This window comes from Trachurus trachurus (genome assembly GCF_905171665.1).
Source record: "Trachurus trachurus genome assembly, chromosome: 8".
In the NCBI taxonomy this organism is placed as follows: domain Eukaryota; kingdom Metazoa; phylum Chordata; class Actinopteri; order Carangiformes; family Carangidae; genus Trachurus; species Trachurus trachurus.
The window spans coordinates 21,373,111-21,509,552 of NC_139905.1; the positions used below are offsets into that span (position 1 = coordinate 21,373,111).

At 41.4% G+C, this 136,442-nt stretch overlaps 4 protein-coding genes and 1 long non-coding RNA gene across 11 annotated transcripts; all 5 read right to left on the reverse strand.

Moving 5' to 3' along the window:
* Positions 1-76,846: 76,846 nt before the first annotated feature.
* LOC310990356 (NACHT, LRR and PYD domains-containing protein 3-like) lies at positions 76,847-82,208 on the reverse strand (the record flags this gene model as incomplete). Its single annotated transcript, XM_083977702.1, has 9 exons — positions 76,847-77,923; positions 78,257-78,306; positions 78,436-78,609; positions 78,841-79,014; positions 79,106-79,279; positions 79,470-79,634; positions 79,814-79,981; positions 80,114-81,998; positions 82,205-82,208. The coding sequence occupies 9 exons, from the start codon at positions 82,206-82,208 to the stop codon at positions 77,406-77,408; spliced, it is 3,312 nt and encodes a 1,103-aa protein (XP_083833828.1). The 3' UTR covers positions 76,847-77,405.
* Positions 82,209-82,252: 44 nt separating this feature from the next.
* On the reverse strand, positions 82,253-83,833 carry LOC310989532. The gene is made up of 5 exons (XR_014595541.1): positions 83,780-83,833; positions 83,572-83,661; positions 83,169-83,483; positions 82,643-82,695; positions 82,253-82,481 (listed from the first exon to the last, which is right to left on the reverse strand). It is a non-coding gene; the product is annotated as an uncharacterized lncRNA (long non-coding RNA).
* A 1,303-nt stretch (positions 83,834-85,136) lies between these two features.
* Positions 85,137-96,479, reverse strand: LOC310990358 (NACHT, LRR and PYD domains-containing protein 3-like; the record flags this gene model as incomplete). The annotated part of the gene is made up of 9 exons (XM_083977705.1): positions 85,137-85,660; positions 85,990-86,039; positions 86,162-86,335; positions 86,608-86,781; positions 86,873-87,046; positions 87,255-87,419; positions 87,578-87,745; positions 93,612-95,496; positions 96,347-96,479. The coding sequence occupies 9 exons, from the start codon at positions 96,477-96,479 to the stop codon at positions 85,137-85,139; spliced, it is 3,447 nt and encodes a 1,148-aa protein (XP_083833831.1).
* A 12,059-nt stretch (positions 96,480-108,538) lies between these two features.
* Positions 108,539-115,820, reverse strand: atf7ip2 (activating transcription factor 7 interacting protein 2). Of its 7 annotated transcripts, none has more exons than XM_083977084.1 (13): positions 115,770-115,820; positions 114,322-114,677; positions 112,559-112,631; positions 112,265-112,396; positions 112,077-112,145; positions 111,788-111,825; positions 111,632-111,672; positions 111,497-111,552; positions 110,938-110,983; positions 110,684-110,748; positions 110,068-110,226; positions 109,795-109,982; positions 108,539-108,865 (listed from the first exon to the last, which is right to left on the reverse strand). In XM_083977084.1, exons 2-13 carry the CDS (start codon positions 114,540-114,542, stop codon positions 108,655-108,657), a joined length of 1,299 nt encoding a protein of 432 aa, XP_083833210.1. In that variant the 5' UTR covers positions 114,543-114,677; positions 115,770-115,820; the 3' UTR covers positions 108,539-108,654. The 7 variants fall into 7 exon arrangements, with proteins under 7 accessions (XP_083833210.1, XP_083833211.1, XP_083833207.1 ...); XM_083977085.1 differs by having other exon boundaries at positions 111,497-111,549; positions 112,559-112,634; XM_083977081.1 differs by having other exon boundaries at positions 112,559-112,634.
* A 446-nt stretch (positions 115,821-116,266) lies between these two features.
* On the reverse strand, positions 116,267-120,901 carry emp2 (epithelial membrane protein 2). Its single transcript, XM_083978003.1, has 4 exons — positions 120,713-120,901; positions 120,521-120,629; positions 120,299-120,439; positions 116,267-119,399 (listed from the first exon to the last, which is right to left on the reverse strand). Exons 1-4 carry the CDS (start codon positions 120,788-120,790, stop codon positions 119,230-119,232), a joined length of 498 nt encoding a protein of 165 aa, XP_083834129.1. The 5' UTR covers positions 120,791-120,901; the 3' UTR covers positions 116,267-119,229.
* Between the last annotated feature and the right edge of the window lie 15,541 nt (positions 120,902-136,442).

The window sequence follows — 136,442 nt, forward strand, 5'->3', positions numbered from 1 at the left end:
CAGCACCAAATTTACATTCTCATTTATTTGACTGTCACAAAAAAAATATATAATGATATTTTGAACATTGAACTCTAATGATTCGTTAGGGTTCAATGACTGATTGTTGTGCTCCTACCAGTTGCATGAAGATATGATCTAATCACACACATTTGCATGCACACAAATCTTTCCTCACTGGTAGGCTCAGTCAGGACAACATCTGACATCGGAGACCCTCTTCAAAAACATGTTTCCTGAAGTGATTTGTGGTTGTTTTATAGAGCCGTGGTAGCAGATTGCTCTGATGTAGGGTGTAATGGTAATTTTCAGTGTGTACTTGTTTATTCCTTTCTACTGTTTTGTGCTCTCTGTTTGATACAATACAGAGACACACGTTGTGCATGTTCTCACGTAACATCGCCTGATTCTCGGATTTGACTTCTGTTGCTGACCTTGGTGTACATTGTAATCTGTTTCAGCTTGATAAAGTTCACTTGTGGGGGGTGTCACAGATTCCACAAAACTCCCCTGCTCAATGTATTTTTTGTTCCATTCCTTGCAGACTGCGTTGCACTCTGTTCGACTGAGAACCTTCTTTGCAAAGAATAAAACCCTTAAAAGACAGTCGATCTCAACATCTTTATTTCAGTTCTTGCCTAACAAATTTCCACAACAAACTTGGTGTCAGAAGTGGGATCCCTTGAGTGATTCGTCTGGAGCAACGGACGGACGGTGACTGATCATCCTGGTGAATAGAAATCTCCAGCCTCTACCTCACTGAATATGAGATGAGAGGACCGACCGTCGGGGCCCCGGACTGTCACCACTGGGATCTCCATGGGACTCTGTTGTCCTCCTCAAAACTAAAGACAAACGGTGAGACTGAATTAAAGACAAGTTTTCTGTGTTTTGAGTACTTTGTTAATGCTGCGGTTCACAGTCTGGGACTGTGTTTGCTTTTACCGAAATTGTAGCGAAAACAATTTGGATTAGTCCAGACTATTAAAGGGGATAGGTACTTCTCCTTATGTCAGTTTGAAACTGATTTGCTCCGATTGTAGCGTAAACAATCAGAATAGTCTGCGACTAATACGGGGGATAAGCGCTTCTCCCTATCTGCTCTTACCGAGATTGTAGCGGAAACAATCTGGATTGGTCGGGACTAAAACGGGGGATAGGTACTTCTCCTTATATCAGTTTGGAACTGATTTGCTTAGATTGTAGCGTAAACAATCAGTAGTTCGCGACTAATATTGCTTTTACCTAGGTTGTAGCGGAAACAATCGGGATTTGTGGTGACGATCACATTTAAGAGTTGTGCACAACAAGATAAACTGCAGCATTTATAATGGGGTCAAGACACAGTAAACAGAATTCACCTAGTGGACCAGCCATTGAATATATGAAAACACATCATGGCCAGTGGAGTATTGATCCAGTAGAAATTTGGGTTAAAAAATATGGTTTTCCAGATAAAGGATCTTTCAGTCTAAATCAATTAAAAATGGTAGAAAAAGGTCTTGAAGAAGTAGACAAGAAAAAGAAAACTAAAAGAAAAGTGTCTGTGAAATACTTAGAGGACATGGAAAAACATAAAAGAGCTTTGAAAGCATGGACAGATGAAGCAGAAAAAAGAGAAAGAAAACAAACTTTAAAAACCATGCCTTATCCAAGGGTTAATAAAAAGATTGAGAAAACTGATGACACACACACAAATGTAGGAACAGACAAATCTGCTCAGAAACTTTCCTCTCTCTGTTCCCCAGTGTCTACATGTGTCAAAGTGAACCCTGACCTCGACGCCTGTCCTCCAACTGCTCCAACACATCAAGATGCACAAGTATCCTCCAGCACTGGATCTCCCACACCAATGCCACTGCCTGCCACACCTCAACGACGACCAGAGGACGCAGATTTGGCCAGTGTGCCCAGCACCTCCACCACCTCCACTGCTGATGCACTGTTGTCTCCTCACCACACCAGATCAGGCCAGGTTTTCCAACCTTCTGCACCGCCACTTCCTACTGCACAGATGCCCATGGTTGAAGTATCAGGGCCGGAAGGTCCAATCCTAGTTCATCGTCCATGGTCAGAGAACGACATCAAAGAAGCAATGTCACATCTGCCTCAACCAGCCGACTCTGGTGCCAAGTTTGCAAAAGACCTGCTCGCGTTCTGTAAAGAGTTCAGTCCAACCACGGCTGAGCTCAGAAGACTACTGATCCTCAAAATGGGTCCAGGAGATTGGGAAAAGATCTCAGTTCATTTTCCTCGGCAGGATGTGAGACGAGGACACGTAAACTGGGATGATAGCTCAAACTTGGCGTACAGAGTGGCCATAACAACTCTGTGTGACACTTTCAAGTTACAATTCCCAGTGAAAATTGACACGTCTGTCATTAAGACCTGCAAACAGAAGGATGGTGAAGATGTTCGGGACTACTATGCCAGATTGGTTACAGTTTTCAATACCCACAGTGGTATGGAACAACCAGCTGATATGGGCAACACCATCGGACTCTGGGAAGCTCACGTGTCGAACTATTTTCTCAACGGACTGCGCCCTGAAATCGCAGCAGCAGTGAAATCTAGCTGCATTATGTGGGAAGAAGCCCGCATTGAAAAAATCAGACGTCATGCTTGTCATGCTGAGAAAGAGCTTGCTCAGCAGAAAATCAAACATGATGAGAAACAAAACAAAGACCTACACATGGCAGCCTTAACCATGTACCAAGCAGTGCAAGCTAACACTGTACGTGGACGTGGACGTGGACGCATGCACAACACCCGTGGACGCCACCACGGAGGCCGTGGAAGGGGAGGTGCCAGAAGCAGAATCAACTATGATCCAGATGTTTGTTTCAAATGCCAACAACGTGGACATTGGGCCAAAGACTGTCTCAACAACCCACAAACAGCTCAGCAGAGCACAGCAGCTGACTGAGAGCAGGAGGAGGGAGGCCGAAAGGGAGGGGCATCCCACTGCGACACAGAGGCACTGTCTGAGGAGGGAGGTAACACACCCACATCACACACACATCAACCTGCTTGCAATGAAGAACAGCTTACACCGCAACTCAGCAATGAAGAACAGCTTGCTAGCACACATCAACAACTTATAAACACAATTGATTATTTAGAACAACAAACAAAACAACCTACAAGTACATATGTGAAATATGATCTAGAAGCCTTTAAGAAAATGCCACAACACAAACTGGTTATTGCAGGGAAAGTTATCAGATTCCTGGTTGATTCAGGAGCAACACACTCTGTTTTAAAAGTAACCGAATTTTCATCACCTCCCAAACTTAGTGGTAACTATGTCTATTCTGTGGGTGCAGCAGGTGTCACTGTTAAAGAAACATTTACCCTGCCACTCCGTTGTGAGGATTCACCCCAAAATGTACTCAAACATGCATTTTTGCTCTCTGAACTGTGTCCAATTAACTTGATGGGACGTGATTTGATGTGCAGATTGGGAATTTGTCTCATTTCGACCCCTGAGGGTCTCAGAGTGGTTCGTGCGTCTGACATGATAGATTCCACTTTTGTGAAACACAGCCCTGAAAATCTTTTGCATGTATACGAGTGGAGAATTCCTCTATCACTGAGCATTGAATTGGCACAAACAGCTAAAGAATTGGTATGTCCCATACACACTGTTTTCATGAAGCCGTCTGCATTGCATTGTACTTCACATGTTTCATTGGGACCTGATTCCCTTTATGAAAAACATTGGTACGAGGATTTTAATGATGAACTCACTGTCACTCATTTGTTTTGGTCTCAGAATAGATGTGTGGCCTTAGTGCATTTAACATCCACTCAAGAGACACTGTTTGACGTGTGTAACTCCACCCCTCATGTGTCTCTGTCCAAAAAAGATTCAGAAGAGTGGAAGGATTTGGGTCTGTTCACTCACGCATGTGCAAACACACGTGATTGGCAGCCAACTCAAGACAAGAGTGTTTCATACTCTCCACAACTCAAAGCATTTCGAAAATCATTCAATGCAGTGACAAGCACATTGAGATCTGTACAACTGGTTTCTCTCTCACGCTCATCACACACTTTCCTGTCTGAAACTGAGGCTGCAGCCATTCCAGCTTTGCAAAACATTCCAACAACACTATGGGCTAACGACAAACATGATGTAGGTTTAATCAGGAATGTTGAACCAGTGGTGATCACCCCCAAATCTGATTTTCGCCCATGCAAACAACAATATCCATTGAAACAAGAGGCAGTTGAAGGCATTACACCCGTTTTTGAGTCTTTACGTAAAGCGGGCGTCATTGTTCCGTGTGATGACTCACCAGTGCGCACACCAATTTTTCCTGTTAAAAAAATCAGGGATGTTGATCAACCAACTGAATGGCGTTTCGTTCAAGACTTACAAGCTGTTAATGCAGCAGTCCAGCCTAGAGCACCTAATGTTCCAAACCCTTACACAATTTTGTCACAGGTTCCATCTGATGCACAATGGTTTTCTGTTGTTGATCTAGCTAATGCATTTTTCAGTGTCCCTGTGCATCCAAACAGTCAGTATTGGTTTGCTTTCAACTTTAACGGGAAAGGCTACACCTTTACCCGTTTGTGTCAAGGTTACTGTGAGTCGCCGACCATTTTTAATGACGCACTGAAAAACAGTTTGGAGCCTCTACAGTTGTCACAGGGAACAGCATTGTTACAGTATGTCGATGACCTAATGATTTGTAGTCCTTCTCGTGACCAATGTGAAAAAGATACTGTTGCATTGCTGAAACATTTAGCTGCAGAAGGTCACAAAGCCAGTCTCTCAAAATTGCAGTTTGTTCAACAAAAGGTAACATTTCTGGGTCATGTGATCACAGCTGAGGGCAAATCCCTCTCACCCAAACGTGTTGAAGCTATCCAGAACATTCCAAAACCTCGAACAAAGAAACAAATGTTGTCATTTCTAGGGATGTGCTCCTATTGTAGAACTTTCATTCCTAACTATGCTATTCTGGAGTCTCCTCTTAGTGCATTAGTCCATGGCAAAAGATTGCAATCTCATGACAGCCTTTCATGGACTCCTGATGCTGAACAAGCTTTTGTTGACTTGAAACTGACTTTACAGACAACACCAACCTTAGGGTTACCTGACCCAACCAGACCATTCACACAGACTGTTGACGAACGAGACGGATGCATGACCTCTGTTCTGCTCCAAGATCACGGTGGCAGATTACGGCCTGTAGCCTACTTTTCAGCCAAACTTGACCCCGTGGCAGCAGGTCTACCAAGATGCTTAAGAGCTGTGGCAGCAGCAGAAAAAGCTGTGATAGCCTCCAGAGAAATTGTTGGCTACAGTGATGTCACCCTCTTAGTTCCACATGCTGTTTCTATGATTTTGCTTGAACAGAAAACATCCCATCTATCCACTGCTAGGTGGCTAAGATACAACACTGTTTTGCTTGACATGCCAAACATCCATTTGAAACGTTGCACTGTTCTTAATCCTGCTACTCTTCTTCCTCTTCCAGGTGATGGAGAGGAACACAACTGTGTTGCAGTTCTGGACAATGTTTGTTCACCTAGGTCTGATTTGCAGGAAACTCCTCTGACTAACCCAGATTTGGTTTTGTTTGTAGATGGCTCTGCCTCACGTGATCAGACCACAGGCATAAACCGAGTGGGTTTTTCTGTTGTAACAGCACATGACGTTTTAACTTCTGGTTCTCTCCCTTCTCACTACTCAGCCCAGGTTGCTGAGCTTGTGGCTCTCACAGAAGCATGTAAACTTGCAGATGGAAAAACTGTCACAATTTACACTGATTCTCGCTATGCATTTGGTGTTGTTCATGACTTTGGTGCTTTGTGGAAACACAGAAAGTTTTTGAAATCTGATGGTAAACCTATTCTCCATCATGACAAAGTTGCTGATTTACTTGATGCCATTTTGCTTCCTAAGGCCATTGCTGTGTGTAAGTGTCAAGCTCACACAGGAGGCACTGACCTCATCTCCACAGGCAATGCACATGCTGATTTAGCTGCGAAGGCCGCAGCAAAACAGGGAGTATCACACACACACACACAGATGGTTTCTCTTCCTGAGTCTCTCCCATCATCTCTCACTGCTGTACAGTCTTTTGCTACTGCAGATGAAAAGACACTTTGGAAAAAATGTGGTTGTGTATTTTTGGATGATGTTTGGTGGGGACATGACAACAAACCTTGCCTTCCAAAACATTTCTTTCCCCATTTTGCTAAATTGACTCATGGGATGGACCATGTGTCAAAAGGTGGTATGTTGGACATGATAACTCAACACTGGTTCACAAAAGGATTTTCAAACTATGCTCAAACATTTTGTAAAGCTTGTGTAATCTGTGCAACACATAACGCAGGTAGAGGTGTCTCAGTAGCACAAGCTGCACACCCACCACCAACCAGACCTTTTGAACACTTAATGATGGATTTCATTGAGCTAACACCCAGTGAAGGGAAAAAGTACTGTTTGGTTATGGTGGACATGTGGTCAAAATGGGTTGAAGTTTTTCCATCATCAAAACAAACTAGTGCTACTGTAGCAAAAGCTATTCTCTCTGAAATTATTCCCAGGTGGGGAATCCCAGGTAAAATTAGCAGTGACAATGGTGCTCCATTTGTTAATGAAGCAATCACACAACTTGGCACATTTCTGGGGATTGATGTAAGACAACATTGTGCTTATCATCCAGCCAGTGGTGGTGCTGTTGAAAGAGAAAACGGGACTCTCAAAGCTAAACTTGCAAAATGTTGTGAGGAAACAGGTCTGTCTTGGACTAAAGCCCTACCCACGGTGTTAATGTACATGAGAATGAGACAAAGAACACGAGTGAAGCTTAGCCCATTTGAAATCTTGTTTGGCAGACCTCCAACTCTAGGTATAGGGCCACTACCCAGACCACTACCCTCAACAAATCTTTGTGAAGATGACATGTTGAAATATTGCACAAGCCTCTCTTCTGTTTTGTCTCAAATATCAAAACAGGTGAAGGACGCGCTTCCGAATGCAGCATCACAGCTTCTGCACAACATCAAACCAGGAGACTTTGTGGTGATTAAAGACCTGAGAAGAAAACACTGGAAGTCCAAGCGGTGGAATGGTCCATTCCAGGTTCTCCTTGTAACCCACACAGCGGTCAAGATCGCCGAAAGGGCAACGTGGGTACACGCCAGCCACTGCAAGAAGATCCCATCTCCACCAGAGCAACACACACCTGACCAGCAAGACTAACTGGCTACAGCTGGCAAACAGCTATCCAGTAGAAAGACATTCACTCACACAAAGTGAGGCTGCGTTGACCAACACAGTATAGAGTGTGAGCCAAGCGCCGCTCTACACTGCTCCGGTGAATTCACAAACACACATACACGTTCCAGAGAACACACATCTCACGACAAACAGCGATGGAATCTACGCAACACAGACCATGGCATCAACCTCAACGCAAAAGACTCTGTGGCTTCAGAGAGACCATGTGCCTGGTAACAATGATTGTTCTGATTATTCTTCTTCCACTGACCTGGTATGCTACTACACCTACACCCACTCACACACGAAAGTCTCGAGCAGTACAACATTTAGATCATGATTGGCTATCTATTGAAAACCCATATCACATTTACCACACAAATGATTGCCTTGCAATCTGAACGCCGGACATTACTGACTTCTAATAAATCTGACATTTTTCCTGACTTGTTTGACACTGACACTTCATCAGATGACGAGGACGAAGTATCCAATATGTAGATAACCTATTTTAGTTTCCTCCTCCCAGCTTGCTTGATAACCTAGGAATGTCTATGTTCCACAAAAACAGCCAAAGCTTTTCTCATTTCACAAGTGTGATGACTTAGATTAAATCATTCAGTGAATCTTTAAGTCTGATGTTTTATGTGAAATGATGTTCATACATTTTGTGATCAATTTATGATCAAAAGGGAGGAGTGTAATGGTAATTTTCAGTGTGTACTTGTTTATTCCTTTCTACTGTTTTGTGCTCTCTGTTTGATACAATACAGAGACACACGTTGTGCATGTTCTCACGTAACATCGCCTGATTCTCGGATTTGACTTCTGTTGCTGACCTTGGTGTACATTGTAATCTGTTTCAGCTTGATAAAGTTCACTTGTGGGGGGTGTCACAGATTCCACAAAACTCCCCTGCTCAATGTATTTTTTGTTCCATTCCTTGCAGACTGCGTTGCACTCTGTTCGACTGAGAACCTTCTTTGCAAAGAATAAAACCCTTAAAAGACAGTCGATCTCAACATCTTTATTTCAGTTCTTGCCTAACAAATTTCCACAACATAGGGCTCATTCATCAATGTCAACACACACACTCTCTCACACACAGGGAGTCAACACACATAAAACACACACAGCAGACGAAACACAACTGAGCCTCTCTGACTTTCTGCTCCTCTCCCATCACAGAGGTCAAAGGTCAGATGTGCAGCAGCGCTCCCTGAAGCTTGTTAGGTTCTAATTTGTTGCTCAAGGGCACTTCAGCAGTGTAGCTGCTTGCCAAAAAATAAATATTTCCTTCATTGCCTTTATTCATTCCCTTATGAGTGAAACACAAATTAGCTAGTTAGGCCCACCTCATATTACATATTCGTATGAAGTATTTTGACAAATAATAATAAAAATAATCTTTATTAATAAAGCCTATTTCTTTACAAAGTGCTCCACAAACAGATAAAAAATGATAAGACAGCAATGAAACTGTAACGGTATAATAAAAGTAAAAAATAAAATAAAATAAAAAAATCAACCAGAAATAAAAGCTTTTGTAAAAAAAAAAAAAAAAAGAATGTGTTAAGGTGTGATTTCAAAGCAGTAATAGATTCAGCTGACCTTATCTCAGCAGGTAAAATGTTCTTTAGTGTAGTTTGGAGGCTCAGACTACAAATGCCCAATGGCCCATAACAAAAATATCCCCTGGGAGCAAGCAGAAGACCACAGCCTACTGATATGAGAGGGGGGGCAGGCTCAAAAGAGGGTAAAAGGACTTTGATAGAATCAGGTTTAGATTATAAAAGTTAATAACTACATTCTTTATTCATATATATAGCTACCCTATATATGACTAATTATGTAGTAATTAAATTCTGTTTGCCAAATAGTGGCACTGGGTTTTGTATTATTTGTATGGTACCACTGTCTGACTTTGTATTAATCCAGAAATAGCGCTTTGGTTTGAAAGTTAACAGTTGACTTTGGGCCTGTTGTATGATGACACCAATAGAAAACAGACTGATGGTTGACAGTCAGCTTGACTTTTAAACCTTCAGGAGAGAGACATTATTTGATGTTAACTAGAAAATGCAGTTCTATGAGCACAACCACCTGTTCCAGCATATGGCATTATACCATTGCCATACCAACTCACTCTGTGTGAGTGTTTGTGGGTGCACATAGACTCTTATGTTTAACATGCTAAACAAAGAGATACAGTACAAATGTCTTGCTTTATCTTGCACTTTTTCTGGACAATCTGGTAAATAGAGTTCAGCTTATTTACTGTAATAACTTCTGTTACCACATACTTTAAACAAATAATTGAATATACACTCTCATCTGCAAATAAGCCATTGGAAACTTTACATTCTGAACTGAATTATAAAAAACGGAACTAAATTATAAGTGAGCTGAGAGCAGTGCGTGTTCAGTAGATAATAGAGGCCCAGACAGACTCTGCCTGACTCTGGCTCTGCTCTGATCCTCCCATCACATAATCTCTATCGACTGCAGAACATCATCATGTGCTTTTGTGCATACGCATGTGTGTACAGTTTTCATGTGCGTATATATGTTTGTTTTGTTTACTTTCTCCCAATGTCTTTAGGCAGAGCCAAACACAACACGTTCGCTCTCACTTGCTTACAAGCGTGCGCACACACACAAACACACACAGTCATCGGCACTGATTTGGTGTGACAGGGCTGTAATTTTAGCTGTGCTGACTCTCTGGGCTTTTTTCTCTCCCTCTTTCTCCCTCCTACCCCTTTTGGCTTACGATCACAGAGTGGTGTACATCAACCGCTGCCTCTAGCAATGTCTGATTGTGTGTGTGTGTCTGTGTGTGTGCGTGCATGTGTGTGTTTGCCATTTTACCATGCAGTTTCTCTCAGGGTTAGGTCATAGAGTCATGCTAAGGATAAGACTCCTTCACTAATACATTCCAAAATCTCCTCACAACACACACAAATCTGAACCCTGCACTAGTGTGTGCTCTGTGTAACAACACAGCCAAATCCCTCTTGACACAGCTGCACTCTCTGGATATATTTCCCTGAATTTCAACATTTTTTAAAAGGAAATTGATTACCAGGTCATTTGCCTCTAGCCTCTCATACAACCCATACAGACTGTAACAAGCTGCTTGCACAAACCACTTATGGGGCTGTTATTTATAGGAGGACGGTCTCTGCATATGTTCATGTAGCCAACAACTCTGTCTCCGAGAAATTACTTTTATTATTGCAATGTTTCCCCAATTATACTTTGGTAATCACTGGCAAATGTAGTCAGTAGCTCGATGAAAAAAAGTGTTGCATTTACTGCATCAGGTAGTGATTGTGGTGGATGGCAGGAATACAAAGGGTAGGAGGGTCACACCTGAGACCAGGGTTTGCATCCTGACCCCCATCTGTGGACACCAAAGATTATGTGAGGTTAAAAATGTAGGTTGGTTAGGACTTTGATCCTTCACTTCTTTTGTAAAGGCCTCAACTGTTTTGATATTTAATTACAACACATCCTCGTTACAGTATGTCATTCGGAATTACATCAAAAAGTAGCTGTAAAATGTAATTTCAAGCAGACAGGATTGGGAGCTAAGTGCATCTTAAAGGGCCAGTTTGCTTTATCAGAAATACTTGGTTGATGGTCTTAAACCTGTTCCCTGCACAACTTTCCAGTGTCAGATTTGACCAATATTGTCTGTAAATCTGATTGACCAGCTGTGGGAAGTTTTTCCATTCACTGTAGAACCGTTTCAATTGAGACCCTCTCTATGACAACTGTTGTTTTTCAGTTCACCATCAATCCTTTATTTCATGGTATTTCTGGATGTTTATAAATGTCTATGCAACACAAGGTACAGTATTGGAAATGACACCAAAGCAGCATTTTTTTTTTTTTTTGGTGGGCTCCTCAGTGAAGGTTTAAGAAGGAAAGGTCAGAGGAGCAGGTAGAAACCGATCAAGGATCACAGAAAGTGGCTGCTGTTCTGCTTCGTCCAGAGCAGAATTGCAGTGAGGTGATCTGAAGGAGAATGGATGACAGAGCAATGGTGGCCCCAGTCCTCTGCTGCTTTTGAGACTCTTAACAGCTGGGAGCGCATGTTGAAGGAGGTGTTTGGAGGAGACAACCAGAAGCCCTGCAGGACATCTGGAACCTCCTCCAACCAGCACCTCCTGTGGGCCCAGCAATTTGGAGCTGGGGGCCTCCTGCTGCTGCTCTGTCAGCCTCCTGGCATACATCTGAGCCTGGTTGATGAGCTTTCAAAGTTAGTTTTAAAACCACTTCAGAGCAGCGCTGAGACATCTGTACTCTAAATGATAATAAATGTGTGTCAAACATGACTCACTGAAAAAGAGGAGGGGTGGCCTCTGTTGACTTAACATCCCTCATCTTCATGCTGCTCCCACACCTGAAACATGAAATAAAATATAAGCTGTTACAAGGGGGATTAAATGTAATATAACAACAAATGAGGATTGTGGTCAAGAAGCAACCAGCTTCATCCTGTAGATCAGAGGAAACACAGGCTTCACTTTTACCCTCATTACACACAGATTAGTTTCACATGGATCAGAGGTTAGACTAAGGAACTGTCTTTTTTCTGCTAAGGCCCTAGTAGCTCAGTACAATCTAGACAACAGTGCAACATTTATTAATAATTAACTTAATTCATTATCAGTTAATAATGATAACAAGTTAAGAGGAGACTGGGAATTATATAGTATGTCTTATTTTTTAAAAAAAAGAATCTATCTGTCAGGGGTCAGCAGAGCCCATGCATTCACGTGTAAAACAACCCCCGTCATATGAATAGGATAATGATGTCCAATGTTCCCCATTTATACAGTAGTTGTACCATTATGTAAAAGTTTACAGTGTAGCAAACAAACAAACAAAACAACGCATACCCTAATGTTACAACAACAGATGCCTCTTCATGTACACACGCACATGCACGCACACGCACACACACACACACACACACACACACACACACACACACACACACACACACACACACCTTAAGTGTCTCCATCTCCATGTTTAATTACACTAAACTACCATCTTGAGTAATTCCCCACCACCAGGCTCCCTCATTTATTTCCAATAAAACTGAGGTCAATGTGTTACAAGAGTTTTTACATTTACATAATATTGCATTACTCAAGCCATTTTACTGTTTAGTCTTTCAAGTGTAGTTCTGACATTAGAGTGACTCAAAGTTAATGTAGCTGATCCATACTGCACTGGTTGGTGCAGCAAGATGCAGATCTACATTTTGATCACATGTCATCACATTGAGCAGCAGGAGCAGTCCATGACAGGTTAAATTATCCTGACTTTACAGTTTTTCAACAGGTTAAACTCCCAAAATACAATCTTACTTTCCATGAAATATAAATTATGTGATATCGTCGACTTTTCCTGCCTGGACAACCCACACCCACACCCACGGTATTTGTTTGTAATTTTCAAGCTCAAGCCAAGATATGGCAGACATGGCAACATTGTCAGAGTTATTTTCCCAGACTAGATAAAGCTTGGCAAAGCTTTTCACAGACTACACGACTGATTTAAATAAACAGAAAGGATGGGAAAGGGACAAAGAAACAGTCATCCAGAGGCAGTTTTCTTCACAATCAGAAATAACTCTAACATCAATAAAACACTGTGTTATTATCAAAAAACTTGTTGCAATACGTTCCCGGAAGAAAATGTTTTGTTTTTTTGTTTAGCTGACTCAGAAGGATAAATATGTCAGTGTTGCAGCAGTCACAAACAGGCAGACTCTCGGATTTGGTCTCACGTCTTGTCCTTTTATTCCCATACAACACTGACCGTCCTTTTCCTTAAGTTTAATGTTGCCTATACAGTACGTTAACAAACTGCTGCACTATATTGTCGCTCTGTCAGTGAAACAGGAACTACCGTAGCAATGAATGAATGAATGTAGAGCTTCTCTTTCTCAACTGCTTTTAACTCACAGTTTAACCATGTTTAAGAAAATAATATATATAAAAAAATGATGGGGTCCCTTCTAACATCAGTGGGTCTCTCACATCAGCAGTGTTTGTCCATTTCATTCATTTCACAAACTGTACTTCTAAGAAATGGCTGTGCAATGCTATGTAAATGGTTGTGATCACCATTAAATACTGCAATGTTTTTTCATTTCTTATTTTTACTTCACCAGGTTGTCAACTGTCTCTGAGGAGCTGTCCTATCAATGTTACACACATTATTACAGCTTTCATTCCCCACTGTTTTACCAATGTTCCTCTAGATTAAAAAGAACCTTTGACATAAGAAATTCTCAGCTGATTCTTGTTTAATTGTTCTGGACGCAGTGAAGTTATATATTCTTATGCTGAATTTATGGAGGAAGGGGAAAGCTATAACAATAGGAGGGGTGGCTCATGGATAATATTGCTGGCATACTAATGAGTTTCATTAACGGGAGGTTGCAGAGCCCTGAGAATAGTTCATAGTTACACCAATTTGGCACAAAAGTATAGAAAAGACTTTAAACATCAAAGAATGTCATTCTCATTCCAGTAGCATACTGGAAACACGACCTTGCCTCAGTGTATATCATCACCACTGGAGATTTAACAGGCTATTTGCCCCCATAACAATGTCTGTCAAGGGCATTGCAGGTATTTGTAATTTAATTTTGTGAAAAGATGTAACCTTTGTGTGGTCTTTGAACGATATCAATAATTAAATCATTTTATTTATATGCCACAGGTATATCTCACCCTTGGGATTTCTGCAGCTAATATTTTGGTCAGAGGTCAGTCTTTGTAAAAGTTTTTTACTGCGAATAGGACAAACAGAAGTAGCTTTTATTCAGATTCTGGTTTATGTAACACGTCTGGAATATACTGATGGTAATGGACAGCAGATGTAAAGCATCTAGCTTAAATGATTAGTCTGAAAGTAGCTGTGCTTGTGCTCATTCATAAGCAGAGAGCAAGTGAAGAGTGAGGCAAGAGCAACAGGTAACATTACTGATGTTTCTCGTTAAAATCCTGACACCTCGGGCCTTATGGATGTAACGTCTGTGTTAGTGTGTGTGTGCGTGTGTGTACATGCTTGTGTACAATTGCAGTCCCTGTTAAGGCCATGCCGTCGTCTGTGTGTCACTAAATAATGACTCTGTCTGAGCTGCGTGCCCTCTGGGCTCTCCTGTCTACTCACAAATACACACACGCACATACACACCGCTTCGCCTGGCCATGGCTGGCTGATTCTTAAATGTCAGATGACTTCACTCCTGGAACAATATTTATTGAGCCCAGTTTTTTTCTCCCTCTCCCTCTCCCTCTCTCTCTCTCTCTCTCTCTCTCTCTCTCTCTCTCTCTCTCTCTCTCTCTCTCTCTCTCTCTCTCTCTCTCTTTCTGGTGTAAGTTGCTAAAAGAATCGGAATTAATCAGTCAGTTAAAACCTCCTGTAATCTTCACTGCTTTTGAACTGATGTTTCTTTATCATCAGGTCTAATAACCAAATGCAGCTGTATCTTGCACTTTAAAGTTTGAACACTTTCTTCCTCTGTGCCCTTCATCACAGTAACACATACTGTATATTCACACCTGTGAGAGGACAGTGAACTCTGTGACCTAAAGGGCTGTACAGTTGCGAGCATCTTCCACACCCACAGTCTTCCAGCAGCTGGGAGATAACATTATGGACACTAGATTGCTTTCTTCATAGAGCCTCTCAGCCACTGTTGTACCTTCTGCTTTGCAGAGTCAGATAATAACTGTTGATAAATTTTATAGTAAAGCTGCGCTGGGATACTTCATATCTTGGTGCAGTCATCCTTATTTTGTACCATCTCAGCTGGCCACTGATGATTTATAACAACGAAGGGACAAAATAGAAAAAGGATATCATACCTTCAGAAGCCAAAATAGGGTTATTATTAAGATTTGAGTCAGTGATTATTTAGAAGTCGTCAAGTGACCTCTGAATAAAATGTCTGTAATATGAATGTTTGATGTGGACACACCAGGAAGAAGAAAGCAGTCCAGAACTGAGGACAATTCAACATTTAACAGTCTGTAATTATTCAGCAGAGATCTAGTTGTAAAACATTAGAAATCACCTGGGAGAGGAGTTTTCTATGTGATTTCTGTTTGTGTCTTTTGCCAAATTGCATCGCTTCCTTTCGCCAACACATACAAATGCATGTGTTTCTGCGCGCGCGCCACACACACACACACACACACACACACACAGTCATTAATAATAATCATACTTGTTCTGCTTGGTGATACGCTCATTTCCATCTAAAATGGGACGGATGAAAGGAGTGGAGGAAAGATTGGTAGAGTGAAAGACAGACACATAAAGAGAGAGACTGGTTGATGAAGCAGTGAATGAGATAGACGGAGGACAGTTGGTATCAGTGTCTTCAAGCTCCCTATACAGGAGCAAAATTAACTTAAAGCAGAAGTAAGCGATCCGGTCGTTTTGGCTAACTTCTTGTCAGCCGATGGAGTTAGCAGTCCCCGCCCTCGTCATGGATCTATTGGTCCTCGTCCCTATACGTCACCACATTCACGCGCATCCCTTGGCTGCACACACAGAGAGGACCGCCCCTTTATGCCGTTCTCTCTCCTCATTGGATAAAGGTTGTAGGATACAAGGAAAGTTTTCTCCTCGGCTTACAGCAGAGCAGAGTGACTGACAGACCCGTGTTTCAGACCAAACACTCTATATAAGTGATTGCTGTCGGAAGATATAACTATTTAAAACGTATATTAACACAAACATTCCGCTTACTTCTGCTTTAATTTAATGAAAGTAAATAAGACAAAGTAAAGCGATACGTTCATCAATCACAGATTCGGTCTCTGATTCATAGAATCAGACCAAAGCCTTCACCAACTGCAGATATACACTGTAATAAACATTCCCATTGTGTCTGTTTGTAACAGAAAACAACAATGCATGCCCTACACCTCGGGATGCAGGAGCACATAACTCATGAAAACATCAGTGCCTGCTGAGTGCAGCCGAGCGGATCCTGCAGCTCAGGGACCAAAACAAAAAGGTCCAGAAAGTTTATAAAGTATTGATTTGATGTCTTTTTTTTAATATTCAGTGGTTGTTATCAAGAATTAAGAATTTTTGTGAGACACTGATAGATTTTGATATCTGTTTATGGACTATTTCTTGACAAAGTCAATGTAATGAGCAGGTACAAGCAATTAACATTTTCTCCATTTCCCCCATTCCATCATGATTAGCTCCTAACTGCATTGGCCTTTCTTGGAAATATTTCGGTAATTAGCTAAATATCAGCTCCTTTTTAAGAAATGTTGGTCGTTTCCAGTATTAGCAGCTATATACCTGACCCATAAAATAAAGTTGAACTCATTGTAATGGTCCAGAAGAAGAGAAAAGGTCAAGGGCGTTGTCAAGACATCAAAGAAAAAACAATGTAATTCATAGTAAATGATCTGGATCAGCTCCAAAATTCATTGGATTTTCCCACACCCATGATCCAACTCTCCACCAAGATCAGTGCAAATCAGTTCAGTACTTTCGCATAATCTGGCATCTTGTTTGACACACAAACAAATGAAAACATAACACATTAGCATAAATAATATGAAAAGAGCACTTTGATGCTACATCCAGTTTAAAAAAAACGAACATTTGTATGGTGTATTTTCATGTTTTTCTGGACAGTATTAACACTGCTATGAGCAGAAGCTCCACAGCCAGCAGGGCAAGCTCGCACCACTCCACCTACAGAACAAAACATTAATAAGTTTGGAGGGATCAGTTTAATAAAACAGTTTCCCCTTGTCTGCTCATATGTTTGTGTGTGTGTGTGTGGTGGAGAGGTATAGCATTAAATGTCATTCCTCTGTCTGTCTGGGCCGCCTCGGGTCATTACAACATCACACCGGAGGACAAGAGTGGAGTAAAAGTGACAAATGAATCTGTCTATCTGAACACACACACACATACACACAGATGGTGGGATGGTCTCGTACGTCAGTGACCTGATGGAGATCTGGCGCGGGCTAACCAGCTGGAAAAGTGACCCTCTGGTTAATGGAGTGGCCGAGGGAATGAGAGGATGAGAGGGAGAGAAGTAGAAGATGAGTGAGCGAAAGTTGCAGGAGCAGTGGGGGGGGGGGAGGTGGCGTATGTGGAGAGATAGAGATTAACGTTTGAGGAGACAAATGTTAAGTGTCTGAAAAATGTGACATAAAAAAAAAGAGTCCAAAGGTTGAAAGAAAATCAAACCAACTATGTCCAGATCATCTAAAGCATTTTATTTCGAGTTAAAGTGGTTCAAAGAGAAAAAAGTCTTTGCTTATCTATTTTGACAGGTGCGTTGGAGAGGGACCAGCAGATCCAAATTTATATGTAAAAAGAAAATCCTGCTTTATGTTGCAAAACAGACAGTTTGCCTGATGAAGGTCTAAAGGATCGAAACGTTGCCACCATTAAAACACCAATGCAAGTTGAACAGTGTGCAGGTTAAAGTGGTGAAATCTGCATGTGTGAGGCTTCTTGAACCAGCATAGCTGAATATGTAAGTTTCCAAGTTTTCCAATCACATCACAACTCACCAAAAATAGGACTAAAACCTAGTGTGTGACTAGTAGAAAGGAAGAGAAAAGAGGGAGGAACCTCCATTTAATAACAGCAATTATGAGAATATCTTTCAACAGCTGAGCATGAAATCCTGGTGTTTCTGGATAGGAAGACAGGAGTGGAGGTGGTGAGTGATCGAGGGATGAAGCTGTATGACAAAGAAGAACAAATAGAGACTATAGATAAATAATCATTGTTATGAGCAAATTTTTTCTCAGGGAAAACTTGGATTGCGTGCTGCCACTCACATTTACATAAACTGTGCATGCTGAAGTGCATTAAACACATGCAGGATGTCTGTACCATTGAAATAGCACATCAGCAGTAACAAGGCTCTGTTGTCAAATTGCCTACGCCGCGCTCATGCTGACAAGAGTCTTTTTTATCATGTTTGATTGCGCATAACAGAACTCTTGTCAGCCTTTGTGTCGAGTTATCTATGAGCCTGTGCCAGCTGTCATGGCTTCAGTTAAGTAGCAGAGCATGAGTGAGTCCCGCAGCTATCTGCATAACTTTGTGTATGTGTGCAAAGGGCACTGGTGCAACAGGAGCAAGGGAAACAGAGTAAAGAAAGGAGAGGTGAATTGTTTGTCTTGTCAGCAGCACTTCACCTGCCATCAGCCATCAGCTCATTTCACCTTGGACACATAAAATACAAACACACGCACACACACACACACACACACACACACACACACACACACACACACACACACACACACACACACTTACTCAGCTGTCACAGTAGCAAACCTGAACACAATACAATATTATTTGTTGAACAGAAATATGTGAGCTATATAATTTGTACAGTCAAAGAAAGTAAAATACTCTTCTGTCTCTCTCTCTAAAGTCTGTGGTGGAACTCTCACCTCTGAAAGAAAATCCCTGTGGAGAACTCCCAGGTGTTTACCTCTGTGCCCAAGGTCAGACTCTTCAATGAGCTCTTCTGCCATGTGGCGGATGGTATCGACAGCTGGGGAGAAAAATAGCCTCAATATGGGCAGTGACAGTGTTTTCCCAGGGCAGCTGACGTCGGAGAGCAAACTGTGACTTGTCCCCTGTGGACCTGTGTTTACAAAAAGTTCTGACAAAGGCATTTTTTTTTCAACAAAGGAAAATTCAAATCAGACACAAGATGTGTCATTTCTCAAAGTCTTTAAATCAAAGAACATGATCTTTATCCACATTTACACCGATTCATTGTTCTGCTGTCAAACGATTCCTTTGAGAGGGTAACAAACTTGTCAGTACAAGTACTTGACTGATGTAAGAGATGATTATATATTGTAGCTTTAAATTATTCTTTGGCTCCTTTAACACTTTCTATGGCATCACTGCAAAAAAAAAAAAAAAAAAAAAAAAAAACTCCCATTGTCTTGTGGTGCCTTCGTGTCACATAGGACGTATCAAAAATAAGTGTGTCGGACATTGCTTAATGTATCTTGGGCTCTTTATGTAAGCTCTGGCTGCAAGATGATCCAACACAGATACAAATATTAGGATCTATTTTACATTATACTTAATTCATTTGACAGGCACATGAACAGAAAATAAATAAAAATCAGGTTTTAAGAATGTGTGATTTACTTCCACACAAACAGCAGATGACAGTGATCCACAGGGAACCTTTCCATGTTGTCTGGAGAAGCATATTAGAGTTTTGCCCCAAAATGCAGCCAGGACCAGGATATAGTGCGTCGCTGTTCCATTCAGCTTTTGCAACACCATTAGACATGAGGACATCCCGGAAACACTTTGGCATCTATTTACCAGGCAAACACAAAAACCTTGCCCCTGCACAAACCCTCACATCCTCATCACATCCAATATCGACAGCCACTAGCTAATGTTTAAATACGGTTTCCTCCATGGGCCTTTAGCAGAGCATCCTCAAATCCTTCAGGAACACTGATTGGTGCAATCGGACTATAAAACACAGGGCTTCAGCTCACCTCATCTCATCCAAAATTGAAGTAGGGATATTTATGATAACAGATGTGAAAGGTGTAAATCGATCTGCAGCAATGAGAGTGGGGTTTTTCCACTGTTTAAATTACACTGAGAAAGAGACAAAGAGATATTTAGAGCAAGGATGAGAGGTAGAGAGGGAGTGAAGTAGAAAGTTTAATGGACGCTGAAGCAAAGGAAAGACAACCAGCTCCCTGCAAAAGAAAATTCATATGAAGAGAGATGCTTCTCCAGACGGGTCACATTTGATTTGATTTAAGCTTTTACTCCATCGTTTATAATTTTCTGCCTTCTTTGTCTCTGTGACTGCTTCCTTCCTTGTCTGTATGTTTTTTGCACCGTCTGCCAACTACACAGCTATACCCCTAAAATGACTGACGGAGGGAAGGACAGGAAGGTGGGAAGAGAGGCAGAGAGAAGAAAAGTCAGGGCAGATGGGAAGGAGGGAGCAAAGAAAGAGGCAGTATCATGTCTTTTTTTAATGGGGGGACAGGACAGTGAGTATAAATAGATGGTCACTGTGAACGCAGCTTGTTCCAGGCATACACCTAAATACTATTCTTACACACACATACTGCAGCAGACTGAGGTTACGGGTGAGGCACTGTACATGATGTGACCTAGTTGGTGGAAAGTAGGTTATAAAGAACAGAGAGAACACACACACACACACACACACACACACACACACACACACACACACACACACACACACACACACAGGTTTGTTCTCACCATTAACGTTACAGAGCTTGGTCATTGTGGAAAAACTTTAGATTACTAAAGAAAAATCAGCACTATTGGAGAGGCTTTCTAAAGTTTGACTAAATAACCCTGATAGTGTCAGCAGGGTTTGGGCTGGAGGATCCATTTTTTAACCTGCAGCCTGGTGTTACAGACTGGAGCTGTCGAGGGAGCCTGATAGAGGACACTATCCAGTCGCAGTAACTGTACAATCCAATGTATTGGAAGATTGACTCATGGTGGCCTGTGCTGCTTCAATTTGGCCCCTCCTTTGTTAAAATGTCTCTCTTGTGGATCTCTGAAAGTGCAATACTAACTTCCTGGAGTGTCCCTTTAAAGCTGTTTGTTCTTTAATTTTTCTGCATGTAGGGCTTTCACTTGAGGGAACAAGCCCTAAACAAGTTAAAGCTTTATCACTTTAGTTGCTTATTCATACATCCCACAGTTACAGAGGAACATCAGCATTCATTCATGGCCTCCTACTTAAAATATATGTTCAATATCCCCCTTCCTTATTACTTTTTTTTCCTTTATGCTAACTCCTGGGGGAAATATGTGGCACTTTTAGCTGCTAAACGTTTCGCTGTGTTGACCAGTTGCTAACTGTACTCTCTGCTGTGGCTGGAAACAGAGCTGATTATGCATTATACACTTAGGTATTATGTGCAGCTTTGATTAATCACACTAGCACAGTCTAAGCCTGAGACACTAACGCTGACCCTAACCCTGAATTAAAGGTTGTATGAGGTACAAGGTAGTATGATTTTCACCCGGCAATCCTGAAGCTATGGAAAAGAAATGTTCCCCTCTGTCCTGCAGTCTTTATCTCTCTCAGTGTTCCTTGTCTCTGTCTGACTGGTTGTCAAGTTGACTCGCCCTCCTCTCTTCTGCTGGATGGCCCACTGTTGATTTGTCAGTCCACCTGTGCATTTGCCTGCACGGTGAGCCGCTTGCCTTTCGGGCTGCCAATTTGACTGTCTAAATCACTTTGTCTTTCACTTTTTCAGCTAAAAAAAACAGACATGCTCGTGTTTGAGTGGGCACACACACACACACACACACACATCGCACATGCACACACACACTCATTGTTCTGATTTTATTTAGTCTCAATCAGTCTGGTTGGACAGCTGACCTTGAAGAAGCCCTTTGATTTTGACCACACCAGTATTTCTGCTCCGCTGGGGACACGCTGGGATTTAGTGGTTTTTTTTAACAACCCCCCTCCCCTTAAGATGCACTGTAGTCACTCTTTCCTCCCTCACTGCAGTGCTTCCCTCCTCCGCCTCAAAGAAAAAGTAACACTAGCTGCCATCTACTGTGCACACTGCAGTACTGCACGCCTGCGCTCGCCACCCCAGCATTCCTCAATCCTGGTGCGTCAACACATCACATTTATAGAAAAGGGTTATGGCTTATTTTATTTTTTCATCACACAGCTGCCTGTGAATCATTTAATTGACATATCTTTCTTTTTAAATACAGCCATAGCTACATGTCATACACAGGGAGATCAAACACCCCTTATGAATTCACCAATCCTCTCATAAGCACAAAAGCCTTTCTTGAGGAGGGGGGGTTGAGAAGAGAAGTTATGTGTAAAAGTGTTAACACAAAGAGAGAATGCAACCATTTAAGTGATTTGCAGATGTGCCACACTGGGCCTTAAGAGCGTCTGCCCACAGAGAACAGCTGTATTTGATGGCCACTTGAAAGTCTATGACTTCCTATGTCATTTTCTGACAGGGCATTGTCCACAGCAGGGCTATAAACCCTAATGAGTCCTCATGAATAGTAATGAGTATTATGATCTCTCTCCACAGATAGGTCAGAGTGGCTCAGCTGGACACCAGCACCCATCCATGAAGCTGATAGTGGTGCTGTGTCTTGCTCAAGGACACTTCAGCAGAGCAGATGTTTGCTCTCATGGGACTGAGCTGAACCCAAACCCCATCGGGTGAAAACATTCCACCCTGCTGCCTGATGAAGAGGAGTGGATTGCTGCCTGCAGCAAAAGAGAAGAGATACAGCTGTTTAGTTTGGGACTGAGTTGGTTTCCAAGGTTCAAGAGTGCAACATTCTGCCAAACTCATTCTTCTTTCAGACACGTCTGTCCTGTTTCTAATTCATGAGCCCGGTGGTGAATTGAAAGCGCAGCCATTAGCCGAATCAGAACGTGACAACTTTTACTTAAGCAGGTCAGGTAATGTAATTTTTTTGGGATATTTCATGGGCATTGATTGATTGGCTGATTTTTTTTTTGTCTCAAGTGCAAGAACCCCATGTGAAATGATAACAGGTTGTGCATTCCTGGATGAGTAACTATTTTGGTGATATTCAGACAGCTAGAAATATAGAAAGTATCAAATGAAATCTAAGCTTTGGTTCTAAGGAAGATCATCTTACAGAGTTGTTCATTGTCTGCCTTTGTTCAGTAGGCAATGTGACATGTAGACAATGCAGACAATACAATGTAACATTGAGATAAGGGATAAATACAGCAGTGCCTAGTTAGATAGATCTGATGTAAAGTGACCACCTATGGGTTACAGCTTTACTCCTTTGACCTCTGAATGCTCTGTTTTGATTTTAGCATAAAGAGCTGCAACATCAATCGCAACATCGTGTGTTGTGGTTAATAGATGCATGCATAATCATTTATTATATTCAAACAGCTGCCAAAAAGGTAAAGATTTCCATTATTCTGATGTTGTCCTGGAATAACCATCTGGTCCCAGCAGGGATATTTACCATAATCAGCAGGATTACCCGAATTGACTGAAGAAGACTCAGCCAGAGGAAACTACAGCAATTCAGATAGTAGAACTGAAAAATATAAATATTTACAAATGGAGAAAATCGCAGAAGAGATGAGCACATAAGGGCAAACATGCAGTACATTATTTGGGCTTTTAAGGTTGGAGAGAAGAGGAATAAGAACTAAATTGCACTGATCCATTATCTGTCGAGAAAAGTTTTGATTTTATTCACTCACTCTACAGTTGGAGTGGTTGTTGTGCATAGATATGTGTCAGTGCATATCCAACAGTTTTCTGCTGCTTCCAGTTGCCACTGCCCTGCATCAGGATCTGCCATGCCGATACATTAGTAAGAGGTTATATGGATGTTGTTACACTGCACCAGCACATCTGTGCATCCACTGAAACCACTACAAATATGTTTGCATTTTCACCTCTGTCTTTTCTCTTCTAAATAAGCAAAAGCAAAAGAATAATAATAAAAAAAAAAAAACCTTGGTACTTCCCTCAGCGATGTAATGCTTCACTTAAGCAGCAGAGGAAAACATCTAAACCAGTCAAATTTGGGAAGTGAAATGGAAGAGTCCTCTTTGCCTACCCCCTTTTCTCTTTGTATTTTACATTTATATTTCAGGTGTTCCAAAGATGCTCTTATCCGGTGAGATTTACACAGGCAAGCAGAGAAAAGGCTTCTGTCTGCACATGACTGACATGACAAGAATGAGTAAGAAATGCAAAGTCAAATTCTTCTAATGTGTTTGTGCACCTTGTGTCTCTACAATGATAATCTGAAATGGAGCAGTGCTGCTATAAACTACGCAGAAAAAGATAAGACATTTCAGCAGGGATAAATTTGATTCAGGGGAATGTGTTTAATCTGAATACTGATAGTTTGGAGGGACACAAAATGACAGCAAATATTCTAATATGCTTTCAATTTTTCCTGTGTTAAACTTGTTATACCAAAAAAACTTACTCTATAGACAATGCCACACTCCAGATAGGACACTGCAAGGCCTTTGGGCACTGACATCTGAAAATGCCCTGATGAAATTCTCTGGATTTTCAGATGAACATTGCTGCCTGAGGTGGGGGATGAGCAGGAATGACCAGGAGGGCTCTGCCTCAGGATCTGCCTGAGCTGAGACTTTACCTAAAGGCAAAGGGTAAACAGACAAAAAGGGGAGGCAGTGAGACTATATAAAGGTCTGGACACCAGAGGACAGAGAGAGAAACAGGTGTTAATTTTTCAGCATGATGTGAGAAGAACTTCTCACTCCCTCTCTGTCAATCTCTGGCTCTCTGGCTCTCTGAGATAAACACACACATAACACACACTCACACACTGTCCCAAATTCTTTTCTGCTTTGCAGAACAAACACGTTACACACACATCATGTCTCTGCTCACTGAAACCACTCACTGGTGCAGAAAGCCTTACGCTGACTAGTGTGTGTGTGTGTGTATGTCTTTCCATCTGGCAGAACTAGAAAACAAGACTTTTCCCCCCTCTTTACTGCAGTGAAACACTCTAAAAAGGCTGAGGAGGCATATAAGAAAAATAAGGAGCCATTATGGCCTTGTGGACGTTGTGAAATGCTTGATCAACTTCACTGCGAAGATGGCTGGGCAGTTTCTACCTTCAACTGATGCCTGAAACAACTAAACAACAGTACAACAACCATGAAACATCTTTGACCTTGTAAAACATTCATATAAGTGATGATCTACAGATCCCTGTCTTAGGTCACTAGCTGCCCAATAATGGAATCATCATCCTTCAGTCAGTCAGTCAGTCAGTCATAAATGGCTCCTCCCTCTCAAAGTCGTAGCATCACAAATTCAAACTTGACAAAACTGACCTAAACACTGACATATGAATCGTATACTGGAATTACGCAAGCAAATACATGACTGTGACAACCAGTTCAGAGTTTATTAGTGTGTATTATTCAAAGCAAATCAATTAATGTATGAGTATATGTGAAGGTATTCTCTTAAAGCATTCCTAAGACTGTGCTGAGCAGTCAGATAGACTTAATGAAAACTTACCAGCTATGTCTATCACCAAGGCTGACACATTAAAAAAACAGATCACAAAAATATTCACATCATCATAATTAGCATTGCCCGTTTTAGATTTGTTTCAAGGAACACATTTGACAGGTGTGTGGATGAGTTCATCTGATGTGGCTGTGGGGGAACGTCAGACAGAACAGCTTGGGACCACTGTTGTGAAGTTCCTGTAGGATTCCTTAACAAGCAATTATCAGTGTGTTTTTGATTGAGTTAAAGTTATATAAAGTAAAATAAATCAGCATGTCCATGTTGTGTTGGAAGTTCCCACGACCTAACACAGTTAAGTCAGTTCAAAATTCCACTGAGGCGTCTGAATCCAATTTCAAGCGACACTTTCCTATCAGCTCTGAGGCAACAGGGTGACAACGGACACCTGACTGAAATATCATCCTTGAACTTCTCACCTAAGAGCCTAAAGACATCAAGTGGAACACAAACAGGTTCACAAAGCTTTTTCAAGCCTGTATTGTAACAGAAGTAAAAAAAAAAATTGAATACTGTCTTTAAGATAAACTTTGACTGAGTTTTACACATTTTCTTAAACTGAGCTTTAAATACATCTTTTGTCAGACGGATTTAAAGCTGATCAGTGGGTTGAGCTTTAATGCTCTATTAGTATTACGTAAAAGTCCACATATACCTTTAATGACTCTGCATTAACCTAATACCCAAATCAATAACTCGGTTTTGTGACACACCAGGAAATATTAATTAAAAGGTGTTCCCTGATGTCCAAGGACTGATCAGTAAATGAGTTTCCTGTTGGCTCGATCAGCTTTCATCACATTTGACTTTCATCTCATCGCCTGTCTGTCTCTGCCCATCCAGTGTCAACTCTGTGTCACACTCTGAGGCTGAGAGAAAGAGACGAGCGAGCCCGAGACTGAGTCAAATAGAGAGCGACAAGTGGCCCCAGTTTGGAAGAGGAGGGAGTTTCAAAAGTAAGGTGAAATGATGAAAAGTCAGGAGGATGAATCTGTCTGTCTGTCTTCGAGCGGATCTCATCACCATTCAATAACCGGGAGCAGATTCACCATGGTGGTTCAACACTAAAAAGCCAAATTGAATCTAGTGTCTTTTCAGATGAAAAACCCTGACAGATAAGCAGACAGAGAGACAGACAAACGGACAGACAGACAGACAAAGAAAGAGACAAAATACAAGATGAGCTTGAAGTTACAAAGTAACACTTGCTGAAATATTAAAGTAGACCTTAGGGCAACTGGCATGATGATGCACAGAGGAAGAAATGTTTGTTTTATACACACACACACACTCACACTGACACTCACACACGCACGCACACACAAACAAACACAAACAAATGCCTAAGTGGCATCATTTGTATTGTAATAATTGTTATCATATTTGTGTTATTCACAATTTGGCCATTAGAATGACAGTGATCTAACTTGGTGTGTGTATGAGTCATTATATCTGAATCAGTTCTTATTGTTGTTTGTGTTTCTGACATTGCCCATTGGCGACTGTGTGAGTCTGTGTCCAAGAGGGAGAGCAGAGTTTGTCTGAGGGGAAAGTATATTTAGTTTGAAAGAAGGGGGATGAACAACAATGGGAAGGCAATACTGATGTTTTTCAGTATAATACTGTTGTCTTTGTTTCAATACATATGGGTAAAATGTTACGCTTTGGCTTAGGCTTCAACCCACACACCTTCATTTTTACATTGGTATACTAATGTGGTATTGCTCAACTACTTGCACCATCCAACAACACCAACACGTTTGTGGGTTGTTCTGGACAAATGGACGCAGTTGTCATCAACATGGATTAACAGTTACAAAGGAAACAAACAGTAGTTCATATAGCAAACAAATAAATAAATCATAAGCTTCCAACTCATGTAGCATTTGCCAGTGAACTGTTAAAGTACTACCTACTACTTTTTATCTGCAGTGAATGGGGCCACGTGTAAATGCTGTGGAGAAAACTGAAAACATGTTTGATTACACTATGTTTTGAGACATCTCACTTCTTTCAGTCAACTTGCACATGCAGCAACTTTTGACAACTTCACCACATAAACCCTTACTCGTAGATGGGTACGTCAAATAAAAAACTCTTAACTGAGAAGGATCAAGACGAATTTTGCCTAGAAGTCCGTTAAATAAAATGTTATGGATAAAATGAAAATAGGGGAGTGACAGCAGTGATTTCTGGTTCCTTCTTGGACGTGTATCAGCTTGCCTCAAAGCTGCTATGTTAAAATTATACGTTATACATTATCCTCCTCTGATTTGCCTTTTATGCTTCCTTGTGTCGGACATTTAGGTCAGTACAAATGGTCAGACATATTGTAAATAGGCTAATGATTATTGCAACTTGCCAAAAAACAGCACACTCTCACACCCCCACTCCTTCCCGCTGTCCATTCTCATCTCTTTACACCTTTGTTTAGGCAATTAGACATTTGTGCAGAAGTGCACTTTCCACTAAGTAAGGGCTTGACTCTAGTCTTGTTCTGCTTGTTCCCAGAGGTCAAACTTAGTGGAGGGAGGGAGAGAGAGAGAGAGAGAGAGAGAGAGAGAGAGAGAGAGAGAGAGAGAGAGAGAGAGAGAGAGAGAGAGAGAGAGAGAGAGAGAGAGAGTTTGTGAGGTAAACTTGTGCCCTCCTTTTAGAGTCGCAGTCTGAAAGTGCTGGCTCAGCTGTTCTGGAGGGAGGAGGAAAAGAGTTTAGAGGTGCAGAAGGAGCAAGAGGACAAAGAACAGCTTCGCCCAATTCTTGGAGAAGCAAGGGTCAGTCAATTATGACCACCCCCTCTGCCCTGCCCTTGTTATTACTTCCCCTGTCTCTGCCCGACTTTCTGTCTACGTCTGTTAGACTCTTTTAACCCTGCTGGACTAATAACATGACGTGAGCCTGAAGTTGAAGTATAGCTGACCATGTTCGAGCTCTATCCCCAGCAAGGCCACTGCAACAGCAGAAGTGATTAAGGATGGGAATAATAAAATGTCCACATGTGCACAGTTTGTATATTGTGAAGCAAAATGCGCACACAAACATGCAGGTACCTGAACACAGGCAATTAGGCCTACCCTCTGAGGACGAAAAGAGCTAGACCATGCAGAACAGGGAGTTATTACAGAAACACTTATTTAAACAAGGAGGAGGGGAGTGGTGGATGAAGAGAGGGACAGAGGGAGAGAGATTTTGTGAATGCAATAACGCTCTTAATGGTGAGGAGAATATTAACAGGGTGTGGAGACAGTCTCAAGGGCATATGCAAATTCAATCCAAAATGCAACTGTAGGTGGCATGATGTGTTCTGTGCGTCAGTGTTTACGTGCGAGTGTATTTACGACTGAAGACATGATGCACATTACTGAGCATGCTGGGTCAGAGGGTCATGAATCACCTTGAGAACAGTTTGTTGAGTATTTCCAATTACAATCTGTTGACTTTTCATAATAAGTCAAATGAAATAAAATGGACACCAAAGCATGAAGGGCTCTGCTAATGAGCTGTATTGTAAGAAATATTACAAGCACATCTCTTAAACTATGATTTGAGATTTAAAAGTAATGTGGTACTCATTTAGCTGATGGTAATGTACATACATGGGATATGTTATAGGATACCATAACAACATGCCACTACCAAGAACAGCATAGTGATTGTAACCTTGGCACTATAGTAACAGGTTGGGTTGGGTGTCCGTTAAAGTAAGTATTGCACTGAGATTTGGCAATCTTTGTCATCATGGTTACATGTGTAGTCAAAGCTCACTCCGTCCTGTGTTTTATTGACAAAATATTGTCATGATAACCTGCCGCACAACATCGACGTGCATTTTTGTTTTGATCATCATGAAACACAACTAAGAAGTGATTCAAATAATACGTTAACCTTCAACTCTGACCTAGATTCAGTCTGTCAATAATCCCTCTTATTTTCCCAGTACCATACTAAACATAACTTTAACAAAACCTTAAATAAAAGCTAGTTCAATCAGGACAGACTAATAATGATGAAGAGAGTCAGGCTGAATAAATGAAATAACATTTATTGTGCATGAAAATAAACATTGGCGCTGAGACGCCAGGGAGTAGATCAGCGTAGTGGACTGATCTACGGATGAGAAATTTGCACCTGAAGAAGATATTCCCACCCAGGCCTACTGGTGGTGGTAAGGAGCATGTTGTCGCCTGTCGAGGAAACTTCTGGTTGAAGATCCCGATGAAGGTCGGTATCTTGATGGAGGTGGTGGAGGGATGGAGGTGGGCTGAGAGTTTTGCTGGATGACAGCAGGAGCACGTTTTTAAATTTGACAGCTAATGACTGATTGGTAGGAGAGAGAGGAGATGTCTGTGATTGGATGAATTAGGTGAAGAGGGGCGGAGTGAGAAGATAGCGGAAGAACTAGGAAGAGGCTTGTCTTCCTGTCTGAACTTTCGCTGAGCTCCATTTCTCTTCCCAAAAAGTAACTTGTGGTTTAACAAATACATATAGTAAATGTGGGGATAATACATGCAGTTACTATTTAAGAAAAGGTGATATTTTGTGAAATTTGCCCCGTGTGCAAGGATATGGGGTAAGGCTGTGTGCTTCATTGAAAGATAATGGGACACTTCCTTCCTTTTTCTATCAAAGGGAAGATAAGACTCAGAACAGTTTTTGATTGGAAGATTAATCTTTCATCAGCCTTCACATGGAAGCCTCATTGCATTCTCTTGATGATCAATAAATATTGATGGAAGGATCATCAATCATTTATTAAAGCCATTAGATAGTGACAGACAACACAAAAAATCCCCTGGAGGTTAAAAAGAAATGCCACGATGTTCTGTTTTCCTACTTTAGGGGGAAACTTAGGCTAGGATATTCTCTGTTTGGGCAAGAAACTAAGGGATGAGTATGTTTCATCAAACGATACAACAAAATCAACAGAGTTAGAGTGTGTTCTTTAGTTAAGCCTTTCAGGTGGTATGCAGAGCTTTTTATCATAAAATTAGTGGCTGCAGTTTAATGTGAGAAGCATCAAGTCAGAGATGGTGGCAGCTCTACAAAGCCAGACGCTTGTATTTAATACTCTTTCATTTTGTGTTAAATTTATCGTGATTTTGCGTTGGACCCAATGCTCGACTCAGACTCAGAGGTATAAGTTCAGACAAGTTACTTTTATTGCAAACTGAAGAAGAGGTGAAATATCTTAATTATGGAGTGGAGAGTGTTCCAGTACATAGGTGAGCCAGGGGCAAGCAGGTTAGCTTAGGAGGTGTTGTGTGGGGCTTCTCTGTAGGACTGGGGTTAGCTGGGTTAATGTCAGGAAAATACCAAAAAGCAGTGAGAGCTCAGGGTGTGCAGAAACAACTAGTGCAGAACAATTAAATAAGTGAAAAATATAGTCCAGTGATTTTAATTCACTTAAGGTCAGCCAAACAACTAATACCAGAGCAATAAGGCACAGAGCAATCTTGCAAAGAGTGGAGAGGCATAAATACAGCTCTTATCCTGACTGTGACTCTTTTGTTTTTAAAATCAAATTAAACAATAACCAGAGTTCTGTCCGTGAGATACTGTCCGTGTGCTGGTCTCTACATACTCCTTTTGACACTCACTTCATGTTCCCTACAGCAGATGTTGTGTTTGTCATTGTCCATCATTTTGATGGACCAGGAAGCAAGGGCATCCGTGTGCTCTTTCTGCATACTGGCCACAGATGCTGAGACCCTCTGTTCATGACACACTGTTAACAAAAGGCTAGTCAGACACACCCCGGGGTAATGTAGTTACCTTCACACAGTTGTCCATGAACTAAATGGAAAAGGTTTCATTGTTGATCAGACAGGAAAGAAATAGTCTAGATGCCTTAAAACGGATCCTTTAGGAATACCAGAAGTTGTTTTCAGAGGTTATTTTGAAAATGGACATGGACTTACTGCAGTTCCAGACATGACAATGTACTGTATTCCCTAATATTCATATTTTGGTAATCTACTTTATCATTCATCATTATCATTTAGGAGCTTAGATCAAGTACTACCATCAGAACTAAAGTTTAATGTTTATTCTTATTAAATTAAATAGCCTACTTTAACTACTATAGAACTGTTTCAGTGAAATGTTTGTAATTTATTGTTTGAGTTGAAAATATTTAACATTTACTTTCTCTTATATTCTCAGATACTTGGTGAATTCATTTATGGCAACACACAGGACCTGGAAGACAATTTTAGTGAAATACGTAAGTTATCTAGACAGTTAATTACAGTTCCCAACAGCCATAGGTGAGACGATGGGAGGATTTGTGGGACATTAGGTCCTCTGCTATCAATGTCATAGTTTGAGGGCAACAACATATGGAAAGTTAAAACAGTGGTGCACATCAGTTTTGTCTGTCTTGTGGTTCCAGCATTAGAAGTGAGTTATGAAGTCATCTGCAGGGATATGATGAACTCCAGAGCCTTGTTTCATGGTGTTGACTAGTGGTGTGGCAATGCGGGGTGTTAGTTTACATCTGTGGTGACAAATTTATCATCCTGTTGTTGTCAGCACTATGTCACTGTCTTTACACCCATAAACCTGCAGCCACCCCAGGGACTTGACAGATTTGTGAGTATGAGAAAGGGAGTGAGGGAGAAAGATGGGTCCACCCAAGTCGTCTTCACCTCAAATGACCTCTTATCAAAGTGATGTAATGCTGCTTGATGCTGTGACAATGTGAACTCTTACCCCGTGTTTCCTTTTGCTCACACCATTGTGCCTATGCATGGATATATATGATAAGATGTATATGTTTTAGAACAGTTATATGTAGGCTAAAGAAGACTATAACAAAATGTAATTGTACTTTGTGATATTATGTGTATTCTCAATGACCTTGACTACCAAATTTTAAGTCTTTATGCAAATTTGAATGAAATTCCTCAAGTAGGGATAAAGGATAGGGTTGTTATTCTTTTTTTTCATATTTTAATTTTGTTTGCCTAATTATATTCCACAGCATCCAAATTCATCAGTTTCAATTCACTTAACTATCACAATTACTCTGGAGCTTTTTAATTAGGGTAAAAGATAGCCACAGGAAAATCCTGCATAGTTTCTCTTTGAGGTAGTGATTGGATAAAGACAACAGTAGAAAATGAGTGAGAATCTTTTCTTTCTAATATTTTACCATGGATATATTTAGTAGAGAGGTCTTTATTTGTGATGATGATGATGATGATGATGATGATGATGATGATGATGATGATGATGATGATGATGATGATGATGATGATGATACATGCACCATATTGAAAGGTGCTTTTTGTTGTTATTGTTGTTTTTGGATTCATAAATAATTTGGATTAATAAGCCAGCCACAGATTGTTGGTCTGCTACACACTGAACAATTACTTTTATTTTTCTTATCTCGATTACTAATCTGTGAATTTTACAGAAATTATTGGATAATTGTTGGATAATTTCAAATTAAAAACTGCTTACAAGGAGACGTTTCACAGCGGGTTGACATTTGTATTATATTGCTTTAAGGGTCCACAAGTGGAGGCCATTGGTGTAAAGTACTGCTCCTGTTGTAGTATTGCATAATCCTTCTTTTCCACTATAATTTAGATCCCACGCACGGTCACTAGTGCAGACCATGGAAGTGAATTCCATGGTCTGCACAGTGACATGTAGATCTTGCATTCCATGTGAGGATACAAGCAAGTTTCTTTCAGATTTTGGAGACTGATTATCATGAACTCTTATCCTGTTTAAAGTGGACTTCAACACTGAAGTACCAATTTTGACACAGAAAATAGTCCTGCCTATCAGAGTGCCTCCACAGCAGCTCAGCTGTACATGTACACCCACACCAGCATTTTTAGCCACATGTAGAATTTTGAGTGAATCATCCCATGTTTGTGTGTGTGTGTGTGTGTGTGTGTGTGTGTGTGTGTGTGTGTGTGTGTGTGTGTGTGTGTGTGTGTGTGTGTGTGTGTGTGTGTGTGTGTGTGTGTGTGTGTGTGTGTGTGTGTGCGAGTCTCTATCCATTCAATGTATGTCTCTCTCCGCCTGAGGTAGTGCAGGAGAAATGACAGTTTGGTTTGAAAATGAAATCAGTTTACTGTATTCGTCGACAGTTGAGTTATTCTGCATAATGGTCCAGAAATAGTTCACTATGAGCAATTTCAGTGGAGACAGAGAGTCTGGCAGGTCTACTCAATAAGCACTCAGTCTACAGTATAGTGACACATCTTGCACAGTGAAAATAGGGAGTTAATGAAACCACTCACGCAGAGAGAGGGAGAGTGATTCACACATTGCTGATAAATGTAATTGTAGGGAAGAGTTCAATTGCTGCCTCTAAAATATGTGATTTCGACAAAGGCCTTCAACACTTACGGACGTATTACACTTGACAAGTTATTAACACCCACCCTGTCCTCTCTGTCTGCAACCCTGCCTTTTCTCTCCCTCCCTCCCTCTTCTTTTTTTATCTGCCCTGCCCTTTCTCTCAGTGGTTCCCCACACCTGCCATTAGTCAATTAGATTGAGTGTAATCTACTACAGAAACTGTTAATTAAGTCTGCGTTGTTACTCACAGGGTTACAAAAACTGATGGTTGAGTGTCCAAACATTTTTTTAATCAGCAATCAGTGAGTAATTCATTTACAGACAGTGAGTAAAATGTGTCATTATTTCCTTTTCAAAGACAGACAGACACACGACCTTGGTAATCAAAGGGACAGACAGAGGAACAGAAACAGCCAGCCTCTCTGTCTGTCCCTCTGGCTTCGTCCCACCGTGTTCACCCCTGTCTTGCTTGGTTGTCATGGTGATTAATAGAGACCTTAGGTCCACAGTTGGGTTCAAAAGTGGTGATTAGAGGTCAGGGGCGGAGTGGGGCACCAAAATCTACCGGGAAAATTCTGACCGCACCGGCCCACCATCGGCCCCCCCCCCCCCCCCCCCCCACACACACACACCATTTACATATTTCTGTACCGCTCACCGCTCAAACAGAGCTATGTGTCATTCCATATGGCAAAATATATGAGTGCCAGAAGCAAAAAAAAAAAAATGTGGGTGAAACAACTTAATTGGGGGTCTGGGGGTCCTCCCCCAGAAATTTTTTTGTAAAGGCTACACCATTTCCCATATTCTGGTGCATTTTAACCAATACAGGGGCGGAGTGGCCATCGGGAGGACCGGGAGATTTCCCGGTCGGCCGGCGGCCAATAAACCCAAGTGAGCCGGCCCGCAAGCTGCTCTGCGTGGCCGTGTGGTGATCATGAGTTAAAAGTAACTATGTTCGCAAGTCCCCACGATAATCTCCAAGCTCTACCTCTATGCTACATTAAAAGTCCACCCTTTATTTATACCCCTTCATGTCTCTCTACCTCTCACTCATGGTTGCGATAGTGAATCAGACTCTCATCAATCCAGCCTACTAAATGATTTTTGTTTAGCCTCCTATCTTTATATAATTATTTTTACTTCAATGTTACAAAACCTCCATGACCACAAAATATAAAATAACCAGCAATTTAATTAGTTTGTTTGTTCTTAAAGTAATGTAGAATGGTGCAAAGCCTCATGGGAAATGCGTCAGCCTGTCACTGTTAAAGTTATCATTAAACTAGCGGCTGCGGCTAAAAACAGAACGACTCACGGAAGCTACCCAGCAAACCTTATCAGTCCTGTGTTACGTTATCTATAAGTTATATTAATTTAACAAGACAACAAAGTCCGTGCCCACCATCGGCCCGGGTTGGGCCGATGGTGGGCCGGTGCGGTCAGAATTTTCCCGGTAGATTTTGGTGCCCCACTCCGCCCCTGAACCAATACATCCATGATTTTAACACATTGTTACTTTTATCTAGCTAAAAAAAAGAAAGAAAGAAATTACAGAAATACAGAATGTGAAAGAGCTGCAATTAGTGCCTCCCAAGCAGATTTACTTAACACTGCTGACCATAACATTACATCCAGTCATGTTTACTCCTTTATTTCCCCCTTCTCAACTACTCTACAAATGGATTTTACTGACAGCGCGCTGCAAACGCCACGGTTTCGTTTCGGGTCTTGTCCTACTCACCAACATGCTTCGGTGCCCATGGAGAAGACAGAGCAGCTGCTGCTGTGATGTGAGAGGTTCCGGCTCGTAACGGTACCGCGGTCCGCGTACCGCCGCCCCCTGGCCCACTTACAGTAAAGCACGGACTTTGTTGTCTTGTTAAATTAATATAACTTATAGATAACGTAACACAGGACTGATAAGGTTTGCTGGGTAGCTTCCGTGAGTCGTTCTGTTTTTAGCCGCAGCCGCTAGTTTAATGATAACTTTAACAGTGACAGGCTGACGCATTTCCCATGAGGCTTTGCACCATTCTACATTACTTTAAGAACAAACAAACTAATTAAATTGCTGGTTATTTTATATTTTGTGGTCATGGAGGTTTTGTAACATTGAAGTAAAAATAATTATATAAAGATAGGAGGCTAAACAAAAATCATTTAGTAGGCTGGATTGATGAGAGTCTGATTCACTATCGCAACCATGAGTGAGAGGTAGAGAGACATGAAGGGGTATAAATAAAGGGTGGACTTTTAATGTAGCATAGAGGTAGAGCTTGGAGATTATCGTGGGGACTTGCGAACATAGTTACTTTTAACTCATGATCACCACACGGCCACGCAGAGCAGCTTGCGGGCCGGCTCACTTGGGTTTATTGGCCGCCGGCCGACCGGGAAATCTCCCGGTCCTCCCGATGGCCACTCCGCCCCTGTTAGAGGTGATTGCACCTGTCAAATACACACCCACACACACAAACGCAAAAACCAACAAGGGAGACAGAGGTGACCTGAACATGGGCCCAGCCATATGTCTTCTCAGATAAACACAGAGGCTGAGGTCGTCAATTCTGCATTGACAGCAGCAGCACTGAGGGGTCAGTGTCACAGTTACACAGAGGAGCTGTGCAAACTTTGCAGCGGGACTCCATGCTCCAAACACACTGTTTCTCAAGTAAAGCTTAGCTGAACTTTCCAAGGCCTTCAATTAGAACCACTGAACACCGTCTGTCATTAGAGAGACAATAGAAAATCTTTTTAAGACTCAAAGAGACCTTTTAATTGCTTTCTTAGGAGTAAGATTTTAAGATGAAATAATTAATATATATAAAAAAAAAGAAATCAGTAAGAAGCACATTTAAAGAAATGTAGAAATATAATATTGTAGCTGTGATTTTAAAAAAAAACATAAATGGGGAGGACTGTAAAGCCGCATTAATAACGCCGCATTATGTAATAATGTAATAAATCTTCAAGTAATTATGTAATAACGCCGCATTTTGTAATAATCTGCCACATTTTGTAATAAAAATCTTGAACGCAATGTAATAAACTTTGCCGCATTTTGTAATAAGTTGTTACATTTTGCGTCACTTATTACAAATTGTGGGTGTTGCAAGAAAATGTAATAATTTGGTGCATTATGTAATAAACCACCAACACTCGCCAATGTGTGGCACAATAGCTTATATGAATATATACATGGACTGCATGGACCATGGACTCCATTTAGAATTTTCTTTCTGACCGATAACCGACGCCCATTAACCGAATAAACCGATGAGATTACAATGTTTGCGGGGGCGATCGCTTTTTTTTTTTTTTTTTTTTTTTTTGCCGTTAAACATACACGTGCTCTGCAACAGCTGAAAAAAAATGAATAACCGGTCAAAGTTCTTGTTATCAGTTAAACGGTTAAACATGTGCATCATACTCCCAATTGATTTGATTGTTCCTCTTGTTCCTGCCTGTGGAATTGTGTGTGTACCGGTATGTTTGAGTGTGGAGCGCAAGGGGCATCGTTGGTTGACGCACATATACTTTAGTGTTGTTATGTTTAATGCCCTGCTCTCCTTGTGCTGCAGGTGAGAAAAGGGGGAGAGAAAAAAGCTTGAATGAGAATGAAAGTAGTACACAGGGGATATAGCCTATTATAATGAATAAAGTTATATTTGATTTAGTTTTGACAATCCTATGGCTTCAGAAATGAATTCATATATGATTCATGCTGGCAGTGTTGCTATGATGGTCCTAATGTTTTTTTTTCTTCTAATTAAGACACCCATTTTGGTGGTTTATTATATAATGCACCAAATTATTACATTTTCTTCAACTAACCCTAACCCTAACACCCGCAATTTGTAATAAGTGACGCAAAATGTAACAACTTATTACAAAATGTGGCAAAGTTTATTACATATTGCGTTCAAGATTTTTATTACAAAATGTGGCAGATTATTACAAAATGCGGCGTTATTACATAATGACGTGAAATTTTATTACATTATTACATAATGCGGCATTAGTTAAAGGAAACATTGGTACTGTAGATCCATAAGGAGGGTAACAACAAAGGGGTGGGGGTAAATAAATGGGGAGGGGAATTTGGAGAAAATAATCAGAAAAGGGGTTAAGGGTGTTGGGTGAGAAGATTGTAGACAGAGAGGGTTAGGAGTCACCTTGAAGAGTCAGCATGATGTCTGGTTCTTTTGTTTTTTCTACAGAGCTGGAGGAATCATTTCTACATGGATTTCCTCTTGTTCTTTATTTTGGGGAACCTCATTCAGCTGACTTTCTTGACTGCCCTACATTTTCATCTCTCTCCGTTCTTGCTGTCCAGAGCACTGCTTGATGCTCCTGAGAGACTCCAGGAGGCAGGATTGTTCCATTTGCCACTGGAGCCTTTCTTGTCCTGGTCTTCTTTTTCACCTGGATCATTGCTGCTCAGAGGCTGGACTTTACTTGGTATTATTCTCCCAGGAGACAGGATCTCTCTCCTTCTCACTGGCATTGTGATTTTTCCAGGTTGTCCTTGGCCTGGGCAAGTGCAGTGCTGACTGCAGAGGTTTCCTGAGACTGTCTGGCTTGACATCTATCAGCTTCCTTTCTGTTTTCAGCTGCTGCTTTAATAGCTTCTTCCAGTTGGGTGTATGATGTCATAGACCAGAAAGCATGGTTACTATGGTGCATACAATCTTATCCAATAACTTTCCTGATCCTTATTCCATTAACCTTAATATAGCAATTCCAATATAATTACCCACCAACCGTTATTATTCCACTTCACTTTTTACAGTAATTCTCAGAACAACCACATATTGGATTTATTCAGACTTAACTGGACTGTTATTGCTTGACAAGTTTCATCACATTACAACACAATTTCTACATAATTAAAAGCCCAATCAACTGTTATGTCTTGGTAATTTATTTACATCATTACTACATAATTACTTCATTATTAACAACCTGTAAATTAAAGGGTTAGACTGTTAGATTTGTGACATCAGACAATCTGAGGAGTGTAAATCATTCAAGACATTACTGAGCTAATTTAATGGTGAGTGACTTAACTGTCACTTACTGTGAAGTTTAGAAACAGGAGGGGCAGCAGGTAACATGTTATGGCCATTTGAATATTTCAGTTTTGTTACTAAGTAATGATGATTTACTATTTTGGCAGGTCCGTGTACGAAGTATAATTCAATTGCGTTGTTCACTTCGAACCATGAGAAATGTCATTTTTAGGGGTATTTCCTATTTCATTGACGTAAGACGTACAACGCAATTCAGCGCACCGAAGTGCCCGCTTGTTCCTTTCTCCAACTTGTACAATGAAAATTGAAAAAGGAAGTCGAGAGCCGGAACCAGCCTTCAAAATAAAAGCTCCGCGTTTTGAAGCATGTTGGCTACAGCGCCGGACAATTTAAAAGAGAAAAAAACCCCGAAACGAATTAAATACAAACTCACAACAAATCGCCTAAACGATTATCATTTCATAAATGTTATAAAGTGATATTTCGGCTACTTTCCCCACAACTGTCAGGATCCCTGGGGATTTTCACAATAAGGGCACTGGATCGCACTGAGATGCTGTCAACGACGTGAGGTGAGTGAGTCAAACTTTGTTGTGGTTGACGACTTCATCACTGCTTCACTCATGAAGTAGGTCACACGTTATGTTGTTTTTAATTTTTTCGACCTAACTTCTCCAACCAGTGTTTAAATTGTTGACCTGTAGCTGGTTAGCTCCAGAAGATAATCAATACTAGCAATGCTAATTGTTTACAGGTAAACTAGCTAGCGGTTGTAGCTAATAAACAGCTGTTGGATGCTAAAGTTACGTCTTTTGTTATTATCAGCTCTTTAACGCCACCTCATTTGAATATTTTCTTCTCTAAGTCTGTGAGAAATGTCCTCATTTATGGTAGAAGTGAATAAATACGCGTTTTTGATTTATTAAATGCTAGTTGTGTTCACAACTGTGTAACATAATTTATTACCAGCATCATGTTTGTCCACGCAGACTACAAAGCAGTCTAAACTACGTCTAAATGAAATATGAAATGTCATGTGTGTCTCTATTTGGCAGATGTGGGTCCACCGTGAGCTGATGCATGAACTCATCCTATGACAGCACCAGGATCAGCTTGAAAACAGCTGGTAAGTTGAGAGTAACCAGTGAGTAGAGTCCATCATTTAGACACATTTTTAGGGCATTTTGATCATCACATTTCCACGGACACGACTCCCTGTCATCATTTCATCAATTTATAATGTTTAAAGTTTGAATTCAGTGGGGAAGCTTTTAGTCTTCTTCTTTGATGTGGTGCATTTGTGTGGCAGCGTTATAGCGCCACGCCAGCTCCACACAGGCCTGGCACAATACTACAGTGTTTTGAGTCGTGTATACACAGTCTGAAAGACCTCATCATTCCTTACTGTGCTACCAGAGTACTCTGCTCCCAGAATGCAGGTCTGTTAGTGACTCCCAGTATCTCTAAAACAGACTGGGAGGTAGAGCCTTCAGTGACCAGGCTCCTTTACTGTGGAACCAGCTCTCTCCATGGGTCAAAGAGGCAGAGAGACACTCTAGCTACATTTAAGTCTAGGCTTAAGACCTTCCTTTATGACAGAGCTTGTAGTTAGAGCTGGTTCAGGTAGCTCTGAACCATTTTATAGCTACACAGTTACAGTATAGGCTTAGACTGCTGGGGCACACATCTGGTTACACAGAGCCCTCTCCTCTCCTCTCTTTTTGTGTTGTCATTATCTGTTGTACTTTGGCCTTGGTCTTACACCCTCTCTGTGTTTTCCACAGATTTCTCTAGAGCTCCACCTGCAGCGCCTGCTTTCCTCTGCCCCTACACCAACCAGCCTGCCCATCAGTACTCCTGCTCTCCTGTGGATGGAGTGTCACTCACCTCATATGCTTTTGAAGGAGCTTCAACATGTCTGCTTTCTGAGTCCCAAACTGTACCTACTAAGAATGGCTTTCACAGCAAAACACAGCCTGCTTTCTAGTGCAAAGGATAGTACTAAGACACAGACATGCTGGGTGCTAGGATTTTACAAATGTTGAACAATTAATAAATTAATTTGGAATTTATATTACCTCCAGAACTTCCATTGGCTCACAATTCCTTATCACATTCAGTTCAAAGTCCTTCTCCTCACCTTCAAAGCCCTCCAGAACCAGGCCCCATCCTACCTCACTGACCTTTTTGGACCATCACACCCCTCCCACTGCCTCCGCTCCTCCTCCCAGTACCAAGCACAAAACCTGGGGTTAAGCCTTCTCCATCGCTGCCCCCTCCCTTTTGAACTCTCCCCAACACATCTGTGACTGTACGGGCTGAAATGCTCTCAAATATTTGCTCAAAACCCACCTTTTCAAACTTGCTTTTTATTTTTAAGTGTAATAAGCTTCTGTGTTTCATTGTTCATGTGTTGATCATCTTCTTTGTTGTATTTATTTCATGTATTCTTTTATCTTGTTTGTTTTACTATGTAAAGGTGACTTTGAGTAAATAAATAAATATAATGTTTTTATTATTTTTATTAATCAGTGATTGACACAGTGCTTCAGACAAGAGGCTCATGAGGTCAGCAGAAACAATCATAGGGTCACACTACCCATCTACTTGGGTAGAGTTGGCACAACAATGCTGTTTGTCAAGTGCAGAAGCATCATTAGAGACTCCTCTGACGTTTTGAACAGCCTCTCCCAACTCCTTCCATCGGATCAGAGATATTGCAGTTGGAGACGCAGTACTGTAAGACTCAAGTCACAGTATGTAAAGTGTCTGATGACAATAAAGAGAACCTTCACTTTAACCATAACACATCATAACTTAATTCTTCTGTAGCAAAATAGTTCAAGACAGGCACCACACAGTTTAAAGCATGACAAGATATCTCATATGTGTGAACAATTGTAAAAAAAAAAAAAAAAAAAAAGAAGTAAGAAATCCAATGCATTTTGAGTGTACAGCAATATGAACAAAGGCTCCCGCACACTGTCTTCACTTGCATAGGTTTATTAAACAACGTTTTGGTCCTGAGACCTTCGTCAGGTTCACAAGGACGGTCTCAGGACCAAATGTTGTTTAATTAATCTATGTAAGTGAAGACAGTGTGCGGGAGCCTTTGTTCATGTTTCTCAACCACACAGGTCTTCTCCGACGCACCTGTCCGTCTGTGCCGGTGTGCATGAGTTTCAGCTCAGCTTTGAGTGTACAGCAATAGAAGTTATAGTTGTAGTAGGGTAGACCTACATTGATTCACTTTCATATGTAAAAAACACTGCCTTTTAATTTACTGGATGATGAGAAGAGAAGAGACTGTTATTCTTTGTCCAGTGCCCAGATGAAACATGCACAGTAGCTCATACGGGTCACAAAAATCAAAGTCATCATAAATCATTGTGGTATTTTTATTGTTTGTATTCATCAGTGATGGTGTACACAACATGGCCTAATTCTGTCAAGTAAAGCAATGCAACAGTTCTTGAAGATGAGATCATTTTACTTGTGCAATTGCCACACTCAAAAGCCTATCATAATGCTAAATGTCTCCAATAATTGGAGGGTGCTATAAAATATCCACTAACCTAAAGAAATGGTGTGTTGTAGGATGGGTACATACTGCTATGAATCATGGGTGGTAATTAAATGAAATACATTTACAGTAAATTGATGTATAAATGTATTACAATAAGTGACAAGATGCTAAGAAATTTGAATAATAAGTCTGTTATACAGCCTCTCCAGTGCAGGTCAGTGAGGTTAGGACTGAGCAAAGTTTCATGCTTCATACTGTAGTTGTAAAAAATAAAATGTCAGTACAGTGCAGTTAACAAACACATCAGAGTCAGGTTCTGAGTTCCAACTTACAACATTTAATTCATGAACACAATGCATCAAAACAATAGAAAGTAACTCATTTCCAAAAACAAGAAGAAGAAGAAGAAGAAAAAAAAGTTTGGGACTCAGAAAGCAGACATGTTGAAGCTCCTTCAAAAGCATCTGAGGTGAGTGACACTCCATCCACAGGAGAGCAGGAGTACTGATGGGCAGGCTGGTTGGTGTAGGGGCAGAGGAAAGCAGGCGCTGCAGGTGGAGCTCTAGAGAAATCTGTGGAAAACACAGAGAGGGTGTAAGACCAAGGCCAAAGTACAACAGATAATGACAACACAAAAAGAGAGGAGAGGAGAGGGCTCTGTGTAACCAGATGTGTCCCCCAGCAGTCTAAGCCTATACTGTAACTGTGTAGCTATAAAATGGTTCAGAGCTACCTGAACCAGCTCTAACTACAAGCTCTGTCATAGAGGAGGGTCTTAAGCCTAGACTTAAATGTAGTTAGAGTGTCTCTCTGCCTCTTTGACCCATGGAGAGAGCTGGTTCCACAGTAAAGGAGCCTGGTCACTGAAGGCTCTACCTCCCAGTCTGTTTTAGAGATACTGGGAGTCACTAACAGACCTGCATTCTGGGAGCAGAGTACTCTGGTAGCACAGTAAGGAATGATGAGGTCTTTCAGACTGTGTATACACGACTCAAAACACTGTAGTATTGTGCCAGGCCTGTGTGGAGCTGGTGTGGCGCTATAACGCTGCCACACAAATGCACCACATCAAAGAAGAAGACTAAAAGCTTCCCCACTGAATTCAAACTTTAAACATTATAAATTGATGAAATGATGACAGGGAGTCGTGTCCGTGGAAATGTGATGATCAAAATGCCCTAAAAATGTGTCTAAATGATGGACTCTACTCACTGGTTACTCTCAACTTACCAGCTGTTTTCAAGCTGATCCTGGTGCTGTCATAGGATGAGTTCATGCATCAGCTCACGGTGGACCCACATCTGCCAAATAGAGACACACATGACATTTCATATTTCATTTAGACGTAGTTTAGACTGCTTTGTAGTCTGCGTGGACAAACATGATGCTGGTAATAAATTATGTTACACAGTTGTGAACACAACTAGCATTTAATAAATCAAAAACGCGTATTTATTCACTTCTACCATAAATGAGGACATTTCTCACAGACTTAGAGAAGAAAATATTCAAATGAGGTGGCGTTAAAGAGCTGATAATAACAAAAGACGTAACTTTAGCATCCAACAGCTGTTTATTAGCTACAACCGCTAGCTAGTTTACCTGTAAACAATTAGCATTGCTAGTATTGATTATCTTCTGGAGCTAACCAGCTACAGGTCAACAATTTAAACACTGGTTGGAGAAGTTAGGTCGAAAAAATTAAAAACAACATAACGTGTGACCTACTTCATGAGTGAAGCAGTGATGAAGTCGTCAACCACAACAAAGTTTGACTCACTCACCTCACGTCGTTGACAGCATCTCAGTGCGATCCAGTGCCCTTATTGTGAAAATCCCCAGGGATCCTGACAGTTGTGGGGAAAGTAGCCGAAATATCACTTTATAACATTTATGAAATGATAATCGTTTAGGCGATTTGTTGTGAGTTTGTATTTAATTCGTTTCGGGGTTTTTTTCTCTTTTAAATTGTCCGGCGCTGTAGCCAACATGCTTCAAAACGCGGAGCTTTTATTTTGAAGGCTGGTTCCGGCTCTCGACTTCCTTTTTCAATTTTCATTGTACAAGTTGGAGAAAGGAACAAGCGGGCACTTCGGTGCGCTGAATTGCGTTGTACGTCTTACGTCAATGAAATAGGAAATACCCCTAAAAATGACATTTCTCATGGTTCGAAGTGAACAACGCAATTGAATTATACTTCGTACACGGACCTTGGCACAGGTTTAATTACTTGAACAAAGAAAAAGGCTCACGCACATCCAGAGTGTAGCCAGGTGCTGAGTCCAGGGAGGTAAAGGACATAAAGAAGAAGGGGACTCGCCACACTGTACATTATGCTCCCAAAGTATACAAAAATCTATTGGAGGACTACATAAAAATGAGACAATGACAACGTTTCGAGCAATAAGCTCTTCGTCAGGTCAGTAACATGTTTAATTACTACAATGTTAATGAAGCAATGATAACTATTCCAAATGTAATGCATATTGCATGGATATTTGATCATTTCAGTGGGTGTCTTTAAAAAGGTCTGTGCACAGAAACACATCGCTCTGCTTCTAGTAACTGGCAACATATACTGCAGGTATATGAGTATACAAGATTACTTCATACAAACCCCCAAACGTGTCAAACACTCAAACTATCCCTTTAAGCTCAGTGAGTGTCATGGCTGTTTCGTGTCAAACACTTTCTGTTACCAACTGGGACCAAAAAGGTTATTCCCACTTCACAACACTACAGAAAGGTTACACTTTGGGTCACACGCTAAATGAAATAAACCTGTACTTAACAGCCTAAGCTGTCAAGGCCCAGTGAGACAAAAAAAAAGTGTTGTAAAGTAAAAAAAATCCCACAAGGGATTGCAAAAATACCCTTATTTGGATAATTTCCAATGAGAATGAGAAGATCATGCCTTGTCTGTATAATAGATGTGCTAAGTCAGCAGCCAGATAGCGATAAAATACTCCAGTGCCTCTAACGCTCAGATAATAATGCATTATATATATAAAAAAAAATCTACAAAATAGCAAATTTAAACCCTTTTCCGCAGCATAATCCACTGCTCTCCATTGATGTACTATAGGTTCAAATTATTCTTAACTTTCACAGTTTATATACTGTAAATAAATTCACTACTGCTACTTTAGACATAGGATGGAGCACTAAGACAGAATAATGCATTTATCTGCTGTGGGAAAACATGTAGGGATGTTTCAAACATACTGAGCATGCAGAGTAGGTATTTTTCACATTTTCTGCCATGACTGCTGTGTCAGTTGGAATCCATAGCAGCTGACAACAGGTGCTGCCCTCCATTAAGATGCAGTTGCAAACATATTCAGAGCCTCCCACCAATTTACAGAGGGTGAGTATCATCAAAAAGTAGATTTACCGTAGTATTCTTTGACGCTTGTGTACTTTACACATTTGCTGGGTTGAACGCAAATCATTCACTCTCTGGTCACATGGCTATCTCTGCTAGGCTAATATTACTCTACTTGTTCATGTTGTTTTAATGGAATTCAATTGCTTTTTTTCAATTACTTTTAATGGTAGTATATGTGTGCATCCAAGTTTTCTTTTGTTTGTTTTTGATTCCATGTGTGTGCATGTGTGTATTATTGAGTGTGCATGTATCAAATGTGCAGCAATGCATTGAAGATTTTTAGAATAAAACATTCCAAGGTTAATCTCTAAGTGCCAAAGGATCCTATATATCTCCACCATAATGAGCCATCGCCACGCTCCACAGACAAGAGCTGGGGCATAGATTCAATGTCAGAGTCATGACGTGTGTGTGTGTGTGTGTGGGAGGGGGGGGGGTGTTCATTCTATATCTGTATCTTGTACTGGATCGATTGCACCATCTACTGGATGAAAATGGAACACATAACAACTACGTGAGGCGTTCATGTACGCGGACTGGTGTGCGTGATGCACATAAACTTCCGGTTGTCTATCAGAAAATGTGAACACGTGGGTTTGAACGCTTAACAACATTTGTCAAACAGTGACAGACGGACGTGCACACGCGTACAGTACACAGCTTCTTGTTACGCGTGACGTAGTTGGTGCACGTCATTTTCGCGTGCGTGTGAGGGCGTGACAAAAATGTTCAATTGTCTTCATGCGTGCGTTTATGCGTGCATTCTAAAAAAAAACATAAATTTGTAATGTAGTCACTCCGCGTCGTGTGATTACCAGTGTGCATCAGTCATCACGCATGAACATGTGCATGAATGGGGACCATTATAAATCAATGGGGAAACTACATGACACATCAGGCGCTGCTTTGCTGCACAGGCGTCAAAGCACGCGCGTGTGACACATTCAGTTAATAGTTGCACACAAATTTTGAGACGTACAGTATTGACCGCCATAGAATGTGTGTGTGTGCGTGCGCGTCTCTGTGTGTGTGCGTGCATGTGTGTTGTGTTCAAGTTATTCCTTTCTACATTGAAGACAGAATATCCTCACAAGTGTGCGATAAGGATCACACAGATAACTGTAAGGATTACATTTAGAAACTGCTATCAGTTAAGCTCAGTTTAGACACAAATGCAGAGGAGGCTAATTTAAAAAAAGCAGTTAGATAGTTAGAGAGCTGCTATGCCTCTCCGTCCTTCTGAGAGACAAATTGGATGACAGAGGGAACATAAGAGATGAAAAAACGGAAAGGGGTTAGAACCGATGAAAAAATTGTGATGGGAGCAAAAAGAAAATGTTTTTTAAAAGGGTAGAAGGCGGGTGGTGATGGGGGGGAGGGGGGTGTTCATGCTTTGGTTCTCCGAAAGAAGAGGGAGAGGCGGAAACTCTAATTAAGGATAAGAGATTCTTTCTGTCTCTCTCCTTTCTTTTGTGTGCCTCAGCAACTTTTACAGCACTTCTTTTTCTCACTCTCTTCTCTTTTTTTTCTCATTTACTGCAGTGGCAAGCACATTCCTGCACTCTCCACTCAATGCCTGCAGCATGGGAGAGTACTGTACAGCCTCCTCTCAGGGCACACACACACACACACACACACACACACACACTGCACAGGATTGTAACCCACACATTTGCATGTGTGGCCTCTGCATTTTGGGGTACAAATAAACGTGCACATGCTTAAAATGCACACAAATGCAAATGTACATTCAAATATTGTGCAGCAAAGTGCCCTGCTGGGCAGCAGTAGGGGGTGCAGGACTTAAAGATGATGTGATTCCCTCTCTGATCTCTGCTAATGTGTTTGTTTCTGGAGTGAGATAAAGAAAAGTGTGAGAGGCGCGGGAATAAGAGAGCAGATGAGGTAGATAAGAGGAGAGAGAGAAAAAATGGGTAGAATTTGGGCACAGTAAGAGGGAGAAAGAAGGGGAAAAGGGAAGAGAAGAAAAACCTGATAAGTTGAAGAGAGCGAGTAAGTGAAATGAAGGGAGAGAACAGAAAGGAGGAAAGGAGGGAGGGAGGAATAAGAGGAGTCAGGCAAGGTTAAGAGATGAGATGGAGAGATGCTGTGGATGTCTTCGCTAGGAGACTATTAGCATTCACACCCTGATGCTTCCCCCTCATTCTCCCATCGCTCCCGTTATCTTGTCCATCAGTTTCCATCTAAGCCTTTGGGGTGAAAGATTCACTTACACACGCGTGCGTGCACACACACACAAACTCACACAGCAAACACTTGTGTAGCTTAGCATGAGGAAATTGTATTCATTCAATTCCCGACATAATTTTTTCTTTACATAGTTTATTTTCGTTTGCTGATTGTCATTAATAGTACTGTAAGTTCTCAAATGATGTGAACCCTCAGAGTTGACCTCTTCCTTGTTTTCTCTTGTTTTGAGGGCATTTGCATCGTCAAAACATAAATCTCATAAGACTCGTTGATGAACTGTTATGTAGTTCTCTGTGTCTTCCGCATCCATTATTGTATTTTCTGTTGTCCTCTGAGACAAGATCTCTCATCGCTCCTAGAAGTAATTGTTTTGGAGAGCTCAGGATGCATGCACACACAATGAAATGAGAAGGCGGATAAAGTGAATGTTCAGAATTACAATGTGCTGCTCCCCTGTGGATTGAACACTTGTAGTAAATACGCAAACAGGCAGACGAACAGATACAAAGAAATTAATTTGGAACTGTAGACCTGCCCATTGGTGCAATTATCCAATCAGCCAATCACGTACCAGCAGTGCAGCGCATAAAATACTATACAAGCCAGGAGCTTCAGTTAATGTTCACATGAAACACATGATCTTTGTATCTGTGACTGAGGCATTGTTGGTGCCAGACAGGCTGGTTTGAGTTTTGACACTTCTGATCTTCAGGGATTTTTCTTACACACAACAGTCTCTAGAGTTCAGTCAGAGTCATGCCAAAAACAAAAAGACATCCAGTGAGCAGCAGCTCTGCAGTAAGAAATGCTTAATGAGTGCGGTGAGCATGAACAACATGTCCAACCTTAAGGTGGATGAACTACAACAACAGAAGACCATGTCAGGTTCCTCTGCTGTCAGTCAAGAACAGAAAGGCTGCGGTGGGCACAGACTCACCAAAACTGAACTGGTGAAGACTGGGAAAACATGGCCTGGTCTGATCAATCTTTTGCTGAGGAAGTAGATGGTATAGGGTCAGATATTAACAAATAAATCAAGTCCAGACTGCTGCTGCTGCTGGTATGAGGAGTGTTGTCTTGGCACACTAAATACCAATCAATCATCATTCAAATCCATTTTAATAGTTACTCTCAGGATGATAATGCATTATGACATGGCAAGACTCCTCCGGAATATCAAAGCAATGTTTCCAACGTCAATGAACTGAGGCGAAGGGAGGGCCTACCCAGTATTGGCATGAGCTTTCTGGTAAAGTGCTGGGTGGCGTTGCAGGAGGGAGTTAAAGGGACAACGAGGAGTTTTGGAAAGCGAAGTGTTCTCACACTACATTTACCGTGAGCCTCCACGCGCACGGTGAAATTCTTGGACCGGCGCAAGACGGACGTCTTGCCAAGAATGTTTTCATTCATCAAGAATGAAAGTCAGAGGTTCGAAGAAGATCAGATACCGTCCTATTTCAGACCATAAACGTAGCGTTATTACCATGACCCCGCCGGGCAGCGTCCGCGAAACCAAAAGTAAGGAAACGCTGGTCGGCTCGCCCAGCATTTCCGCCACCACTAATAATAACAAAATAACGATAGAGACAAAACGATATATTTATCGAAAATGGACCCATTACCAAGTGTGGGTAACGTAGATTCATCCACATTAATATGTTTTTTTTATTGTCACAGAATTTTTCGTTCTGCAGACGGAGAAACTCCTTGTTGTCCCTTTAAGGTAGTTAGGAAAGTAAGTCAGATTTCTCTGTAATATAAGTTCTTCAGCACAGTGTTGTTGTTTTTTTCTTAATAGTAATTTTGACGCCTGTTTTGTTTTCTCCTTTGCCACACTCACCGATTAGCTCTGCATGGATGGAAGCACCCGCCACTCAATCTAATTCAAAAACAGAAAGAAACCCAGACACTGTCTAGTGTCTCATTGATGGCCTGACTTGCTTAAGGTAGTTACAATATTATTTCTCTAGATGGAAGCAGTGATGACTGATTGATGTACATCCAACACATCTACACATCTCTACTATATTCTCATTCAATGAGCTTGACATGAAGAGATGATTAAACGGGCTTCCTGCCTAAACCAGCTTCAAGGAAATCCCTTCAGGCTGTCACTGTTCCAAATAGTCAGCTTTGAACAAATTTGAATTGACACATAATTCATTGCAACTAATTCCAGCCCATGCATCCTCTGATCCAACCTATGATCCGTTGTCATTGTGGAGAACAGAATCAGGCAATACTTTTTTTTTTTTTTTTTTTTTTACAAAATCTGTGTTATTTATAGCCAACTGTGCCGAAGAAATACTAATACAAAACTTCCCCAATTTATATGGGCTTTAATTGTTTTCCCTAATATTTGAGAACTACAGTTTTAGAACACTATGAAGCTTGATTAATTAAGTCTGCATGTTGTCAAAGTATGTGATCAGATAATAGTACAGTAGTAGTGGATCGATTGGCCAATAGAAAGTAGGACTTTGCCTATCTGTTTCCAATTTTGACAGTCAATGTCAGTTTCTCTTGATGATTGTTGCATTTTTAGCCCTAGCAATGTGATTTTTACTGTAATAGTGACAATAAACCACAATGCATTTTGTCATTTAAGTCTTCATGTCTAGATAAACGTTTATGTGTGGATGCTGTGAAGGTGGTCTGTCAGTGGATTATTTACAATCACAGGGAGGAGAATACATCAATCAAAATTCAGATTGCTCAGTTAGTTTATGTTATTTCCATTAAACAGACATTTACAGCATACCCTGAATGATCCAACTGATTGTTTCATAGCATTAGATTTATGACAGAATAGTGTCAGCTTATGGGAATGACTCTGTTTGAGCTGATTTTTCATTCTGGCTCCCTGATTAATTTTAATCATCTATGAAATGTGTCAACATGTATCATGGTGTTATTCCACTGCAATAAATTATCAATGGAGTATCACTGCATGCATACATAACCATACACACAAAGACACACACTTATCTGAAAAATAAAATTATGACCATTCAAACTGGGTGACACGTCCCCAAACACTGCACAAGATGTGTCTATAGTTCATGACCGTTAATTGAATGATCAAATCAGTTTAATTAAGAGGGAGTGATAACAGGGTTGCTTATGTATTTGACGGTGATTTTAATTAATGGCGCATTTACTGTCTGATAAACTCACAAACCCAGCTCTAAATATGAGGGTGAGAGGAAAGGAGAGGGGAGGAGAGGAGAGGAGAGGAGAGGAGAGGAGAGGAGAGGAGAGGAGAGGAGAGGAGAGGAGAGGAGAGGAGAGGAGAGGAGAGGAGAAGGATCAGACAAATACATGTGATGGAGCCTAAAAAGGATGTAAGTTAAAAGGTTACAGAGGGAGGGAGCCTGAGGAGAAATCAATAGACAGAATGTTGACATAACCTTCTACTCATCCTACATTAACCACACCCTTGTGGCTTATATTTGGGACAACATACACGCACACGCACACGCACACACACACACACACACACACACACAGAGAGAGTCTAGGTCGAGTGCACTTTGTAATGTATCATCTAAGAGTTCACAGGGGACTATCAGAGGGCAAGAAGGAACATGTGCTGTAGCTCAGTGACTGCATGCAGTGTGTGTGTGTGTATCACAGTTTCTTCCACCTTGCAGTCATTGTAAAACATAAATATTGCTGTAATTACAGTTCCCCCCCTTTATCATTTTTATCTTATTCGTTTAGTCTGTCTTCTTTCATCTATTTTCCTCTTTTTCACCTTTTCCATCTATCCCCATTCACAGTCTTTCTTTATGCTTCGTTCTTCTTTTCAGTCTTCGTTTATCTCTCTGAATCCCCAGCTACTCTCATGTCTTTTCCTTCTTTACGCGTATTCTCAAAATCACTTTAAAGCAGTTGTTGCATAAAATCTGGTTAACTATTTACACTTGGCCTTGCCTTAACCTGAATATCAAATGCTTTGCACATGTTGATATATTATTGAGCAGCAGGATCACATGTTGCATATTGCTTTTATAGTATGACATCACTCTTATGCATCAGTTTACCTTCAGCTTACATACATTAAATCATGCATGCAGCATTTGCCACCGTTCACAGTTGTAGTTACACAGACCATTCCCAAAACTCTTCAGTCACTCTACAACTGGATGTCACTACGCCACACTCCCACAATGTTAAAGGAAGTGTGTGAGTCTCATGGTGCACATCTAATTGCATTTGTGTGTGTGTGCCCATTTTATTATATGCATACTCATGAATTTAAGATTGGCATGGAAGCTGAAATCATAAGTGACAAAAGTGCAAAATGTTTCCTTATGGCAGGGGACCCAATGATCACATTGTTTTACAATATTTATACACACAACATTGGCTTCTAGCCAGCATATAGGCAAGTAGATGTAGATAGAAATGGTGCCACACGTTACAATTTTTTGTAGTTGAACAAGACGAATTGTGTAAATTAAGCTGTCATTATTTTGTCCAATGGTTTTGCTGATGTTTACTGGATGTCCACCATTCAATAAGGATGGATTTGCTTATTATGCAACAGCATCTTTTGTGCAATATTTGAAACAAGAACAACATCCCATTGTCAGCAGTGAGAGTTCAGTAAAAATCACACAGACTCAGGATTTTGCATTGCTTAAGGGGATTTGAGGCAAAATACTGTATATCTAAATATGGTACAAGCTGCTGTAGCAATTTGGAGACCAGGGCCTCACTATCTGCCAAGTATAATAAACACTCAGGAACATGTGTTGGTGGCATTGCTGCAGGAAAAATATGACAAGTCACAGCGAATGTCACTGACACATTGTACCAGAACAACAGCACTTAGTGTCCAGTGGATGAGGACAGCAGTCTATAAATATCAACCTGAATGTTTACATCTAATAATGTCTCAATATGTCCATTCATACAGTGTGGCACAGTTGGCACCTGCAGTAGATCCTAACAGATTGTTTTGACAAATGTGTTCAATTTTGATTACACTTAGCCCGTTGTCCTACAGCAGAAAAATTGAATTATCTTGGTCGCCTTGGATAAAAATATGAAATGAACATGAAGTAAAGGAAATATAAATCCTGGATATTTTATGAATGTCAGTTATGATGATCTGTCACTGACTGGTTAAAGTGAGCTATCCCTGCAATTCTCAAAAGTAAGCAACAAGAAGAATTCAGGAACATGATATGATGCATCAAACGACAATAAATGCACTGTTGCCTATAAAGTTACCTCTGGTTCAGTCTCTGCCAACCCCTGAGGGCAATCTGGTTCTGCTAAATACCCCCACAGTGTTCCTGGTTATTCGAGCTGGTCCAACCATAAAAGCACAACACAGTAAAAGTTGAGGGGAACTGCATTGATCATTCTCTGCAGCTTTAGTGATTCCTTTCACATTTCACGTGTCATTTGATCATTTTTTTATATGAAAAATATTTATTACAGCAGCTTAATAGATTTTTTAGATTAAAAGGATAATAATAATTAAAAAAAATACCTTCACAAGACAAAACAACATTGTATCATAAAAATATTCTTCTGCTGACTTGTCAGGGTAAGAAAAGTTAATAACATTAACAATGGCTCTGTTGCATTCAAGCATGAACGATATCAGGACCCTGAAAATGAGGCAGCTAAATGGAATTCAGCGATCATCAATTTTACAATTCACACCTGTGCTTTTCCTGCTGTGACATGTATAATGTTTTTTCAGAAAGTTATTGCAATGGTAACCTACCCCCCACACCGTTTGAATAATAAATGATCACCTGAGGGAGCAGAAACACCATTGTAATTAGCACCAGAAATATCACCCCAAATTGTTTTGCCATTTAAAGTGTGTCCTTTTTGTTGAGGAACGTGCTGATGGTGTGTGCGTGTGTGTGTGTGTGTGTGTGTGTGTGTGCGTGCGTGCGGTCTTTGGTGACAGTAATGTTAGATGGCATTCTCTGAAAGATCAAGGATGCTGTCCACTCGCTGCACTGCATCTGCATCTGAACTTTATATGTAGTGAGAGCCAGAGTTTGGTGACATTACTGTTGCACGGCACTTTCTGGAAGACCGCTGCTTTTAATTAACAACAGCTGCTGGAGCCTTTTATAATGAGGGGCTCTCTCAGACCTAATTACTTGGCTTTACTGTTGCACATGCAGGCTGGTACATGCACGCCACCACACATCTCCCTACTTCAGACCAATTAGGGATTCACCATTTAGGTCCCCCTTTCTATCCTTCTGACTCTCTTATTTCCTGCTCTCTCTAGTGTTTTCTTCTAATTGGCCGTCTTGGGTTCTGTCAGTGAAAACCTATTATTTACACTGGTTTCTAATTCTCAGTTATTAGCTTTTACTGTGTATTTACATAGTGTTTTATCCTGCGGGCTCTACCATTAAAACAGCCTCTGACACTCATAACTCACCCCAGTGTGTGTCAGACTTTTCCAAAAGCTCATTTTCCATCCTCAGACTAAACCAGTTTGATTTCATCCATCTAATTTGGTTTCTAAACCAATGAGATTAGCTGCCTCATTAGCCTAATTCAGTTTGGCTCAGTGCTCAGGTTTAAATAAATTGATGTGAAGTTGTGGACTCACTGTAAGCTGAAGTCGAGATGGATGTGTTCAAGTGTTGATGTGAATTCATATATCTCTGTTAGGGCCATCACACAATATTTGAGAGGGGCTATCTTTGTTACTATAATAATTGTTAAAGGCTCCTGGATAGTTTCATGAGGAAATTGAACCTTACTTTCTTTTGCTTAAAGGTGTTCAGAAATGGCCGTTTGTCCTGTTTGTCGCGCCGAGTTTCCACGAGTTGCCGGACGAGTTTACCCGAGTAAGGAAAACGAATTTGATTGGTTATCGATGGGATATTCAATGCTTGGGGCGAGACCGAGCTCGGTGTGCGTGTGTCTCAGACGTTTGATTGACGGATGACAGATCCAATATCAGTGGCTGATGAATCGTGAGCAACGTGACGCATAATTCATGTGCCTGCATTATCCAATGCGAAAAAAAAATACCCCACTTTCATCCCGGATTTACTTGAAAACAGAATTTTGCACAAAGTTTGGGCTACATCGTCTGATAGATGAGTTATTACACTAATGTTAGGACCCACAGTGGGCTCAAATTCAATTTTCATTTCTGTACAGCTTTAAAAAATAGAAATACACACATTACACAGCATAAGCTACAGTTAAAATGTCATAGAAACATTTATATAAGGCCTTAACAGAGTTAACATTTGGTCATTTCAACTGTATTTCAAAGGCTGGATAGTTTTGTGTTGCGTCTTCTATGACAGGTATTGACTCACTGATTTGTTTGCGCCCACTGAAGGTCATTTCATTCACGCTCATGCATAAATACGGCCCTCTAAATGCTTAGCCCTCTGATATTTAAGGCTCTAATGGACTGTTTGACTCTGGCATGGTAAGGATGAGCTTAGGCTTGGCTGTGCAGTAGTCTGCTGTGCTTGACCTCTTAACTTCCCTCACAATCATCAGAAATATAGAGACATGCAGGACATGATAAACTGCTGCAGAACAGACCATCCAAAAATAAGATCTATAAAATACAAGAGAAAAGGTGGGTGTTTTTTGTGAAAATAACAGCATCATATCTCTATGAATAGCAAATCTATTGGAAGATTCAATTTCCATTGTTTCAGTGAGCACAGAGTTTAGTTATGAGGGGAATATACATTAATTCCTGTGTGGGCGTGGTTTACAGTAACAGAGTGATACAGGGCTTAGCAGGACAATTGGCCTCCACCCAAACCTCCCCTCAGCAGTGTTGTTGGATCCAGAGGTGGAGGATGAGGCAGAAAAATATTACACTACAGCTCAGCCATGATATTTTGGAGCACTTTTGCACTTAGGACTCATATATAACTGATGAGTGGCAAGTGCAGTTCAATGTGATGTGTGACAGGGTCATCAGGTACAGTAACTTTGTATTGTCATTATATCCAAATCATGTGACAGTGCTTGTTCCTATGATGGTGATCTCCATGGTTTTGCATCTTCATCGTTACACTGCGGTACTTTTAAGAACTTACCCTTTATTCACTCTGGATCTCTCCCAGTCTCACCCCTACCACCTCCTTTCCACTATTGATTGTCTTTCATCTGCTCAACATTGCATTTAAGCCACATTTAAACGCTTCAGAAAGCTCACTTCTGTGGGTTGTGGTTTTTAAAATGAAAAAAAAAAAAAAAAAACTCTGACACTGCATTCTGCCATGGCCACAGGAGTGGGATGAGAAATATCCCAATTAATCAGTAAAGGGGCGAAAAAAGAAAAATAAACCCTTGAGTCAGGTCCACTACATGTCCCCTTTAATCAAATCCACCCTAACTTCCTTTTAATCACGGCACTTTTCTCTAATGCTAAATATTAAATAAAGCCTGGGGGGGTGTGAGGGGCCGCGGGGGCGAAAAAATCCCAGGGAGATGGTCTGTCATCAGTTAAGCTTGTTACTGGCGTGGAAAATTAACCTCTTTATAGACACCTGACAAAGATGGAGCAAGGACAAGTTGTGGGTCCATCAAGCAGAGACGCTTCATCGCCCTGTTATTTGTATGCACTGCAGCATCAGCCCTAGATAGAAATCACACATTTTGCAAGCTCTCTCTTTCCCACATTAAGCCTCCTCTACCAACATCCCATCCTGCTCTGCTCTCTTTTACTCTCCTTTTTTCCCCATGAACTGAATAAACAAAAACTGCTAACTAAACTGTATTTGTAGATTAGCCGACATCTTGTTCTGCCTGTATACATTTTGTTTCTATCATTACAAAGGTGTCCTCCTTCAAGGATTTTGAAAGCAAGACGGGAGCTCCAAAAATGATGTGTGTTGAGGCTTAAGATACTTAAGTCGTTGCTTTATTCCATCTCACTGATGAAAGCTAAGTAGCAAGAAGCAAGTCTCTCACTCTCTCTCTTACACACACGCACACACACTCACTCACACATGGACTCACTCTTGCCACCAGTGTCCTCATTAGGGCTTCCTGCCACTTTGCATCGTTTCTGGTTTTAGTAGACTTGCTTGTAAAAGACTTGCTTGTAGATTTGAATGATTTATGGGTGAAGTTTGGCATTTGTGAACCACTCCAGGATTTTACATGCAACTCAGTACCTACACGGACATGGTGAGGCTTTTATTTTTACATGGAGATGAATTACAATTCATACATCTGACTTGCCCTCTTCATCATGTGAGTATGAAAGGTGTAAATATGACACTAAAGGCCTATACTCTAGTCAGACTTTTCCATCTCTGTGGAATAGTAAAACTTACAAAAAGCAAAAGGGGGTGGAGGGGGTGCAAAACAGCAAAAAAGTGGCAAAACTTGTATAGTTCCCCTTTGAAGTGAGAGTCAAACTGTGGCCAGAAATGGGCCGCAAGATGTGGCTGATACAAACAGCAGAGACAATGGGTTCATTACAGCAAGTGACCCCTTTCATGAGGTCATGTGGTCAATTGTTAACTTAAAAAAATATTGATTGTAGCAGGTTAAATAGTATTACTACTATAGTAGTTGGACAACAAAAGCAAAACAGTCATTGTAATATAACCACCAAACAAACAGACACTTTATTCTCTCTCTGCATGTTATTTGAAACTCAAGTCTCTGCTGCCTGGTCTGTTCCTTCCTTTCTATTTATTGGGATATGAATCACTGCTTTGTTTAAGATGCTATCTAAGAGTACACTTAACCTCTGACCCACCCATCCATCAGTACTGCATCTCTTATTTCTCATACAAATCTGACTACATCATCTACAGAAATTTACATACAAGCAAACACTCATCTCTTTTTTTTACTTGTTACTCTACAAAATGTGTGGATCACACTGTGTCTTTTTGTGAACATGTATGATATTGTAATTTACAGGGCACAGCACCACCGTTATCATCCTATTGTGACTGTGTTGTTTCTGTTTCTCCTGATGTTGTTGGTGTTTATGTGAGTGTGGGTTAATTTAATCTGACGATCCAAATGATGTTTGACGTTAATGAAATATTTAATGAATCCATGGCCAGAGGGTAGTTGCAGGGAGCCACATGCACAAATGCACGCACACTTACCCACACACCTACATGCACAAATACAACACACATAAAGATGGATATGAGAACACGTACACAGACACGTCCTTGCATTCTTACGTGCATGTCCACATGCAAGCATACATATGCACATACATACACCATGCACACGCACAACAGCATCACAAAAGGTCCCTGTCACACTAACCAAAGGTGACAGAAAACCACCATCTCTGACATCCCTTCCACCATCCCTCCATTCTGAGACTGTCCCAAACAGAAAAACAAGAGCATTGGTTTGCTTTGAAACTTGCACGGCTGTGTTCATGTGTTTTCTGCCCTATTATTTCTTGTCAAAATGTCTAATTTCTAGTCTAAACTAATCTCTTTTCACTCAAAATAAGAACCATCACCTACAAATTTACTTGTTTCTAGATAATAGTTCACCCAGAATTCAAATTGCACTCATTATCTATACTCACCCTCATGTCGACTAAGGGCTGGGAGAAGTTTCAGAGTCCTCCGTGGCTTCTCTGAGTTACAGGGGGTCTCGGCGTAGCAGTGCATGTCAATATAACGGTTGCAAATGGATACCAACTGTCTTCGTAACAAAAAGACACACCAAAAAACATCCAAATACCTCCATGCTGCTCGTATGTAATGTCCGTCTTGTATTGAAGCCCCGAAATGTGAAACTGTTCCGAAAAAAATTAAATAAGTCTATATTTCAAGCTTGTTTGTAGCGGAAGCTCCTCTTCCTGGTCTGTCCAAATCTCGCTCGATTTGCACCGGCGTCAGTGCAAATCTCGCAAATCTGGTATCCATTTGCAACCGTTATATTGACATGCACTGCTACGCCGAGACCCCCTGTAACTCAGAGAAGCCATGGAGGACTCTGAAACTTCTCCCAGCCCTTAGTCGACATGAGGGTGAGTAGATAATGAGTGAAATTTCAATTTTGAGTGAACTATCCCTTTAAGTTTCATTGAATGTCATTTTCCAACATTTTGAGCTCCACAAATTAAAAATCTTGTCATGCCCCACCATAAAATTGATGCAGAGGTAGTGCATTTCTAAGGATTCACAAACCAAAACTATATTCACAAGTTCTACAAAACATTCTGAGCCTCTTCAATTTGAATGCTTTCTTTTAGCTTGCAGATAGGGCTGCATTTAGCCTTTCACACAGGGTTAGAGCTCTGTGGTTTGTGTAGAACCGCTGACACTCTGTGCTACCTCTGGTTTGTCTGAAGCACTGGTCTGCAAATCAGGTCCTTGAGACCACAGAGGGCTATTCTAATGTTAGTTTGTTTTTTTTACATTCTGACCATCTTAACAGAGACTGGCTTGTCAACCAACTCAAAATTTGAATTAAAATAGTAGCAATAGTTATCATGTAATTAAGTTTGATATAACATTATAATGACAATGACAACAGTAGACTAATAAACTAACCCTGAGCACCATATTTTAGGGGCAATATAGTCCACAACCTGAAGCAGGCTTTGATCATAATAACCCTCCAATACACACACTCACACACAGACTATGAAACCACTGAAATATCTCTCAGAAATCTTTTTGTGTTATATACACGCTCCTTAATGCAGATACAGTATGTTCTCTGTGTAGATGTTCTTTTATAATATTAATTTTATATTATATGACAACTCAGGCGAGTGATTGATGGGGCACATAAAAAAAACTTTGTTAATGCACAATAAATTGTTATCTTGGGTGATTCAGCTACTGTAGGCTAGGCTAATCACTACATGACCCAACAGGTTTTTCCTTTCCTAATATGCGATGCTGCCAAGTGAGAAGCATTACATCATATTGATAGAAAAGGATCTATTAAAAAAACAGAGGACATATAGATAAATTAGATAAAGAGTGATGAACCAACCCCGTTCATAGAGAATAATCATATAGTCTGTCTCAACCATCTGTGTTAAAAGCAACTGTTTTGTTTTCAAAACCCACAAAAGAAAAACACGTTATATATGAAATTAAATGTTCACACCTGAAACACGCCTTGTCAGATCTGACGCTGTTTCATTTTCCCACCTTGTTTCCTGTGCTCTTGGCTTCTATTTGTGTCCCATCACATGTTTCCATTCTTATTACTGAGTTATACATTTTGCACCTCTGGCTAATTCTCTTTCAGTGACACAGCAAAAACAGATTTCCTTTGATTAGGAAAAAGACTGAGAGGACTGTGTACAGAAGATTCTCAGGTAAAATCTGTACAGTCTTCACACATTGAGAAAGAAACCAGAAATCATTGCAACAATATCTCTCATCCAATCACAATGTGTGAAAATAAATAAAACCAACGGCTCCTAACTTCACTGTATTTCCAGATAAATGTCCTGTCCCTTCTCTCCCTGCCCCTATTTTGTTTAGGTCCTCTGAGTGAAGCACTTACTGAACTGCTCCAGCTGAGCAGCTTGTTATTAACAGTGAGGTGCAGGTCCCAGGTGTGAATGTGTGTCTATGAGTGTGAAAAACAGGCTACATGCTCAGCAAACCTTGCCCGAGTAAATCAAATTTTAGAAAAACAAAATCCATTGGGGAAATATGTAGGTAGTAGAAGATTAACGTCTTATTTTAACAAACCTGGCTGCTGGGATTAACGTCCTGCAGTCAGCGTCAGCAGCTTCACAGATGCAACCTTATAGCATATACCTCAGAGTAAATGCACTTACCATAAGACCAATACACACACACACACACACACACACACACACACACACACACACACACACACACACACACACACACACACACACACACACACACACACACACACACACACACACACACACACACACACACACACACACACACACACACACACACACACACACACACACACACACACACACACACACACACACACACACACACACACACACACACACACACACACAAAGCAGTTAAAATACACAAAAGACAATAGGGGAAAAAGCCAGTGAAAGCGCCGGAGGAGCACAAAAAGAGCGAGTGAGATAGCAAAGTGGAGCAGGTGGGAGGAAAGAGGAGAGATAAGAATGATAGAACAAAAAGTGGTAAAATGCATGCAGAGAGCAGTCATTAATCTTAGAGATGCCCCTTCCTCTCATGCTCTAAATTGCCTGCTATTTATAGGCTGTGGTTGGGTCTGCACCTAAGTGTCGAGAATGTTCTCATTGGTCCTGAGAGAGGTCAGAGGTCAAGTGATTTAACTCCAATTGCAGACTATGTGTCTCCTATGTGTGAGCACATGTATGTATGAGAAAGTGTGTGTGTGTGTGTGTGTGTGTGTGTGTGTGTGTGTGTGGTGTGTGTGTGTGAGTGTGAGAGAGAGAGAGAGAGAGAGAGAGAGAGAGAGAGAGAGAGAGAGAGAGAGAGAGAGAGAGAGAGAGAGAGAGAGAGAGAGAGAGAGAGAGAGAGAGAGAGAGAAATTATTTAACTCAGTTCTGAATGTGTGTCTCCTGTGGCTTCATTATCCAAGCTGGAGAAACACACACTAAGGCAGCAGAATCACCCTTTAATAGGACTGTTTTCAGTAAAATGGAAAGAAATGAGATAAGCCAACAGACACACACACACACAAGCATGTCTACTTTTCTCAATGTTGTGGAATTTACATAGTTTCTGCGACATGAGACCTAAACTTAACCACAAGCATTATCCAAAATCTAACCCTGCCTTTGCCCTAACCTTAGCCTTGACCTCACCTTAACCCTGACCTTAGCCACTCGTCTGCTTTTCCCATTTGGGGACATAGTTTTTATCCCCAGCTGCTTAAAGCAGAAGTAAGCGATATTTTTGTGTTAATATAAGTCTTAAATAGTTATATCTAACGACAGCAATCACTTACATAGAGTGTTTGGACCGAAACACGGGTCTGTCAGTCACTCTGCTCTGCTCTGAGCCGAGGAGAAAACTTTTCTCGTATCCTACAAGTTTTATCCAATGAGGAGAGAGAACGGCATGAAGGGCTGTGTGTGCAGCCAAGGGATGCGCGTGAATGTGGTGACGTAGGGACGAGGACTGTTATGGTGCGTTCAAGGCAGCCCGTAACTCGTGTTTTTCCGACCTGTGAAGTCGTACCAGTTCGATCTGGTACGAGTTCACGGGTCGGAACTTACGAGTGGCCGTTATAGTGCACTTTCACAGGTAAAACAGGTCGGAAAAACACGAGTGGGTTGCCTGGAACGCTACAAAGTCGTAAGTTGTGACTTGAAGCTGTAATTTACGGTTTCAAAAGCCTGCCTGGAACGCACCATTAGCCAAAACGACCGGATCGCTTACTTCTGCTTTAAACTATCCACAGTTAAGTGGTATTTTTCATATTTAAATCTCCAAAATTGAGTTACAAACAAGTAGCATCTTCAATCACAGGCAGTCAGTCAGTCAGTTAGTTACCAAAGAACGACAGCAAACAAGGAGGTGAGGAAAAGTGCTAAACATGACAAACAGAATTACATCGAGGCATTGGCACAAGAAGCAGAGGACGCAGCAGGAACATATGACCTACTAGCTGGAAAATTTAGACATTTTAAACAGGATTTAAGATGGTACCATGTATGGCCTGTCTACCTGTGCTCTGCTTTATCTGTTTCTTTGTTTGAGGTATTTACAGCCAAAAAACAGTTTCTACAGAGAAGGGATTTTTTTCGAGAGGTCACTTTCACCTGAGCGCTGTGGACTGCACAAGGCTATCTATGACAGCTTGGCATTATTCTGACTTCACTTGACCTCACAAGGCTATTCCTTCACATTACAACATAATTACTATATAATTGATGGCCTGTAAATAAGAGGGTTGCCTCATAGTTGTGTTGTCCCACCCACAGGTAGTAGTAGCAAAACTAACAGGAAGGTGGGGGAGCACTGATACCCATAATCCTCTGAGGAGGCAAGTGGAAAAAACTGCATCAGGCCTTTAACTTAATGACTCATCTCCATATCATACCACTCTAAGAACATTCAGTATTATATCCAAATTAATAATAGATTGGTAATGAGTCATGAATATCTGTTTCAGTACCACTGCAATTAAACTGCAATTTTTCACTGGGATTACCTTCTATTGAAGAAAAATCCCAATTATACTTCCTGGTGTGTTCTATCGACTGAAAAGACACTGACACTGCTTATCTATCATTTCTTTTAATGAACTGTTTCTTTGTTGTCAGTTAAATTTTAAAAGAATTAAACCAGTGTGTCTTCAACCTGCTAAATGTCTGTCTCATACGAAAGAAAGAAAGAAAGAAAGAAAGAAAGAAAGAAAGAAAGAAAGAAAGAAAGAAAGAAAGAAAGAAAGAAAGAAAGAAAGAAAGAAAGAAAAGCTACAGCTTTGGCTGCAGATGAATTTCAGTGAGTGAAATCCACGTGGAGGCTTAAAAAGTTTCCAACTCCCTCATCAGTGTCACAGCTCAGTCCCATGCCGAGCTCAGGCTGCCAATGTCCTGCAGGGACAGCCGTTGTCCCGACAACCAGAGCGCATGTGACGGCCAATCAGATGAAAACCCCCTGGCCCACGTCAGGTTCCATGATGTCTGCACTTTGCTTGCAATAAAGATTTTTTTTGTGAGTGTGTGCGTGCATGTGCGTGTGTGTGTGTGTCGGGTAACAACATGCCTGTTGGCTGTGGTGTCCATCTTGGCTGTGTCATCGTATGCTGACCTGTCTGCGGTGATGGTATGTGACACCCCTCTGTCCTCAGCCTATGTGTGTGCGTCTGTGTGTGTTTTATGTGAAATCAACACTGATTTAGGTTTCATGTGCATGTGATTGTGCACGGTAGGAAAAAAAAAGTTAATACGGAAGTATCAGTGTGGTCCGTGTGTGTCTTTGTGTCTGTGTGTTTTCCAGCCTGCAGGACCTTTGGTAACTGGCAGTCTGTTTGTTCTGTAGTTGTCATTGATTATGTGGACGATGATGTTGCTCTAATTGCATCTATGAAAATGTATCCTGACAGCATGACCAATCTGAATTTAGGGCTGAAACTGTGTATGCATGCGTGTGTGTGTGTGTGTGCGTGCAGTGCTTGCATGCCTGTGGATATGATTCTTCCTTACACAATGTGGAAAGTTTGCTCCTCATTTGACCTCAAAGACTGCAAGGCAAGAACTAGGACACCAGTGTAAGTACACATTAGTGCTCACACACAAAAAACCCCACACACACTCAGCAGATTCATATCAAGCTGGTTAAAGCCCAGAGAAACATGTTGAATGTATTTTGTATGTGAAAATAAGCACAGATTGGTGTTTGTTCAAAGATGCAGGGTGAACAATGAGCACCAACAAGGTCAAGAAATCCATCTGTGGAAGCTCATATTCCATTAAGCCTGTTTTTCTTGATGTTTCGACACACACACAAGTCTCAAATGTTTATTACCACAACACTGACTTGTAGCTAATGTGGAGAAACAAGCTGACCAATTTGCTCTGATTTAGTAGAATAAGCTGTCTGTAAACTGTAACCAATACCTACAACTTCACTGAAAAGCGGTCTTATATTTACAGAATGGGAGCGTGACAGCGTCACATTTGTCCACTTATCCAAATGAGACATTACCAGCTTCATCTGAGTAAAAATATCCTTTTGACAGCTCCTCTCTTGAGCAAGCTTGTTGGAGTAACACAAATCAATTTTAATCCTTGTTCAAATTTGTACAAGGAGATTGTTGAATGTTTACTGTTAAATGCACCATCAACTACTTGTTTGACTCGATTTCCATAAGCACACATGGCCAAAATCATGAGAACACCTAAAGATTAAGCTTATTACAATGTGAATGGTCAACATGTCATTCCAAAGTCATGGGAGGACCAACAGGGCCAACTCTCTCACATGAAGGCTCCCCACCAAATTTTGAAATCTGGTCTCTTTGATTTGCTCCCATTCAGCTACACGAGTGTTAGCCCCCAGGGAGTTGGATGGGGTTGAGGTCAGTTCAATCAGGACAGACTAATAAGGATGAAGAGAGTCAGGCTGAAAAAATTAAATAGCCTAACATGTATTGTGCACAAAAAATAAACTTTGGCGCTTAGACGCCGGGGAGTAGATAATAATAATGATAATAATGGATTACATTTATATAGCGCTTTTCTACCGTTACCCGATACCCAAAGCGCGTACAGTAACCATTATTCATTCATACACATTCACACCGGTGGTGGTAAACTACGTGTGTAGCCACAGCTGCCCTGGGGCAGACTGACGGAAGCGTGGCTGCCATTTCGCGCCAAACGGCCCCTCCGACCACCACCATGATCATTCATACGCATTCACACGAGGCAAGATGGGTTAGGTGTCTTGCCCAAGGACACTACGACAGAGACTGGGAGAGAGCGGGATTCGAACCGCCAACCCTCTGATTATTGGACGACCCGCTCTACCGCCTGAGCCACTGCCGCCCTTACCGTAGTGGACTGATCTACGGATGAAAAGCTTGCACCTGAAGAAGATATTCCCACCCAGGCCTACTGGTGGTGGTAAGGAGCATGGGGCCGCCTGTCGAGGAAACTTCTGGTTGAAGATCCCGATGAAGGTCGGTATCTTGATGGAGGTGGTGAAGAGGTGGAGGTGGGCTGAGAGTTTTGCTGGATGACAGCAGCAGGGTTTCCCGCAGCGCTTTCCTGTTAAGGCAGCCGCCTTAACAATAAAGAGCTGCCGCCTAAACTAACGTCTTAAAAAAAAAAAAATGTAGCGATATTCACCGCCGTGAAAGCAAAACTTAATACGGCGCGGCACATGCTTTTGAGAGGGACTGAAATTCAATGCATTTTATACACATAAAAGGTGAAAGTATTGTGAATTCAGTCTTCTTTAAAAAAAAAAAAAAAAAAACAGATACAGATTTGTAACTAAGTTAATGTATGCATTTACATATAGGCCTAGTGGATCTTATAGATGGATTTTGAGCTATGACGTGTTTACGATTTAGTTTATAAGAAAGATACAAAGTTTCAATTCTCTAGTAAATTGTTCTTTGCCAAATGTAAATTGCGCATTTTGTAGGTTGGCTGATTACAGCTGATGATATTCAGATCAGTTGTCACTTGGATGAACATGATGGTTGTTGGCTTGGGATGAGACCACAGTGAAAATGTCTGAAATGAGAATCCCTCCATCACTCCTTCCTTATGTCCTTCCTCGCTTCATTTCTGTATTTCCTACCACTCCTTCCCTCATCCTATATCTTCTTCAACATTTGCGAAGCCATTCTTGTCCACATCCTTGTGATCTATGCTCTGTATAGAGATTTTTACTGTAGGTCTCATCCTCACCAAGGACAGGAAACCTATAAACCAAGTTACACACATAGCTTGCACAAATAGCAGCTGAACATATATTCAAGCATGACTCCACATACTGAATTCACAGTGTCTCTTACACACCAACACGCATCATGCAGCTGTGCACCCACCCATGCACTACTATAGGAGGTACAGCACTGCCTCCTAATGACCATCTTTTTCCTTCTTTCTCCCTTTCATCTTTTGTCATTATCCAGCCTGCGCTCAACTCCCTCTTTTACTTCACTTTTCCTCTGTTTGCTGTTTGTTGTGTGTGTGTGTGTGTGTGTGTGTGTGTGTGTGTGTGTGTGTGTGTGTGTGTGTGTGTGTGTGTGTGTGTGTCCATGAAAACAGATCCTACTCTGGATTGATTAATTTAATTTATATTTCAGTATATGCATCTTTATCTCTCGAAGACATATATAATCCTGTCAATAACTTTATCTCGTGCTAAAGAAAAGGTGAGTGAAGGAGAAAGCAATGGAATCTACCAAACACACACATCAGCCATGTCAGGATATAGGTGATAGGCTGCATGTTCCCATAGTGGCTGCTGCTGTAGCAGCTTGTGTAGTTTTTGATGCTGTTATTTTAGCTTTCATTTGGATACAACCTTCTGGGGATGGTGAGCTGAATCAAATATTCATGATAGCAAAGAAAGGAAACATCAAACTCTACAAGCCCACTCCCAGCACAACAGTGCGCACACACACCAACTGTGTGGTGGGGAACGGAGAAAAGGAGGAATGAAATGTGCTTATACCACTGTATGATCCATGAGTTTAAGTCTCAGATATTGACTATGGTTTTTAAGTCTTAAATATCAATTTGTATGTGAGTTTAACTATTTGAAAATAAATATATTTTCTCCCTCTGTGCATAATGAAGTCAAGTGAAACTAAGGATAGTTTGGATTTATGATGCACGTGTTTTTACTTTCGGGTGTCAAGCTTTGTTTACTTAGTGAAACTACACAAGTCAATCATTGGTTTGTGTACTGTGTAAATTTCTGTCTACCTTCTGATTTCCACGCCCACGCCTCTCTGAACAGAGTAGCTGAAAAAAAATTAGGCTTTAACATTTTACTTTTGAAAGCACGCTTCTTGAATTATTAATGCTAAATCTTGTCAAACAAGGATGTTGCATTAACATTCTTAAGTGAGTCACCTTCATAGCCTGCTGCTGCCCGCTATCCTTCTCCCCCCCACCCGTGCTTGTGTTTTGTTTTTCCAACACAGCTACTGTATGGCAGAATTAAAATGGCATCTCAAGAGCTCCTTTTTAAAAAATACTGTACCGATACAGAAATGACACCCTAGCAGAGAGGATACCAACATTGATAAAGAACAAAACATGATAGTTAAATAAAGATATCAGGGCAAAAAAATCAATTTAGCTGATTTGAAGTGCAACTTATGAGCCATTGTTTTGTTTATTTCCGCACACAAGATTTACTTAAAGTTCAAAATTTTAAGCTACATTACAGTTTCTACAAGGAAATGATAAATCACTTTACCCTCTTGTGTGCACTTGGCAGTTGAAGGTCAGTCTACTGTAGCTAGTTAGCTCAGTTTCTCAGACATAACCTAGCTGTGAGGGACCAGAGCTAGCGAGTACAGGGATCAGGATCTGGATCTCGGTGATGGAGTGAAAAAAACACGAGCGCAGGAAGCATCCATTTTCCAAACAATGGACAGATATTTTACTTTGTAGAAAAATAAAACAATAGAGGAACCACTTCCAAAAATCGTCACTTTCAGAGGGAAACAGATAGAAAAGCGACAACAAAAGCAACTAGCCTTTAGCCTGGCATCGCATACAGCGTGGCCTCGCAACTCTCTCTATGGAGCTGAATGAGGTGTGCTTAAATAGGACCAAGAGTTAGGCCAAATCGGCCCAATCAGGGCTGGTTGGGTCAGTACATTACTACAGGGAAGCTCCAAAACACACACCTTCAAAAAAAACAAATTTGATCGATCCTGGAAAATCCTTTCATTCCATTGTTGTGATACAGTAGACACTTACAATATGTTTTGATAATGTATCATAAGCTGGAGAAAATTAGGGCTGTCCCGATTAATCGTTGTAATCGATTACGTTTATTTCGTAAATACATAAGTTAATCAGCGATCGTTTTCTCTCCGGGGATGAGGACGGACATTCGCCGGCCGACCAGCTCTGCAGCCTGGGAAAGGTGACTCGCTGCTCCCGGGTGGCTGCTCACACAGGCGGAGCTTCACTGATCCGAAAAAAGTCGGAGCAAATGTCCAAAAAGGCATCATTTGGATAAACTAACCGCACATTAAGGATCGAAACGGTTACTTTCTCTCATGAAAAAATATTAAAACTTAATAAAGTGACTAACAGTAACTTTTAGCTGCTTTGATTTAGCAGCTTTAGCTGCTTTGGCTTCACCGGCCGCAATGCATTCTGGGAACCACAAGCACTACACTAGTCTCACACACGCCCACAGCGTGAAAAAAGAAAAAAAAGGAAAAGGCGAATACTCGACTATGACTCACTGTTGATGGAAAGGGGCTTTTCTGAAATTTGTTTGTGGGCCGGCCTTCCTGAGAGCCTGCATGATGCTCGGGTCCTGAGACTGTCCACTCTGTGGGAGTTGGCCAGCTGTGGCAACCACTTTGTAGCATTCACAAGGAACATTGGTGGGGTGAATGTAGGCTATTTAATCCTGGGAGACTCTGCCTACCCCTTGCAGAATTGTTTTTTAAACCCATTCCCTGACACTGGACACCTGACAGCAGAACAGCAGATCTACAACATGAAAAAATGCAGAGCACAGGTAGTGGTTGAAAATGCCTTTGGTAGACTGAGGGGAAGGTGGCGTTGCCTCTTGAAAAAAAAATGACTGTGATATCAAACTGGTAAAATCTATGACACTGACCAACTGTGCTCTGCATAACCTCAAAACTTTGTATAATCTAGTGTAAATAAAGCACGTGTACAAAAGGCATATAGGGGGCAGATGGGACGGAGGACACGGGTCTAGTCCAGGGGTGGAGGAGCTGGGGTTGCGAGGCAACAAAAACACCGGCACTCAAGACACACTGTAAAGTTTTGTTTCTTTGTAGCGTCCTTCCTCTATGTCATCAGTGTCCCAACAGTTTTTAACTGTCGCCCTGGGTTACATACATTATTTTATGTTCCGTTAGCAGCTCTCTTTTCATACATGTCCACAAACATGTTTTTTTCTCTTTTTTGGTTACTGCCGTGGTAGTAATGCTATGTTTCAGGAAAAAAAACTCACCATCCTCCATCAGGGAATTTAATAAGGCAGTGGCGGAGTCTACGCCACCCTCCCTCCTGTTGTTCGCTGGTCAGTTTCAGTTCACACTTCTTAATATAAAGAATAAATGAATTAATAAATGTTAATGTTACTTGATAAATTAAATTAAATTAAACTTATTCAGATTTCAATCAAATCATTTCAAATCATTTCAAAAAGGTTAACAATTAAAGTAACAAGCTACACCAAAGGTCACTATTAGAGTACTAGAAACAAAGCACGAGTACCAAAGTACTTCTATAAAATCATAACAAAGTTTCCAATTTACTCAACTTAAATTTAACCATTGCAACCACAAACACACAATCAAAGCATTTGGGAAGCATGGCCTCCAGACTTAAACATTTACTGTACTGTACCAGTGGTGTCTTCAATGGTCGATCAGGAGCTGTGGCTGTGAGGTGTCTCCAGGAGCAGGCAAGAGAGCTGACTGAGCCAGCTCCAAACATTTCAAACCATGCTTCCTGTATGGGTGCGCAGGTGAATGTGCTCCCTCAGGCACTTCCTTCCTCTTACCTGGGGTTCCACCACTGATGTGGTTGCCCCCTGCAGGTTTGGAGTGTCTGGGATCTGAGACTGTGGCTCCTTTCTCAGTGAACCAGGTTTTGACACAACACCTCCCACTTGACCTCCTGGTTGCTCAACCCAAGGAGGTCACACCAGCTCTGCGATGGATTCAATTGTTCCATTGTTGCTGCTCTTCAACTGGAAGCAGGACGACTATCCGTCTGACATCTCTGTGAAGAACTGTTGCAGGTATTTTGGTTGATGTATTTCTCACCTTTTGAGTGGGCTTCACAGTTGAGACTGGGTAGCTGGGGAAGGTTCTGACATGCACATCCCTTACGATTCCTTTTTTGTCAGCGTTGACATCAATGACTCTGGCAAGAGTGGCCATATATGGAATCAATCATATCGTACCATTTCCACTTTTTTCTGTTCGACCCACTGCTGCCATTGTGGTCTTTTATGGAACTATAATTTCTTTTTAATTTCTTCAGCTTCTCCCGGCACTGCACAAAGTTCCTTTGGTAACCGTGTGCTATCATCTGTTCTGCTGATAAACTCTCTCATTGCGTGTTGCCCCATCTAACTCACGCTGTATGTTTTCATCTGCCACCAAAGATAGTAACCTCCTCGATCGACAACCTATCCTACCCACGCAGGGAAGTTACGTAGTGCTGTTTCTGATAACTGATAAACTCTGCAATGTTTCTTTAAAGGTACATTGTGTAAGAATTACTCCCATCTAGTGGTGCGATTGTAGATCGCAAGCAACTCAGTCGTATTTTTCATGCTGCATTCACGTGAAATTGGGCTAACAGCCGCTGCACGTAACTGCATAAACAAGCGTCTATACAAGTGGCCCGTCAGCACGAGGCTAAACAATACACGTGACAAAATGTTGTCATGGCGATGTCGTATTGTTGACCTGACCCACATGTTACCGGCTTTCTCTGGACTTCTGTGACTAAAATGACATCTGGTTTGTTACCGACGGCCGTTTTTCCGACTGTACCTGAATGCAGCATTCACGTGCAGTCCTCACAGTCCTCCCTGCACCGCAGTGACTTTTCACAGACGCCACCTCGACCTGAGCCGACAGCTTTCGGTGTCTCCGCCGAGTTCCCGTGGTTTCCGGGGGGGGGTTTCCGGGGAGCATACATCAGTCCGACTGCCCAAAAGTCCGACAGCTCATTTCTCCGACTACCCATTCTACAGTGTTAAAGTTAGGTTTAGGGTAAGGTTAAGGGTTAGGGCTACTTAAGTCGGAGAAACGGGAGGTTGGACTAATGGACGCGAAAATAAAGAAATGTATGGTCGGAGAAATGGTAGTCGGACAGACGTCATGCGCCCGTGGTTTCCTACCCTCAGCTGCCACTTAACGTAAAAACATGGCGAAACGACATGGCAGCTACCAACCGAGCTTGCCCGCTCGATGTGAATGATATGAACGGCAATTTCAGAGCTTTTCGGAACACTTCAGTTTGTTGATGGGGGTGATTATTGATGAATGAAAAACGTACTTTTGAACGAAATAATCAATTTTCGTGAATAGATAACAGGAGAACTTACACAATGTACCTTTAAGATATCCACTGGAAGAAAAAAAAATTCATGGACTGTTGAGTTACTGAGTTATTTTGTATCTACATAGAATATAGAATAGCAACTTCCTGTTGGGAGTTCCGGTATGGTGGAGCTATAGCGGGGGCCTTTATCCCTGCATACGCGTGTCCGATTTGTGTCACAGCCCCCCATCGAGGACAGCTCATTCCGACACACCTCCACTTCGACACCCCGCTGTTCCGAAACACCCCCACTTCGAAACACCGCTATTCCGACGCCCCCAGCAGTTAATTATGCACATGATCCGTTTGATCCCAAAAAGGAAAAAAGGATCAATGCGCACTGCGCACTGCACAGCCTACGTTTACGTTCGTCTGTCCGTTCGGAGTGGAGGGGTTTCCCCCAATAGCCTTTTCGGAGTAGCGGGGTCTTTAGAAAAAATAGAAAACCCCACTATTACGATGAATGGAAGTCTATTGTCAGAAAGGCGGGGTTTCGGAAAGGCGGGGTGTAACCCCCCCCACCATCTTGGACAGAGCTACTACGGCAACTCCACGTAGACAAACTTAGTTGAGTTGAGTTAGGATCACTGCACCATCTGGGATTGGATGACAATGGAACACAGAACAGCTAGAGGCGTTCGTGTACGCGGACTCGTGCGCGTGATGCACATAAACTTCCGGTTGCGTGGTGTTAGAAAATGCGTGCGCGTGTGTGAACGCAACATTTGTCAAACAGTGAAAGACAGATGTGCACATGCTTTAAGTACATAAGCAGCTTCTTGTTACGTGACGTAGTTTGCGCACACCATTTTCACATACATGTGAGCGCATGACAAAAATGTTCAATTACCTTTGTGTGCGTTTATGCTGCGTTCTCCAAAAAAACACTTAAAAGTGTTAAGTGTAGTCATTCCACGTTGTGTGAACTGATTACCATCGTGCAGCAGTCATCACACGTGAATGCGCGCGTGAACGGGGAACCATCTTAAGTCAATGGGGAAACTATGACACCATGCGCTGCTTTGCTGCACAGGCATCAAAGAACACGCATGTGACGCATTCAGTTAAACGTTGCGCACAAGTTTTGAGACATATTAACCGGCGTGCGTGCGTGTGTCAGTCAATGTCCATTTACCGCAATAGGCATTGAGAACTAGTATAAAAGGTACAGTGTGTAACTTATTTGGCTTTTTATTAGAATAAGTCAAATATTGCTTACGGAAGTCTAATCACAATCGCATACAAATCAAAGCTTCCTTGTAGCTTAGAATGAGTTGTTTACAAATACATAGGTGGCAGCTTTTTTTCTTGGTATCCTATGACGCCACATTTTTGGCAAACTACAAAGCAAGAATACAGTAACTGCAAAATAGGGGTAAAACATCAAATCAAATATGAGGATTAATATGTACAAAGAATAAGATAATATAAAGTAAGAAAACTGCCACATGTCCATTAAAGGATAATTACCATTTTTTACATTCTGGACCTTATTTCTAGCATAAAATACGATCATTTACTTACCTAGATAACTTTGGTGTCATTACAAGTCGTTCCGACGAAATTAGATCCAGCCGAGAGCCGCGTATATAATGCGGGGCACGCAATGCAGCCTCTAAATAACACATTATCTGCCGCAAAACTTGTCACATATTTTGTTATGATAAGCTATGTGCTATTCCCTCCAAGCCCGTGGTGGCATGTTATCAACATCCGTGGTCTGTATGTTGACCTACTAACCTCTGACCTGGATGATGTCATCTCCGACAGCGGCCCGGCGCGGCTTGTTGCTACCGCTAACAAAGACGGTCCGTTTCTGCGTGTTTCCGACTTGTCAAGAACAAAATGATCAGCTGGATGAAGTTCAGCTTCCACAGGCTTCCTCTCTGCAGCCTGGACTTACTAAAGCTCCGGCTAGTTGCGTTAAAAATGGACCCAAATGCCGAAGCGGAATGATTATTATCAGAATGAGCCAAGCAGCGGTCAGAGGTTAGTAGGTCAACCTACAGAGCACGGGTGTTGATAACATGCCACCACGGGCTCGGAGGGGAATAGCAGTAGTGTATCATAACAAAATATTGGTGAAATGAACGAGTTTTGCGGCAGATAATGTGTTATTTAGAGTCTGCATTGCTTGCCCCGCGTATTCGCATTATACGGATATACGCGGCTCTCGGCTGGATCTAATTTCGTCAGAACGACTTGTAATGACACCAAAGTTATCTGGGTGAGTAGGCTAAATGATTGTATTTTATGCTAGAAATAAGGTCCAGAATGTAAAAAATGGTAATTATCCTTTAATCTACCTGCTACTACTTAGGCTGGACAACAGGATAACTTTAAAGTCATTTTTCTCAGTTCTGCACTCTGCGTAGTTACTGCCTTTTTGCTTTGTAGGGCAGCTAGGCTATGTTATGAGCTGGAGTTATAAGTTGAATCTGTAACTGATGTAGCCTACATTTCAATAATGAATTAGAGGGTTTAGTCCTTTAACAAGCAATATTTCCACAGATATGGTGGTTTTATTCATGTCAATTCGCTTATTTTCTTATATTGAACTTTGTACCAAAATGCAGTTTCAAAATATCATGCTGTACTTTGGAAGTTTATGGACCATGCTTGACTGATTAGCCTAATCAATCATGAAAACAATCATTAGCTAATAGCCTGGCAGATGTTATAACATAGGTACAGAGCTAATTACTGTAAGCTAACAGTGAATTAGATCAGACTCCATGTTTTAATGTTTCCAGCTGCCAAAGTTGTCTCTCACACAGTGGGGAAACATTATAGTGCATGTGCTAATTGTGAATGTAACCTTAATTTGTTGATAATGTGTTCTTTGGCTTTGAAAGTAACACCCAGTTCGTAATAAGCTAGTTAGCCTGGCATGCTATCATTTGTAATTTACGTCATGGACAAATAGGCTACAGTTTAGTTCATTCCTTACACTTACTCTATTTGTTTTTAGTTGCTACAGCCTCATTCACACAGCTTTGACAAGTTAAGAAGTCCACAGGTTGACAGTCCTGATGTGTCCTGTTGCAGCAGCTAAGGTGTGCTTGGACAGTCACATCCTCTGAAGGCCATATACGATCCCCAGACAATCTGAATAACTTTGGTGATCCGCTAACTTTTCAGGCTTCTAAAACTGTTGTTATGCCCTGACCTTTACAACATATGGGTAAGTCAAGATGAGAATATGAATAAATAATAAGCATAAATAATCTCAAACAGAAGGTGACTCATGCGTGAAGGAGTCTGTCCTTTCTTTTCTAAAAGGGTGTTTAGGTTTTTTTTTGCCACTGTGTGTGTCCCTGTTTTCTACTAAATAAATAACATAAATAAATATATATACAAGAAGGCAGGGCATCACAAGTGCACATATTTCCTTATTATCGAGACGTATGCAAGACATGGATGCCTTAAAATATTTTTACACACACACTCACAGAGAGAGAGAGAGAGAGAGAGAGAGAGAGAAACAGATATATGCACACGCACACTCAATAAAACAACATGCCTGCACCATCAGCTGGTCTGGTTTGTCATATCCTGTCATGTATCCCCCTCTAGTGTTGAAATGCAGTGACAGCAATGCAGGTATGTGCAGTAGGTGCCATTTGCCATTCAGCTGTATCCTGGCTGTCTTGTCTGTTTGTCCATCCAACTAGATAGATGACATGACATCACTCTTACCTGGGTTGATACATGTGCTCTGGTGAATGTGCAAAGCTTGTAAATTGTCAGATAAGAAAGGAGTATGTGTGCGTTGCAGCCCCTCCACAGGTGTAAATTGTCAATAAAGATGAGGGTCATATCGATGCATTCCTATAATAATAATAATAATAATAATAATAATAATAATAATAATAATTAATAATTAATTCTGGGAGAGGTTTTTCCTCATGTTGTGAAAACCTGAGACACAGCAGGCAATCCTAAGATTGATATATTCTTTATAGGCTATATTTGTTTAATTAAGTAATGCAACTTCCTTTATCATTCTGTGACAAAAGGCTGTCACATTACATTGCTTGGTTACACCCCGCCTTTCCGACAATAGACTTCCATTCATCGTAATAGTGGGGTTTTCTATTTTTTCTAAAGACCCCGCTATTCCGAAAAGCTATATTGGGGGAAACCCCCAGTGCGCAGTGCGCATTGATCCTTTTTTCCTTTTTGGGGTCGAAACGGATCATGTGCATAATTAACTGCAAAACAATTTATACTTCATATTAATGACATATAACGTTCATTATGCTTCTAGCCTGTCTAGCCTCTACCTGGTCTTTTTACGAAACTTAACCAACTCCTTTCTTCATTGCCTAAACCTAACCAAAGCATCTCCCTCAGTCAGCTGTCAGCACGAGCGGCGGCTGCAGCAGCCTCGCGCCCGTGTGAGCTCAAGCCGGGTTGAGCCGCGCTCGAGCGGCGTGGGGGGGGGGAGTGTATTTATATTACTGTGTGGAGATCTCCAACAACGAAGTCGGGGAGAAAGCAAGTGGGACAGATCTGCCCAGTCCCTGAGTAGCGAACGTTTTACAGACAAGCCACAAAGCAGAATGTAAACAACGTCACGCGGTTCAGCACCTTGGACATTGGACAGCTGCGGGGGGGGAGGGTGTCGGAACAGCGGGGTGTCGTGTCGGAGTGGAGGTGTGTCGGAATGGAGAGCTGTCCCTAGAGGAATCACAAACATGTGCAACTCAGAGTTAAACTACCAAAGCTCCTACTTTGCTGAAAACTCAGACAACATTAGTGTCAAAGCACATCAACATCAAGATACAGATATTCTTTCATTCATTCATTCAGTCATTTTACGAGGTCACATCTATACCTTACTTTGGTACACTATGAGCAGTCAAGTCTCATTCTGTGAAAGTGACATATTTGAGCAACATTTTGTAGCATAGAGGCCTCTCCAAACACCAAAATAATGTTTGGCGCCAGACAGGAGAATGCTCAAAAACCTCACCCTCTCAAATGATTTAAAATATTCTATTGTAAATCAGTAGTAAGTAAACCCAGCAACTCGGTAGCCACAAAAAATACACAACAGGAAAACATAACCAATCAATGCAGTTAACTTTTCTTATATTCAATCAAAAAAATCATCAAAACATCTCAGGTCAATAATCAAAGTTAAACATATCTCAATTCAGAAACATACATTGATATAATTGAAATCAACTTAAAATTATTTGAGAGGAGAGAAATGCACAAGGAGGCCAGAATCATGAGAAACCAGGAGAGTTTCCAGTAAGGTAAATTTAAAAGAAAAAAATCACAGTAAAAAAAACAAACAAAAAAAAACTTACAGATAAACAAGTTCTGGCAGGTCAGTTTAAAAATGAAATGAAAGCACCCAACATAAATAAAATAAGACATACCTGTGGGAAAGAAAGAATTTAGACCTGCCCGTACAATCTGAGTTCAGTATGTGTCAGTGTATGACTCGGACTCAGTATCACTGACAAATATTTATGGAATAAAACTAGTATTCTCTATATACTGAAAAGAAAATCTAAAAGATCATATATGAATTGCATCACCAGGATGTCACAGAAGTTTACATGAACACATTTGCAACAGGATGTCAGTGCAGAAACTCCAGCACTTTAAAATACAATTTACATCACAGAAACACAATCTAAAAAAAGCCCAACGAATTTGAAGAATAAACTCACAAACTACAGAAAACTATGATAGTAATTATTAGAAAATGACTGCAAATTGTCTTTGCATGTAGTCATCAGAGGCAGGTTACCATATTTAACGGAGGTAAACTGATGATGGATAGACTCGGTCCAGCCTGAAACCAGGATAGAGTGGCTCAGTGAATGTTGTGCGGGCAGTGTACAGGTGAGTCATTCTATCAGGAAACACCTGAAAAAAGGACAAAATACCTGCTGGCCAGTCCAGGAACACTCCTATTGCACTTTGAGACGTACAACAGCCAATAAAATCTAGACAGGAATTGTTGTGATGAAATGAACCGTCGCTAACCCAGCACCAAGACTTTTCATTTTGTCCCAAACTAGTTTCACTTGAACAATCTGCCACCCTGTCAATACTTTTGTATGCCACTCCAACATCTGTTTCGATGCATTCAACCTCCCAGTAATGGCGACCTGTCAAACCTTCTTTACACAGCACCGCATTTCCCTCAAATCGCTCTGGATGATCAGGATATAGCTGTTTCTCCGTGACATATGATGCCTTTTTGTTATCTTCGGTCAAAATCACAGTTGCACTTACTGTGTTCACATCCAGAGTCAAATCACAGGCATCTATAATCAAGACAGGAAAATGTGTGAGTGAGGTTCTTGATCTCTGATTGTCTGTATTTTTTCTTTGTTTTTATCATTAAATTACGGATATATCAACATCCATGTAAAACTGTGAAAATGTTCTTTAAACAAACTTAAAACAGGACTGTTTAAATTAGTTTGTAACTATGATTATTGATGTGACATGCTGTTCAATCATTTGAAAATGTCATTAGCTCTTTCCATGGTGTAATACTTGTGAAAGGTTTAACTGTAGGACTCTTCGTGTCCTATCAAATAAAGTACCAAAAATACCCGCCCCCCACAAAAAAATAATAATCATATTCTTCTTACACTGTCTCAGGAGCTTCCAGTCAAACCAGTGTTCTTCATTTTGGTCCACACTAATGGCAAATAGAGAAAGAGAAGGTGAAGTAAAAAAAAAAAAAAAAAAAATACTGCAACAAATCTAGTGAATCTAGTTGATTATTCTTGGAATAGTGATTTTAAAAAATATGCCTGTCGGAGCATACTTGAGCTCCTCCAGACTGTAGCGTGAATCCCTCCGTATTTCAGTCAGCAGCTTGACTCCTTGATCTGTGAGGTGATTAAAGCTCAGGTCCAGCTCCCTGAGGCTGCAGTGGTCAGACCTCAGAGCTGAGGCCAGGGAGGCACATCCATCTCCTGTCACTTTACAGAATGACAGCCTAAAGAAATCAAATAACTGACATTTTAGGTGTGTGCTATACATGCCCTTATCATCAGAATTTGTATCCTGTTAACATGAGATTAGCCCCATTCGATCAGTCGTTGATCAGGATCTGCTGACTTGCTGAAATGAAGCACCGTATATCACACAAGTTAACATTTTGAGAGATGGAGGAAAAACCAAATGAAGCACACTGTCAAATATGTTTGGAGATCTTTGTGACACTGACCTCAGTGTTTTCAAACCACAGTGTGGGTTTCTCAGTGGATTACAGAGTGCCGTAACTCCTGAGTCGTGCAGGTCGTTGTAGCTCAGGTCCACCTCTCTCAAGTGTGATGAGTTGGAGCTGAGTGTTGAAGCCAGCGTCTGACAGCCTTTCTCACTGAGTCTGTTGTGACTGAGACTAAATGACAAATGTAGCAATATAACTCAATCATTTAACATAAAATAGAAATTTAGTTTTGCTTGTAAATATAAAGATATGATAACATTACCTCAATACCTCCAGTGTACAGTGCTTGCTCATTAACCCTTCTGAGAGGATGTCCATTTCTGAGTCTTCAAAACAGCAGTAACTTAGTTCCAGCTCTTTGAGGAAGCATGGGTCAGATGTAAATCTTGTCACTAACTCCTTACAGATGTTTGTAATCCCCAAATTTCGGTTCAGCCTTTTGCAAAAATGACAAGAAATAACATTTAAATAGAAATGTATGTGAAACAATGTGAAACAATGTCAGCTATAGTATGTATTATTGTAATAGTAATAAAGCTTTAATGATACATATATCTCTGAAAAACATACAATGTTATTTCATTTTTTCCATGCCTTAGTCAAGAAATCATCATACTGAGACTAACCTGAGCTTCTTCAGTTTTGGCTGGCAAAGCCCGACAGAAACCACAGAGCATAGTGAGCCATGCAGGATGTTGCCACTCAGCTCCAGTTCTCTCAGATTTGAGATGACTGATTTGACAGCTGAAGCCAAGTTTTCATGGTCTTCTGGACTGGTTTGACCTGAGAGACTACAAATACAGAAGACAAAAAGCAGCTCAAGAGACCTCACAATTGCAGTGATTTCAAGGAACTTGAATCAAAACTACCATTGATTGTATGAGTTGCAATGTTCATACTAAGGGTTAAACTACAGTAAGAGGTGCTTGACAGAAAAACAGAACATATTAGAAATAATAGTTTTACTAACGTAAGTGCCTCCAATTTAGCCTGAGTGTTCATAAGACCTTCAGTGAAGATGCTTGTATGATACCAAACACTATTCCTCAGGTGCAGTTCAGTTAAGACAGAGTTTGGCATTTGAAGAGCTGAGGCGATCGTTCCCAACATCCAATGACTGAGATGCACCCCTGAAATTCTGCAGATGATAAAAAAAGGACAATTTTACAGGATTAAATCAAGTTCTGGGTTGAATTAATCTATGCTAGAATAATACTGTGTATCTGTATATTTTACAATATTAAAAAAAGAAAGAAAGAAAACAAATTACCTTGCTTTTCTGCAGTTCCTCACAGCTGGGACAAGCCTAAACATTCCTTTCTCTGATGGTCTGTATTTCTTCAGGCTGAATTCATCGAGAGGTGTCCTTGACATCAGAATTGAGTCGGCCAAAGCTGAGCATTGAACAGGGGAGAGCTGTCTTTCTGGACAAGGATCTGGTACAACACAGTGCCGCACAGTGTCATGTAGAGAGTTGTCTTTCAGCTCCATCAGGCACTGTACATGGTTCAGGCATCTTTCAGCTGAGCAGTCACCTGCATCTATTTCTAGTAGACTTTTCCTAACTTCCTCAACAACTACAGAGTGTTCTTCTGTCTGCTGAATCAGGCCTTGAAGCAGCTCCTGTGTTGATTGGAGGGACATGCCAATGAGGAACCTTAGGAACATGTCCATTTCTCCTGACTCTCTCATAGTTGAGGCAGTTATTGTGATTTCTATCAGCTCATCCAAAGGTAGATCAACTGGATCTGCATCCAGGATGAACCTCAACTCTGGCTCAGAGTCTTTCAGCAGGAAATCCTTCAGGATTGGAGAATCTATTTTTTTATTTGCAAAACTGCGGTACACAAAGAGAGCAGCAAAATACTCCTGAACTGTCAGATGCACAAAGCAGTAGAGTTTCTTTCTGTTGAACGCACTTTCTTCTTTGAATACCTCTGTGCACAACCCACAATGCACTCCAGCTTTGTCTATGTTGATGCCATATTTTTCCAGATCATTGACAGTGAAAATGATTTTGCTGTCATGCAGACATTCAAATGCCATCCTGCCTAATTTGAAAAGGAATTCTTCATTTGATTTGAAGATCTCGTCTGTGTCTGACTCAACAAGGGTGTCATATTTTTCAGTGGCTATTCTCATCTGGATTGTAAGGAAGTGTGTGTACATCTCAGTCAGTGTAGCAGGTATCTTTATGCTCTCATCTTGAATGTCGCCTTCTTTTGGCACCAGATACTCAAAAACTGTTGCTGCAATCCAACAAAAGATGGGTATGTGACACATGATGTACAAGCTCCGGGACCTTGTGATGTAGTTGACAATTTTTTCAGCAACTGCTGCGTCATCAATTCTCTTCCTAAAGTACTCTTCTTTTTGTGAATCATTAAATCCTCTGACTTCAGTCCACTGGTATACGTACTGACGAGGGATACGATGAACTGCTCTTGGTCTTGACGTTATCCAGATAAGTGCAGAGGGAAGAAGATGTTCCCTAATGAGGTTGGTCACAAGTGCGTCCACCGTTGATTCCTCAGTTTCGCTTGTCAATCTTGTGGTTTTTTTGAAATCCAGTTTAAGTTGGCTTTCATCGAGACCATCGAAAATGAACAAAACTTTGTAATTAGCAAAAACTCTTACAATTGCTAGGTTTTTTAGTTCTGGGTGGAATTCTTTCACAAGTGTCACAAGGGTAAATGCCTTCTCTATGACCAGATTCAGCTCCCTGAATGGGAGTACAAAGATGAAGTCCAAGTCCTGATTGGCTATCCCATCTGCCCAGTCAAGGATAAACTTCTTCACAGAAACCGTTTTTCCAATGCCAGCAATTCCTTTTGTCATCACAGTTCTGAAATCTCTCACTTCTCCTTTGTTCTGCCCCGAAGAAACACTATCATCTGGTGTACTTTTAAAGATGTCATTGCAATTGATTTTTGTACACTCTGTTGTGTGAATCCTTGCCTTGTCTTCAATCTCCCAGATTTCATGTTCTGCATTGACACGTTCACTTTCTCCCTGTATAATGTGAAGCTCTGTGTAAATTTTGTCCAGTGGGTTTTTAATCGCATTGTCTTTTTGTGCCCCTTCGGACTCACAGTTAAGCTTTTTCCTCAGATATTTTTTGTGTTGTTTGATGACTTCTCTGATGATGTCTTCTGCTACAATTACCAAAAAAGAGTAAGAAAACAATGCCGTCAAAACTTAAAGTTCCTGATAAATACAACAACATGTTGAACTGTGTCCTGAATTGGCTAATGTGTTATGCTTATGTCAGTGTTTTATGGCTGGTTAGTATGTTCAATTTTACAGTAATCGTTATAAATGTTGCATTATGTTTTAAACAAAAACTCAAACATAGGTCAACACATCAAAAATCACCCTACTCACTACTCACGTACTTTCACATGTTGCTGGCTCAATTTCCTGGAGAATCCTGAAGAAGGTTGATTTGGCCTTTATTGTCCTGAGAGCGCCTAAGAGCACCCTCATCTGCTCCATACTGGTTCCAGCAGCACAGATGTTGGTGTACATCTCTTTATGGAGTACACCTTGTTTTTGCTTCCACATCCTATCTGCTATTGTCTTTACTAAGGTGACGTTCTGAATGAGGTCAGCCCAGTTGTCGTCCACCCAGTTAGCTTCTTAACAAAGACAATAACGCATTATGGCACATGGTTTTAACAGCATTTAATTTTGGAAATGAGTACCTAGTTCAAGTACAAAACATGCACTTCGTTTTCTTGCAATGTGTAATTTTACAATAGAATCATGTTTGCTTCTTAAATTGTTAACTTTCACTCACCTTTCTCCTCTGTGCTGACTGGATCAAGATCTTGTGTTTCAGAGCAGGACAGACTAACAAATGACAAAATCAGACTTGTTTTACAGTATGAATAGTTAACAATGTTAACTATCGGGGCGGTGCGTGGCGCATTGGTTAAGGCGGTCGCCCCATGTAGAGGCTACAGTCCTCAACGCAGGCGTCCCCGGTTCGATTCCCGCATCGGGCAGACCTTTCCCGCATGACATTACCCCTCTCTCTGCCTCCCCCTTTCCTGACTATCTCACTATGTGCTGTCAAATAAAGGCAAAAACGCCAAAAAGTATACTTAAAAAAACAGTGTTTACTATCCTCATCCTTTTATTTATTCATATATTTAAATAATTATTTACTGGTACTTGTTGGGGGAACAGTATTTAATTAATTTAATTTGCACATGAGAAATAAAGAAATCTTGTAGAGTTAACATTTTCATGATTGTTTTTATCAAATGTATATATAATATTGTATAGATACTTGTTTATGTAAAATCATAATGATGTCTCACCTTGCAGAGTTAACTTGAACAATAGTGTTTCCACAAGACTGTTTTTCAGCTGAAGTCTCTCCTTGTTGGCAGGAAGTCCCCTCCCTTATCGTTTCCTGTGAGGCTCTCAACTCCTCCTGCCAGGGTAATCTTTGGTGGAGAGGAGATATTTCTCCAATTTTTAAATTTGTGGAAATCTCATTTTTCTTTTTTTTGGGTTTGTTACACTCCTCTTTCCTTGTTTTAACCCTCCTTAGTGCAGAGAAATTGCACCCCATGATATTTCTTCAGTGTCAACTCAGGATGTCCAGGGTTTGTAGTTTTAATAGTGATCGCCTGCAGACACATGCACACATTAAACTTTCAAGTAAAGTGAGTCGCTGGCTCACCCTGTGGGACACATATCACTTAAGCTTGTCTTTACCGCAGTGGCCTATATGTGAATCCAACCCCTGTCCGTGGCTGCATGTCATCCTCTCTTCTTCTACCCAAACTTCCATGTCTTTCTCATTCTCTGTTACATTAAAGACCACAAAAATAAGTTTAAGTAATAAGGAAGTGATGCTTCTCTGTCTCTCTCTCTCTCTCTCACACACACACACACACACACACGTTCACACATGCTATTTTACCTTTGCGTCTGAGGTCCTGTGGTAAGCTGCAGCTGGGTGTATCAACTTGGAAAGTGAAAAAGTTTCTCATGACAGGAAGCAAGTATTTGGCAGGCAGCCTGAGAGAGAGAGAGAGAGAGAGAGAGAGAGAGAGAGAGAATGGGAGGAGGGGGCGCTCTGGGAACATTCATAGAAGAATCACAAAAATGCAACAAATCAGTGTAGTATGGTTACTCTTAAAGGGAAAGTTTTGGGAAAGTAGTGTGTGTGTGTGTGTCTGTGTGTGTGTTTAAAAAACATATATGTGTGTGTGTGTGTGTGTGTGTGTGTGTGTGTGTGTGTGTGTGTGTGTGTGTGTGTGTGTGTGTGTGTGTGTGTGTGTGTGTGTGTGTGTGTGTGTGTGTGTGTGTGTGTGCAACTCAACTCAAGGGGAGTTACACTAACAACGCCTTTGCTGATAACTGAATGGAACGGGAAGATAGGGTGACAAACTAACTTCTACTCCACAGAAAATTGAAAGGTACAGTTGACAGTTTATCTCAAGGAACTTTAGTGTTGAAGCACATCAACAACTACCAAATATACAGATATTCATTCTCATCCATTTTCAAGTATTTTCTGCAGTTCTATAATACATTGGCACACTGGATATATGAACAGTCCAGTCTCCTCATTCTGTGGAAGTGACATATACAGTATGAGCAACATCAACAGATTGTAAAAGCCCGCAGAGAGGCCTCCACAGCTTTAACCTAAGTGCCTATTATATAGTTTCAACAAGTTTTGTGCACATGCTTTATGGATTTCTTTGTTATTGATCTCTGGAAAGATTTTGCTCTCGCTCTAAAAAGTAAATTTAAAAAGAATCACACTAAAACAATAAACTTGCAGAAAAACAAGTTCTGGCAGGTCAGTTTACAAATGAAATGAAACCGCCTAGATACAGTAAGTAAGATAAATGAAACAAGACAGAACTGTTGGCCAGAAAGAATGGAGACCTGCCTGTACAATCTGAGTTCAGTATGTTTCATACAGTGTAGGAGTGTCACTGACAAATAATTATAGAATATACAGTATATTGAAAAGAAAATGTTAAAGATCATAGTATGAATTGCATCGCCATGATGGCACAGAAAAGTTCACATTTACACATTGCAACAGGATGCAAGTGCAGAAATTCCAGCACTTCAAAATACAATTTCCATTACAGCAACACAATCTAAAAAAAAGGCCAACAAGTAAAAATCCAAAGAATAAACTCCCAAACTACAAAAAAAAAAACTATGATAACAATGATTAGAAAATGGCAGCACACTGTTTTTGAATGTAGTCATAAGACATTATGTCAGAATGACTGTTTCATGAACATGTTAGGTTACTATATTTTACAGAGGTAAACTGATGATGGATCCGTTTGCTCCAGACTGAAACCAGGATAGAGTGGCTCAGTGAATGTTGTGCGGGCAGTGTACAGGTGAGTCATTCTATCAGGAAACACCTGAAAAAAGGACAAAATACCTGCTGGCCAGTCCAGGAACACTCCTATTGCACTTTGAGACGTACAACAGTCAATAAACTTTAGACAGGAATTGTTGTGATGAAATGAACCGTCACTAACCCAGCACCAAGACTTTTCATTTTCTCCCAAATTAGTTTCACTTGAACAGTCTGCCACCCTGTCAATACTTTTGTATGCCACTCCAACATCTGTTGAGATGCATTCAACCTCCCAGTAATGGCGACTTGTCAAAACTTCTTCACACAGCACGGTAATTTCCTCAAATCGTTCCGGATGATCGGGATATGGCTGTTTCTCCGTGACATATGATGCCTTTTTGTTATCTTCGCTCAAAATAATCTTCATACCTACTGTATTGACATCCAGAGTTAAATCACAGGCATCTGCAATCAAGACAGAGGAAAATGCGTGAGTGAGGTTTTTGACCTCTGACTGTCTTTGTCATTTTTTTATCATTACATTCAGGATACATCATATTCCTGTAAAAGTATGATGGACAATGTGAAAATGTTCTTTCACCTAACTTCAAACATGATGGTTTTAAGTAGTATTTGATTTTTTTTTTTTTTTACATTTCATTAGCTCTTTCTCTGGTGTAATACTTGTGAAAAGTTTAACTGTAGAACTCTTCACTGTCTTATCAAATAAAGTATCAAAAATGTAATAAATAAATAAATAACTTAAAAAATAATAATAATCATATTCTTCTTACACTGTCTCAGGAGCTTCCAGTCAAACCAGTGTTCTTCATTTTGGTCCACACTAATGGCAAATAGAGAAACAGAAGGTGAAGTAAAAAAAAAAAAATACTGTAACAAATCTAGTGAATCTAGTTGATTATTCTTGGAATAGTGATTTAAAAAAATATGCCTGTCGGAGCATACTTGAGCTCCTCCAGACTGTAGCGTGAATCCCTCCGTATTTCAGTCAGCAGCTTGACTCCTTGATCTGTGAGGTGATTAAAGCTCAGGTCCAGCTCCCTGAGGCTGCAGTGGTCAGACCTCAGAGCTGAGGCCAGGGAGGCACATCCATCTCCTGTCACTTTACAGAATGACAGCCTAAAGAAATCAAATAACTGACATTTTAGGTGTATGCTATACATGCCCTTATTTCTCTCTTATTAACATGACATGGTTCCTATTTTATTAGTCATTGATAAGGATGTCCCTTTGGACTTGCTGACATGAAGCACCATCACACAAGTTGACATTTTGAGAGATGGAGGCAGACCAAATGAAGTACACTGTGTGAAGCAATAGGCTGACTCCAAATGAACTTGTGATAACAATTAATGAAGTCAAATATGTTTGGAGATCTTTGTGACACTGACCTCAGTGTTTTCAAACCACAGTGTGGGTTTCTCAGTGGATTACAGAGTGCCGTAACTCCTGAGTCGTGCAGGTTGTTGTAGCTCAGGTCCACCTCTCTCAAGTGTGATGAGGTGGAGCTGAGTGTTGAAGCCAGCATCTGACAGCCTTTCTCACTGAGTCTGTTGTGACTGAGACTAAATGACAAATGTAGCAATATAACTCAATCATTTAACATAAAATAGAAATTTAGTTTTGCTTGTAAATATAAAGATATGATAACATTACCTCAATACCTCCAGTGTACAGTGCTTGCTCATTAACCCTGCTGAGAGGATGTCCATTTCTGAGTCTTCAAAACAGCAGTAACTTAGTTCCAACTCTTTGAGGAAGCATGGGTCAGATGTAAATCTTGTCACTAACTCCTTACAGATGTTTGTAATCCCCAAATTTCGGTTCAGCCTTTTGCAAAAATGACAAGAAATAACATTTAAATAGAAATGTGTACATGGACCGTGTTTTCCAGTTATCATATATGAAACAATGTCAGCTATAGTATGTATTATTGTAATAGTAATAAAGCTTTAATGATACATCTATCTCTGAAATACATACAATGTATTTCATTTTTTCCATGCCTTAGTCAAGAAATCATCATACTGAGACTAACCTGAGCTTCTTCAGTTTTGGCTGGCAAAGCCCGACAGAAACCACAGAGCATAGTGAGCCATGCAGGATGTTGCCACTCAGCTCCAGTTCTCTCAGATTTGAGATGACTGATTTGACAGCTGAAGCCAAGTTTTCACGGTCTTCTGGACTGGTTTGACCTGAGAGACTACAAATACAGAAGACAAAAAGCAGCTCAAGAGATCTCAAAATTTCAGTGATTTCAAGGAACTTGAATCAAAACTACCATTGATTGTATGAGTTGCAATGTTCATACTAAGGGTTAAAGAATAGACAGAATATATTAGAAATAATAGTTTTACTAACGTAAGTGCCTCCAATTTAGCCTGAGTGTTCATAAGACCTTCAGTGAAGATGCTTGTATGATACCAAACACTATTCCTCAGGTGCAGTTCAGTTAAGACAGAGTTTGGCATTTGAAGAGCTGAGGCGATCGTTCCCAACATCCAATGATTGAGATGCACCCCTGAAATTCTGCAGATGATTAAAAAAAAAGGACAATTTTACAAGATTAAATCAAGTTTTGGGTTGAATTAATCTATGCTAGAATAATACTGTGTATCTGTATATTTTACAATATAAAAAAAAGAAAGAAAACGAGAGTTACAGATGTAACTAAGGTTCTATGAATTCTGGATGACCGCCAGAGACGGTATGAAATACCTGGATAAGCATCACGCGCATGCGCAGATCGAGACATAATACCAACAAAGTCATGTGACCTGGGTGACGTAAGCGACCTGATAAAGGGGCAGGCACCCAGAAATCGTCTCCTACAGAATCTTCTCGTCAAGATTCCGAGTGACAACGAACTCTGGCGGTCATCCAGAATTCATAGAACCTTAGTTACATCTGTAACTCTCGTTCTATTTCATTCTTCCTGACCGCCAGAGACGGTATGAAATACCTGGATGACCCATACCAAAAAAGTCATGAGGAATCCGCACTCACCGAGATTCAGTTGCAGACCGAAGGAACAGACAGGACAGCTGCCGCCACAGGATGGGGAGCGGCAACATTGACTCTGTAGTAGCGGGCAAAGGTACAGGAAGAAGCCCACGCAGCTGCAGCACAGATGTCATTCAGTGGAACACCCTTCAAAGCAGCCCATGACGTGGAGACGCTCCTGGTTGAATGACACTTCACCGGGGGGATCCGAAGGCCCCCGAGCCTGTATGCATGAGCTATGGTATCAACAACCCAATGCGAGAGCCTCTGTTTGGACAAGGCACAACCCTTCCTGTGCCCTCCATGACAGACAAACAGAGCATCAGACTTACGAAAACCAGCAGAAACCTCAATGTACTGTTTCAGGGCGCGAACAGGACAAAGAAAGGTGACACCAGGAGGTAGTTCCTCCACACCTGACTCTGGGGCAAAAGCCACCAAACTGATAGGTTGATTAACATGAAAAGCAGAAAGCCTCTTTGGGAGGAAAGAGGGGTTAGGCCACATAGTAACCCCCAATCCATCAGGAGTCCACCGCAAACACTCACTGGCGATAGACAGGGCATGAAGCTCACCAACCCGCTTCGCAGATGTAACAGCGAGAAGAAAGGCAGTCTTGCAAGACAGCCACCTGAGGTCAGCGTGTTCCAGGGGCTCAAATGGAGGAGAACACAGGGCTTCCAGGACGACAGGCAAATCCCATGAAGGCACCCTAACAGCATGTGGAGGCCGCAATCGGAGAGCACCTTTGAGAAACCTGCCCACCAGAGCATGTGATCCCACAGATTGACCATCCACAAAGGCATGTCGAGCAGAGATGGCAGCAACATACACCTTCATAGTAGAGGCAGCGAGCCCTTTATCCAGCAACGTCTGCAGGTATCTGAGCAGTACAGGTACAGAGCAACGCTCTGGGTCCACATTCTGACCGCCACACCAACCAGCGAAGAGTTTCCAGCGGTTGGCATACAGCAGCCTAGTCGAGGGTGCACGAGCACTGACTACGGTCTGGACAACAGCCTGATCACAAAGATTCAGCAACGAGTCCGGCCCTTCAGGGGCCAGACATGCAACTGGAGGCGTTCCGGGTGAGGATGCCAAATGCTCCCCCCCAACTGTGACAGGAGATCCTGCCTCCGTGGGAGGGGCCAAGGTACCCCGTTGAGAAGCCGATGGAGAAGAGGAAACCATATTCTCCCGGGCCAGAAGGGAGCCACCAGCAACACTGAGTGATTGCTCCTGTCTATCCTGTGAAGCGTCAACATGAGCAGTGGGACTGGAGGAAAGGCATACAGGAGGCGGTCTGGCCAGGAGTGTGCCAGAGCATCCTGCCCCAACGGGCTGGTTGGTTCCGAGAGAGAGAACCACAGCAGACAGTGCGTTGACGCTGCTGAGGCGAATAGGTCGACCTCCGCTCTGCCGAACCTCTCCCATACCATCTGAACCACCGTGGGGTTCAGCCTCCACTCCCCCGGAGGAGGCTTTTGGCGGGAAAGCATGTCTGCGGCTGTGTTCAGCACACCCGGTAAGTGCATCGCCCTGAGACTCGCAAGGCGAGGTGAGGCCCAGTGAAGGAGCCACTGAGCCTCCCGTAGGGAATGTCTGGACCTGGTTCCCCCTTGGTGGTTTAAAATGATAAACCGTCGAGGTGTTGTCTGAGCGAACGAGTACATGCCTCCCTTCCAAAAAAGGAAGGAAGTGCCTGAGGGCTAAGTGTACCGCACGCAACTCCAACACATTTATGTGCTGGAGTCTCTGCTGAGGACTCCAGGTACCCCTGACCGTCCTGTGGTTCCAAACAGCGCCCCAGCCCAAGAGGGAGGCATCTGTTACCACCACCTCCCGACGGGAAGGAAGAGAACCCAAGGGAACACCGCTGGAGAGATAGGCCCTGCTCCTCCAGGGTTTGAGAGACTGGAGGCACTTGTCTGAGACCACCACCATCCTGCCTTGGTGCCTCTTGGGGTCGAGGCCCAAACCATTGACCCACACCTGCAAGGGGCGCAGTGAGAGGAGTCCCAGGGGGACGACCGCTAATGCAGCTGTCAATTTTCCCAGCAGCTGGAGAAACAGACCATATGTCAACCTTATACCTTTCCGAACACGTGAGACAAGGTTGAGGATGTCGTCCACCCTCTGTGGGGAAGGAAAGGCCTTCATCATTACCGAGTCGAGGACAACCCCGATGAACACGACCCGTTGACTGGGAACTAAACAGCTCTTTGCGAAATTCACAGTAAGACCCAACTGGTTCACATGGGTCAAAAGACACGTTGTGTCGCGAATGGCCTGCTCGCGAGTCGCGGAGCATATGAGCCAGTCGTCCAAGTATGGTAGAATACGAACGCCCTTGCTCTGCAGCGGCGAAAGTGCTGCCGCAATGCATCTGGTGAAGATGCGAGGGGCGAGTGAGAGTCCGAAGGGGAGAACACGGAACTGGTACGCCCGTCCCTTGAAGGCAAAACGAAGGAACTGTCTGTGGTGCGGTGCAACTGGCACATGAAAATAGGCATCCTTCAGATCGATGCTTGTGAACCAATCTCCCTCTGAGACCACCTGAAGAACGTCTGCTGTGCGAAGCATATGAAAACGAAGAACCTTTATGAACTGGTTCAGTCGTCTGAGATCGAGGATGGGGCGAAAACCCCCGTCCTTCTTCGGAACAAGGAAATAAGTCGAATAGAACCCTTTCATTCGATCTGAACTTTTTACACACTCGATGGCGCCTTTCTCCAGAAGCACCGAAATCTCCCGTTCGAGAGCCAGAGACCTTAGGGGGTCCTTGACCACAGTCATTCTGACCCCGCTGAACTTGGGGGGTCGACGCCTGAACTGAACACTGTAACCCTTGGAAAGAGTCAACAACACCCAAGGGTCTGAGGTCAGGGCCTCCCACTGGCCTAGATGTTGTGGGGAGAAACGGCTGGTGCCCGGATCTAGGCAGTCAGGTCCGACCCCCGCGGCCTCTGGGCAGCTTGGGGTTTCGGTCCGCAGGTGGTCCGTACCTGGGCGCCCTGTCTTTAGGCGCCCGAAAGGCAGGCTGCTGAGGGGCCCTATGGAAGCGGCCCTGCTGGAACGCGGGGCGGCCGGCTCTTGATTCACCCTGAACATTGGCCGTAGAGCGGGGAGCACTAGTGTGCCTTGGTCTAGGCAATGGTGCCTGGCGTAAGTCAGCAAACTGTTGCTTAACTTTATTCACCTGCACACTGCGCTCCAAAGCCTGCTGGGCCGCAGGTCCAAACATCTGGCCTGGAATGACAGGTAGCGTGCGGAGTGTCTTCCTACATGCTTCCAACAAGGGGGACTGGGCAAGCCACACTTGGCGCCGCGCCAAGGTCAAGGTGGACATCAGTCTCCCAAGCTCTCTGGTCATGAAGGCAAACGCCTGGAGTGAAGCATCACTGAGGCCTTGTGCCTGAGCATCTGCTCCAGCAGTCTGGAGAGTCTGTGACAGAGCCAGAACCAGGTGGGAAAGGGAGTTACCAATACGCCCCATCCGAGCCGCTATATCATAGCTCTTAGTAAGGAGGTCATCAGTTATCCTACACTGTGGGCGTGGACAACGGGCATCAGGTCTGAGGGCTTCATCAGGAGACACTATCAGAGAAGCGATTGAGGCATCAACGGTAGGCATCTGATCCAGACCATATTGGTCGGCGTCCCTCATGGCGGCCAGAGCTCTGCAGTCACTCGGCAGGTGAAGGAAAGTCTTGGGGTCTGGCCAACATCTCTGAAGTTCAGTGATGTATGGCTCAGAGGGTGGAACCCTGAAGGAAGATGGTTGAGGGGCATGTTTGAAGAAAGCATTAGAGGGAGCAGCCTCCACAGGGGCAGCATCTAACCCAAGCCGAGAGATGGCCAGTTGGATGGCCTGTTTAACTGTAGAAAGACTGGCCTCAGCATCCCTCAACGAGTCTGCACCCGACTCATGAGAGTCTGTCACCGAGGGAAGGGGGGATCCTCCCTCCAGTTCCCCCTGTCCCCCTGCTTCATCGTCAGTAAAAAGATTCCCAGAGGCCGCAATAGAGAGCATGTCCTCGTCTTGCTGGCTAGCCACCCGGGGCAAAGAAGCTAGGCTATCACCCTCAGCGTAGCTCCGTGATGGCCTTTCAAGTGGTGGTTCTGAGGCAGCGGTGCAAGCATCCGAGGGACCACCAGGCTGCAGACTAAGAAGGAGGGCCTTAATCTGGGCAAACTCAGAGGCCAAAGTGTCCACTTTAAGGGCCAAGGGTCCATCACCCGTCCGTTTCTTCTTAGTGACGGGGGCATCGTCATGTGTGTGTCCGCGGCGCTTGGGGCCGCCGGAAGGGGGTAACCCAGCCCCAGCAAAGCTTTTATCAAGTTTAGCCAACCTCGCAGTCCTTTCTGCTAATGGCATGCAGGTGCAATTAATGCAAGCGCCTTCAGTCAGTGCTTGCTTAAGGTGTTCAATGCCGAGACACGAAGGGCATTTGTCATGGCCATCCTCTGGGCTCAGAGGAGCCATGCAGGAGATGCAAACACACAACATAGCTACAGAGGCTGTAGTATGGCAGTTGAGCGGGAACACTCAATACAGTCCACAATAAATCAGCAAGTGACGCCGAAAGGTGAGCGGTGTAGCTGCAGGGCGAGAACACCCAGCTACAACCAGCCCAGCACTGTGTCTCAGTGAAAAAATAGCACCAGCGGGTAGCGACGCTGCAGCAGAGCGAGTAACACTCGGCTACGAGTCCGTCAACCCAGCACCTGTAGTGCGTGAAGCCGAAGTTGTAGCAACAGAGCGAGAAACACTCCGCTACAAACAAGCTAACGATGTAGCAACAGAGCGAAAACACTCCGCTAGCCCGACCGGAGCCAACAACCCTCTTTTCTTAAAATTATTTTTTAGCACCGTAGGTAGTGTTTGCTAACCACCGAAACAGCCGTTGGCGTTAGGGAGGCGAAAAACACCTCACGAGGGCAGCAGTAGCAGGAAGCTAGATGGCTAACAAACGAGGTAATCAACCCAGCTGAGCGGAGGCACTTAGCGGGGATGAAGCTCGCCCGCCGGCGATGAAAAACAAGCTACTTACCTGTCGCAGTCCGAGCAGTGGTCGGATATGCACAGCGGGGATGAGCGCCGGATACGCAGCCTCTGGAGGACGAAACCGTAGCTCCAACCGGTCGTGGTTACGAGGCTACTGGCGTATGCGGCAAGCTAACAACAACAACAACAACCTGTGTGTGCGCTAAGGCGAGAAGATGAAAAGGAGACGATTTCTGGGTGCCTGCCCCTTTATCAGGTCGCTTACGTCACCCAGGTCACATGACTTTGTTGGTATTATGTCTCGATCTGCGCATGCGCGTGATGCTTATCCAGGTATTTCATACCGTCTCTGGCGGTCAGGAAGAATGAAATAGAACAAATTACCTTGCTTTCCTGCAGTTCCTCACAGCTGGGACAAGCCGAAAAATTCCTTTCTCTGATGGTCTGTATTTCTTCAGGCTGAATTCATCGAGAGGTGTCCTTGACATCAGAATTGAGTCGGCCAAAGCTGAGCATTGAACAGGGGAGAGCTGTCTTTCTGGACAAGGATCTGGTACAACACAGTGCCGCACAGTGTCATGTAGAGAGTTGTCTTTCAGCTCCATCAGGCACTGTACATGGTTCAGACATCTTTCAGCTGAGCAGTCATCTACATCTACTTCTAGTAGACTTTTCCTAACTTCCTCAACAACTACAGAGTGTTCTTCTGTCTGCTGAATCAGGCCTTGAAGCAGCTCCTGTGTTGATTGGAGGGACATGCCAATGAGGAATCTTAGGAACATGTCCATTTCTCCTGACTCTCTCATAGTTGAGGCAGTTATTGTGATTTCTATCAGCTCATCCAAAGGTAGATCAACTGGATCTGCATCCAGAATGGACTTCAACTCTGGCTCAGACTCTTTCAGCAGGAAATCCTTCAGGATTGGAGAATCTATTTTTTTACTTGCAAAACTGCGGTACACAAAGAGAGCAGCAAAATACTCCTGAACTGTCAGATGCACAAAGCAGTAGAGTTTCTTTCTGTTGAACGCACTTTCTTCTTTGAATACCTCTGTGCACAACCCACAATGCACTCCAGCTTTGTCTATGTTGATGCCATATTTTTCCAGATCATTGACAGTGAAAATGATTTTGCTGTCATGCAGACATTCAAATGCCATCCTGCCTAATTTGAAAAGGAATTCTTCATTTGATTTGAAGATCTCATCTGTGTCTGACTCAACAAGGGTGTCATATTTTTCGGTGGCTACTTTCATCTGGATTGTAAGGAAGTGTGTGTACATCTCAGTCAGTGTAGCAGGTATCTTTATGCTCTCATCTTGAATGTCGCCTTCTTTTGGCACCAGATACTCAAAAACTGTTGCTGCAATCCAACAAAAGATGGGTATGTGACACATGATGTACAAGCTCCGGGACCTTGTGATGTAGTTGACAATTTTTTCAGCAACTGCTGCGTCATCAATTCTCTTCCTAAAGTACTCTTCTTTTTGTGAATCATTAAATCCTCTGACTTCAGTCCACTGGTATACGTACTGACGAGGGATACGATGAACTGCTCTTGGTCTTGACGTTATCCAGATAAGTGCAGAGGGAAGAAGATGTTCCCTAATGAGGTTGGTCACAAGTGCGTCCACCGATGATTCCTCAGTGTCTCTTGTCAATCTTGTGGTTTTTTTGAAATCCAGTTTAAGTTGGCTTTCATCGAGACCATCGAAAATGAACAAAACTTTGTAATTAGCAAAAACTCTTACAATTGCTAGGTTTTTTAGTTCTGGGTGGAATTCTTTCACAAGTGTCACAAGGGTAAATGTCTTCTCTATGACCAGATTCAGCTCCCTGAATGGGAGTACAAAGATGAAGTCCAAGTCCTGATTGGCTATCCCATCTGCCCAGTCAAGGATAAACTTCTTCACAGAGACCGTTTTTCCAATGCCAGCAATTCCTTTTGTCATCACAGTTCTGAAATCTCTCACTTCTCCTTTGTTCTGCCCCGAAGAAACACTATCGTCTGGTGTACTTTTAAAGATGTCATTGCAATTGATTTTTGTACACTTTGTTGTGTGAATCCTTGCCTTGTCTTCAATCTCCCAGATTTCATGTTGTGCATTGACACGTTCACTTTCTCCCTGTATAATGTGAAGCTCTGTGTAAATTTTGTCCAGTGGGTTTTTAATCGCATTGTCTTTTTGTGCCCCTTCAGACTCACAGTTAAGCTTTTTCCTCAGATATTTTTTGTGTTGTTCGATGACTTCTCTGATGACATCTTCTGCTACAATTACCAAAAAAGAGTAAGAAAACAATGCCGTCAAAACTGTAGGTTGTTTCCTGATAAATACAACAATATGTTGAACTGTGTCCTGCATTGGCAAATGTGTTAATGCTTATGTCAGTGTTTTATGGCTGGTTAGTACCGTATTTTCCGCACTATAAGGCGCACCGGATTATAAGACGTACCTTCAATGAATGGCCTATTTTAGAACTGTTTTCATATATAGGGCGCACCGGATTATAAGGTGCATAGAATAGAAGATACTGCAGTCAAACTGGGGTTACGTTATGCATCCGCTAGATGGAGCTGAGTATGAATCAACCAATTAACCAATTGATCCATATATAAGGCGCTTCGTATTATAAGGCGCACTGACGTTTTTTGAGAAAATTAAAGGCTTTTAAGTGCGCCTTATAGTGCGGAAAATACGGTATCTGAAATGATGTTGCATTATGTTTTAAATGAACACATATTCTGTAGAATAATGTATATTCTGTAGAATGAATGTATATACAAGTATGATGTATGATGTGTAATGATGTATACATATATGATATGTAGAAATGTGGGTAATATGATTAGTATGTGAACAATTAATATAACGAAGAATGAATGAATGAAGAATGAATGAAGCACAGTAACTCGTTTTGTTATGTTAAGCATATCGCTCACTTGTTTTTTTGTTTTTAATTTTTATAATGTTTATGTTTTGTGTTTTCAACTGTATATTTGATACTGTTGGACCCCATGAAGAATAGCTGTGGCTTTGCTGCAGCTAATGGGGATCTTAATAATAAACAATAATAATAAACAATAAACATCAAAAATCACATACTCACTACTCACGTACTTTCACATGTTGCTGGCTCAATGTCTTGGAGAATCCTGAAGAAGGTTGATTTGGCCTTTATTGTACTGAGAGCTCCTAAGAGCACCCTCATCTGCTCCATACTGGTTCCAGCAGCACGGATGTTGGCGTACATCTCTTTATGGAGTACATCTTGTTGGTGCATCCTATCTGCTATTAGCATTACCAAGGTGACGTTCTGAATAAGGTCAGCCCTGTTGTCGTCCACCCAGTTAGCATCTTAACAAAGACAATAACGCATAATGGCACATTTTAATGGCATCAAATTTTGGAGGTGAGTACCTACTACAATGTTTGAAACATGCACTTAATTTTCCTGCAACGTGTAATTTTACAATGTTTGTTTAACTCACTCACCTTTCTCCTCTGTGCTGACTGGATCAAGATCTTGTGTTTCAAAGCTGCACCGACTAACAAATGACAAAATCAGTCATGTTTCACAGTATGAACAGTTGACAATGCTTGTTACCATTAGTATTTTCATATTTTATTGTATTTATCAAATGTACACAGATAAAATAGGCTACTTGTTTATACAGAAATAATGTTTTAGTGTTAAAGTCAATATGTATGGAAGCCGAGAACGGCCACGTATAGATTGAGCAGCAAGTAATTACTAACATTACCTTAGCTGAAGCAGCCGGCTAGATTGGAGTTGGCCAACCTCTGTTTAGTAGCTCCTTAAAGGGGACCTTATGTTAATTTCAGGGGCTTTTAATGTGATATTAGGCCTCAGTGGATCATTATTGAGAGTTCCGGTCAATAAAAGAAACTCCTTACTTATTGCATACAAGCTGTCTGTGTACTCCTCCACTGTTGACTGCTCAGTGCAGCGGAAATAAGGACAACATGAACCAGCTTGCAATTGTCTGAGATCTACACATGGTTCTGGATAATTATCCCACAAAAACAAAAGTCTTCTGTTATATCCGTAGATGCGGTTAGTTGAGTTAACTTGCACTAGACCTGCTTGCTACTGTACCAACATACAGAGGCTAACCCAGGGGTTCCCAAAGTGGGGCATTGTGTCACGAGGCACCACGAGTGGGGTCGCAAGATGATTTCCAGAAATCAAATAATGTTTGAAAATTATTAGAAATACTGCATTTTAGCTGTAATTGTAAAAAACAAACAAAAAAAAAGGCTACTAAGTAGGCTAGTTAAAATCAAAAATAAAACGATGCAACAAATTTTTCTTCTAATCTTTAGATGCCTATTGTGCGAAACATTGATGATCTCCAAGTGACCATCTTCAAAGTTAAACCATCTCATTAGGTGAGATTTAACGCTGAAACAAAGTAATTCCCAAAATGTAAATTTGCACAACAACAATGTTCACATGTTTACTCAGTACTATGGTTTGTGGATATTACTTTGACTGAGATATTCTTCTTCTTAATGTGTCAAAATTAAGTTTGCAACTTTGCACATGACAGCAATGATACAGGCTACTCATAAATTACATGGATTAGATAACTGAGGTATTCTGCTTTTATCTTAGAGTAAATAGCTATATGTAAAATCACATCCTTGTTGTAAGGCTGTTCTGTTTTTTGTGTAGTCATTATGCCCTCCAGGGATAGTGGGGGTCACAGTCTATGGCACCATTATTTTGGGGGTCGCGGGCTGAAAGGTTTGGGAACCCCTGGGCAACTGTTAACTTCCTGTAAAGTTGCGTTCACACCGGACCTTTTATTTTTGTCGCTATCGCTTGTCTCACTCGCTCTGTCACTCAGCTGCAGTCGCTTGTCATTCAAGCGATTCCAGTGAATTTCACCTCGCTCAGAGTCACTCTTTTCTATTGGTCCAGCATGGCTGACATTGTACCTGCCGCCGTTTACCAGTTGTGGAAGTCCCACAAGCGCCATACAACGTCAAGCTGGCTTTGCTCTGCTGGAGTTGTACCTATTACGTTTCCATGATTTCAGTAGTTGTCATAGTTACACATAGATTACGGCAGCCAATCAGCGCTGAGCTACAAGCGACTGACAGCCAGAGACATGGGACTTCTCATCTCGCCTGAGCGATTAATCGCTCAGTTGCTCATTTGCATTGATTTAATATGTAAACTTGTCGCCAGCGACACAAATAAAAGGTCCGGTGTGAACACACCTAACTCTTTCGCGACCATTGACGAGTTAACTCGTCACAGCCTGCCGAACGTTCAGGACCATTGACGAGTTAACTCGTCAAAACCGTTTTTTTTTTTTACAGATTATGTAAATTATTTTTATGTTTTTTTTACAGATTATGTAATAGACACTCTCAGCTTTACATATCAGAGGACTACCAACCTGTGTGTGAACATGGTAGTCCTCTGATATATAAAACTGTTTTAAACTACAATCAAAACATAATGGTTTTTATAAACTGTGTGATCTTGGTTTTGTTTTGAGTAATCGGTCTCCTTGAATGCTGCTCTGGGGACACAGTGTAGCGTGCTGTACGGCTGTCGCTACACCATGCTGCCAACTTGGCGAATCTGGCGACTTTCCAAACCCTCTTGGCGACTTTTTTTTGTCAAAAGCGACTAGCGACAAATCTAGCGACAAATCCCGGTGCTGTCACAAACGTATCTGGTTTGGAGATTCGGACCTGAAAGCCCGTTATCACTGCTGTTTTCACCGTACAGCGGGCGCTGTGAGCCGGCCGCCCCGTCCCAAAGCACTCAGCGGCGGTCAGTCACACAGTAGTGTCACGGAGCTGCTCCGCTGCGGCTAGAGACCCGCACCGCTGCACTCCACGCCGCCGCATGCACCTCCCAGATTTGCCTACAAAAACACTTATTTATGGGAGACATGCCACACTGCAGAGAACCGGTAAAATGAGCGGATTGCCACTTGACACAAAAGTGCATTTTTATCTGAAACTAGAGCAGGAGCTCCGTTTTTGGAGACTGAGCTCTCTTCTTCTCCTTCCTACTCACGAACGAAACGGCGGAAAAACTCGCCGTTTTTCGAGGAGCACGTTGGACAGTCACTCTTCAACCACATGAAAACCGTTTGTTTCTAGGTGATGTACAGAATTTGCTTCGACGTGAGAAAAAAGGTAAACAAATAGCCAAAAACATGCGGTCCGGAGCGGATGTGCTGAGCAATTAGTGTGGTCGCGAAAGAGTTAAGCAGAAGTGATTCCACCTGTGAACCCTGTTGCTAGGTAACCATGTCCACACATTCTACAATAGATTATTTCGTTATCACTAGAAAACGGTCTTTGTCTTATGGAGATAACAAAATAATAAAACAATAAACAAATAAAAAAAATACATGAAGGCTTATACATGGCCATTCTCTGCTTCCATAATTATGAGGTTTCACCTTGCTGAGTCAAGTTGAACGATTGTGTAACCACAAGCTTGTTTTTCAGTGGAAGACTCTTCCGGCTGGAAAGCATCCTCCCCTTTTGTCTGCTCTGTGGCTCCCAGCTCCTGGTGGAGAGGAGACGTTTCTCCACTTTTCACAGATGTGGAAATCTCATTTTTCTTTTTCTTAGGTTTCTTACGCTCCTCTTCCTTTTCTTTAATCCTTCTTTGTGCAGATAATTTGCACCCCATGGTATTTCTTCAGGGTCACCCAAGGATTTCCAGGATTCCCAGTTAGGCTAATCTCCTACAGACACATGCACACATTAAAATTTTAAGTAAACTTTCAAGTTAAGTGTTTCTTGTTCTTTTTCCGTAATGGTATCATTTCAAGAAATGTCAATGTACACGAAATCACAGAAAACGAAACGCAAAAATGCTGTGAAAAAAACAAACCAAAAAAACTTGCAGATAGCCTACTCCTTACCACAGTGACCTGTGTGTGAATCCAGTCCCTGTCGTTGGCTGCATGTCATCCTCTCAAACTTCTATGTCTTTCTCATTCTCTGTTACATTGATTGAAGGCCAAAAGGTTTAGAGAAGTGATGTTACACACACACACACACACAATATTATTTTTACCTTCGCGTCTGAGGTCCTGTGGTAAACTGCAGGTGTCATATACCAAATAGGTGTCAACTTGTAAAGTGAAAGAGAACAAACCGAAAGCAAGTTTTTGGCAGACAGAGAGAGAGAGAGAGGTAGAATGGGTGTGTCTTGCGTGCGTGTGCAGGGGGCTCTGTAGCTGCCGCCTCTGGGCTCTGTAGCCTACGTACAGAAATCACCACATTTACATCAATAAATAATTTTTTTTACAATGAACCGATCTGTCTGCATTGCATTTCATTCTATTTAACTCTTTGACTGCCAGCCATTCTCACAGCAGCTTCCTCCAGCTTGCCAGGCATTTTCCAGCTTTTTGACTGATTTCCGTAGACCCACCATATATTATGTACTGTTACTACATACACATTCAACCCATCAAAGGAAAGATTAGGGTCTCTACCTTCCAGCAAAAAAACCTGTTTGTTTCTATCTTGTTCCAGTCTTGTGAAATTGGCGGTTGAATATAGGTTAGTTTAGCCCAAAATGCCATTTTGGCACTAAAATCTTGAGAAAAAGAGGTTTTTGTGTCGGCTGTCATTTTCAGGTGTACCAGTACAATTGGCTCCTTTATATTTTGCTTTAGTGATGCCTCAGCATCTGTACAGTTGTTCTCTTGTAAACAACAACTAAATCAACACTGACAAATGACTTTTGATGACAACAGACAAAACATTTAGCTACTGACACACACTACTGCAGCCTTTTTCTTTCTTTTCTTTGAGTTACAACTTTTTCTTTCCTTTTTTTTAGTGTGTGTGCGTACGTGACGTGTGCGTGTGCATGTACGTGTGCGTGTGTGTGTGCGTGCGTGTGTGTCTGTGTGTGTGTGCGCGCGCGTGTGCGCGGATCAGTTCGACAGGTTTTTGTAGCCGAAACACGGCGCTTTAGATCAGATCAGCTTCCTCTGGTCAGCAGGCAGCGGTCTCACTCTCTCTGTCTCACACACACATCTACACACACACAGCAGCTCTGGCTGACGTGCCCCCTGAACGCAGCCACAGACAGTCTGCTCACAACAGACACTCCCACCATCTTTAGCTCTCGTCACGTCGCCGGCGCCGTCCGCTCCTCATCCACACTAGATCGCGGGATTTTCAAGCTGCTATCTGAGTGATTTCTCGCAAAATCTGGCGACTTTCCAAACGCTCTTGACGACTAACGACGAGCGATCAACGGGGATGTTGTTACTAACGTTTGTGCTTTGTATCACGGAGCTGCACGGAGCTGCCGAGCCGCCATGAGCCCCGCCGCCGCCCCCGAAGCTCTCACCGGCGGCCAGAGTGTCACGGAGCGGCGCCGCTGCAGTCAGACACCCGCACCGCTCCGTGAGGGGGAAAAACACGCTGTATTTTTTATATCTCTCAATCCAAATGTGTTTTTCTACACTTTATTTTGATGATACAAGTCTGATCTTCACAGAGGAGTAGGGCAAGACATTCAACATGGCGTTGCCATTAAAAAAACGCTAAGACGAGTTATCTCGTCTTTGGCAGACTACGCTTGGATTCGCTAAGACGAGATAACTCGTCTTTGGCAGTGAAAGAGTTAATTAGGTACATGGCAAAAATACTTCACTAGTCTAAACCAAGGGGGCAGTTGTCGGTCTGAGAAGTGAAGCTCACTTCCGCATTCAAAAAACTGCAATCCCCTCGGCTGTCGCTGGGGGCTGGCTCCAGAAGGGAGCAACTCCAACTGAGCCCCATGTTAAAATAGCCGATTTTACAGCTTAAAAAAACATATTTACAGCCTGGTACATTTTATTTTTTTGGTCTCAATCGATAGTTTCTACCCCCGCACACACTCTGAGGGGGGTGAATTTTTTTTAAACTCTACCGTTTTACTATTATTAGGTTTAAAGTTCTGGCCAATTAGGGCGCAGAACCGTTGAGTGACAGGTCCGGGGACCGCTGCTACGAGGCCAGTGGGCGGGCTCTCGGCCGGCCAACGGCCGCACCGCTCCAAATATGGCAAGTAGAATCCAACATGGCGCGGCTCAAACCCCCGTAGTAGCGGCACAAAACAGACTCCCCCAAACCAATGGGTGACGTCACGGACGCTACGTCCATTCTTTTTACAGTCTATGGTCTAAACCGTCTTTGGTTAGGGTTAGAGGTCATGGGCACATTGCATTGTGGGATACAGTACACAATGTACACAATGGTCAGATGCATACTGGAGATATTTTGCATTTAACGGGCACTGAAACCGACCATTTTGCACAGGGCTATTTGATGTTTGATCCTTGGGGTATTTTGACCGAAGCATGTCACAGACATGTCTTTAAGACACTCAAGAGGAAGTATTTTAATTTGTGGGAAAGGAGCATAATATGTCCCCTTTAAGTGTTAATCAACCCCAGGCTGCACTTTTAGCTGACTTTGGATGGTGATATTGACAGATTAGAAAAATTAAAGTTTATAGTCAGCCCATTGTCTGATAGAAATAAACCTGAGCCTAAGCCTGCAATAAAAGTAGCTGACAGCTCTCCTTTGATAATAATTAGACTGAAGTTCACTGACCCTTGCAGTGCAAAGAGTTCTGCAACAATGTGGTGTATGATCTCAAAATATAAACTTCTCTTGGCAAAAAGTGGGTTAATACAAAATAATGGGGAAATGGACCAATCACAATTTACTTCTGGTGGCATTTGGTTGAATCAGTAACACCTCCTGACAGGCAGGACCTTCAGTAGCTGTAACGAAGGTCTGTGTAATTTAAGCATGGATGTACAAGGACCTTTTTGTAATACATCCATGAACCCAAGTGAATGTGGATATGAAATTGATTTTGACAGGTTTCTTAGCCAGTCATATTTTGGTAAATTGTGGGCGAGTGTAGGCACTGCTGAGAGAGGCAAATAGTGAATAATACCATGAAAGATTTGTGGAGATGTTATCTAATCCAGCAATGGCTTGTATGTAACAATTATGTAAAAGTAACACACTACAACTTAAATACTCATTTTTGCTGACTTACTAATTGCATGCTTTCACAGCGATCAGGATGTTTCAGATAAGGCCCACAACCAACTTGTTGTAATTAAAGCAGAAGTAAGCGATCCGGTCGTTTTGGCTAACTTCGTTAGTTAGCAGTCCCCGCCCTCATCATGGATCTATTGGTCCTCGTCCCTACGTCACCACATTCACGCGCATCCCTTGGCTGCACACACAGCCCTTCATGCCGTTCTCTCTCCTCATTGGATAAAACTTGTAGGATACAAGGAAGTATACAAGACGTTTTCTCCTCGGCTTACAGCAGAGCAGAGTGACTGACAGACCCATGTTTCGGACCAAACACTCTATGTAAGTGATTGCCGTCGGAAGATATAACTATTTAAGACTTATATTAAAGCAGAAGTAAGTGATATATTTGTGTTAATATAAGTCTTAAATAGTTCTATCTTCCGACAGCAATCACTTACATAGAGTGTTTGGACCGAAACACGGGTTTCCCAGTCCCTCTGCTCTGCTCTGAGCCGAGGAGAAAACATTTATCGTGTCCTACAGTTTTTATCCAATGAGGAGAGAGAACGGCATGCAGGGCTGTGTGTGCAGCCAAGGGACGCCGTGAATGTGGTGACGTAGGGACGAGGACTGTTATGGTGCGTTCAAGGAAACTCGTAACTCGTGTTTTTCCGACCTGTGAAGTCGTACCAGTTTGATCTGGTACGAGTTCACGGGTCGGAAGTTACGAGTGGCAGTTATAGTGACTTTCACAGGTAAAACAGGTCGGAAAAACACGAGTGGGTTGCCTGGAACGCTACAAAATCGTAAGTTGTGACTTGAAGCTGTAATTTACGGTTTCAAAAGCCTGCCTGGAACGCAGCATTAGCCAAAACGACCGGATCGCTTACTTCTGCTTTAACACAAATATTCCGCTTACTTCTGCTTTAAAACAGCAAATAATTTTTCCAGTGTAACCTGAAAACTACTCAAGAGATTAGAGGTACAAACTCAAATTTCAAAGAGTACCCGTGTTTTCAAGAGAACACTTACGACAGGTATGATGTTCCATACACGTCATGCATTTTAAAGGTGGAAAGGGACCAAAGAAGCAGGTCACCATTCTGCCAACACTTCACTTTAAAAGTTTAAAGGATGAATTCTTTGATCACTCTCCGTTCTCCACCTCGGCTTTTTCTTTTTCATAGGCTCCCTCTCCACTGCTGTCAGCTCTAATTAGGCCTCCATGTGTCATCAGTGTGGATCATGTGTGTGTGTGATTTTAAGTTGTCTTTGGAGGTCTATCACTCTGCTGTGATTCCCCACTAGATGAGGGGAGACACTTTACACAGACTATTGCTGATGCTAGGAGCAGATGAGGGTCTAATAACTCCCTCTGCAGTTACACTCCCACTCATTCATTCATACAAGGCATTATGTCACTATGCCCGACCAGCAGCACAAGCACTAAAGCAGGCTTTGAAACTCCTGAGCCTAAATACCGTAGTAACAAATTGTAGCATCTATTCTTACATCATACCCCATCATACATGAGAGACACCAGCAAGAAGGGCATTACAATAATCCGGTCTTCTGGAGACAAATGCATGGATAAACCTCTCAAAATCATTAAAAGAAATGAAGGGCATAACCTTTGATAAAGTCCTTACCTGGGAAAAAAAAGGATTTTACAACAGAATTATCTGCTGATCCATTTTGAGATTGTTGTCAATCTTAACCCCAAGATTTGACACGGTAGTTTTGATATACGGAGCAAGAGAAACCAAATCAAGAGGGGCTTTAGATGTCTTGCTTTTGTTAAAATTTAGAAAATTAAGGGCTATCCATGCTTTAATGTTGATTAGACATTTTAACATATGGCACACAACAAAATGTAAAAATGGCTAATGTTAGTTTACAGGCAGGTAGGGGAGACCGGGGATGGTTGTAACACTTTTTGTCTCAGCTCCCATAACTTACAGAGGGTTCATGGTAGGGCTCCCAGATTTTGACACAGAGTACCCTCATTGTTCTCTACAAACAGCAGTGCCTTAAAGGGATAGTTCAACATTTTTGAAAATTGGCCCATCGCCATGATCCCCCTAGTAATAGCAGTAGGTTCGTTACCTTTAATTGTTGGTCCAAGCTGCTTTTAGATCGGGGGAGAAGAATACCGAGCGGCGCAGCTACACTACGGAGGCTAATGGAATTTCTTGGTTTTGCTCATCAAACTCAGCAAATACACAACCAAAAAACTCAAAAACGCTGTGGTGGACAAGTTGTGACCTGCACATTTACCACGCTATGAGATAATAGCGGAAAGTTAAGAGAAGTGAAGCAAATACTCGGAACTACTTTCTTCAGTGAACCACTGGTCGGAGGGACACAGTGTGCGCACCTCAGCCAGTGCCGTAGTATACGGACGTATCTGCAGTAAACAGGCGCTTTTGAAATCACTCCGCCGAGCAGCCGTCTAGAGTGTAAAGTCCGACTTTGCCTCTAAAACAACTCCATCTCACAACTTTCCGCTATTATCTCATAGCGTGGTGAATGTGCAGGTCACAACTTGTCCACCACAGCGTTTTTGAGTTTTTTGGTTGTGTATTTGCTGAGTTTGATGAGCAAAACCAAGAAATTCCATTAGCCTCCGTAGTGTAGCTGCGCCGCTCGGTATTCTTCTCCCCCGATCTAAAAGCAGCTTGGACCAACAATTAAAGGTAACGAACCTACTGCTATTACTAGGGGGATCATGGCGATGGGCCAATTTTCAAAAATGTTGAACTATCCCTTTAAACTTCTCAAACTATGTCACAGAATTCCCTATTTGATATCAAATGCAAGGAGTGCCACTGTTACAGGGGTAGGTTGTAACACAACCTGGGGTAAATTGTAACAGTGAGATTAAAAACAAAAAACTGAGACCAAACCAAAAAAACTTGCATGTAAGTTTATTGTGTATGTTCCAACACTAAAGCATCTTTCTGTGGTTCAGTATGAACAAAAAGAACTCATCACTGATGGTTAAATGAAGAACAGTGACAGTGGTGTTTATCCTAACATTAGAAAGCTGTATTAAAGAACATTTTCTGATAATACTAGTGAATGTTGTACGTGTATGAATGGAAACCTTCAGCAGGAGGTCAGAAGCAGCTCATAGTCCATGTAAAATTCCAGGAAAGTTGGTTGACACTTAAAGGGATAGTTCACCCTAGAATGATATTTCGCTCATTATCTACTCACCCTCATGTTGACTAAGGGCTGGAAGAATTATCAGAGTCCACCGTCCCTTCTCTGAGTTACAGGGGGTCTTGGCGTAGCAGTGCATTTCAATTCAACGGTTGCAAAGGGACACCAGAGCTCTTCGTAAAAAAACACACACAAAAAAACATCCAAATACCTCCATGATGCTCGTATGTAATGTCCGTCTTGTGCTGAAGCCCCAAATTGCGTAATTGTCCCGAAAAAAATTAAATAAGTCTATATTTTAAGCTTGTTTGTAGCGGAAGCTTCTCGAAGCTCCTCTTCCTGGTCCGTCCAAATCTCGCGTGATTCGCAGTAACCGCACTGACGCCGGCGCAAATCACGCGAGATTTGGACGGACCAGGAAGAGGAGCTTCGAGAAGCTTCCGCTACAAACAAGCTTAAAATATAGACTTATTTAATTTTTTTCGGGACAATTACGCAATTTGGGGCTTCAGCACAAGACGGACATTACATACGAGCATCATGGAGGCATTTGGATGTTTTTTTGTGTGTGTTTTTTTACGAAGAGCTCTGGTGTCCCTTTGCAACCGTTGCATTGAAATGCACTGCTACGCCGAGACCCCCTGTAACTCAGAGAAGGGACGGTGGACTCTGATAATTCTTCCAGCCCTTAGTCAACATGAGGGTGAGTAGATAATGAGCGAAATATCATTCTAGGGTGAACTATCCCTTTAATGACACTTTGTTTCATGGTTCATGGTTTTACATGTTGCTTAGTGTTGGTGATGTTTCTGTTTTTGGTTATGTATTCATGTGGCTCAGTGTTGGATGTTGATCAGTGACAGAGTGTGAAGATGAATTTTCCTATGGGAAAATAAAGGCATTCTATTCTATTCTATTCTATTCTATTCTATTCTATTCTAATAAAACAACAAAGATAAAAGGTATTACAACCATCCCCACCCCTGTCAGCCATTGTTTGACTAGCTATACCAGCATGGTGGATTGAAATAAACATTGATGAAATGACTCATATTTTACCTAAGAACCTGCTCTTTCATCTTATACAAGTTACCTAATTCAAACTTCAACGGTATAGATACTAGTCAAACTGTAAAACCTACACACTTATTGACACAGCCATGCAAATTTACATGCAATGTCAGGGAGTGAGTGGGTACACATGATATTGATCACATAACTCTAATGTTATCCCTTATTGGTGAAAGTGATGCTGTTACAACCACCCCAGGTGTACCCTCTTGGCTTTCTTTGTAGCTTTGTCTTGGAAACTCTTCCTGGTAATTAGTTTCGTCACTTTTATGACAGTTGGACAGAAATCACACTGCAACTTTATGACAATTTTTGCAGTGGGTGTAGTTTGTGGCGGTTGAGTTGTCCCGCTCTATTTCCTTACAGTGGATAGACAACTGGTGCTTTATCAGCGGCAGTTACACTCATTATGAAAGCAGCTCAGTTGAAAACACAGTCCCCAACTCTGGGTTAGCCCTCTGGGTTATTTACCATTTCAATGTTGTACCGAACTTGTGTGAATGTGCTCTATATGTTTTATGTTTTTACCTGCCTGCAACTTATTGTCTTATTGTCCTTTGGGGACAATAAGTTGAAGTTGAGTTAATAACAAATCAAACTTGATCCACTTCACATTAACTCCAACTTCTGATACATACTGTACAGTGATGGAGATAAGTGCACATATTCTGGATAGGTTGGTGACTATATTTTGTTTGTGTGTCTATTTTGTCTAAACCGTGGCAAAAAATGTTAAGGTCTGTTGTGCAAAAAGGAGGAAGCATGAAGTAGGAGTGCAGTTCTGATTTGCATGCTTATTTTAGGTCCTTAACCAGAAGAGGAGGAAGCGCATGTAAATTTGGCATGAGGGTAGCGACAGAGAGGAAAGGCTAAAAGTTCAGATTGTGTTTAACTGGAAAACAGAGCAAAGTCGACTTCAATTCATTATGTGAGACAAAGGAAAGCTCTGACAGCCCACTTTTGAGTTTCTTACTATATAAATAATAAAAAAGGCAACTTTAGGCTTGTTCATGTGTTTATTGAGAATTCTATTTACAAATACCAAAAAAAATGTGTAAAAATTGAACATTAAGGCTTGAGGTTTGTGCTTGTATTGTCTCTCCTTTGACCTCATACCCTCTCGTCTAGTCAGGTATGATTGCAGCTACAACCTCGCTGTAGGGCCCGCACCGGTCAAAAATGTCTTTGCCAATGACAGTGACATATACCTTGTGTCCAGGCTTGTAGTTATTGATTATGACACACATGGGCAGGTTGATGGCCCTCACTTCACTAAGCATTTTCCAGTGTGGGAAGATGCCACTGCCCTTAACCTTTTCTGTAGTCATGTAGATGCTGCAGCATGTGGGAGAGAGAGAACAGAAAAAAACTGGTTGACCATCGATGTATGTCTCATCCAGTTCACATCAACAATATAAATACTAACAAACTAATGATAAAACTTGGGGCTACTCTAGAGCTGTTGATTAATTAATTAGTCAATCAATTAGACAATTATTGGAAATGCTCAATAATTGATTAACCACTTGAATACTTTAAACTTCCAGCTTCAAATGTCTAGCAAAACATTGTATGTTAATTAAGTAAAACAGAGCAAATTTACAGACATCTGAGTACAAACTATTGAGGTGGAGTCTCCAAATGTGTCACATCTGCAGCTCTCTGCCCAGATCCCAATACAACTGACTGGGAGAAAATTGTGTTATGTTATGGCTTCAGCCTTTTGTTGATTTACTGGTAGCTTTGTGCCTGTAGAGTTTCAATATCAGCTTAAACAAACTCTCTCTGGAAGGTAAAAATTTGATCTGACTTGAAATAATTTTGTTTCTGTCTGGTACTCTGAGAAAATTAAGCTGAATAAATACATGGTTTGCTGGACAGTTTAACAACAGCTCTGCCTGCGAGCTTCTGTACAAATACACCAACACAGATCAATAAAAAATAAATATATGTCAATTTTTTTGGGACATTTTATAGACCAAATGATAAATCACTAAATTTGATCAATATAATCCCAAATCCCAGATTCTTTACTGCACACCACAAATATTTATAGATTTGGAACCCATCACTTACATTATTCCACTAAAACATGAAATCTGAGGTCCTGAGACAACATATTATGATCAAGCCCTTTTTGTTGCTTGTACAAAGCCAAACAGGGAAAGGGGTCATGGCCAATATGTTGTTATAATTTTTTCTTCTTTTTTTGTCCCCTAAAATAGGCTATCACCAGGGATAGGATACCCTGTATTGCTCCTCACCTGTAGCTATTCATGGGCGGTGCACAGGGGTCTGCCTCCTCTATTTTCCAAAGCACAGAGAGGCCAGGAGGCTGTCTGATGAGGGCCAGATGCACCTCTACTTTCTGTGGGATGTTGTATGAGGCGGCTTCAGTTTTCAAGTTGGAGGAGGAAACAATAGGTGGAAGAGGAGGATACAAGAGCTTGTCCTTGGTGTCAGAAAAGAGAGCAGGAGTTCAGGTGACCTCAAAACATCAAGTTTATTACTGATATGGGTGGGAGACTGTATATTACCTGCTTTGAAACCGTGTGTTTGGGAGTGCGACCATCACCAGAAGAGAGATATTCAGCATCCACCGTCTCTGTCTTTGGCTTTTTTACGTTCTTGCTTTCCTCAATGTTGATTTCTTCATGCTGCTTGTCTTCTGGTTCTTTCTTGACTAAGACGTGTCCCTGAATTACACACACCAAAAAGAAAGATGACCAAGTGAAAGATGCCTGTCACCTGACCCCAAAATATTCCTCACAAACAAACATCACAAAACTAGTTTATGCACATTATGCAACATATGTTCGTGCACGATTCAGCAATTGTGCATTTCACCCCCTTGTGGCTTTAGTTAGTAGTATTAGAAAAGGAAACACTCTGTGGCAACAACCTACAAGAGGCACATAAAAAAAATTGGGGGAAGTGATCATTTTTCTACAAAGACAAAAAAAGACATCCTGAAAAAAAAAATCTTTCCTTTCAGGGTACTAGAAATGGGGAAAAAATGGGAAAATAACAGCGGGGGAAAAAATTACAGTAACTTGCCTTTTAGGGTTTCTGTAAGCTTGTCATTAGTTACACATAACATATTTATGCGTGGTATGTTTTGAAAATAATATATCTAATGATGACACATCCTACCTCACTCTCAGTGGGAACTGGAAGAGATGACTTCTCTCTTAAATCTGCTACGGCAGCCGTCAAAGCTTAATAGGGATTATGTACAATCACATGTAGCAGAAGAAGGGACAGGACACAGTAGAAAAAATGAATGTGGTTATTTATGTACCAACTGTCTCACATTATTGAATTGAGTCAGTTTTACCACTGCATGAAGAAAAAGCATCAATATGAGCTACTTATTTAAGGCTTGAGCTATTATGAAATCATCTTACCGTCATTATCTGCACCCATCCGCTTTAGTGACTTTTTTGTGGTTTCCTGTGCAGAAAGGATTAATCAATTTAAACCTCAGTGTTTTCACTGTTTTTGAGTTCTTCAAAACATAAATAACCTTTATTTTTAGTTTGTCGTTTCCCCTGAACTGTTGGGCAGCTGAAATCACAAATCAAGCAAGAATGGGATCTCAAAATTACAGGAATTCAATCCCTCAATTTGCAAATTCTTTAGTGTTGCGGGTGGTGACCACCACAACTGTCGCAACTTTACTGGCATCATATTCAAGATGGCATAGGATTTTCACAAAATAATGACATTGCTTAGTTTCAATGTTTAATATGTGTTTGTGCTTTTTTCAATAAACCATGGGGTTTCAAAGTTTTGCAAAGTATTGCATTCTGTTTTCATGTACATTTTACACAGCATTAACGTTTTGGGAAACCTGGTCATAACTTTTCACCTTTCCTCCGTGAACACTGTAGCATTCTTGGCTTCAATGTTTTGTTTTGATTGATTTATTTTACTATTTTTACATGTCAAAAACTGAATACGTACCACCATTTGAAAGAGCTCTTCGTTCTTGTCCATGAAATCCATGGTGTTTTTGTCTACTGAAAAATAAAATTTGATTTAATACATGGTCAGCAATTCAACAAGTACCTGGTGCAGAGATGCTTGCCTGGCCCCTACCGTGTGACGCGGATTCTATTGTGTTACCCTCAGACTCTGTCCTGCAACAAATGGTCTTACAATGTAATAAATCCAAAGAAATGTAAAATACAGTTTGACATCAAGGACTTTAATTCACCTCACAGATTCATGAATAAATAATGAGGTTCAACATACCCACTGATGTCCATGGGAGCAGGTGATGGATTCAGACTCTGAAAGGTAAACATTTAGAGAGACTGTGTAAATGATTGTGTGTGGGGGCACATGGTATTTATCATCACGTTTTCTATTATAAGCTAAAATACAATTAGACAAAAAGATCATTATTATTATTATTATTAATAATAATAATAATAATAAGAAGAAGAAGCAGCACATCCTTTCAATGTGATGTAGCTGTTATGGCTTTCACAATGAACATGCACATCAGTCCACACACAGTTTAAGTTTATCTGCCTCAAACCTTTGTCTGTGTCATTGTCAGATGGGTAAGAGCTGCTTCTGCTCTCTTCGTCACCGTGTTGATTCGAGCCTGAGGAAAAGAGATTTGTCGGGTATTGAAGAAATTAAAAGAGGAAAAAAATAGGTTAAATAATAAAGAAAGATGGTGAGTCGCAAGGCGTGAAATGGCACACCACCACTTCCACCAACCTCTAGTGTTTGGATGGACCTTTCAAAGTCAAATCCATGAACCTGCTTTTCAATAGTTTCCATGATATGCTGCAGCCTGGTTTCATTCTTCCTCATTGCACTGCAAACCTCCTCATTGATCAGTGTCTGCACCTGTGGGCACACCAGCACACATGACATGAACACAACACACTTGTATGTATTTTGTAGAGCTTCATTCAGTCACCTCAGATGTGCAGCAGCTATATGCATTTGCAAATGTAAACGTGCATAGAAAAACATTTGACAGTCACAGTTTTTCATCTTGTCTCTTACTTCAGACTGGGAGAACTTCATCGTTGTATTGCTGGCTGCAGATGGAAGTGGCTTGGAGGGCATTTTCTTCATTCTGCTGGCAAAATTCATACAGACAAACAAGCACAAAGGCAGAATGTCAGGATTCACCAGGTATCGATAGATGTTTGCTGTTCTATCCTGACTCCATCCATGCAAACACTTAATTCCAGGACAAAGTGGACAAAAATATTCCAACAACATTTGTTACGATATAGGTCCAATTTAAACTTGTAGGAAAAGTGACTCATTACATGTTAACATATCGTAAGTCTGTTTCAAACAGAGCCAGAAGTAACCATTTGACATCATTGTCACACTAAAATGTGAAATGTAAGCATAAACACTAAACAAGAAGCTCAACGGAATCACACAGTGTAGAATCAAGCAATCACAGCTTGCCTTGAAGCTACAGGAGTTATACAATAACTGTCAACCTAATACTAGCCCCATTTCAGCAACAAACCGTCAACAAGAAAATCTACAGCCATGGCCAAAAGTTTTTGAGAATGACACAAATATTAATTTTCAGTCTGCTGCCTCAGTTTTTATGATGGCAATTTGCATAAAGCCTACTCCAGAATGTAAAGAGTGATCAGATGAATTGCAATAACTGCAAAGTTTGTCTTTGCCATGAAAATGAACTTAAGGAGAAAGGTTCAATTGTTGGGAATTGTTGTGTATGGTAGCAACATTTCTTCCGAGAGCAACTTCTCCCAACCATCTAAGAAACTTAATAAACTCGGTGTATTTGTCAATAAAAGCCTTTGACACTTACAAAGTGCTTGTAATTATTCTTCAGTATACCACACTAACATCTGTCAAAAAGAGCTAAAAACAGTGAAGCAGCAAATGTTGTGCAAACCAATACTTGTGTCATTCTCAAAACTGTTGGCCACATCTGTAGTGCAGAGAAGTGCACAAGTTTGAGCAAGAAAAACAGGGCAAGAGAGCACCACACATAACAACATGAGCAATCCAGCCTTTACCAATGACTCAAAGCAAAATGTAGAAATAAACAGCAGAAACGACAAAACGCAAAGCAGGAACTGGAGTAATGAGTGACCAACCCCTACCTAGACATACTCCCAAACTCAGAAACAGCTGTCCAATGTCTGCACAAGAAAATCCATACGCAGCTCATCTAAAAAGCTTGAATGTGAGCTTCGATTTTTTAAAAAAATCATTATTATTATTATTTCAAAAATATTGCTCCATCTGTGAAGATACAAAAGAGTGGATGATTTACAAATGGTGCTCCCAGTAAAGTTAGCAAAATGCATATCAAGCCAATTAGCTGCATCACTAGCCTATGGGTTTATTCTTATACTGCAGAGCAATGTCAGGGCAGATTTGATGTGGCAGTAAAACAGTCTGATATCTATTAATTGTCCCTTGTCGACAGCAACCCCAATTTACTCCATCTGTTAGCATGAGGATGGTGTAGACAGCCTCCAAATGAATTCAGGTAACAAGCCATTTTTTCCCTCAGGAAAGAAAAAAAAAGTTTAACTATGATCACTATGAAATCACTATATTCTTACTCAAATCAGTCTTTTGTGCAACTTCAAAATCCGTTGCTTGATTAGAAACAAACTTAGCATGCTGAAGCTAGAGCAGCAAAACTCTGTAGAATATCATATCAAGCTGCAAATCACTATTATGAAGCTACAATCAGCTTTGGCAAGCTAGAAATAATTTGTGAAGCAGCTCTGGCATTATGTGGCAGTTGGAGGTGAACTCACTCATCCAGAAGATGCAAGGCCACCTCTGCATCTGTTTTGATTCCTTTTGTTGTTGTCAGTGCACGCCAACTTTTAAAAGCCGATCCAATGTCCACCCGAGCTCTCACTCTCTGAGACAAACACTTCTTTTTCTTGCATTTCTTGGGTTTAGTGGAATCATTAACTCTGTCTTGAGCTGTAAGGCCTCCACAACCTTGAGCATCTTCTTGAACCCCTGCCATCTCACAACCCTGCAATACACTGTCAAGATAGCATGCAATGCAGATGGTTCGGTTGGGTGGGAGATCATCAGAGACTGCACGGGGTGAGGGAGGCGGCTGATGCTGTCTTCAATGGCCTGATGTTGTCATAAACACCTGGCAATAACAACATCTATAGTTAAAGCAGAAGTAAGTGATCCGGTGGTTTTGGCTAATTTCCTGTCAGCAGATGGAGTTAGCAGTCCCCGCCCTCGTCCCTACGTCACCACATTCACGCGCATCCCTTGGCTGCACACACAGAGAGGACCGCCCCTTTATGCCGTTCTCTCTCCTCATTGGATAAAGGTTGTAGGATACAAGGAAAGTTTTCTCCTGGGCTTACAGCAGAGCAGAGTGACTGACAGACCTGTGTTTCAGACCAAACACACTATAGAAGTGATTGCTGTCGGAAGATAGAACTATTTAAGACTTATATTAACACAAACATTCCACTTACTTCTGTTTTAATTTGGTCTTACTCTCTGAACTGCATGAATCTATTTTCCAGTATAACCGTATAGTCATATAATATATTCCAACAAGCATCTTCCACATATGTTGCAATAAATTTCATTTTTGTAAGAGGGTGTGTAACTATAGAGATATCTGTGTAACAAGGTAAACCACCTCTGGAATGGAAAAAAAAATACAGAAAACACTCTTATAAGTACTACTCTTCTATATACTGCAGTTGGAGCAACAATAAGCTTTAAGGACTTTTTATAACAATACCTACACAACAACAAAGGTAAATCACAAACTAATTGTGCTAGAAAATACAATAGCTCCCCAAATCACACAATATTAGACCTACCTTTACTGTTCCCGGTTGCTGGGCTTTTGCCTGTGCTGTCCTTAGTCCTTACTTTCGTCTATTTTAAAAATCTCTATCAACAGATGCACAGCATACGGGGGGGGGGGGGGGGGGTTGAAAAAGGAAACTGATAGGAGCAACTTAAAGATTGTTGCTATAATTAATGTTTCTTCCACCAGAGCAACACGCTAGTCAGCAACTAGGCTACATCTGCAAGTTGTTAGCTGACTTTTAGCCACAGCGTTTAAAACTTGCAACGAAATGACCAACAAGTCGCTACCATAACTAACGTTGACGAAGACGTGTATCTATCACTCAGCTCCTGTGTATAAAAGAGAGTGTTTAGAATTAAATTAAATCGCAGTTAAAGTGTACTTTACAATAAAAAACAATACCTTCACAACGTGCAGCAGAAGTTCTCTGATTAGACAGGAAGTCATGTGTCTGATCACTTCCGTTACATTTTAATGCAACTTCACTTCAGAATAAAAGCCTCATTTCAAAAACGTAAAATACATTTAAGAATGTTTTGCACAAATATTGTGCACATGAATGTCAAAATACTTTACTAAAATACAAAAGTATCATTTTCAGATTCATTAAATCCCCAAGACTTTTAGGGCCACAAATTAAGATGTTGAGATGGTGGTTATTTGTGTTACACTTTTGTAAACTTTTTATCAACAGAAAAATCAAATGTGAAATAGAATAAATAAAAAGCCGATCGTGACAGACTTGTTTGTCCACACAAAAATGAATATTCTGTTCTTATTATCATTGGTTAATGACAACATTGACAAATTTGGCACAAATAAATTTTATTTATTGCAAAATACATTTATTGAGATCTACATGGGTGGGGGACACAGGGAAAAAATTAAGCACCAATAAACTTTTGCAGGGGAGATGAGTCTTTGTTTCTGAATCTGCTGGTAGTTTGCCCAATCTGTGTTTATGGGATTAGAGCAGCCGGATGTACTGAGCAGAAACAGTTCATTCTTTGCACAAGCTGCAGGAGTCTATTATATTATGTAGCCTGGAGCTTTAAAAACAAAAAAACCACAAAAAAACAACTACACGTGGTGTAGTTATGTTGTCAGTCCACTAGGTGTCAGTAGCAGACAGACATTTTAGTCCAAGACATGAAGACTCAAGAGACATTTTGTACTGATAATAAAAGCTGCCACTGACACTGCCACAGAGGTCAAAATAAATAACAAGCTATAATTGAATTTGCCTAAAAGTGTAGAAGCAAAAGAGCTTGTAAGAAGCAGAAACACTCTGGTTTGCCATGACATTCAGTAAAAGCCTAGCTGTGTCAGATCTCAAACACATTTAGATGAATCGTATGCACACAGCAAACTACTGTTCTAAAACATTGACCATTTCAACATGCCTCTATTAAGAAGCAACATGAGACTCTCAATCAATATCTGATTAATACTTCATTTGAAAGCATTTGAAACAATTTAACTGCAAACAATGTTTAAAAAACAAATATCCATAAATACAGTTTTGGCTTCAACAAGCTGTATGATTATTTGTCAGTATGGCCCTGTGGTTATTTGTATAGATCTACAATAAAGTTAGATACAGTTCATTTGCAATAACATAAAACACACTACAGGAAAATAGGCACATCAAAAACAAGAAACATCTTAAATCCTAAATCAAGAGTAGCTCTATTAAGTCAACTCTTAAGAGAGATAGCTGTGATTTCTGTTGATCATCTGCAACAGGTTATGCGCAGAATTTATGTTGAAGTTGTTGGTTTATTCATAATGTAGACTGGTTTTGATACCTTCAAAGTAAATTGATCAGAACTTTACATAATCTAAAATAGATAATTAAAAAACAAACAACAAAAAAACATCTCCTTCTCCAGCCTACGTAACTTCAACAAACTACTCTTCAACTCCAGTTTAACAGACTTGCTCAAAGACAAAAACTTGCATGCAAACAGGAGGCGTATTATTTAGTGAAACACTTTTAAGATAACAACTTCACAAAAACAATAAACAAGAGCAAATAACATCAAAATCTCAATCAAGTATCATCTTGAGATAGCAGAGCAAATTCTTAATTGTTCTTCCCTGAATCTTCTTTCTTTTCTTTTTTTGATGAGCTGGTGTGTTACCAGGCTCTGTGGTCCAAAGTTTGTCCAACATTCTATCACTTGACAACAACCCAGTGCTCGTTTTCTATGTTTCAGGTCCTAGCAGCTACCATATTAATACCAAGCTGATCTCCCTTAACTGTGCCACACCGAAGCCAATGCCAATAAAGAAGAAAATAAAACTAGTTTAGACAGTGCTAATGTGGGATCAGACATTATCTCAATAAATGCTGTAGGCATAAGTATCTCCAGGACCTGGTGGTATTAACAACAGTAATGGATTTATTGTCAATAAACACCAGATCATATGTCCATATAGGTGGAGATGTTTGGGCAATGGACCAGATAAACAGTAGCTTGGCCAGAGAGGGAAGACTGAATTATTCCATACATACTTAGTCACATGCTAAAATAAACAACAGTGGTTTTCAACAATAAATAGCGTTTGTCTATTTTCAGTGAAGCTGTGAACAAAAAAGGCACAATAATAAAGAAATATTCATTCTTACTTCAAGTTTGCATGTGTCTGTTTTGTCATTTTAAATCCCAAATATCACAGCACATCATTGGTTCCTTTTTCCACCAATAAAATACAAGTCAGTAACATAAGAATACAAACAATGGGTTAAAATCCTACATATTAGACCTCATCTACTTCTTCACTTCTTCCTATATGCTATGGTTAACATAAGATTCTATGTTTTTTCATGTGTACAGTGGGGTCCAAATGTCTGAGAGGTGCCCTCAGGTCTCAGGCTTTTAGACCCCACTGTGGTCCATTCCTTGAAATAGGATTTTGGCAATTACCTGCACTATACATACACAGCAAATATGTACAAAATAAATTCAGCGGACTATAGCTTCACAACAAAGTACATGTATGGACCCTTGGGAAAGCCCGGGGGCGAACCCCCCCACGTATCTTCTTCAACCTTTCTCCTTTGTGATCAGATATGTTACACAACTTCCTATGAACAGTGTGAGTAGAAGGGAATCGACACACAATAAGACAAGAATAGGAGACAAATCAATGTGGTGAGACAGAGCTTGTGTCATGTGTGATGACAGAGGGGGAAGAGGGAAGATAGTCTAGAGTAGGCTATGTTCTCACCAAATGCAGACCAGTAAAGTCTCAGCTGACCATGTCATGTATTATCTACTGTATGTAGAACAACAACAGAATGAGTGAATTTGCATGGAGTAGATTTCCTCTAAGTTTTATACCAAAAAAGCCTATGAAAGGCATTTGGAGTTAGTTTACACCTTGACAACCAAATATAAATCATGGTGTAATTTCACCTTAAATGTTTGACAAACACATTGTAGAGATGCATGAGAACACAAAAACCTAGACAGTGGGTCAGTCAGCCATGTTTCTGAGGCACTTGTTTGCAATACATAGCCCATACTGAACACACTGGCAGTCTGGGAAGCACTAATTTACCACATTCTATAAGAACAATGTACCATCAGGAAGGAGAAAGGTGTGTGATTATTTAGTGGTGTTAGGTGTGTAAGGTGAGACAAATGTGTGACTGAACAGAAAGAAAACTTGGATTGGATTTGACATTTTTGGGATATTTTCTTATTTTCTATGGTATTGAAAAATTCTAAGGGTTAGAAAGAGTGTGTGCAGCCATGTTTGTTGAGGAAAAGTGTACATCTTTATGCATTTTTGTCCAAGTGTTCCTATTTATACAATTGAATATTGGCGGGCTTTTGTGTCAAGCCTGTCACATCTATTTGCGCTTCCTGAGCACCAGGTACATGAGGCCGCTGATGAGAGTCATGGGGAAGCAGATCCAGGCCAGGATATAAGAAGAGCCATAGGAGCCTTCCTGAAGACTTGGCACATGAAAAGTCTGTTTCTGAGCTGTGTAGATGGAAGCTGCGATCATTACACATAGAGCTGGGAGAAGGAGAGAAGAGAAGAGGAGAGGGATGAGAATTATTAAGTAAAAAAAACACTAACATGTTTGATTTCAGGTCTTTTTGTGAGTCAGTGCCATTTTACTCAGTCAATAAAGCACTAAATGCGCGACTATCTATGCCATCAAGGGGACAGTTAAAGGGATAGTTCAACATTTTGGCAAATTGGCCCATTGCCATAATCCCTATGGTTTTAGGAGTAGGGAGTAGGTTCGTTACCTTTAATTGCCGGTGCAAGCTGTTTTTAGAACGGTGGAGCAGAGCTGCAAGCTGCTCAGATCTACGCTACAGAGGCTAATGGGATTTCTTGGTTTCCCTCATCAAATACACAATTCAACAACTCCAAAACGCTCTCGTGGACAAGTTGTGACCTGCACATTCATCACGCTATGAGATAATAACGGAACGTTACAAGACAGAATGCAGAGACTGCTTGCTGAAAAACTGGACACAGGGCGACAGGAACGCACATCAGTGGTTTTGCATGAATTTACCTCGAAAACAACTCTGCCTCATAGCTTTCCGTTATTATCTCATAGCGTGGTGAATGTGCAGGTCACAACTTGTCCACGAGAGCGTTTTGGAGTTGTTGGATTGTGTATTTGATGAGTTTGATGAGGGAAACCAAGAAATCCCATTAGTCTCTGTAGTGTAGCTCTGAGCAGCTCGCGGCTCTGCTCCACCGTTCTAAAGATAGCTCACACCGACAATTAAAGGTAACAAACCTATTCCTAAAACTATAAGGATTATGGCAATTATGGCAAAATGTTGACCTATCCCTTTAAGGATCATATTTATCCTGGGATTTAACTCAAACGCAATGGAAAGACAGTGACAAAAGCTTAAATGAAATATTTAATGTGTTTGTGTGCAACTCACAGGCCAATAGCTGGATAATAGCAGTGAAAACAAATCTCTCTCCCTGTTTGATCCTGAAGAGCTGAAGGATGAAGACGAAGAAGCTGACGCAACACAAAATGGAAGCCAGGATCATAGTGGCCTGGACCGCCTGCAGGTACGCTGAGGAGGGAGCGGAGAAGAGGTGAAATACAGTACAAATGTAGACACACACATGCTTCCTAGAGTTGTACACCACCTTACCTGCCTCAGCAGTGTGGCTGTGCTCCACAGGGAAGCAGGTGGAGTTACAGGAGTACCACAGGTCAGTGTAGATCACCTCACGTCCAGCTGGTGACACCACCCACCATGCCTACGACAGAGGGACAGATAGTTAAAGCAACAAAGTGGCCTTGCGTTGCCATGAGACTGTATGCACACTTGCTTTATACTCACATTGTGAATGGTTGCAACAAAGAGCACAATGGCCGCAGCCAGATGGAAGAGGATGATGAAGGCTAAGATGATCAACATGGCTGCCCTTCTATCCGGCTAACTTGTCTGCTGCTGGTTGCCCGTCGGTCAGGCTGCTTTAGCGTTTTGCAGGGATGCCTCAGCTGACGTATGCGCCTCTCACTGGTTGACTGTGTGGAATGTACGTTTTCAGCCTTTGCAGGTCGTGGCCCTGCTCGATAACTGTTGCTGTGTGTTTATGCTGGTGGGTGGACAGGCTGGTCTTGCAGGCTGATGGTCAGGGATGGATCAAAGTCTCTCACATGAAACGAGTCTGTTAGAAACAACATACAGGCAACACTTTAATAATGCATACAAGTGCATGAAGTTACATTAAGCACACAGGTACAAGTACTCCTGAGGTCCTGCTTTAAAAAAAGTCACTGTTCTGTTTTAAAAATCTGCAAATATTTTGAATCTGTACATGCTTTCCTTGATCTTACAACTGTCAGTTAAGAATCACAAATCTTTGCACAGTTTTAACATCTTATGGAGTATTTATGACCCCACAGTACTGAATGTAAGTTGATTATGTAAGAATATGCAGTATTGAATTGTGTCAAATTTAAAATAACTGAGAGGAAAAGGAAATAGCATAAAGGCAATCCATGGAGAGTTCGTGAAACTGCTACATCTGCATACCACAAATAAAACGCAATATCCAATGGCCGGGAAAAACGCAGGGTTAATGAAACAGCCAGAGAAATATTTGAAACTTCCAAGTCTTCCCTCAAATTACAGAGAATACTACTGCGATAAAGTTGTGTCTGCACGTGTGCCACAAGGAGAGTGTGTGAGTGTATGCACAGTTACAGCATGTGGGGGTGTGGTGTTTACTTTGCTGTGATTGAAGGCAGTAATCCTGACTAGGACTTGTTGACATCTGTGCTCTGTTCAGTCTTCAGGATGAGCCAAAATACATTACAGTACAGGGTTAACAGGGTAAATGTTCTGCTCATAAACCCATAATATTTTCTAGAATAGACATTTAACACAGGTGTGGGTCAAATTAGTAGCTTATCCCTTTGTTCTTACAATGTCACCTTGATATTTGTACCAAAATGACACAAAGTATTTCTCTGTAAGACAACCACTAAATGCCCAGAGGTGTATGGCTTTAGAAAACACTGTTGACAGTCATAACAAGTACGTGTTTCTGCTTCAGAAAAGATCATCTGTTGACACCTGGATTTGGTTTGTGTAATTTTCTGTTTCTGAATAACCTCCTTTATGCAAGTTCTTCTACTGTGCGTTTTGTTCATATGTTCTACTATGAACAGTCTCAAAGGGGAAAATTCCATTAGAAATGGCCAAAAAAATAAAAAAAAATCAGAAATCCACGTGTGTGTTTATCTGGGAAGGATTTTTGCCCAGCATCTAAAATGCTTTGTCAGCATCGTTCTGCTTAACATTCATACTGCTATAAATAATCACACAAGACAGGATTCTAAATCTATCATTTCTTTCCAACCAAACTTTTTACAGCACTGTTTCAGAGGCTGTTTAACATCTTAATTTGACTGTCCAGCTCAAACTAAATCTCTGACACCAGCACACTTGCAGTCTGTCCTTCAGTGTACACGTCAAAATCAGTCCAACTGTCCCTTGGGGATAATGCACATAAAAATTACACATGTGTACACATGTGTACACACATACACACGTGATTTTAATTTCTGGAACCACCACAGCTCCCACCAGTGCTTTTGAAGCTAATGAGGCAGAGACACAAACATGTAAAAGAATAAATTTAAAAAAATTAAAAAAAAACATGTGTGTGCAGGAACACGCGCACACACATACACAGAGCCAGACAGCAGAGGAATTAGCCCTCTCTGCCAAAATGGAGTCACAGTAAAAACAGCCTCTCCCTGCCGACAGGAAGCAGGCCACAGTTTTTGTGTGTGAGCATGTGGCTGTGGGGTGTGCCAGAGGATAGACCCTCCCTGTCTGAGTTGGGGAAAGGGGGAACATGGGGGTAAATAGTAAAAAATAAGGTGTCAAAACATCAAAAGTAAGCTATATAATATACTCTGTGTTTAGTGTTTGGATAGGGATGCAAACAGCAGCAGCAGCAGCAGCCAGATTCTTCCAGTCTCTCCAATTATAATGCTGAGGATGAAACCAAAGGAGACAATGATGTGGAAACACACACTTGAACCTTCACCTGAACCTGGACAAGAAATAACAAATGGGCAAGTGGATATGAAATTGATATATGTCATGACAAAACACAGTTCATAGCATATGGTTGTTTAATTCACCATATGTTTTATACATGGTACTTCAGTTGTATCCAGCAGTTTGCTAACCTGCCCTCAAAACTCACTGTGCTATGAAATCGGCATTAATTTAAGCATCATCAGTAATTATAAATACAATACAGAATGTACAGTCAGTGTGCACTGCAAAAGCTCAAGAGCTGAGTTCCCAGAAATTCAATATTTTATATTAAAAAAAACATAATCACTCACTACATCCATTACAAATGCATCTCTTTGGTATTTGAGTTTAATCTGACCTGCGGGAATATTCTGCAGCAAATAATCTGCTAGACAGGTACACACAGACACACACACACACAGCTGGATCTGATTCCAGCTGCAGCTGCCTTCTCGCCTCAGTGAGGAGAGGAGGAGTGAAAGAAGGGAACCCCATTGGAGGGAAATGGAGGGAAGAGAGAAAAACAAAAACACACGAGTGTAAACGCGCACACACATACATAGAGTGTGCGAAACCGCAGATACGTATGTAGCCTGCCAAGTTACTCACATAAAATGAGAAGCTCTCATACACAGTTCAGAGTTACAGTCAATTGAAACCATGTAGACGGCAGACGACTGTTTACTGTTTGTGTAAATGATATGTTTACATGCTGCTTTGTGTGAGTGTGTCGTAAAGGATCTGTCGCTTTAGAAGTAATATAAAGATGAGATTTACGACCCCAACTGTAATTATCCGAAAACTGCAGCTACACTTATTTATTTGAATTGTTTGTGACCCTCTTTCAAATAGAAATACTACTGTACAGTTCACTTTCTGTATGTCCACTAATAATCTACTAAACCAAACATTAATCCATTACCATTCTCACCATTCTCCATATATCTCTCTTTATCTCTCATTTATTCAACACAAATAACCCTTACAAATAACAGACACACACACACACACACACACACACACACACACACACACACACACACACACACACACACATTTACCTAAACGTAGAGCTCCAGGGATCCAGATCCTTGGGAATGGTCTTGCCTTGCAGGGCTTTCACTCAGCACTGATGGTACATGTAAAGTGTGAAAGCAATGATACTCACCTCTGACACCATGCAACAGCTGCACATACATACACATACACACACACACACACACACACAGGACACATATGCACATGCTGTATAAATTAGCCCTGCTAGTCTGGTATGCATAGCATTGACATTTCCCAGATCTTCATGCCTGATCCATCATGACTGACAGATGGAGCTACTTCCTTCAGCTGTGGTGTGTCAATCAGCAAAACAAGTGGATAAAAAAGTATTCACAAACCAAGTTAGCCATGACTATGTTTTCACCATTCATCACTCAGGCCATTAGCTGATGTCTAATCAGAAAAAGACAAATCTATTATGGTCATAGGACAAGATATAAGGTCAAATACAGAAGCTGTAAAGAGGCTTTTTGTCATGGGTGGGTTTATTTCTAATTCCCGGGGTTTCAGGCCCATGGAACTCTCTCAACACGTAACAATGACTATCGCAGCAGCAAAAAGCGGTACAACAGTACATCCCGTGTCACTGCTGGAAGCAAATGAACCTGTTTTCCTTGCCCTCGGTGTCACAGTGTTGCTTTCTGTTTGACTTGTGGAAACTCTGGTACTAAGTGGATACAAATTACAAATGCAAAAAAAAAGGAAACTAACAAGGTTACTTTAGTTTTGTGTAATCACATAGGTGGGTTGACAAATTCTGTCAGACTCCAGCCACCTCGCTTGACACACACACACTGCACACACTGACAAACAGGCACAAATGCTGCCATTCCTCCTCTCCACTCAGCCTTATAATAGGAGGCTGGGGGACTCGGTGCAAGAGTGCAAGTGTATGCATGTGTGTGTGTGCTGACTGATTCCCTTGCCTGGTGGAAAATGCTGACTTTTAACGTCCTTTTTTACTCTTTTCATAAAACACAAAGCCACAGACTTAACTGGGCCTCCGGATCTCACTCCCCCATCTCTCTCACTGTCTCTCTCCCTTTCTCTGTATCTCTGTCTGTGTGTCTCTCTCTCTCTCTCTTTTTCTGTCTGTCTTTGGCCATGGAAAAACTGATTGAGGAGGAGAGAAGGCAAGAAGGCTTCCAGTGGAGACGTCTGGCCCCTTATGAGGTCGTGCTGTTGAGACTGAAATGAAAAATTTCCTCTCATCAGGACGTTTGGATTCGCTGTCTGGGGCTATACTCAGAGTTGAGCGCTGGATATTGTTTTGCATGGTCCCTTCTACTCTATTTACAGCATAGTATAATACAGATAGAAAGTATGATAAGTGGAAGATGCTGTGATGATGAAAAATAAATAATACAGCTAATAAACTGGTCTAATCCAGGGGTGTCAAACATGCGGCCCGTGGGCCGGATTTGACCCTCTGGTGGGCCGGTTTTGGCGAATGTGCCAAGTGTGAGAATTACATTAAAGACAGAAGATGCATAATATTGTTGAAATTATGTGTTTTTGTCAAGAAATTTCAGATTGTTCATAATGTGTTTTGTAAAAGGATAATGTAAACATCTTAATAATGTACTTCTTTGCACTAAAACAAAGAGAAAAGTTTAGAGTTCTTGTTATTTATAGGTTATTATGCTCTTATTTTACCTGTCTCCATGTGAGATCAAACTGCGCCGAACGTGGCCCCTGACCCCTCCATCCTTTGAGTTTTTTAGGTGTGTCAAGCGTTGTTGACTCAACAAACACCATCCACTTATGATGCCCATGAGGTGCCACTGAAAAAGCTAGCAAGGACACGTCAGTTATGTCCATGGTAACCCTCATGTGCATTTTCACTTTCCATCTTCCCACACATGACCTTACGGAATCTAAATTGTCTTTATTTGTAGCACCTTGTGGTGTTTGCATATGTGTGTTGTGTGTGTGTGTACAGAGACCGAGAATAGCCGAGCTACGGTTTATTTTTAGAGAAAACACAAAAGGCACATCTTCACTGGCGTGGAGCCATAGTAACCAAACAAAGCTTTGTTTAAGAAGAGCACACAAAACATTCATCAGATAAACACAAGCAGAAGTGTACACAGCTTCGCACACATCTCGGTTGTAGCATGTATGAGCGGTTTTCTGAGTAGTAGAGGAGTAAATACAGAGTTTGTGAATAAACAGATTTCCCAGTGAGACAGCTGTAATTCTTTACATTGTGGATTCACAAGAGGTCTCTGATACACAGGAACTGTCTGTCTAGCAAGCAAAACTGGATCAAAGACGCTGCGGCAACTTTGCTATTTACATATCATTACCATAAGTGAGACAAAACAATTACAGTTAGGCCTGAGGGCATCATCCTCAGAGGATGGGTCACATTTATACTGCCAATCACATCAGCAAACGGTCACAATTCTCATGCAAACCAGAAACGCAGCTTTCCTTTGACTGACTTTTATGCATGGACACAAACAGTGAATCACAAACACAGCGGTGTTGATGGTGGCCACGAGGCGAGTCCATGTCATGTGGGGGCGAAGCTCATTGGAGGTTCCAGCCCAAAAACTGAGACACAGCTGTTGTAACAATAACACCAGTACTTTTTTATGACAAGATTCATCTCTGTATTCTTTCTTTCTCGTTTCTTCAGTCTGAGCTTGAAGGAATCATGGCTCACATTGACGCCATTATTGTAGCTATATGTTTTCCATGCTCAAGTGCTAATATTTAGCATGCCATAAGCTTGTTTTCCAATCTACAGCAAGTAAGAGCAGCTGAGGTGTGTCATAGAAAAGTGGAGGTGGTGAAACTGTTAAACTGTGACTCCAAACAAATGATGCATTCACATCCTAGACTCTCAACAGTGGGTTAAATAAGACATAAGTTTTAATACAAGTTCTGTATCTCAACATTCTCTTGATATTGTTCCTCGAATCCAGCTGCATTGTTCATAAAATGTTAGACAACACTGGCTCCAGTGAGGCTCAAAAATAAAATATTTTAACTATGTCGAGATTTGTTAAATATCACGAGAAAAGGGAGAGTCCACACAGCAGACATTGTTCTAAACAATGAAGCCTACATGTTTGCAAAGGCATACGCTGAGTAAGTGTGTCTGTGTGCGTGTGAGGGCGTGGGCGTATGTGTACAACATGCTTCCTCCAGGAATAAGGAACATAGAAAATGGACAAATACATACAAACACATCCACACACAGGTGTTCCCATGCTGGATTAAAATCATTATCCCTGACACAGAAATTCTTTCACGTTGAGCACGGACATTGTTTTTAAGTGCGAGTGTTTCACACATTGATGATGTGACAGCTCTGACTAATGACTCCCACAAGGCACATATAGGAGTCAGGGATCTCCTTATCGTGGGACAAAGGAGAGAGCTCCACTCATATCTTCATCCTCCCCTCATTCTCCTCCTTTTGTCTGTTATTCCCTCAGTCACTTCACGCTTGCTCGCTGATAGTTTTCATCTGTCAGTATCTTTTAAAACTTCACACTAAGCCCACAACTAATCCTCCTCCTATCGAGTATCACACACCTCCCTCCCTCTCGCTGCATGTGCTATGACTGAACATACCTTTGAATTAGCACCGGGGCTTGCAGGCCCTCTGTCACATCGCATCAAAACAGTAAGAGCAAGAAGGCAAAGAACAAATCGTGGCGTGCATGCCCAAATACTTATGGAGCTTTGCTACTTCCTGCTACTTGGCTCAGCTGGGACTCCAACACAACATCTTTGTAAATGACCTTCTTAGGACCAGTAATGCGTCATCAGCTGCACTCCAGACTCTTTCCTGTCATGGTGTTTGAATGAGCAATAGTGTCCACCTAAAGCCTTCATTTTTCTCCAGTGGTTATCTAAAAAAACACAATTCCTCTGAATAAATTGAATGTTTGTTTTTCATTTCCAGTTTACATAAAGCTTTTCTTGTAGATTCAAAACACCAGCGTCACAAAAATATTGTGTGTGACAGTGACGTTGGAGATTATGATTACGCTGTCAAGTCAGACACTTGTCTCCTACAGCATGCCGCTACCTGCTTTAGAAGACTCAGGTTTCATATCTTCTTTTGATTATCTTTTCCTCCATCCCTGCCTTTTACTTCCTGTGCAACAGTTTTAAAGTGTGTGCCAGACTGCGAAGATGCAAATTAGTCCCCAGCAGATTGTTGCAGATTCATAACTTGACCTTCCCATTTCATCTGGCATTTAATTTTTCTGTGGCTTTGCACACAGCTCATCCTCCCTCAAATTCCATGTCATTATCATCATCAGACAATTTATACATTGTTTCAACCTCTGCAATCTAGTATGAACAACCAGTAGGCTACAAGTTGTTGTTTTCAAACACAAGGGGGCGCCCACTATGAAAGGACAAGGAGAGTGTAGGCTACTCTTTATACTGCCTCATCAACACTTAAAATGCAACTCAGTAAACAAAGCAAGATAAGGGCAACTATATTCACTGTTTGTGCAAATAATATTAATCTTAGATCATGGCAGTTTGATAATCTGAAATAATCTGTTTGGTAGTAGCCACAGAGTAATCAAACAGTGACATTACTCCAAAACTAAAGAAAACACACTATAGGGAGACACAAGACGAAAACGAATGCAATATAATTAGTCCACAGCAGACTAGAACAGAGAAATCCATAAAATATTATATGAAATTGGTGTAACCATATGGGTAGGTCTACAGGGGACTAATAATAGCCCACAGCAGATATATTTTAAACGCACACGCACAAGCACACACACAGTCATACTTCCTGTGTTCACTCAAAAAAAAATTACCAATTATCTTCCCTTCAGATTTTCAGACAGACAACTAAATTCAACTTTCTCTATCACACTCACACACACACACACACACACACACACACACACACACACACTGGTGACTGACAACGCCCCTTTCATTTCCAGCGTCTCAAACTTGGAGCCAGAAGCTGAGTTATAAAGCTGTATAAAAATACCCACATAGGAAAACACAGCAGCAGCGAGGGCTCCTGAAAACTACTCAGTGGTCACAATCACATATAGGCTAATACAACTGCAGTGATTCAAATGAATTTAACTTAATCATAATTTAAAATAAAAATATGATGACAACAAGAGATCAAGGCTGTTAAACTCACCAATGACACATTCGGAGTCAATATAAAACGTATTGTTAAATCATAGAGTCACCTGACAACCAAACTGGATTTGAATGGGACATGAATCCCACTCACAAATTTCCGTGAAGCATTCAAACTATATGCAAAGTTTACTCACCGGGGTTTGGAGGCAGATGGAAGCAGTGCTGAGCTCCAGACGTGACCGTGGGTGGCTCTATACGTGAAGTTATGGGATGTTGTAAATTGAAAATACAGTTCAAGTTAACAGCCTCAAAAAAAACCTTGACACAACGGGAGCTGGGGACTTGACGAGCAGCGCCAAAATAAAAAGTTAGAAGCGCACGTTCTCGGGGCCCCCCCGGCTGTCGTGAGCGCGCGTGGGAGGGGATGCTCGAGGGGCGGAGCTGGGTGTGGTTTAGGATTTCATATGGTAGTCTGCGCGTGTACGTGCGAGTGCGTGTTTGTGTGTGTATGTCAACAGTTTTGTGTACTAACCTCAGGTCTACACTATAGCTGTGAGGTCGGCTTATGCCTTGTGGGTAAATACGTTAAATGAATGGCCTGGGGAAATGCATTATGTCAGCCTGTAAGTTTGTTTGTGTTGAAGTGTCTATGAAGAAGTCATTATGGAAGTCAGAGGGGAGGTTTTAAAAGTCTGTTTCCTCACATGGCAGACAGACTGAGAGGGAGAAAAGAAAACAAACGACAGGGATCAGACAGAGTGGGAGACAGAAGGAAATGAAAAAGATAAAAAGGGATGAGAAGTGAAGGGTGAGGCATGCAGAGTGGAACAAATGCTGAAAATGGGGACAGAAGAGGAAGAGGAGCGAGGAAGGAGATGTGGAGAGATGGAGTGGAGAAGTGAAAATGAGCAATGATAATCAGGTTTTGAACTTTTCTTTTTTTTCAGTAACCTCTCACACTTCTGCATGTGCACACTCCTCTCTGTTTGTTTTACACTAGTGTCATTTTATACAAAGTTTCCCCGGTGTGGGCGCCTTTCTTACACATTTTCTCAGATCAAAGTGATGTAGTCATCCACTGTCTTGTGTTTGTATAACCCTTGACACTAATTGTGTTTGTGCTCCACCCTATTCTGATTCTCCTGGGAATGCTGTTATATTTCTGTGCTGCACCTCTCAGAATAGGATGCAGCACTGAGATATTTAAACATCACTTCCTGGTTCACTCAAGTCTAGGAAATGAAGTATTAATGGAAGAGAGAGTTACTGTCCCTATATTCTGCTTCCATCTCCCTCCTATTCTGTAGTCATAGTCCTTCCCCCTGCCCCTCTCACTGTAAAGCACTATAGTAGGCTATCACTTGTTGCACTATATTTTCTTAATCATGCTTTCTATCATTTTGTATTTCTTGTATGTTGTGAGATCTATGTGGATTTTGACAACACTCGTGTTTTTATAAGGATCTGCAACACTGGAAATTGTTTAGTCATTTTAAAATATAGTGGATAGATGGTATAAAAAAAAATAGATAAGATGACTGATACAATTAAGTTCCATCATCTTTCTCCTTATTATTTTCTACAATCAACTCCCATTTATTATTTCACATGAGTAACAAGTGAATTCCAAAGGTGTTCATATTTGTTAGCTTAAGCGCAGTGAACAGATCCAGTTCCAGCTAAGTAATCGTCAGACTTCATTTTCATTGTAGCAATAAAGCTTGCATTAATTTACCACTCAGGGTGGAAAAGCCTGTGTTTACCTAATGCCACACCCGTCTCTAAAGGCACACCAGCTGTGGGGCTCAGTCAGCAAATAACTCTCCAATCAAGACTGGTCATTTACACATAATTGATAACTGAAAGATCTCTTAAATGAGATCTCAACAATTATCAAGCATTGCAAACGTGTGCTGTTACCAGTTTAATACCTGGGTAAGTTTATGCTATGTGCCCTTGGGACGTCAGGTTCTGTGTCCTCAGTGCTGGTCTCACCACTATGGCAGGATAGGAATCTTTTGTAAGGTCATATGGAAATGGTTAGTTACAACTGTCATGAGGAAATGAAGAGGGTATTGTTAAGGGTTATGCAGCCAATAATTCTGCCAGCCACAACATGGGACTGCCACTGAGAATGAATGAGTGTTTTGGCCTGAGTCTTTACACAAGAAGTGAAGCAAAATGTAGAATTTGATCATTTCGTTTAACAGTTAAATTCAAGTGTTGGATTAAAATATTTTTGAGGGCTTTAAAAAGTTTGATTCTGCTCAACCCCAGCGTGTGCACACATTCTCAGAGCAGACAGCAGGAGGGAGGGTTATTAGGAATCTTTAAAAGAAAAAAAAGCTTAATAGGCACTCCCTGTTCATGTTGCTGTGAATAAATGGCAGGTTACCAAGGTCAAAACTTCCAGTTAGACCACAAATTGCTCTCAGAATATTTGCCCTTGTTCATGTCTGCAGACACAGGCAGCGTGCACACACTTATACACATCTAATAGAGAGGGAACACATAATATGCATAGTTTTAGACATACCTATAATGTGTTGTGGAGAGATGAGGAGGAATGGATGGAATCTGTATGTTGAGTTGATACACACAATACAATTGAGCTCTCTGTCATTACTCAATGCCAGTGGGTATCGGTTCAAACACATACCTTTTTGCTTATCCATTCTATTGTCTGGATGCTCGTATTTTCTCTCTTAGGATGGTATATCTGAAAATCTAAAACTAGATCTTGAATTTGACTGTCAGCCTGCTGCACACTCGTTTCATCATTTTAGTGTCACATTGATGCATGTAACAGCACTCACACACACATAGGCCCATAGCGAGTCTCTGTTTAAACAACAATGAATCTGACCATCCTCAGCTCCTCAAGCAACTTTAACTTCCCCGACGCCGCTCTCACCCACATTGACAGACACACACACACAGTGGTGAGTGGTGGGAACAGGTATAACCTCTCTGCCAGGTGTCAAGTGTCAGGTGTCCAACACAAGGGTAAACACACTGCAAACAGAAGAGACCCACACACAGAGAGACTACACTACAGCACTGATGATTTGATTAATGTGGAACTAGTAAATGCAGATGCTGAGAAACTCCTAGTGAGGCTGTTCTTGGCAAAACATTTGGATAAAAGGGACGGATCTACAACCTCTGACTCTGTACATCATGTGTTCATGTGTCTATTTATTTGGTGCTTTGTGTTAGCATTAAGAAGTCAAGTGAACTGAAGAGAAATGAAGTGAAGCCACCTAGTTTCAGTGTGAGAGACCTGATCCTCTTTCTCTTTGTGCTCAGTGTAGGTGAATAATAAGGTGAGCACATCACCACCCAATAACTCTATAATAAGGCTTTGTAGGTCAGCATATTATCTCACCTGGGGTGGAAATAGACCATTACTGCCTTGTGATTTCCCGTGTATAGTTTTCAAGTTGAAGACAATACAGATGAATTTGTAAGATGTATGTGAAAATATATTTCTGGTAAGAATGTTCTCACTCCATGGTTTTGTCTGCATCTCGCAAATAACAAGTGGAGCCTTTCTCTTTTCAAAAACTTAACTCACTTTGTGCAAATACATGCATCATTTTAGCATAGACATTATAAAATGCAATCTTTGTTTCAAGAGGGAAAACAGACTCAGCCCATATTGTGAAATACCGTGTTTTGGAAATGTTGTACAGTATATGACCCAGAGATGATAAATATTGCATAATAACAGTGCAAAAGGCATGCACCCATTAAACATTATCAGCAGTGGAGGAAGTCTTCAAAACCTAAAAATATCACATTGTTCTCAAATATTTACTCATTATCAGAGAAAAGAGCTTCTCATGCAAAATGCACTCCTCGAGGGTGCTGTATGATTATATTAGAGATAAAAATAACAGAGTCACATTTTCATTCTGCAGCTGGTGAAGAGATATTCTAATCAACATTGGATAGTTTAATCTGTAACAATGCATTAAAGTAATAATAGTAGTTCTATGCTGTATGCAATCTGAAATCTGAATTGAAGCTAATAAATGTATTATTGCCAAATAAATGTGGTGATGTGAAAACGTACATATTTTCATGGATCTTATACAAACACTGGAACCAGCTGCTGCTGTTTCTTTCATCTGCAGTAGCGCCTCCTGTGTGACCATTCATACTAAAACCTACAGTCTCTCCTTCCTCGGCACTTCTACCACCTGGATATGTGCCAGAAACACACACACAAATACGCACGAAAACACACACAGAGATCTACAGCCAGACAGGAAGCACCCCCCACCTCCCCTGTTCCTGTTTCTCACAGTGTGTGTGTGTGTGTGTTTGAGTGTGAGTGTCCACTCGAGGCCCGCTACCGCAGGCAATCGGCAGGAGGCAGATTTAACAGCACAGGAAAAAAACTATACAAAGACATGAGATAGAAGATAGGGGGGGGGCAGAAGCGTTATTACTGGAGAGGAAAACATATACAGAAGATTATACAGAGAGAAAGAAACAGAGATAGTAAAGTTAGAAAGATGTGATTATGGAACAATGCTGGCGGTCAAAATGTTTTCTACACCTCTATCCTCCCTCCCTTCCTCTCCAATGGTGGGTGGAGGAGGGCTTTAGGCTCCAGCCATGTTCACACTGATGCAGATAATGTGAAAACACACATTTTTCAAACAGTTTCTGAAAGTCTTCCATTGTTATAGCGAGGAATACAACAATTTTTAAACATGTTGAATCTCTTGACGAACACTGACATGCAGAACAAGAAATACAGGCATTGTCCTGGCAAAACCTTTTCTGCAGATGTCAAACAGCTGCATGAGACTGACATGTTGGCTTTATGGAGGGTCATAAATACTACAGCAGTCATACAAGAGAGTGCTCCCTGCACATGTCTGCACAAGATGTATGTCTGTCCACTTTAATGATCCTGTTTTGGCGCTCAAAACATCTGTCAGAGTGTGGATTGTTGGCTAAAATGAAAAGAGGAATGCCCTAAAGATGGTTTATTTCAGTGGAAAGTGGACACAGTCTCAGGCGACAGAAAAAAAGAAAGATGAAATGACACTTGACGGGGAACACGTTTGTGTTTGCATCAACAGCCTGGGGGAGACGTAATGTTACAATAAGTAAACATAAAAATTCAAAATGCAGCAGCTACACACACCTGTCACCTCTTTAACCTCCACCTTCCCTTTCTCTGTCTTTCTGCATTCCCATTCATGATCAAGTGTGTGTGTGTGTGTGTGTGTGTATGAGTGTGTAACCAAACCAGTCTGGTAAAGATTAAAGGTTGCACACACAACACACGCTACTTTCCATTGTATTTGCATCCCCATTATTTCCACTCATTTGCTTAAACACCTGGCCCACAGGAGGCAATGTTGGACACAGAAAGAGCCAATGAACAAACACTGGAAAATAAATCTTGAAAACTGAAAATGGAGAAAGTATAGACTTTGGCAGTGACTGTAATATTTCAGGTCATTAGGACAACAGAATCAGGGCTTGTTCCTTTGCCTCTACACACACACAAGAAAAAAGGGCAGAGCGACCCAAACCCTACAAGTCAACAAGGAAGTGGACACAGGCACAAGTACTACACTGATAAGAAGGCTGCCATTAAGGATCTGTAATTTACACAGACATCATGGACTATCAGCACTTTCTCTCCCAGCTGATGAACACACAAACACAGGCACACCCACAGAAACACTCACATACAAAGACCCGGCATGTTCACAATGGAGACACGCAGTTTAATGAATAAATCATAAGTTTCTGTCAAAACCAAATATATATTATATATTATATTATCAAGTTGCTATTAGCAACCATATGTGTGTGTGTGTGTGTGTGTGTGTGTGTGTGTGTGTGTGTGTGTGTGTGTGTGTGTGTGTGTGTGAGAGAGAGAGAGAGAGAGAGAGAGAGAGAGAGAGAGAGAGAGAGAGAGGGAGAGATGAGAGAGATTATTTTTGTATTCATATTATTTCATTGTTATATGCTTTGGCAATATAAGCACTGTCTTGTCATGCCAGTAAAGCTATTTAAATTGAAATTGAGCGAGACAGACAGACAGTGGGAGAGGGAGAGAGAGGAAGAGACCTGCTACTGTAAGTGATGGCATTGCTCATAATAAACTGACATTAATTAGCTCGCTTATAAAAATAATTATCTGCAGTAAAAATTAATTTGTGAAATTAATGATTAGAGCCATTAGACTCCACTGACCGTTGAAGAATAGTTCTACAGTACCAGCCAAGGACCAGTTCGCTCTGTTTAGCATAAAGACTGGAAACCAGAGGAAACTGCTAACCATCTCATGCTACAGTCTGTGTATCAGCACCTGTAAAGTTCACACAATAGGACTATTTCTATAATCATTTACATATTATCATTTACCATCAATCATTTAACATTAGGTATTTGCTTTTTTTGTTTTGTTAATGGAGAGAATACTTTTCAAAATGTTGAACTTTCACTTTTACCCTGAAAGATTTTCCCTCTGTTTTGAGGTTCCTACGTATAAAGTCTTTTTTTTAATTAACTTATAAAGTATAACACTAATGCACTTTGCTTGTTCCGGGTTCATTTATGTTGTATTTGAATGTGCACAGTCTTGATTGGACAGTTGAATAACTTGCAGTGTATCCCTGTATCTGATTCAAACTTGGCACGCCCTTATACACAGAGCATCTCCTTAGTGTGTTGATGTTTCCACTTGGCAAATGTAAAATAGGTTTAGTAAATAAATAGGCCTAAATAAAGCCCCAGAGAATCACCTCCCACTTGTGATTATGTATATTTCTATTCACAAGGCCATATTGTGTTTTTCATTTCTATGGCGGGAAACACATCTATCTAACACTGTGACCATGAAGCTGCTAGCCCAGCTAATCTTCCTTCCTTTACATAAACACTCTGATGTGCGCAAACACACACACACACACACACACACACATAACTGGCCTCCTTTCCTTGGGACCAAGATATTTTCATTGTCATCACAACTGGCCCCTAAACTGTTGAGTTCAGTCCCCTCTCACACACATACACACACACTCAAATATAGTCATGACAGGGAGATAACAATAGTTATTCTGGGGTTATTCTATTCAGGCAGTGAGTCAGGACAGCTGAAAGGGAGCAGAGGACATCACCTGGTGGCCCATCAACTCAACCAACTGACCTTTGACCTCTTTAGATTGTGTGTGTGTGTGTGTGTGTGTGTGTGTGTGTGTGTGTGTGTGTGTGTGTGTGTGTGTGTGTGTGTGTGTGTGTGTGTGTGTGTGTGTGTGTGTGTGTGTGTGTGTGTGTGTGTGTGTGTGTGTGTGTGTGTTTTCTCATGTACCCAGGA

Bases quoted from the DNA above. Each gene is read 5' to 3' on its own strand.
- emp2 (XM_083978003.1), bottom strand. From the start codon at position 120,790: ATGTTGATCATCTTAGCCTTCATCATCCTCTTCCATCTGGCTGCGGCC. The intron at 120,630-120,712 runs GTGAGTATAAAG...CCTCTGTCGTAG, and splicing joins TTGTTGCAACCATTCACAAT to GCATGGTGGGTGGTGTCACC. The intron at 119,400-120,298 runs GTGAGTTGCACA...TCCTTCTCCCAG, and splicing joins TATTATCCAGCTATTGGCCT to CTCTATGTGTAATGATCGCA.
- atf7ip2 (XM_083977081.1), bottom strand. From the start codon at position 114,542: ATGGCAGGGGTTCAAGAAGATGCTCAAGGTTGTGGAGGCCTTACAGCT. The intron at 110,227-110,683 runs GTAGGATGTGTC...TGTGTAATTCAG, and splicing joins CAGTTCCCACTGAGAGTGAG to GGACACGTCTTAGTCAAGAA. The intron at 108,866-109,794 runs GTGAGGAGCAAT...CACATGCTGCAG, and splicing joins CCGCCCATGAATAGCTACAG to CATCTACATGACTACAGAAA.